The 114446-nt window shown below is 33.0% G+C and overlaps 17 protein-coding genes across 17 annotated transcripts; 8 read left to right on the top strand and 9 right to left on the bottom strand.

The window, feature by feature from the left end:
• Positions 1–1156: 1156 nt before the first annotated feature.
• TRIADDRAFT_28315 (uncharacterized protein) lies at positions 1157–2261 on the bottom strand (the record flags this gene model as incomplete). The annotated part of the gene is made up of 2 exons (XM_002114545.1): positions 1157–1575; positions 2048–2261. Coding segments are annotated over 2 exons (633 nt in total), but the record flags the coding sequence as incomplete, so codon positions are not given.
• A 6263-nt stretch (positions 2262–8524) lies between these two features.
• Positions 8525–9532, bottom strand: TRIADDRAFT_58559 (uncharacterized protein; the record flags this gene model as incomplete). Its single annotated transcript, XM_002114544.1, has 1 exon — positions 8525–9532. One exon carries the CDS (start codon positions 9530–9532, stop codon positions 8525–8527), a length of 1008 nt encoding a protein of 335 aa, XP_002114580.1.
• Positions 9533–14209: 4677 nt separating this feature from the next.
• On the bottom strand, positions 14210–14773 carry TRIADDRAFT_5735 (uncharacterized protein; the record flags this gene model as incomplete). Its single annotated transcript, XM_002114543.1, has 1 exon — positions 14210–14773. A coding segment is annotated over one exon (564 nt), but the record flags the coding sequence as incomplete, so codon positions are not given.
• Positions 14774–23848: 9075 nt separating this feature from the next.
• Positions 23849–24742, bottom strand: TRIADDRAFT_58557 (uncharacterized protein; the record flags this gene model as incomplete). Its single annotated transcript, XM_002114542.1, has 1 exon — positions 23849–24742. One exon carries the CDS (start codon positions 24740–24742, stop codon positions 23849–23851), a length of 894 nt encoding a protein of 297 aa, XP_002114578.1.
• Positions 24743–39088: 14346 nt separating this feature from the next.
• Positions 39089–41046, top strand: TRIADDRAFT_58556 (uncharacterized protein; the record flags this gene model as incomplete). Its single annotated transcript, XM_002114716.1, has 5 exons — positions 39089–39113; positions 39867–40093; positions 40251–40340; positions 40538–40754; positions 40940–41046. 5 exons carry the CDS (start codon positions 39089–39091, stop codon positions 41044–41046), a joined length of 666 nt encoding a protein of 221 aa, XP_002114752.1.
• A 265-nt stretch (positions 41047–41311) lies between these two features.
• TRIADDRAFT_58555 (uncharacterized protein) lies at positions 41312–44280 on the top strand (the record flags this gene model as incomplete). The annotated part of the gene is made up of 6 exons (XM_002114715.1): positions 41312–41394; positions 42341–42533; positions 42669–42770; positions 43089–43167; positions 43630–43677; positions 44081–44280. The coding sequence occupies 6 exons, from the start codon at positions 41312–41314 to the stop codon at positions 44278–44280; spliced, it is 705 nt and encodes a 234-aa protein (XP_002114751.1).
• A 2091-nt stretch (positions 44281–46371) lies between these two features.
• Positions 46372–48477, bottom strand: TRIADDRAFT_58554 (uncharacterized protein; the record flags this gene model as incomplete). The annotated part of the gene is made up of 4 exons (XM_002114541.1): positions 46372–46572; positions 47354–47494; positions 47849–48064; positions 48394–48477. The coding sequence occupies 4 exons, from the start codon at positions 48475–48477 to the stop codon at positions 46372–46374; spliced, it is 642 nt and encodes a 213-aa protein (XP_002114577.1).
• Positions 48478–50339: 1862 nt separating this feature from the next.
• On the top strand, positions 50340–52331 carry TRIADDRAFT_38009 (uncharacterized protein; the record flags this gene model as incomplete). The annotated part of the gene is made up of 4 exons (XM_002114714.1): positions 50340–50451; positions 51039–51262; positions 51867–52013; positions 52182–52331. The coding sequence occupies 4 exons, from the start codon at positions 50340–50342 to the stop codon at positions 52329–52331; spliced, it is 633 nt and encodes a 210-aa protein (XP_002114750.1).
• Positions 52332–53087: 756 nt separating this feature from the next.
• Positions 53088–59935, bottom strand: TRIADDRAFT_58552 (uncharacterized protein; the record flags this gene model as incomplete). Its single annotated transcript, XM_002114540.1, has 30 exons — positions 53088–53222; positions 53298–53434; positions 53516–53685; positions 53787–53812; positions 54062–54127; positions 54217–54323; positions 54534–54576; positions 54648–54770; positions 54861–55003; positions 55042–55127; positions 55209–55283; positions 55386–55498; positions 55603–55926; positions 56010–56115; positions 56209–56336; positions 56431–56456; positions 56540–56598; positions 56732–56818; positions 56908–56990; positions 57103–57147; positions 57269–57385; positions 57479–57547; positions 57672–57768; positions 57936–58047; positions 58152–58248; positions 58463–58562; positions 58686–58759; positions 58876–58914; positions 59423–59505; positions 59788–59935. 30 exons carry the CDS (start codon positions 59933–59935, stop codon positions 53088–53090), a joined length of 3018 nt encoding a protein of 1005 aa, XP_002114576.1.
• A 3261-nt stretch (positions 59936–63196) lies between these two features.
• TRIADDRAFT_58551 (uncharacterized protein) lies at positions 63197–68838 on the top strand (the record flags this gene model as incomplete). The annotated part of the gene is made up of 10 exons (XM_002114713.1): positions 63197–63490; positions 63837–63901; positions 64131–64227; positions 64457–64621; positions 65003–65070; positions 65206–65386; positions 65502–65591; positions 65677–66984; positions 68267–68602; positions 68797–68838. The coding sequence occupies 10 exons, from the start codon at positions 63197–63199 to the stop codon at positions 68836–68838; spliced, it is 2646 nt and encodes an 881-aa protein (XP_002114749.1).
• Positions 68839–69818: 980 nt separating this feature from the next.
• On the top strand, positions 69819–71192 carry TRIADDRAFT_58550 (uncharacterized protein; the record flags this gene model as incomplete). The annotated part of the gene is made up of 1 exon (XM_002114712.1): positions 69819–71192. One exon carries the CDS (start codon positions 69819–69821, stop codon positions 71190–71192), a length of 1374 nt encoding a protein of 457 aa, XP_002114748.1.
• A 924-nt stretch (positions 71193–72116) lies between these two features.
• Positions 72117–74038, bottom strand: TRIADDRAFT_58549 (uncharacterized protein; the record flags this gene model as incomplete). The annotated part of the gene is made up of 2 exons (XM_002114539.1): positions 72117–73457; positions 73724–74038. 2 exons carry the CDS (start codon positions 74036–74038, stop codon positions 72117–72119), a joined length of 1656 nt encoding a protein of 551 aa, XP_002114575.1.
• A 746-nt stretch (positions 74039–74784) lies between these two features.
• TRIADDRAFT_58548 (uncharacterized protein) lies at positions 74785–78754 on the bottom strand (the record flags this gene model as incomplete). The annotated part of the gene is made up of 13 exons (XM_002114538.1): positions 74785–74884; positions 74974–75064; positions 75171–75263; positions 75382–75487; positions 75803–76088; positions 76179–76221; positions 76333–76425; positions 76511–76670; positions 76816–77000; positions 77083–77340; positions 77428–77548; positions 77757–78087; positions 78630–78754. The coding sequence occupies 13 exons, from the start codon at positions 78752–78754 to the stop codon at positions 74785–74787; spliced, it is 1992 nt and encodes a 663-aa protein (XP_002114574.1).
• Positions 78755–80342: 1588 nt separating this feature from the next.
• Positions 80343–84754, top strand: TRIADDRAFT_28425 (uncharacterized protein; the record flags this gene model as incomplete). Its single annotated transcript, XM_002114711.1, has 9 exons — positions 80343–80493; positions 82559–82659; positions 83213–83327; positions 83444–83526; positions 83687–83782; positions 83860–83925; positions 84049–84163; positions 84253–84372; positions 84618–84754. The coding sequence occupies 9 exons, from the start codon at positions 80343–80345 to the stop codon at positions 84752–84754; spliced, it is 984 nt and encodes a 327-aa protein (XP_002114747.1).
• Positions 84755–86021: 1267 nt separating this feature from the next.
• On the bottom strand, positions 86022–87805 carry TRIADDRAFT_58546 (uncharacterized protein; the record flags this gene model as incomplete). The annotated part of the gene is made up of 8 exons (XM_002114537.1): positions 86022–86170; positions 86319–86400; positions 86514–86563; positions 86792–86828; positions 86930–87037; positions 87110–87159; positions 87336–87448; positions 87756–87805. The coding sequence occupies 8 exons, from the start codon at positions 87803–87805 to the stop codon at positions 86022–86024; spliced, it is 639 nt and encodes a 212-aa protein (XP_002114573.1).
• A 9826-nt stretch (positions 87806–97631) lies between these two features.
• On the top strand, positions 97632–105264 carry TRIADDRAFT_58545 (uncharacterized protein; the record flags this gene model as incomplete). The annotated part of the gene is made up of 21 exons (XM_002114710.1): positions 97632–97665; positions 98724–98857; positions 99270–99395; positions 99805–99849; positions 100002–100124; positions 100206–100262; positions 100410–100529; positions 100975–101086; positions 101173–101240; positions 101326–101364; positions 101448–101533; positions 101808–101931; positions 102042–102170; positions 102310–102380; positions 102476–102522; positions 102637–102841; positions 102947–103012; positions 103193–103266; positions 103520–103645; positions 103733–103823; positions 103920–105264. The coding sequence occupies 21 exons, from the start codon at positions 97632–97634 to the stop codon at positions 105262–105264; spliced, it is 3222 nt and encodes a 1073-aa protein (XP_002114746.1).
• Positions 105265–107400: 2136 nt separating this feature from the next.
• TRIADDRAFT_58544 (uncharacterized protein) lies at positions 107401–108471 on the top strand (the record flags this gene model as incomplete). The annotated part of the gene is made up of 1 exon (XM_002114709.1): positions 107401–108471. The coding sequence occupies one exon, from the start codon at positions 107401–107403 to the stop codon at positions 108469–108471; it is 1071 nt and encodes a 356-aa protein (XP_002114745.1).
• Between the last annotated feature and the right edge of the window lie 5975 nt (positions 108472–114446).

Below are 114446 nucleotides of genomic sequence, written 5' to 3'. Positions count from 1 at the left end.
TCTCTTTTTGATTAATAAGGTAATTTGTTTTGGATCTTTTTGCTTTTATCTACAACTGATCCTCATAAAAGACTAAAAATTCATAAAGTTGATGTGTAATGTACTAAAGTGATAGTTTTAACGAAAAATAAAAATGTTGTTACCGGAAAATGTATACAGATCTAGGATAATCTTAAAAGTAATTGATTGTGGCAATGGATCAATCTTTATTGAAGAAATAGAAATCCTAAGTTTTAGTAAGGCAAAAATGTTACACCATGGAGACAAGTCCGTAGCAATAAGTTTTCTACATGGTCCATTGGCGAAAGGCATTTAGTAACCATTAGAACTGGTTTTACAATAATTCATATTTTACGTAATTCTTGTTACTTGAATTTATTGTAGTGATTATTACACTGTACGTAAATAAATCGTACATTATACTTGGCCATTAATATACAGTACGACAAAAATATTGGCAAAACAAGGCACTTGCATGCTTTATGGAAGCATCAAAAAAGCGTCCGATTGCTGCTAATTTCGAGATTTTGACGGGATACCCGTCACTTTGCAGATTACTCGAAAATAGTCTAGTAAATGAATTATTACGTGCTAAAGTATTGTATTCTTTGTGGTTGTACAAATTAATATAACTAAACGGTTTACCTAAAGAAGAATTATATGACGGTAAAGTTGAACCACGAAAGGAATGAGCAGATCCAAGATCTGTACAACATTATCAAGATGGAACGAACTAGGGGTAGTCTGTTAAAGTCATAGGTTCAAACTCATAGTGAATTGATAGTATTTAGTGAACATTAATGTCAATAAAAAATGATGAAGCAATAACCGACTACAGATCAACTCTATCTAATATCTATCACTCTTTTTGTATAAATTAATTAAAAAAATTGACCATATTCGCATTCATATACCAAAACAAGAAGTTATCTTTACGTTTGACAGGCAGATATACAGGTAAGTTCATTGCTTAAAATGTGAATTGAAGTAAATTCTTTCCTACACTAGATTCTATCACCGATTTGCCTAAGATACCTAAGTTACTCTTCATAGACGTCTAGATAGGTTAGGCATGTGTGAAGTATAATATCATTTTACAATACGTATATATCATCTTTAATTTATAAGTTAGAAAGCAACGCCTAATGTTCTTTTTTTAAGCAACAGGCGTTGGAGGTTGAATGCCATCAGTAACGACTTGTACTACATAGCCATTACTTAATTTGGAATCTTCAATCTTCATTTTGTCTTCCAGTTTGCGTCCATAAAAATACCATCGCTGTTGATGCGGTTCTACGCCTATGATATCACACAGGTGACGTTTAGCTTGTAATATCGTTTGCGAGTTGTGGACTCTTAACTTTTCCTCTTTACTAGAGGATAATCTCAATTTAATTGAAAATTTAAATTTATCATCAATATCGTCGATATTTTGATCTTGCTTCTCCGGAATGAGATGATTGGAGTCTTCCTCGTCACTACCGTTATTGCTGATCAGGTTAGTTGGCTCGCTAAGACAGTACTCCGGTAAAACATAATGATTGCCCAATTCATCGTAAGCACTGGCTAAGGAGCCTAATAAATTTAAAGGATAAAATGTGAAATCCTGCAATCAGTATGATAGACGCGTACCAAGTGATCGAGGAGTATATCCCAGACTATAACGTATCATAAATATATCGTGACTTTATTATGTCGACTACTCTACAGCTACATAAGATTGAAAATAAATGGACGAATAACTACAATCGAGTAGGAAAAAGTTGAACAAAATAGCCACTGATTATATAGCAAAGCTGATCAATACAGTACCTTGGTTTACAATATTGCACACTACTACTAACGCAAAAAGGTGACAGAAAATATCGCATCTTTCTAATAAAGTCGCTACTCATTTTTCAATACGTCGACTGATACAGTATGGGAAAGTCAAAACAGTTATTTGGCATGAACTGGCAACAAATTCAATTCCATTTTCAGCTATGGTGCCATTCTAAAATAGTTTGCTTATGGAAGATCGATAGTATGAAGTAACGGATAGTCTTACCTGTAGGAAGGATAACATTGGCACTATCAATGATCGCCTGGGCTAATTGTAAATCGTCTGTTTGAGTAGCGGCTTGTAGCGCATTCCAAATCTCTCGGCGTCCTTCATATACCGGCGCTGTTTCCCAAAATTCTTGCCGTTTTTGCTTCAATTGTTTATCGGTCATTGGAGTTGGAGCTGTCCATTTCATTTTCATTGGTTGCAATGGGCGATTATGGCCGAAAGGAACTATTCAAGATCCAATAAATTAAAAAGATGCAATAACTAATAATTCATCAATGATAGTTTCATTCGATGATGAAATGAAAGCCGTTAATTATGATTACTTTTATCGGGGAACTATTTTACTTTTAGTAGTCCTTGCACCTTCTATTATTACAGTGGAAGTGAAAAAATTGCAGGATTGATTATATCTAATTATTACCCACCACAACGTTGCAAATATCAATAGTAACTAGTGTATTTTTTTTCTATTGAATAATTGATATTTAGTTAGTCAAGTTAATTCCAAGGCCAATATACTTAAGAAGACTGTACACATCTCTCATTTTTGACTGTAAATGATAGTCAAAGGCCTTCCATGTTGTCGAAAATACCGTCTATAGACGATCTTTTTAGGAAGAAATTGAATTACTGTACGCTACAGTAGTCCCGTATTCGTCGGGAATCTGCTGAAATGGAGCTTTTTTGGAAGTCACAATCATAAAAAAATGTTGACATCAAATCAATTTCTTTCTATTGGGTGTTTCCATACTACAGTCATTGAACTCCAGCGTTTTATTAATCATCCATTACTTGATTATGCGATATACTGTACTGTCAACGTGTGGATCCAAATTAGTTATCCTCCTTGAACAGAACGCTTATGATGACATCAACAAATAAAACAGATTTCAATTTGTTTACTACAGAATGTGCTATGCTATAGTACTATAGTATTGCAAGAGTTAGGATATTTCCATGGAGCAGAATAGAGAAATAGCCTTTATATCTTGGATTCTTCATCCTTTAACATACAGTCTATTCTGCATGAATAGAAAGGCAAATGCTTCTAATCATTCGACAGTGACTGGAAGTAAGAGTTACTATATTACAAGAGCGCCCTTGATAGGAGTGACTATAAAAGACGAAGCGGTATATCAATCAATCTATAAATACAGTAGATAAAATGGATTAGTTATTTCATAAATCTAGAACATGATGTTATTCTTTTATTGTACAGTAGGCTAGAAAGACATGGTTTAAATTGGTTCTACTCCTATAGAACGTATTTATCCCAAAAAGCAAAAGTTGTTTTTAGATTTACACTCCACTATTGTCATGGATATCCATCCTCAATTATTTAGAACCGGCACGCGTTGAAGGAAAATGGACTATTTCTATACCGTGATAATGTGGAAAGGAATCATTTCTTCATTTAAATCTTCAATAGTATTTACTGTCTCTAGGCTAAATGGTCTGGGAGTTACATCGTCAGTTATTTAGAACCGGCACGCGTTGAAGGAAAATGGACTATTTCTATACCGTGATAATGTGGAAAGGAATCATTTCTTCAATAGTATTTACTGTCTCTAGGCTAAATGGTCAAGGAGTTAGGGTATCATGATAAACCTATGATAATACTGTTGAAGACGGATAGAGATGGAGACTGTACATTGTTGAAAGCTTTCAATTTGTGGCAGTTTTCCTTTTATGACTCTGTAGTCAATCAGAAAAATATGCGTATGGACGCAATACCTTTCACCTTGTCTACTCTACCTTATGCTTTGGATTGTACTGTTGAACATGGATTTCTAACTAGTATTGATGATGACGATATTGTGCCATAAGTGTCTTTGTCATTTGTTGACCAAAAATGAATAAGAAGAAAAAGAAGAAGAAACATCCTGTATAATAAGACGGTCAGTAGCTACTCTACCTTTGACAATAATAATTAGCAAGGTATAAAAGTGCGATGTAATCGATTGATTGATTGATATAGCAGTCCATTAATCCTTCTTGAGCACATTGTTGCTACCGCAAGTTCAGAACGACTGCAACTATCGATTTATATCCAGTATACTACTACTGTGTAGGAGATTGTTCTTTTTATAAACGGCACTGGCGATATGGAAAGAGATCCCCTTTCTCGTATTATGTTAAGATTACTTCTTGTTGGGCATTTTGCCCAGTCGTTATCGAATGATTTGGACCGTCATGACCTATTTTGTAAGGAATTAAAGCACCCCAACTCGGCCCCCGTTCCCAATAACCCCCGATTACTTCCATACTCAGCATGAATAGCTTAAACGATGATTGATTATAAAATTATTGTGGGAATTTGTAGAGTCATTGTATGCATTAGCTTTTCATTGCAATACAAGATGGCGCATACAAAATCGACTTTAGTTACGTATTGCTTCTGGCAGGAATGTCAATTTGCTTAATCGGGAATGCTTCTTCTACGGTAGCGATGTTGATTTAGAGTCTGCTCTCGAAAAACGGTATCCCTATCGTGGCTGATCATGAATAGACTATGACAAGTATTTTATTATTATCGTCAGCCGATCTGTGGACGTATATCATCGTCATCCAGTAGATCGGAAAAGGATTTAGTGCAAGCCTGATCGATTGCCAACCAGCACGAATAGCAAATTTGGCCATCATGCTATGGTTGAGCCAAGACGATCGCAATGCATCTACCGACAGACTTGTAGAACTGTATCAAAGTCATCATCATCCTCCATGACTAGTACAACTGTTGTTTATTGACTTGTGGCCTCTCGATAGAAAGTATATCATCTCATCTTACCTGTATTGCGTTGAATATCATTCTCCATGCTCTCCGTTTCGCTGGCTCGGCCAGCACGTTGACTTAAACAGGCACCCATAATGACTGCAATTGTCGACGGGACTGTCCAATGTCTTGAAATCTTCAATCCACCTTCTTCTTTTGCCACAACAACAACACGATACTCAAGGGTCTCTTTTCTTCAATATACTCCCACTAGTATAACAGTCGTCCCCAACAGCAGATTCTTCTTGTCAAGTTGATACCAATGTAAGCTATCTAATGTCAGCAAGATTAATGAATCACCAACTTCGATAGATATTCAATTTCTCCAGCAGCCAGCCATCAAATCGCGATCAACAAGCACCAAGTCAAGTCTCCAAATGAAATGGGCACCGATTGCTGTCTGTCCTGTCCGTCGTCGTGTCTGTCCGGTCAACGTCCACAAGTTGGACTTGTTGTTCAGTCAGCCGCGTCTCCCATGTCACTCAGGCCATCTGCTTGATAGTCATCCTATTGGTACGCTGTCATACATGCGACATGGTATAGCAAGTGTGCTACGGTACGGTACAGGATGACGTCATCGTGGAGGAAAAGATTTCCTTGCCGTCTACACAACAGACTTGGATACACTTGCCACTTGTTGTCGACGTATACAGTGTACAGTATTGAACAGCTGGACGGTTTCGTCGATAGTACTATAACTGGACAGCAATGGCGGTCTTGTAAGATGTCCATTCTCAACTACTTCTTTGAGCTAGAATATAAAACAGAGAAGATTGCTTCCTTGTCAAGACTTTGATAGGCCATATCGATTATCAGTCGAAGATTAAAAGAAGGATAGAATAGATCGATAATATTCTACCCAATATACTCTTGCAAACGCCGTATACGATGCCTATTTTGCAGACAATTTTTCCTCCACTGAACTCTATTTATCCATTATTTATGATGCGCATTTTGCATTGGGAAATACTGCAAGTTATCATCACATCTAATTGCATTACAGGGTAGAGAAGTTTGCTTCCTTGTCAAGACTTTTATAGGACATACAGATTATCAGTCGAAGATTAAAAGGAGGATAGAATAGATCGATAGCATATAATATTCTACACTATACGATGCCTATTTTGCAGACAATTTTTCCTCCACTGTACTCTATTTATCCATTATTTATGATACGCGTTTTGCATTGGGAGATACTGCAAGTTATCATCTCATCTGCTTGCATTACAGGGTAGAGAAGTTTGCTTCCTTGTCAAGACTTTTATAGGACATACAAATTATTAGTTGAAGATTAAAACAAGGATAGATAGAATAGATCGATACCACATAATATTCTACACCATATACCCGTGCGCACACTGTATACGATTTTGCAGACTATTTTTCCTCCACTGTACTCTATTTATCCATTATTTATGATACGCGTTTTGCATTGGGAGATACTGCAAGTTATCATCACATCGGATTGCATTACAGCGTAGAGGGACCTTGAAAAGAAATACAAAAGACGTTTTCTTGCCATGGCTTAGAAGTGGGGGAAAAGAATAGGTGCGGTTAGGAGAGGGGGAATGTGGGTTAAGCAGCCTTCGAAACACAAATGGACTACTAGAAAAATAATCTAGATTTCCTTCTAGTAGCCCTTGTACAACTGCTACTGCGTAGTCAATGACTAGTCACCATAGGTAAGGAGAAATTATTTCGCGAAATGGTCACGATGGTTACAACATCTACTTGTAGGATAATTCTAAAATTGATATGACATTATAGTGCGACAAAATCCCACGCTTGAATACTTGGCGAATTTCACGCCATGTTGATTTCATTTTAAAGCGTTAGTAGGCAATTTACAATATCCAATCGAGTTCCAATATTGCTATATTGGCCAACATTCAAAATAAAACTACAACAGTCCATTTTCCAGCGGATACAGCTTGAAAATAATACTGTATATCCATCTTTACTTCCCATGATCATCGACTGAATGTGAACATACAGTCTTTCGCTACTTGAGCAAGATGACATATCGATTAATATAGAATATACAGGGGGATAGGTTATATATAATTAAACAGAACTAGCCAATAATGCAAATCGTATAACATATCATCGTTGCATTACTACCTTCAGCACCCACAGTAGTTGTACTAGTAATATGGACATATCGTGATCAATCTCTCAGACAGTGGTGAGCTAAAAGTAAAAAAATCAATAAACTTCAATGCGTACACTTGAGGCCGAGAAGCAACTTCCGGCAGCTTTGTTGGCAGTATGATATCGTAATGCCGTATACTTATATAATAATGATACATAATCCAAAGCTATTTTAAAATCATCTAAAATTACCTGCAATTATATTAATTGACTCGATATTCTGATTTACTCACCTACAACTTAAATCAGGGACTTTTCGATAAGATCATTTCTTGTTGAGAAGTCCGTACTTAACTCAATCGCTACATTCAGATCATATTTATGCCAGCAGCATTTCTTGTATCATAAATGACATCTGAATCAGCAGACGCAGGCATACTGTACAAATAAGTACGCATCATGGCTACGAGAGACCGTCATAAGAAATGGAGATATTAATTTAATTGACTGCAAGCATGGAGTACGGCGTAGAGGCCATAGACTACTAAAATGGATACTGTACATATCTCTCGTAATCCATGGTCACTGTCAGCGAAATAAGCAGCAGTCCACCTAGTAAACAACTGTCTACCGAGATGGTAATGGCAATTTTGCCATGGTGGACATCAGCAAAGTATGAATGAGTAAGTTCGAGTGAATGCCATCTCTCACGTTTATCCTGTCCATCTTTTAAGCTTTAACTACAACACTTTGCAATCACGATACCTTACTAATATATTTTACAGATAATGTTCTAGATTCGCCGTCTTGGTCATTAAACTATCTACTATCGCGTAAAAGGACACGACATTTTCAGACATCATAATGACTTTAAGCGATATTAGCAATAAGTTACGATTACGAGTGGGTAATCACAGGAAAACCGTGCACGGTAAATGTACAATATTGATATTTTAGATCACAAGCAGTACTTCAATATTCTAATTAGCTTCGGTTTGCAAGGTGCGAAATTTATTCCAATTTACCTATGATTAGTTTATGTTCCTAAAAACGTAAGTAGATCTGCTATACAGTCTAAGGCATACATTTAACGATACATACAACATATACATGAATATGCACAATGTAAGTATGAAGAAACAGCGAGAGTGAGATTAAAAAGTTACAGAGATTCAAAGAGTGTATTTAAGAAATCTATGACTATGTAAGCCGTTTAAAACTTACTATACATTGGAATTCCACACAAAATCTACATGACAGGGTCATTAATTCAAGTTCATAAATCCCATTTTATGCGGTATTCTATGATTATAGTAGAACCACTTTAGCCGCTAAAACTAGTTAACATTCCAATTAGATAAATTGCTAAACCAATAATATCCTCAATGGCATTATTGAGTTATGCATCGCTTTAAATCTTAAATTGTTAGTGATTTAAACTTCTAATACCATGAAATCTTTATTGTAATAAGAATTGCGCTGATAATTTAAATTAACTTGCAGCTTACTTGTGTATGCGTACTGTATAGTATTACTATACAGCTAATTCTTTATTCGTAAATAAACATTCATTAGTAGTTCTAAATGACATTAAACTCGACAAAAATTTACTATTTGGGCACTATCTTGATAGGTTTAACTCCAGCGGAGACCAATCTGAAGTTTGGGTTAACTAGGGAGTATAGCAGACTATTACATGCCTTACGCATTTTCGGATACATTATGTAATATATAAAAGGATTAACGGCACTATTAGCACAGACTAAAAAACCTGCTACCCATTGGACATCTAGCGAAACATTATATCTAGCTGGTAATAGTAAATAAACAATAATGGCATAAGGCACAAAGCTGATTATGAAAGCTAAGTATACGAAAAACATTCTCCAAGTGGTTTCAATTTCGCGGCGCAACGATTGAGCACGAAAGTGTCTAGAACTAGTGTGCGGTAATCTGAGTTGTCTTGCTATTCTGTGATTGTTACTAAATATTCGTAGCAGAATTGCAAGGTAACAAAAGGTTATAACAATAAAAGGCACCAAAACAAATACTATTGCGAGGTAAGTTAAATAACCCGGTATTTTATCAGGCACAGGCAAGCACAGAAAATCGTGTGGAATATAGATGTATCGACCAAAGCCAATTAGAGGTAATGTGCAATCCATTAGCGATAATATCCAAACGATATTAATAGCTGCGATGACATGCTTTTTACGTATGCGAATATGTTTACCATGAAATACAGTGATATAGCGAAAAACGGCAATAAATGTTAACGTTATCATAGTTACATCATAACAAATTATATTAATAAATCCACTGATTTCGCAGACAGTTTGATCAAATATCCAATGCTGATAATGGAGGGTGATAATAAGGAAAACATCTTTAGCACAACCAGTAATGACATCGATTATGGCTAAGTTTACTATAAATAAATTGCTTTTTGTCCGTAATTTACGATCTCGAGCTATTACAATCAAGATAATCAAATTGCATATAATACTCAGCAGAGTAATAATATAATATAATATTAATCGAACGGTAACTTGATCGGGTTTTAGCACAAACGTCGAGTTACTAAAGGCTAGTAAATCATGAGTTTCACTTTGATTCATGATTACTTTTTTTTATCAGACCGATCGAAATTAGTAAAGATATTACCTAAATTATAATAGTCAGTAGCCAAAATATTCTACATACGTGTACGTATAAGCTGCTGCATTGATGGCAATAACTTATAAATTAAGGAAGATAATCAATCCTCTGGAAATTTATAGTAGAGAAAGTATAATACTAGATACGTATAAAGTAAACTATAAAAGGTATCCTCGCAGAAGGATCATTAAACCTCAACTGAAAGGTCAAAGTGTGTTATTGGGGAATCATCTCATGTGTTTACTGTATATACCTTACGCTTCCTTTAGCAATATGAAATCTAAAAATCAAAAATCGATTGAAATATTTGGTATTAAACATTTAATGGTTGTTAGACCAATCTAACATTTGTAAGAATAAATTATTTATTACACAGGAACTGTATAATTTCTATTGTAAGATATGTAGTGAGTACTGAGGATAATATTGGAATCGATAATTTCAAATTCTTATCACAAAATATAATAAGATATAATAATTTATGAAGATATTCCTACTTAATCAATAGTCCTGTACAGATTATTGGTCTCATAGTTATTATTAGGATATTTTAATCAATCATACTATTTTATCAGCGCACTATTATAATGTTAATGGTAAAGCGAATATGAAATAATCAGTCTACATTTACAATGTATTAGCCATACTATGGATTCATCTAATTACACTTAGTATCAAACATACAAGATACTATTTTAATCTTTTAATTTGAGTTTTAGTCACCGCTTTCACTTATTTTGTAGATTCTTTGACGACAATTAATCATATTATTAAATTAATTAATTAAATGGACGTCTATCATCGGAAAGATGATCGTTAAAATAGATGAATAAATGAATACAATAACTTGCTAAAAATTTAACACCTGGTTTGTACAAATAACTCTTTCAAGTATCATAATACTAAATTTAAAATTAATATGTTTCGCAAATTTAATAGTCAGCTCAACATAAATCAAGTCTTTTTAGTCCATTTAAAATTTAAGCAATTATTCTGCAATCCCATAAACCATCAACATATTTTTAAGATTATTTTTATAAACAATAATACCGTATAAAAAACTTTGCAACCTAAAAAATTTGATATTTTACACCGAAGGTGAGATTTTGAAATGATTCGTATACTAATTAATCCAAAGTGCTAATGAATTTCAGCTCTTAGATCACAGACTTAAAGATTATTTCACTTCTTTCGGCAAATACGTAACGAAGAGATATTGTCAGTTTATATTAATATCAAAATTTTGATTAGATAATTATACATACTTCACACAGTACGTATCAACAATCATTGCACAATAGAGGAAAACAATATATTAAATTACCACATCTGCTACTTCAAAAATACGGTAGACTTCGATTATAGGAATTTACAAGTAAAAAGTATTTTTTTTAATTTAATACTTCCTTGTTAATTATTTCATATAAAATATATCATTGATCATTATACGACAGAGAAAAACAATTTTTCTAATTTTACCGCAACTTCTACTTTAAGAATACGGTAGACATCGATTATAGGAATTTAAAAAATAATACTTTAATTAAAATCTAATATTTTCTCGTTAAATGAGCATTCACATTAATATGGTAATAATTCGACCTAGAGATATCAACCGCCGAGAAAATAGCAACTCTACAAAACTCTACTGCCAGCTTCCTCAAATTTATAAACTGCCCGATATATCAGCATAACTGATATATACATTTTAAACCAGTCAAAGTCTGATGAACCGTACAAATTGAAGCTTCTAGACTATTGATCACACTCCTAATAACTACCTACCTATTACATATATATATGGCAGTTTATAAACTGCAATGGGTCTGACAGTTAAGTTAGCGGTAAAGTTAGCAGTTAGTTAATTTATGGACTGCCTCATCACTTGCAGTCGACATCTTTAATTGGACCTGGATGAAAGACGTTAGATACCAAAATTTTCGGATGATTTAGGAACATTAAAGCATAATTACTTATTTTGATTAGTCTTTGCGTAAAGTACAGTCGTGTAATGGTCATTGATGATTATGTAGTAAAGCAGATATGCATCCATTACGAGCAGACCGTATATGTGCTATGAAGTATTTGCATAACATGCTTGTTTAGAAGAGAGAGAACAAGATAGTAATAAAAAGTCTACACGAAGATATTAACCAAATGTATTTAGATAGTCAGCTATTTAAAGTGTATTTTACATTTTCTTTGCACTTTTAAACTATTCAATAAGAATATGCTATAGCGCCATTAATGAAGCCTTTCCTCCTTATTCTATATGGCGTTTTGTATTAAATTTAATGACATAAAAATTTCCAAATTGTTATAATTAATGATTTGATAGGAAGAACATCCAGTACGCCGCGTTCAAAGACGATGATAACGCAATTATAGCACCAGGTTAAATATTACTTGTAATTTTAGATTATTAATAATTCATAATAACTAAATAACGGAATTAATATTGCAGTAGGTACTGTCTGAATGGCATTAACAATATAGGCATACTGGCTTTGCCATTGTCTGTGATTGGAGCTTCTTTGGAAGATGGGTATTATCCTTGTATGTTCAATGGCAGTAGTTATCGCTTCAAGTCTGGTTTAGTTAGAGGACAAATTAGATTATAATATATCCCATATATTTTCGGATAAGTTGCTTAACATATGAAAGTATTGATGGCACCATTTATGTAGATTAAACAGCCCAATATGAAGTAAATATCGAAAGAAATGCCATATCAAGCTGATGATAGCGAAAGAGAAGCAATGCTACAAGATATGAAATAAATTACGATAGCCAAGTAAGTAATAGACATTTTTTCAAGTTGCTTCAATTTCACCCCATAAAGCCTGTTTATGAAAGTATCTATGATTGCTTTTCGCCATTTTAAATTTTTTCGTTCTGCAACTACAATTATGTATTCAAACCAAGACTGTAACATAATTAAATGTTATATCAATACGAAGTGTCATAACAACATGTATCTAGCAAAATTAGCCAGTGGAAGTTTAAAGTCAATTGGGGAGATATCTAAACGATAATGATGGCTCCAATAACATGTATTTTTTGTATGTGGATACATTTACCATGAAATATAATATTAAACTACAATAAGTGTTGACGCAATTACAGCCATGCAACAATAAAATACACAAATAAATCCACTAATTTCGTCTACAGTTTGATCGAATATCCAATACTGGTATTGGAAGGTGATAATAAAAAAGATCTTTAGCACAACCAGTAGTAACATCGATTATGGCTAGGTTTACCAAAAATAAATTGCTTTTTGTCTGTAATTGGTCTCGAACTATTACAATTAAGATGATTAAATTGCCCATAATACTCAGCAGGGTAATAATATAGTCCTATATAACCTAACTGTAACTAAATTAGACTTTTAGCAAGAATGTCGAGATACTAATGGCAACTAAACTATGAGCATCGTTTTAATTTATAACTATTTATGTATAAGAAAGATCAAAATTAGTAAAAATATTGTTCAAAATATAATAATCATTAGCCGCAAGGCTCTAACTACCTGTGTTAGTGAGTATACAGCCACATCAATGACACTAACTTATAAACTATTGAGGAAGATAGCCAAATCATTATAATTTTATGATAGAAAGTATGATAATAGGTAACGATAAAGCGATTAATAATTATATAGATGAATCATTGCATTCTCAGTTGATAAGCCAAATATATTATTTAAGCAATCAGTTGATGTATTTATACTCGTGTACCTTATACTGACTTATTATAGCAATATAAAAACAATGAAAGAAAATTTAAAATATAATGAAATAATCAGATCAAACATTTAATAGTTTGTTAAATCAATCTAACATCGTTTCGCTCACCCCTATAATGTACGAATTAACATGAGTTGTTATCCAAGTTTAAGCCTTCGATAAGGAAACAATATTTTAAGCAAGCTATTTCTTTATAAAATTATATTAACAGCTGTCGCGTTATTACTTATCGTTTAAATATTATAGATCACGTTTCCGATCTTAAATTTCTGATTAGTCCCAATACAATTATGTAAGCGTGAAATAACTATCGCATTCCAAAAATTAAAATGTTTTCCATGACATTAGTTTAAGTTTTGACATGAATCGTGATCTCTTGTTTCATATGTTGGCTTCATTAAAACGTTTTAGATAGACCATAATTTCAATTTAAGCTTGAAAGATGCGATTATGATAGCTATGTCCTTAGTAGCTTTATTCTAATAACAGAATAATTAACTACAGATTTGAATAAAGATGAATAAACTATGACCATGCTGACATAACTTTAGTACGGGTAGTTCTTATTGAAGTTACTTCGCTTTCCAATCGTCGATGACCACAGATCAGTTTTTTATAGCCTCTTCGTATTTTAGGATAAATCATATAGTAAATAAGTGGATTAATTGCACTATTCATATTAACTAGAAAGCCTATCCAAAAGATAGATTTTAATGAAATCAAAATTCCAGCTGGTACCAGAATAAGCATAATAATAGCCCATGGCAAAAGACATACAATAAATGCCATATAAACTACAAACATTCTCCTAGTAGCTCGAAGCTCACGCTGACGTAGTTGGCAGCGGAGACCTTGTCGTTGTCTACCGTTGTGATTAATATATCGCCTTAACGTACCATCATGTATAAAAATATTGATTAAAATAGCGATATAGCAATAAGTAATGATAGATAAAGGTATCAAAGTCACCGCAAGAAGTAGAAAGAGAGCATAGGATGGAGGTGTTGGATCGAATTCAGGCAAACATCCGAATTCGAGCAAACTGTATGCATATTTACTCCAGCCGATGATTGGGAGTAAAGCATCTAAAATTGCAAAGATCCAAATTAAGACTATAGCAATCCATACGTGTTTTTTTTTTAAATTAACGCGACGTCCATGGACAACTATCAAATAGCGAAAGATTGCAATGACCATAAGTGTTATTACGGTTACAGAGTGAAAGACACCAATAAAAAATCCAGAAATTTGGCATAAGGTATCGCTATATATCCATCGTCTCGGTTGCATACCAATCATTATGAAAACATCTTTAACAGCGCCTGTCATTATATCTGAGACGGCTAAATTTGCAAGAAATAAGTTGGATTTAGTCTGCAATGCTGGCGTTCTACAAATAATGATCAACACCGGGATATTACCAAGAACGGCAAAGAACGCAATGACACCATAGAATGCAACATGGAGATTAGCTTCTTGCTGTGATATTGTAGGTATTGAAAAATTGTTTCTAGGAATCAGTGTAGTCGTAATGATAGTGGGTAAATGATGCATTATTATCCTCACGACAGCTATAACGGGCAAATACTTTAATGAAGGTATTATGATTTGTAAGTTGATACGACCGAATGCTCACCGATTAATGCATGAAACAATGATTTACTTGTATATCGTCGGAATATCCTTCAACGGGTAAAAATGATAGAATTACTAAAATGTTCTATAGCGACCTTCAACGGTATTTCGAAAGATAAACTTTTTCTTTTATAATTGAGCTCCAAGAGAGTAGCATTAGTCATGCAATAAGAATTGTGAACAACATCCTGCCACAACTGAATAAATAATTTAATCATTTATTTGATTGGCTGCGGCTGTCATCGTACTCTACAAAAAGGACAGTAATATAGAAATCCTGCTGACGTACTATTTATTCAACGGTATAATAAATCATTTCATTCCAGTTAATTATTAAAGGATTTCGAAAGGTCAAATTTTAAATTATTATTGTTGTAAAACACATATTTAAGAAAGATTTACGCTAGCCAATGTTTTAACCAAAAATAACTCTAAAATGAAAGTAGTATCGAAAGACCGGTTGAGGAAACAATAAACAGTTCTGATTTGTTCAGCCAGGAGCATATTACTTACATAATTAGAATTGATCTAAGCTAACTGAAAAATTTTTAATTAGAAACATGGAAGAAATAAGTAATTAGTAATGATTAACGTTTACAGGAATCTTAATCTAGCGTTAAGTAATAATTCAAAAGTTTAAATTGTTCGATTTTTATAGCAATAGAGTAGAAATAACCGAAAATGGATAATCATGTTTCGGATGTGAAATATAGAAGCGAAATAAATCAATAAAAGGCATTTGACACGAGCAAGAAAATTGAAACGGAGTCTTCATCTGCAAGTTTATTCATTAATATTAAATTACGGGTATAGCCTCTTAATATTTATTTTATATCCCACAATCCCTATAGCATGGACGATATAAAGCAGCCAATTTTTTCTATTAGTCGATGACAAGTAATGTGTCAATTCACACGAACCATATTACAGCATAAAATGGCTTAAGACAACTCATACTTTGTTACGAAGAAATACTGCTGGATCCTTATCTTAAACTAATATAATCCTGAAATGTTAACCATAACACAGTATTAAATAGTGTGAGAACCGATTTGTTCCTAAAAATAAATGATTGCAATTAGCATAAACTATTCCTCAAGTTGATAAACTTGAATTGTATGGCGATATTGTGGCTGTTAAGATACATTAATCAATCGAAATGTATAACTTTGTGACAATTAGCATCCATAGCCTTACTTTCGTTTTGATTGAAATAAGGCTTGAACTATTTTGTGGGACTGAAACTGGCTTTAGTATAGGTCAAGCTAATCACCATTATTTACTCTTGGTATAAAAGCTAATAGTCTTCCAACATGCAGATTGTTCTCAAAAGCATCTAGATAACGTGCATTACATTAAAAGATTGATTATTACCGAAAATCTCCAGGCTACATCATTCTAGTTTAGCCATTAGCTTACAAATTAATTCTAAATCAGGATTTCTAGTTGAACTATTTCTATTTTTTCGTTAATACCGAGCTATGCTTTTTTTACTGGTATTTCTTAGGATAGTAAATCCCACTTTAAGTAGCATTTAAGAGATTTTCATTTTAAGTTCTGTAAAATAAATTTTACTCCAAGAATTTTTAAGATATTTTCCGTTCAATTTCAGATAGTTCTCATCATTATTCTTCTTAAATTAATAATTAAACGTAAATCTAACTGTTTCAGAGATGATTATCATTTGCATTATTTTGGAAATTCAATTGACTAGCAATAAGCACGGTCGATATGTAAGAGTTGCAATTGACAAATAAATGCCCATCATCCATTTGAATTATTTATAAAATCACTTGTCCTTAATAGGTTAAATTACAGATACATCGTACAGAAAGTATTGGTAATTTGAGGTACTAAGAACCTAAGCACTAAAAATTGAATAAATTGACTAAAATTTTTGTTTCCTTGAGCCACGATGCTATTAATTAAGAGGTTTCGACTAAAATTAAAATAGTTTTTCATGGCAATAGATAATCTACGAATGTATGAAGCAACATTACATAACGTCAATTTTATATGACAAGAAGCGTCTGAAATTAGGCGGATATGCTAATAATTCTTATTCGGCGAACCAAATTGTATAATTTTATATTACAGTTCGAGTTAAACTATCAATATCTTTCAGTTATTCGTACTTAAGTACTGGCACAATCTTCATCGATCGTTTGATACTTTTACGAATAAAAACACAAAGTCTAGACTGTGTCAAAAAAATAATTCATAAATTTTGTACTTAGAGCAAATTTGATTGCTTAAAATAAGTATTATTACGTTTTCGTAACAACATTATAGAAATTGAAACTTGAAGGTGAAAAATATCACCAATAATCAATCATTAAGCCAAACAGATATTGGCGTTCAAAGCTTATAAGAGGCTTGTCAGTCCGAAAAAATGGCATTATCAGTGTATTCTTGCTTACTAAGGCCAGCCTGGACGTCCTAGCACACCTCCCTATTCGGCCTAGCTACTTACATTGATCCAGAGTTACTATCAGTGTATTAGATATAAAATATGACGTAAATTAGTTCTTTGCGCAAAAAGCACATAAAATAGCTTTTCCTTCTCTTTGGCACTAAAGTGACTTTCTTCATCAATAATTGCTAGAATCTGTTAATAATTTATTTATCAATTAACAGTAACGACAAAAGAATCTGGTATACTAGATGGCAGATAGATAGGATTGAATTAAATTAATTATTAGTTCAGCAATGAATTAATTAGATGCAGTGTCACGGTTTCCGTATTAAATAATAATTCTTTGTCAACAATTTTGCGAATTATCGCATTTTTATATCTGGAAATTGGTTTAAAAAGCAAATCAACTTAGATACTCGATACTGCTTCAGTTAAAGCAATTAAACTATTGTAATTATTCCAGATAGATTCTTAATTGGCACAGTTGAGCTATTTTTAATATAACACTGTGTAAATGAGTAAAAATTAAGTAACCAAAATTTCAGTAAAGTAGAGGCTATGGTTGGAAAAAATGTTTACATTGGAGACTGTTAGTAACTGTTTTTCGCCAGGATAAAACCTGATACAGGCACAATTTTCGGTTATGCAGTATATAGGTTACGGCTGATGTCCGAAATTGGCCGATAAAGATATAATCGGCACCGCCTTATTTGAAACATGCAAATTGTGAAGTGACTCCCAGACTTACTATACGAGTAATCAATAACCTATCGTCATTGATTCAAATTAGGAACTTTACGTAAACTTAATTAATCATCTATAAGAATTAAATTTAAAATCAGTTACCTAACGTATTCTACGGTCGTATACTTTATGCAGTGAAGAGAGCAAATAGCCTCTTTGAAATTATTTTAAATTTTCAGTTTGCATCAGTGTCCCAAGTTTCAAGTCTCTTGAATGTCATCGCCTAATTATCGCCAACAAGAATTAAAAGCTACTTTTAATTTCAAGGAACCGTTTCGATTTTATACATTTTCTGAGATACTTTGCAAATCAAAACGATACACAATAGCCTTTTATCGTTCACAAAAGCTACTGTTTAGGAAAGAAATAACTACAAATTTGCCAACCCGCAACTACTTATTTCAATTCATTCCTGTAACGAATCTGACACAAAAAAACTACTTAAAATAGTATTAGCTTTAGATTTCTTACTGAAGATATCCGAATGTAGTGGTAATAGCTGAAGCATCTAGGATTTTCAAATCATTATCAATCTTTCAAAGCACAATTTAAATCAATTATACAATTTAACTATCGCTAACTAGCACAAACTAGCACTAACTACTACCATCAACAAATTATGGACGTAATTTTAGGTGAATAAGGAAAATTCTATTTTTAAGCTAACTTAGTTATTTGATTCTGAAAATAATCAATTGAAAGGATATCTCACAGACGTAAAATTTCATAATTCAGGGTTATATCTTGATATGAATAATTGATAACGATAATTAAATAGTATGATCTAATGTATTCTAATCTTCAGGTTCATCTCGCGTACTGTATGCGTACAGTTGTCATTTTTACCCTTCATTTCCATTATTGCGAGGCTTTCGCATTTAAAGAGTCATCTAATAATAGTTTTTAAATGATACATAGGTTATAATCTTCAATTGCATAATTTTCTATAGAACGGTTAATCGCATGGTGATTAAATTTTCCAGTTTTGAAAATTACTGCCTATTTTAGTATTTTCTACCGTATTTTATGATCGAAGTTGCAACCGAGAAAATATTTAAAAACTTCTAACTAAATTATAATATATCTACAGTAGTTATTAATTAAATAATAATGTGCTAGCATATTTGAAATACATCATAATACATAACGACAAGCGCTTAGAAGTAGAAAGAGCCATAAAATCTTTAATGTATCTATTTTACAATAGTAAGTTTATATTAGCTAATGATCTATAAGATTTACGATCTTTATTCGAATTTAACAACTCTGTAGGGGGCCGTAGCTAAATTTTTAAATGTAATCCAGACTTGATTTAAATTAAAAAAATTATATTAATTATACCCATACTTAAGTTGATGTAGGACCTGTAGTAATGAAAATAATGCAATACCTGAGGATAAAAGCTAGCTACGAATAATTCTGGATTTATTTATCGCTTCAAATATAGTTCTTTTGGCTTTAAGTGTGACTTAAACTTTTCATCATTTGTTTCATAAGTTGGACGTTCCAAGTAATTACCGGTTTAATGTAAAGGATCGGTAGTACTACTTCGGATGTAATACGATAACGGCAACAGCTGTATCTATTATTATGTTGTACATAAACAATTATTATCTTCTACTTCATATAATTATTAGTACTTTCTAGTAAAAATGATTTCCATCATTTTCTGGTATCATTAATGCTATAAAGTTCGGAATCTAATCCATCCTATAGTAAATTTCATGTTCCATGAACTATGCTAATTTCGGAAAACCAGTAATTACGTAGCAGATGATTAATTATTGATTGTTGTAACTAAATTTTAAGTTCAAATTAAGCATTAATTCATCCGTATCCATATGCTTTATATATAATCATAAAATATATACTGGTTTACCGTAAAAGTATCAGCCGTTTAGACTGTTAGTATAGAATTAGACTATGCGTAAGCACTGAAAACACGTACTCTAACTAGCATCACTATTTCCTGAACAGGACTAAAAGCGAATGAGCTGCATACTGCCCATACGTCGACAATGCTAAGATAGATTGTGATATTCCTCTTTTTACAAGTAGAGTTGATTCGAAGGTCTCATATCGATTTGCGGGATATTAAAGGTATATTAAGCAAAATTGTAGTACTTATATACTGATATAATTTAAACAGTCTATTAATATAATTTAATTAATGCAATTAGTCTAGAAATATTGGATTGAAGCACTGTTAATAAACGAAAAATCCGCATGGTAACTCTTCTCGACGATAATATCGAAGATATACGGCAGACAATATATGAAATTGCGGATAAAATTACATTTAATATGTTGTTAGCATCGCAGAAGCTTGTTATTTTTTATTTCGATGAATGCAGCACAGTAAGTTCTTAAGGCAATGACCAATCAGCTATAATATACGGTATTATCAATTCTGAAGATAAATGACATATATTCCTATTATTTAAAGAAGGAAAGTTGTCTCCTAGAAGGCTACATCTATCTTTACTATAAGGCAAGCCATATGAGAAATAATTTATTTTGCTTTCTCAAATTGCTCTAAAGTAGTTCTCCAAAGTTTGTTATTCATACTTGGAGATCAGAGTGCATTATTAAAATGATTTATAGAAACGTGATATTTATAAATAAATAAATAATGCAGATAGCGTCTACTTAATGGGTTTATGTCAGGCAATTGTATTTTAACTATTCATTTTTGAACGCTTATTCGTTAATTTCTATTTTTCATCACCGTAATAGATTTGAAAAATAATCAATTGTGGTGAAAAAGCATTATCGCTAAGCTCCATGACTTTAGAAAATTTCTTTAAGTAATTAATACCACTTATACGATACTATCATTACATGCGATATTTGAGGATATAAACATCATATTGCCTATTTATAATAAACTGATGCGGTATCAATTTAGATTAAAATACGATATAACCTTAAAACCTGCGAGGCACTGGATAGTTACTGGGATTTGCTTTGTGAACTTATAGATATCGATTTTTTATATAAAAGTCACTAAAATTGATCTATAGCACCTATTAATAGCAACACCTTGCTACAGAAATATGTGGATAATGCTGATATAGAGTCAAGGATTACTAATCCATGGTAGAGGCACAGGTTAGGTGCTAAAGGACCTAGCGGTTGGGATAGGATTTTCTCAGAAAGCTGTATATTTACCGACATTTCTATCATTCTTGTCCAAGCTACGAGTTATTCCAGGAGTATGTATGATGTGCTTAGATTTCTATCCTTCCTGACTGATCTTTATAACTACTTTTGCAACAATATAAGATTATCTTACACAGCTCTACATTACATTCCCATTCAGTAATTCTACTAGGTGCTCCTTAACTTGCTAATCTAAAGAGAGCTTAGAACCTTAGTCCCTAGCAGGCGCAGCTAAGAGACTTTAGACAAATTTTTTCAATTTAAAAGAGCAACATACATTGTTTATTAAAATTAAAATAGTAGCAAGGCCTAATGTATAACTAAAATTACAATAATTTTACTTAATAACTTGAACTTATTATAAAGCATGATTATATCACATTTTTCCAATGCCAAATAAGTAATAATGTCGTACAATTTACGTATGATAAATCTAACTGTAGTGTAGTCGATGACTGCAGAAGCCATACTGTAGTAACTTAGCAGTTGGGCAAAGGGAAGTGACAAGACGATGAGCTAGGTATCTCAAAAATTGAAACTAATCTCGTAAACTATAAATATGTTTGGATCCTGCCGCATCATAATACCGGCGAGCTAAAACTATTTGTTGGATTATAATTTGTGAGAGATATTTTTGCAATTAATAGTAACACATCCATGTAGATTGTAAATTAGGATCACTGATTATTGTGGGTATCTCAGATATATTACAGTATTGATTTTTATTTATATAGCCATTTTTACGTTATTACGTAAATAAGTGATTACTGAAAACCATTTATAGCGTGAATTATCGTAAAACGGTCTTTGGTGCCGACAGTTGCTTATTATAGCTAAAAGACTATATAGTACACAGTTTACCAGATCATAGATATGATTCGTGATTCAGACGGCCAAGAGCAATAATGCTTTCTCGTATTCTTATAGCTCGATTTTTTTTACAGCTTGTGATTATTTGGTGTATCAAAAGTTATATCCTAATATTTCGATCGTGTTTTAAAAGCTTAAAGTACCTGTACTTTGCAAGAGACTGTAATTAAGAACGTGAAACTTGAACAAGCTCAGCCTCAAATATAGTAGGAGCGATACTAATGTAGAAATTATAAGAATTGAGCGTACTTCCTTATAGATATTATGCTCTTATTTGACTTTACGGTAACTGTTCATTTGTTATTACTGAAGAAAATATTGATTTTTACTATGGATTACAGTGTCTCGCAAATTTGCAGTAGTCATATGCTTATAACCAATGAATAATGCTAGGATGATCAAGATCCGTTCAAGTTTTGCTATATCCTTTAAATGCATTTACGAAATAAACGAATTAAGCGACGACGACTAATCATTACCAGCAATTCCGAAAGGTATATTTTGATGTTTCTGTAGTAATCGCTGTCATTACATAATGCACATTGCACCACAAAACAATAATTAACTAAGATAATGAATTAACATTAATCTTTAATTATATAGTAAACTAAGTTGATTATAAAAAAATTGGATGTTTTGCTATGTAATATCATCAGTTGACTCCACTGCAAGCTAATTGTCAACACCTATAGTCAAATTAGACGATTTAATCTCGTCAAGATTGATACTATCACAAGCCTTGCCTTATGAGATCATAATTAATATCAATTTATCATTGAACAGCATTATGAATAAATTATAGCTTAATAAGGAAATTAATTTGTTTGGTATCACTTATTTGAACAGAGGAATAATCGACGCGATAACTCTAACAGTGAAAAAATAAAAACTCTAACAACTACATATCAGCACGTAATACAGTAATTTCTTTCTCAAAGAGTGAAAAACTTTGAAATAAACTATTAGCGTTATTATGATTAAGACGCTTTACTCACAAATGATATGAATTAGGGCTATTTTACGCTACTATCTGATCTTATTAGACTATAATCGCGTTTGGCATATACAGTAGGTAGATAGAATCACTGTCAATCTTTTTTTATTACGTGGAATTTATTACAAGACTTATATTAGGATTATTGAATATTGCAGTCTATAAATTCACAGGCAAGTTAATGTGTTGAACAAAACTTGGGGATTATTTGCTATAACAGACCGAAATTTATCATAACTATTCAGGAACAGGCTCATTGAAAGAATACATAACATACTTCAAGACATGAATTAATTGTAGATATTGATTGATAATATAATCAATTTAAAGAAAGAACATTTTTAATGGTGCAAAAAATTGACTAAAACTCACTCATACCATATAAATTAGCTTGAGTTAATTATTATATTATTAGAATGTTGCTGCTGCAAGTGTGACTGAGAAAGTTTATAAAATAAATTTGTGGTTTAGCCTGTTATGGTATTTCTTTCAAATAACATAAACTAGGGGATATTGGTTATAACAAAACAGAACATTTCATGTATATTAATCAATATACGGTTAGACTTTATAAATAATAGACATCCTAGCTTTTAGCTCATTATGTAGGATAGGAAGACAGAAAGAAAGTGTGTATATTTATTACAATTTGATTCAGGAATAAATTGGATATAGAAGCGATCTATAAGCAAACTTTAGTTGATTACTTTGCTACATTACGAAGTTCTAGAAAACCCTGATTACCTCCAGCCTTTGTTGGCTTAACTCGCGTAAAGTTATCTTTGCAACAAATGACTGATATATAGCCCTTCTTAAGCCTAGGATTGACAACAATATACGTAACAGGATTGAGAGCACTGTTTAAATTAAGTAAGTAACCAACAATAAAATACCAAACTGGCTCAATATCAACGCCATTCGCTGCCAACATCGTAACAATAATTGTATAAGGTAAAAAACAGACGACATGCTCAGCCAAGATAATAAACATACGCCGCGCGACAATCTCTTCCCTCCGCGATAACTTTTCCGCAACGTCAAGTTTCTGTCCATCACTTAGATCACGCTTAATGTGGTGATGATTTCTTTTCATCTTTGCAAAAATATTTCCGTAGCAAAACGACACCACGGATAATGGTAATAGAAAATCTGCTACTAGAATGTATATCGTATAGGAATAATATTTCTTATCTAAACTACGTACACAAGTACATTCCGTAGGTTCATAGATATAGCGGCTCCATCCAATAATAGGCATTAAACAGCATGCAGAGCTGTAGATCCAAACGCAAGCGATAGTCAAGATGGAATGCTTACGCTTAATTTTTCTGCCCAAATTGCAGACAATTGCAAGATAGCGAAATACAGCTATGACTGTTAACGTGTATACAGTCGCAACGTAACAAACACAATTAATAAAGCCCACAAATGAGCATAGAATTGCACTTTTCGGCCAATTATACGAAGTTAGACCATAAATAAATAATGTATCTTTAATTCCTCCAGTTAATAAATCAGTTATAGCTAGATTGATGATAAATAGATTGGAGGTTGTGCGTAATGATGCATGTTTATAGAAAGTTAAAAAGACTAGCATATTTCCCAAAATTGTGATTAACGATAGCACACTATAAAGGCCGATGCGAATATAGCGATCTCGAGCTGTTAAAGAGACATTTGCAATCCATACGTTTTGAAGAGGGTGATAATCTGCGATAAGATCCGTACTTAAATTTTGCCACTGTATAATAGAAGAAGAAGAATATAGTTGGTCAGACAATTAGAGACATGAAAGACAAATGGAATCAAAATTGAAATAGATATTATCGAGACATATTTATGTAGAGTATTGTAAATATAACATTTTATGATAACACCCTTATTCAAAGGGAATATTGCGTCATCATGGATCAAATTCTCCAAAGATTTTTTATCCATTTAGACACATGATATTGTTTTGAGCTGCAATATCGTTTGCAAACAACGAAATAAGAACATATATAGCTGCATTTTTTTCCATCCGATTTAAAATTTTATTTACTACCCAAAATATTCTTTGAGCTTGTCAAATACGGGTAATCATATAATGATCATAAAAGTCAACTACTTAAGTCACTTAGCGATAGTCTTGTAAATGATCCTTCTGTAAAATTTATAATGTTTCGCTTTCTATATTAACCTTTAGCTTATTGTCACAAAAAAGAGTATATGCTATCTATCGATTGGACATGCTTAAAGATTATTTTGGTTTGGAGATAAAATTTTAAATCAGAGAGAAAATGAACCGTTCTGTAGTTCTTATTTAGTTGTTTGTAAACGATATCATAACTCGTAATACTATCATATGTCTAAATGGATAAAAAGCCTTTCGTATGATGTATTACACAATAGTAATGTTTGCTAGAGTAAATTATAAGAAAGAAAAGGAATAAAATTGCTAAATGTCAGCATCAAGCTTATCTGTTGGCGTATTACAACACCCTAGATTATAATAAGCTTCATTTGCTACGGCTTAATAAAATTCATTTCATAAGCAAGTATAAATAAAAGGTCGTGAAGAGTTTTTTCTATATGCTAGTGAAATAATAAAGAATCTATTTGTCAAGAATATATCGGAAGTCAAGAATCAAGTCAGTCTGTGAAGAGATACCAAAACGTAATTGTTAGTACTTTTAGTTTTACTATCAGATAATAATTAGAGTTTAGCCTAGTTTAACTTGGATGAGACTAGAGATAGTAAAATGATGACTAAGTGATTTTTGCGCTACGTCATCAGCAATCAATTTTGGTTCAAATTGTGTTAAAAGGTAATTTGATATTCCACTTATTCCTTACAGCAGCAATGCCAATAGTTCATAATTTTAAAACACAAACCATCCATAAAAATGAAAAAAATAATACTTTTATCTAACTACAGTCTCAATATCACAAATGTAGGATATGAGTCCAAATGCAGTACACTGATCACAATTATACGATAAAACCAATTACTGAGGGAAAATTTAGTTATACCGCAGTATCGAAGTGAAATTATCATAAATAGTTCGTTTCTAAGGCAACATTTTTGTTTTGGAGTCACTACCTTATTATTAGATAGATTGAATATGTAATAACGTACACTCGATGGCTATCTCTTTCATTATATTTTCTGCTTTCGAGTGTCATTTATCGTTAAACCAAGTTGTTTATGCATCAATGAAATAAAGCTGCCAATTTTACTTATACAAAGATGCTTATCATAGTGACTGCGATGATTGCAGACAAGAAAAAACGACTTCAAAGACAGCGACTAATTACTCGTTTCGATATTGCGACATTATTTAACTGTCAGATGTTTGTGTCAACGATTTTTTTACTGTTGCTGTTTAGTTAAAATACCGTAAGTCAACAATTTTCATACGATTTAGATCGATCATTATTAGCCGATAAGATAATTGAACTTTGACTGACAGTTACTTCTTTATTATAAAAAATTTTTTAAATTTCATTGAATCCTAAGTAGGTTTTAAACTATGACTGATTGAATAAGTCTGCATTAATGAAATGTCTATTTGTTCTTTCTTAGACAAAATGTAGTACAATTCCATTTGTTGATTTGGACATCAGAGACTATTATTTACGATAGTAATCCATAATACCTCGAGTTTTTTGTACTTGACATGTCTTGGACTATAAAAGTTCTGTTTATTGACTTAGATATGGAAGACTATTATATAAGGTAGAGCTCTAAGGCAGATAAAGTTTTATTGATGTATCTTGGACTAAACATATTTCTGTCTGTTGATTTGAAAGAGAAAGAATGACAGTAAAATACAGGTCTAAAGTAGATAAAAGATGTTTGTAATGCATCATGAACTACAAAAGCTTTCTATTAACTGTCTTGATCTAAACGAGGAGACTATTTTAGAAGACAAAAGCTCATAATCGATAAAAAAAGCCTGCTAGATGTTTCTGAAACGAGAGATGCTTCTATTTATTGTAATGAGATTGAAGGCTACGAAGTAGAAAATGTATTGCGATAGTAATAAATATTTTGATTACCAACTGCAGTCTATTACTAAGGGGTGAATAATATAATAAATAAAATGCTATTATATCAATAGTTTGTAAAAAGTAAATATTTCTCGATACTTAAGTTGATTTAGTAATATCTTTAAATCATTCAAATTAAGCATTGATTATACTTATTTAAGTAAGTTAATAACTAATTTTTATATCCAGTATTGTGCATGTGCGATAGTGTTTTTGTAGATATATATCATTTGATAGACTGCAGTATGCTCAATATTGGCTTAAAGGATAAAACAACATTTTATGGATGCTTGTGGAAGCTGCGGTTAGATATCATGTCCTGTATATAGATCTTGCACGTATTAATAAGTTAAGCCATTCTATTAAAAATAATAAAAATGACATCTTCTCATAAATGGTCGCAAGTAATAACTATTTCTGTTCCTATAATGACTATTGAACTAACTATAAACGAATACAATTAAATGACTCAATAGTTTATATCCTAGTACAGAATATAAAATAGAAAATAGAAAAGATTTTTTGGCTCTTTACAATATATTGACTTATTGATATGTATAGAGAATATAATAATTTTCCTCATTTACAATCTATAAATAACTTCTCCATGAGATAGGTATTGCAATGAACTTAATCAATAAGACATTGATTATTTCTTTTCAAACTGATACCTTTTCCTCGTTCTTTTGTCTTAGACCAATCTCAGATATTTTGATCTATTTTATTTACTGCATGTCACAAAACAGCTTTGCAACAAGATAACGCAATATACGATCAATAAGTCAATTCCTTGAACCACGTATCAAGGAACGATATCTGCACTATCACAAACACTTTTGCTCTACTAGCAGACTACACAAAGACTTAAACGCCTCGTATTTTACGTTAAACACTAAGTTGGACAATTCTTCTTTATTTCACGATATACTGCATTTATATACTATTCCTCAATAGTTCATGAGTCATAGTTAATACAATTAACATTAGAATCATTTACTGAATTAGATATTAATTTTAGCTACTGCTCCCTTAATGCAGACAACAGTATTTACGAACATAGACATATAATGACTAATACAGAATAGTCAGATTACGATATGTCCTATCACGGAACATTTCCATGATAATTTACAGTCTACTATAAGTAAATTACAATCACAATGATTCGAACTGTAAGCAGATGATTTGCATTCCCTATTAGAACTATTAATTTCAGTATGTGTATAAGTGTCACTGTCATAAAAAGTCAGTGCTATATTAAAATACAGTATATCCAAATTAGAAGTTAACTAAATAAGGATAGTCTAACAGAATTATCCTAACATAGTTATTTCTACTGTAATACAGTATTTAACACTGTAACACTGCAATAATCATGTGCTCTAAGCTATCGACCCTCCCCTCCTGCCTCCTCGTGAAGCTTATTTCATAAAATGATTTGCTGTCTGACGAAGAAAAAGATGATTCCTTCAAATCATTCAGTACTATATAGTCAGAAGTCAATAGATAAATAGATTAAAATTTTTTTGATGTTTAAGTAGATGAGTATGATTATTATATTCAAATAGCTTCATGATGATAATATTCATAATGTGGCATATTAGACAAGGCTAATTTAAAATTACTTGAGGAAAATTTTAAATGTATTCCGAAATCAGTATAGAACTGATGAAAGTAAGCTTGATGATTGTATAGGCCAATAGAGTGTATGTTTATCGAAAGGTCAATTTCCAGTTTATCTATTAAAGTATTATAAAAGGCCGCAAACTGGCTGTTTATTCATCAAAAGTAGATAATGTAAGTGGATTAAAATTATCAGGTCAAATTTACAACATAGAAGTGATAATTTTTCTAGCCCTTTGATGAATTAATTTACATTACATCATGTCATCGTCAAAATAATTGCCTATTCGTCCTTTCTACAAGTTTTTAATTCATTTCTAAATTGAATAATTTTGACATATTTTGCGTTTAAGTAATTTGAATTGCTGTCAGAAAGATTTGAAAACTCTGCTTTGAGTTAAAAGAAGGAAAATAGAGTACATTTAATGAACATCGGTTCTCAATCACATGTTAACTTTGCCCTACAATTGCTAAAATGCTATCCTAACTGTTTAAATAATACCTTTGAATGCTTAAGATTAGATATTTTATAATATCATTAGAAGAGAATTGAACTAAGAAAGCTTCATCAAATAATTCCCTTCTTTAAGGTTCGGTAGGTAAATTAAAGCCACGATTCAAATTCATAACTAATGCATTTTGTGCTTTCTGGCTATTACCATTATTTCATGAAACATAAACATAGATTTAAGATGTAGTCCTAAGCATTAACATCGCATTATAGGTGCTATATAAAAGAAAGAATTAATTTTGAATTCACAGCTAATTCCTCTATTACGTGAAAGCTATTAAAATTATAGAAATAAAAGTAATTAACAAGATTTAATATCAATTCATTCTTGAGCAAGTATACTGCAGAGATTGCTGCTTATTCCCGAGAGTAACTAATTCCCGGAGTTCACCGTAACAGCCACATTATATGTAGGGTATAAATAAGGTAAAAAATTATAAGCTAAGAAACTCTAAATCAACGAAAAAGTCCTATATTATATGAAGATATCAGTGTTATCCAGTTAGCAGAATATTGCAATTACTAAACTTCATACATGCAAAATTTTTAACCATTTAAGTACCATAATCATGTTCTTTCACACAACATACCATGATATAGAGTATTCTGTTAGGGCTTAGACCAAATGATTGGTTGGAAGTGGATGGATTAAAATTCCTCTTTTCCTAAATATCACTACAATATTGAATTTATTGATATTTTCAGTATTTGCAGTCAAAATTTCAATGTTAAGGGAGAATTATGCAGTTTCTAATTGAATATTTATCTATAAAACGATTAATTTACCTTCTTATGTTCAACTCAATGCAACGATTAGTAATGATCATGATCAGTTGCTTGATTATTCTTGAAATATAACGTATTTTCTTTTACTCTTTCTTCTCTACTTCCACCAACAGCCTCAACTTTAAGTAATCTTTTCCCTAAATCTAAATGCTAACAATCAATTACTGTCAGCCAATGCTATACCATATTTGAACAACAAATTAGATCAATAGCTAATAATAACCCTTACTGGAGACTTTAAAAGTGTCGATTATTAATATTTAACGTTCAAATTAAAACCAATAGCAATAAAATACTTACTTTTTTCAGAAACTGATTTGAATAATCGTAACAAAGGTATTAAGATTACATAAATCAAGTGATGCTATAATTTTGTTGTGAAATTCGGTTACTGAATTGATTAAATAATGTAATCAGTCGCCAGTACGTAATAATTTGCATTTTTAATTGAAGGCATCACGAATGTTCAATAGCTCAAGATTTGTTATAAAATAGAATTGTCAACACTAACTGCGAATAAAACACCTGCTTCTATCCGTATAATAATAATTAGAATGATCGATAACAGTTTAATTAATAATATCAATCAATCGTAAAAGCTTTGATATATTGAAAATATTTGTGAACAATTTATCCTGGGATGATTATTTGATCAGTCTAAACAATTTCAATTAGACTATATGATATACTACAAGCACTTTTTCTCGTCTATTCAGATAAAAGATAATATTAATAATTGATATTATTTGCAAGAATAACAGGGTCAAAAGATTGAGATTCTGTGATATAATCCTTGATTATAAATATTTATTCGTCTAGAACAGAAAGCAATAGAATATACCTTGGTCCAAGTGAAACTACGTATTCGAAAGTTTCGTATATCTATCGTGATGTCGTTTATAATACTGACAGTAAATTAAAATAACTTAAATAATTATCTATCCAGAGAAAAGGCTCAAGATTTTTGCTAGAAATATATATACGAAGTAACTACAAAGTGACTAAAAGAAAATGAGTACCGACGAATAGAGTAAAGTGTCAATGGTCAATAAAATGAAATCTTATTTTGCAAACATCTTATATAACTGCAATGTAATTATATGAAAATACGCTTAATAAAAAGTAGTGACAAAATATATATTGTACTGGTATAGGAGTTTTTCCAGGATGTGTATACAGTACATAGAAGGAAATGAGATCTATGCTATAAATAAATAAGTTCAGCATAAATCACATGTCTTATCTATAGTTTAAGTAAGATTTTATATATTGCTCACCATGGCTTCTTCATCGGCATTATTAATGCATCTGTATTTAGTCTTAATGGTGTTGTTCTTATACTAGAAATATGTGCGGTTTATTCTTTTTATCAATTTTATTGCTTTAATCAAATTGATACGATTAAAGGAAGATGAAATGACAGACAGTGAAGTACATTATAACAAAGAGAAAAAATTTTGATTTAAAGTTAGTAAAATGCCGTACATATTGAATGAAGCAATCACGACAGAAGTGATTGACAAGGAGCTATCCGAAAAGAAGAATCGCTGTAAATTCCAGAAAATGGGATGTATACGTGTCTTCTTAGGGAATAAGCAAAATAACTGAACTTTAATGTCATGGAAGGGAAGCGTTGATCAACTAATGTTGATGATTGATTTATTGATCATTATAACAAATGTAAATATGATAAAAGGCCATGGATTCATATTGCCATCTCACCGTAGAGAAGTTAGCGATGTTTACTGGTATGGCTTTATTTAGATTACGAGATAGGCTATACCGTACATATCTTGTGCTCCGATATGTTCTTGTGACTAATTTACGTTAGATTGTATATTGTGTTTTGATACATATTTTAATCTAACTATCTTTTATTAGTCATCGGATATCCATGCCCTTGAATATCAACTTATTAATCTAGCATTCAAATATAAATTTACTATCTGCGTTATCGTTTGATACCAACTATAACTTCTAGTTACTGTAAAATAGCATAGTGTAAAACCCGAGATTTTGTATTAGTTCTTAAATGTAGTACTTAATGTAAAGTTAAAGGCGTACAAATCACGGAGAATCTGTACGACTAGGAATAACTATTCCGAAGCGTTTCTAGAGGTATTTTAGTGCTCTGATACTTCAGGAAGAAGATTTTGTAGATTTAGCTTTTTCGCTACCTTGCCTCAGAACTAGTTTGCAACATAAGTGTATTGCGCTAACTAATCCTGCCATAATTTAAATGAAAACAAGATCATAGCGGATATGTATCTTACTTAAAATAATATCATTTATACCGTATTGCTAATAAATAGGAAAAACAATTCTAGTACAGTGAACAAAAGTGAGATTGATGGAGAAAAACATTAGTATAAACGTCGATTGTGAAAACAAGATGAACATCAAAGATAAGTTCACGAAATAGTTGCAACATAATTATAAGAGAGCAAAAATGGACGAATGAAAGCTTTATTATTTGCTTACCATGAGCTGAGCTACCATAAATGCGAGAATTTGATCACCGTTGATAATCCCTGCAGTTAATGGAAATTGATACTATTACTTCGAAATTATTAACGAGAACTGTATGTGAAACAATGTTCAATGAATCATCCAATACTTTATCACATCTGCGAGTATTTGTTTCATCTTTTAATGTATACTATATTAGATTTCTAATACTTTATTTATCTTATTCAAACTAGTTGAGAAGATTATGAAAGCCGTACGATATAATTTTCACGTGTTTCCTATAGATATTTATATTGATTTTATTAATTCTATTAAAATCATCCTAAGAATTGATGAAATGATCTACCGATAATTTATAAGATATTAAACTTATATTCATTATTCCATTGACTATCCATTATTAATGGCATTTAAATATTTTCCCATTTCTATCAGTTCATTCTTTTTTTCCCTGGTGAAACATTTATTATTATGATGATTGTTTAGAATGAGGTTATCTATAACCTGCAAAGAAGCTCATAAGTTGACTTCTGGTTAGTTTGAAATGAGAATTTAATTTTATATCTGTCAGTAAATCAATCTGCCTTCCTATTCTTAGTAGATCTTCCAGTAAATTTTAAACGGAATTCAACTTGAAATAATCAAAAAACTCTTTTCACTCCTTTTATTCATCCCACTTATGAATAAAGAATGATCCATCTGCTAAGCTAAAAATATAAACGGTCGATATTATGTATGGAAAGTATAAAGCTGCATATATTACTTCAGCTTTTACCTCTATCGATAATATATTAATCAACCAAATCATAAACACGCACTATAACTCTTATATGATGTACGTAAACAAGTTTGTCTAGCATCTGTTTTAAGTTAGTAAATTTATATAAACTTTAAATCTCGAAATTGTAATAAACAACTGCCAATTCAATGACGTTTATTTTTATCGCATTAAAATTAATCAATCACAAAAGCTCAACAGTATCTATCCACCATGATGCAAACTTATGATGTCTTTCTAAAAACAACATTGACATAATTCTCCATCAAAGAATCCTTATTTTCAAATTCTAACTTCAAGTATAATACCTTAGTGCTGTAATTACAGAAACCGTTATAAGCCATTAATTCTACTCTACAGTTGTTATAGAATCGTATGTCAAAATGGGTCTGGTTAGAAAGATAATAAGATATGGTTTACTATTGATAACACAATATTTTGCTCGATATTATTAATATTAAAAAGAAGAACGCGATTAAGACAGCGTCGTCTTTAAAATCATCTAATTTTCTACTGGCTAACAGTCCGGAATAAATTTGTTGTAGCATTGAAAGGTAACGCGCTGACAAGAGATCCAAGATTTCTGTGATGCAAAGTTACTTTTCTACTTTACATTACCAGATTAACTTCACCGTTATAGATACTAGGTAACAAAATTTAGCCATGTCAATGTTTGCTAAAACGTGGTTGGCTGAAATATTAACATCGAAGTAGTCGTTTGGACTGCGATTTAACTATTGCAATCAATATCGCTTGTCAATAATGATAATATAATATTAATAGAATTAGAAGTGAACACCTTTTCATCTTATTTACCAATAATATTCAATGACCCTAAACTGCTTCCAAGAAAAACTTTCACTTAGAGGCAAAACAAAAGTTTTAGTCTATGGGTAATCAAGCTAGATTTGTAGAAGATATGCATTGCATGATCTACATGTATTGCATATCACTACTTTAAAGTTATAGCTTTAAAGTATTAATTAGTAATAATACTCAATCGCTATTTTTTAATTTATTCGACTTAAGAAAGACTGCTATATCGAAATTCTACCATTTATTTATCATGATTATAAATTAAATAAATTATATATGATATAAACTATATCAATACTAAAATTATATCTTATTCTCGTGACAATATAAATTAAATCCGCTAGTTTTTGAACAATTGCATATTCTAAGCACGTATCCAGGCTGTTTTCTCCTCCTGCTTTACTCATATCCGATCTATAACACCATTCCTCTTTTTAAATTTGCTCTGGTATAAATTGAAGCAATCAATCGAAAACAGGAGCATATCCTAATTGTTTAACGCTGTTCACTTCAATAATTTCTTTGACATCGATAATTAAAGATTACTCAAAGTACCACAGACATTTGATTTATTAATTTTTAAAATATTCAATCTTCACAATAATCAATGAACGAGGAAGGAAGCAATAGCATCACTGTTAATAAATAAAGAATGATCAATCAAGAATAAAGTCAATTCGTTAATAATATCATTGATCTTTAATATCGTCAGGGTTTGGGAAGTTATGATTGGGTTTGATTTTAGACAAAACAATCACTTAGGAATTGTAAATATTCCTATCTACAATTAGGATTTTTTAGATTAGTCCTTTTTAATGATTCTTTCCTAGAACATTCCACTAAGTGTATAGAGCGAATAAAATGGGCTGCAATTAGCTGGATGATAATCACAGGAGCTGTCAATTGTGATTTTTTCTTCACTTAATATTGCTTTATACCAATAACAATAAGTTGCGATTGATGCAAATAATAAATTATTCTTTTCCATTCAAGCATCAATGAAAAAGCTATCTGTATCTATTTCGAAGAATAAAATTGGAATATTTAGATTGAACGCTTTGTTATGCTAGTACGGTATTGTTTTCTGAAAGAATTTCCGATAAATTAAGGTAGATTTTATACATAATGAGTAGCTTTTATCGATGCTAATAGCTTCTACTGGAGGATTCATGCATCTAACTTAGAGCTACTAGTATGTATTTTAAAGAATCAAAAATTAGTATACTTAAATTTAACGCTTTATTACGGTAGCGCTGTATTCTTTCTTGATAGGATTTACAGAAACTAAAGTAGACATTGTACATAATAAGCAATTTTAATCGATGCTTACAGCTTCCAAAAGGGACTCATGCCTATAACTTTGCATTTATATCAGATTTATAGTATCCACCGTTTGTCCATTTAATTCTTTATACCTATTTGATCATGTAATTACTTGTAATTTAGAATGTAAAGTAGATTATATTTTGAATATCCTGGAAATGTAGCCTTCAATATTTGTTTATAATATCATCAAGGATGTTGGATGTGCTAGTTTTTCAACCATTTTTGAAGAAGAAAAATTAGCATCTCCTATGCTGGCAACTACTTGCTTGAACTATTACATGTATGCAAGTAATCACTATATATCACTATACGTATAAATTACTATTTATGGTTACATTGAACATAAAATTGCTTACCATTTCAAGATGAGATTTCACAAATTTAGAAAAGTCATAAAATGCACATTTTAACTCGAAACAATACTCTAGTCATCTTTATTATACACGAATAACTTTTACATTTTGCTTGATTAGAAGAAAATATTATATAAAATTTTAAATAATAGTTCGACTGTAGTCCAATTTGCTCCTAATTCTTTGTAACATTTGAGCTTGCTAGCTGTGCCAATATATTTTCAAGAATTTTTCGGAACCATTATTAGAATACATATAGATTTAAAGTGAATTCATTGTCAGAATGAGTTTAGCTAACCTTTAACAATATTATTGATCATGCATGAATAAGAAATAACTTGTCCTTAAATTCTAACAGCCATCTCTTCTCAAACAGGCTGAGCAAAACAAAAGACAGGGATAATTGACTAGTTATGGTTTGTTGCCGTTAGCGTGTCTATTTCGCTAATAATTTCTTAGTAGAGAATCAAACTGAACGCTCAATTAGCTAAAATAATGCTAGTGGAGCAAATTATTTTTTAATGAAATTTACATTTACTACACATAATATCACACCCTCTCTTACTATAAATAAATCAGCACATTTATTTGCCAGTTATTATTATAAATATAGGATAAAAAAGTTATCATTTCTCCTGTAGTAAATATGCATTATGCATCACGATTTCTTAACAATGTTAGATCTATCTAATGCTAAAAGCAAATTAGATTAATTCTGTAAATCGTAGGTAATAGTGATTAAAGTAATTATCCCTGTAGTAGATTACATTGATGATCATGCAGCTTGTGATAAAGATCATACGTATTGGTCTTAGTTGTGTTGTATGTAAGTAAACTAGAATTTACTACACTTAGAAAATTATTTTGGAATATAAACTATAATTTTCAAGGATATTCAGACACTACTTAAAGTCAGAGCATCGTACAATTATATGGAAATTAAGCATAGCTTAGTGAATTATGATACTGTACAGTATATGCTACTCCATTTCATTTTATCATGACTGGGTAGATAAAAGCAATGCAAGCAGTTTGTGAAACATTTTACGATATTTGGATATCTTCTAATGGAATAAAGATTTCAGATACTCAGTTAGTAAACAATTTTTATCATAAGTAGTGATTGATTATAATATCTCCTAGCAACAGCCAAGATTATAATATCTGTATACTCGGCGGACTATAATCAAAATAGGCATTATCTACACTTGCTGACCTTATTATTGCGTGATATATGGAGACGGAGATTATCGAATTAGAAAATCGTTCAATTGATAATTTATTTTGATAATTTATTTTCCCTAGTTAATTCAAAAATTTTTATTGAGTAATACACGCTTTCAAGATATCAATAGCAGCCATAGGATTGAAGGATATGAATATAGAAACAAATTTTCTAGCGAACGCTTTTAACAGTACTATGCAACAGATGAAATTTCACCACCTCCATAAGCTTGGTCTCTACTGATATTCATATCAATTAGACTATGCTTTAGTCCTAAGTACTGCATGGAGTTCATTTCTTGAGAACTATATCTATTGATTAGCCCATAAATTCATTTATTTGGTTTTAATTCCTACGAAATAACTAAATAGAGTGGAATTTGTATTACTGTTGCTGAACACATGCTACTAAACACAGTGCTATCAGCACTACTATTGTTAAAAGTCATTTATGCTGTAGGGATACTATTATGAAATGGAAACATTTCAAATAATTATAACATAAACTCTACTATACAATATAGTGGGTATGCACGCACTGTGATTTTACTTGGATATGCTGTATTATGATTAATTCAATCAATTATAAATACAATTTATCCAATCATTTAAGTTATCTGGGTAGATATTCGTAATTTTTTATAAATTGTAAGAGTCACTTTATAAAATTACCGATACTACTGTATATGTTGAGATATTGTTTTATGTATACTGTTTAATTGATTTTATTAGCATATTCGCTCTTTACTTAGGTAAACAAGCATCAGCCGATTTACTCATATCCGTAGATGTAATGGGTTGCTAAAAGTCGTTCATAACAGGATAATCCTGTTGACATGCTTATGCTATATTCGATGTATACCGGTAAATTCAGGAACATTAGCTGCATAGTACCGCGGCATCATGACGTAATCGGTAATTAAAGGTTTAAATCATCATGACTATGCATATCTTATGCTTGGTTTCAATTTCATGTTAGGTAGACAAAATAAAATTGGAATATCGTCAATTTTCTGAATTAGCACCAACTAGTAAATATTTCTAAGCTTTTGCTATAATGTCTGTTGACTAGATTTACTACAACATGGTTTATCTTGATGATCAGCAAGCTTAACGATACATAAATGATTAACGCGTCATAGCCATATCTCTAGCCTAAATAATCTAAAGCTTACGCTCATGCACGTAATTGCAAAAATGGTATCAATTTGGCTCGATATATTTCTTTCTTTACCTATACCTCATGAACTCCTTAGCAATTGCTCCTTGATATAGTTTGACACTTGTAAGTGGCAACCCCCCCCCCATGCTACTGTACCAGTATTTACAACGCACAAAGTCTAAAAAATAAAATTGTTTATGTAGATATATTCCGGGTCTGAACTTTGAACCCTAGTAAGTCAAAAAACATGCTGGTATCGTCATCATCGATTAGCAATACATTAAATTTATTAGCTGCAAGTAGTAAATAGGGGTCAGTATCTTTATTAAACCAAAATGGAGGATAAAACTGAAAAAATTGAGTCGTAGCGCGCTCCAATCTGATCTTTAGAACTATAGAGACGGTCAAGCTATGTACGATACATATTATATATTAATTAATTATAGACTGCTATAAAATTCTGAATTTGTTGCTGAAATCTAAAATACGAGGTAGAACATTATGCAGATTGATAAATACCATTAAAATTATTAAAAAGCATTGATGTATCAGTTGTTACTTTATTACCCACCTATAACAGACATTCCGCTATTCTTGGTTAGGTTAAAATCTGATCGAAGATCATTTGATCAATTATACGGTCCATAGGTCAATTTTCATCTTCTATAGTATTACTATCCCATACCTCCTGTTTACAAACTCTATAACTGTAATTTGACCACAAGGTTTAGCTCAATGTTCATACCACCTGTTCAGGTATAAATTCTGCAGTATTGCCATCATATCACTGCATTTTCATCGATTTTTAGCCAAGGTGTTTAACATTGCCAAAGAGGTAATTAGAAGAATCGTCCTGTAAATCAATGGCTCTTCCTACTAAGAGATTAGGTATGAAACTAGCGTTTAAATCTTAGTAAGGTTGATGTAATCTTTATAAGAGTAATATACTTAACTTATAGCAGTAAAATTACGAACACTGTCACTAGAAATAATTTCATTAATTATGTCTCAAACTAATTTACTTGGGCTTTTAGCAAGGGAAAAAATAATCGTGTAGGTTAATTGAAATAACAGATTAATACTTTGGTATCAGCCTAGCCAGAATTGATAGAAAATCGATCACTACCTTCTCTACTCATATGCGCGTAATTCTGAATTTGTTATAAATTCAGTACTACATTTTGCAAAGCTTGATAAAATTACGTACAAACAGAGGTTTTATTAATTTGCGTCAATGCCGTATTATTTATTTAAACAGTTTAGAAGATCTTTTCAGATTAAACGACTTAGAAATATACAAGTTAGTAAATATCCACAAAAAGTATCTACTCCTGCTATTATCTAGTACCCTTTATTATGTAATTGGTATTTATATTTACTATACAGATTTAAATCGCTCTGCCATCCAAAACATGACTTTCCTAGAGTAGTATCACAGCTTCAAAAAATCCTTTTTACAATACTAATTTTTATTATTTGATATAATAGATTAATCTATAACTATTGCTACAAAATATATTATAACTTCCTTGTTAACTGACTATTATTAACACTCATTTCTTATGACGCTTCGTCAGTGAATTTTACATTATAAGTAGTAAATTATCTCATACCATATTAAGGTTTTAATTAAATTTACAGCATTTCAGCTTCCTAATCATATAAGACATGCGACAGCGGCAGCTGCTGAATGGTCCAAGCCGCTAAGAAAACTTGATGAAGAATGTGCGAAAGGTCTTCAAGAATATAAAGATATGGGCTGGTGGCATACCACTGTTCAAGTGAAGGATATGAAGGGAGCAGACTTGATACCAACAAAAGGAAAAAATATGATAAACATGTTGAGCAACTCTTACCTCATGTTGAATGTTAGTTGTTCATGAGCGAATTAGCAATATCGTAGAATGCTCTTTCTTCGATCCTGAAAATAGATTTCAAATAATATTTACTTGGCTGCTGTAATATCTAATATCAGGCAATTCTTGTAATAATAACGATTAAATTTAATTCATATGAAAATTTTAGGGACATCCAAGGATTTTTAGTGCAATCAGAAAGGCATTAGATACTCATAGTACTATCTCTACTGGTGGTTCTGGAAAATTGATTGGATTGGTATAATATAAAGTAACAGTATCTTCACTTTAATCATAATATGAGAATGAAATGATTTCAGCTGACTGCGGTGTTTATGTGTTTCTGATAAATATTAAATTCATGTTGAAAAATAATCATAGCAAATATAATCTGTGTAAATCTTAATAGATATAAGCTAAAGTTGACTTTTACCTTCTTTAAAATTGCTCACTTAGGATATACACCGCGAAACTGAAGCTGAAATTGCCAGATATCATGGTACTGAAGATGCTGTACTATATAATAGCTTATATCTTGGTAATACGTTTATAGTTGCGGTTGCAACAAAGGATGATCTAATCATTAGTGATGCCAATAACCATGCAAGTATTATTATGGGAGTAAGATTATCTCCGGCTAAAAAATTGGTCTATAAGACACTTGATATGAAAGGTATAATAATCAATGACTAGCTAATTGTTAAAGCTAGGAATAATTCAGGAACTGAAAGTTAAAAATATGAGTTTGTCACTTTAATATTGTAGCATAGCAAAAGTTGTTGTTCATATTAAGGTTTACTAACAATCGCTATTATGCAAGTTTATAAAGCTATTAATAGCAATATTTTGATATCTCAGATTTAGAAGCCAAGCTTATAGAAGGCCAAAAATTCAATCCTCGAAGAACGTTCATCTTTACAGATGGCATATTTTCCATGGAGGGCACCATAGTCGATATAATGTAAACTCAAGATGTTTAAATAACTATAAATTTATAGACTCTTTGATATAAATACTACAACGAGCTCAATTGATAGATTAGTATGTCACAATATGAACTTAAGTAATTTCCATACGTAATCTATCTCCAAGTATTATTAAATTTTAGTCCTTGCCTCAATTATTTGCTACAAAATAACGAAAAATTAATGCTAGATATATTTATAAGAATGCATAAAATATTAATACCGTTATCTTCTATTTTTCTTACAACAAACTTACTTTAGCAAAATGAGAGAATTAGCTGATAAATATAATGCTGTCATTGTTAATGATGACTGCCATGGTGCTGGCGTTATAGGGGCGACCGGCAGGTAAATGAATCATTTATCAGATTAAATATGAAGTATGACCTATATTAAATATTCCAAGCACAGTATTATTATTATTTGATTGTATTCTTTTACCTATTTATTATTAAAAACTACATAACTGTATATGATTCAGACTATGTTTGTATAGCCTGAATTATAGCCTACTGTAAGTACAAACAGTAAATCCAAAGTATATCATATCAGTAATACTGGAAGTTTAAGAAGATGTCAAAAGTTACAGCTTTTCCATTTATGACATGGTAGCGTTTATTAAGTCCTTTCAAACGACGATCATTTTTTACTAAAGTCAGTGTCAAAAAGATTACAACTAAATTTACTTTACTTCATACTACTGATAACGGTCGCTATTACTAATTGATTTAATCGCTTAATATTTTCGAGCTTGTAAATTGATCTTATGATTGCATTATGACTAAAATATTGAACTTTTACACCAGTTTCAAAGCCTGCAATACTTAGCAGTTGCTGCCACTACTGTTACTATTTTCACGTATGTAGACATAGTAGTTAATTTAGTTTTTTACGGTGCACCTATTACCTTAAAACTGGAAAATTTACATAACGTCTCTGTAAATAGTAGTACAATGATAATGCACATTTATGCACTGGTACCACAATCATTATAATATGAATAAATTTGTTTCTTTGTAGTAAATATACTTGAAACATATAGCTTTGCTTAATCATAATGCAGTATTTGTCCCGGGTCAATGCATTGGCCATAATTTTATATCTATGTGAGCATAAACGGACGCATGTAATGATCATAAATAAATAGTATATATGTGTATTTCTATCAAATACTTTCTAGCAACAGTTTTAAAGCTGTATGCCGAAACATAATCAGAGCTTATGATGTGACCTAGAAAAAAATACACCTAATGATATGTTAATTGTTAATGATATCTTTACTTCTTCATTCCAGAGGCACGGACGAATACTATGGCGTTAAAAATTACTCTGATATTATAACTGGCTCATGCGGAAAAGCAGGCTCTGGATGTAATGGTGGCTATGTATGCGGACCGGCAAATTTCACTACTTATCTTCGTCATACAAGCCGTCAGTGGTTTATGAGTACATTCAATAGTGTAGCCGATTGCGCAGCTATTAAAGAAGTTAGTTAAAATTTCATCTGCTATAAAGTTATGCTAATGTTAGTAGGATTCTGATGCCATTATTTTCAAAATGATGTTGGATAACTTTATTACTATTCAAGTTTAATTCTTGATCTCCTCATTCACTATAATTAGTCGTTCAAAATCATGAGTGATGAGCCAGAACATGTTAAAACGCTTCAGGAAAATATCATCTATTTCAAGAAAAATCTTTTATCTCAAGGATTCGATCTTCCTGTTAGTAATGTTTAATTACGCATGTATATGCTATATTTCTACATATAGTAAGTTATGATTTAGTAGAAAATTTAAAAATAATTATTATACCACATCCGTAAGTAGTACTATTTAGTCTCAACCATTAGTATAGTACTTGATTCTAAGTAGCTGGATTATATTGAACCTTTATGGGGTAATATCGTAAAAGGATATAAAGTTTATTAGTTTATTATCAATTTATCATTAATACTTTGGACGAGATTACATAAAAATGGTTGTAATATTCCGGTACCAATAGTTTTGTGAGGATTCTTTTGAAATTGCATAAATTGATAGGGTATTATGGAGGCAGGCGTTGTCCCAATTATTATTGGATCAGAAAGAACTGTTTACGAGGTTTACGATAGACTATTAGGTGAGATTTTGATACTTATGGCCTCGTTACAGTGTGTTATATCTCAATATATATAGGATAGGAAAAGCAATTTTGATTTTCACTCAAAAAATTATTGCTATTGTGGTAACCTAGAGATTTTACTTTTTAATATTAAAATAATGTAAATTTTGGAGCCAGTTTGTATTATTATAGCTTAGACACTAACAGAACTTGATGATTCGTGAATTTAGAAATTTGATGTATTGATTTCATTACATATACCATAAAAATATTTTCTACAAATCGGACGTAAATGTCTACAAAGTAATAACGTCACCGAACGGCATATGTGATAAGACTTTAATAATCATATGTGCCGTTACTTCACCGTATATTTATGATCCCGCTCTCCTGAGATGATACTATTCTAAGAAGTTAATGAGATATGAATACTCCTAGAGCTAACTGATTCATTCCATGTTTATCTTTATATTAAATTAGAACGTGGAATCATAGGTGTTGGTGTTCGCTTTCCAGCCGTACCAAAAGGTTCGTCTTGACTAATATTAATATTATATTAAAAAACTGAGATCATCCTACTCAGCTCTCATGATATAATTATCAGTAATGGAAGATAATCGCAATCAAAAATTTTATGAATTATTACTAGATAACATTAAGCCACACTTATTATTAATGGCCCTCATATCACAAGAAAATGTTACATTAATTTCGATTTATCGATGCAAATTTAAAGTATTCGTATTTAGAATATATTTTATTTATCATAAACATCTATTTAACTCAAGTAAAATACCCTGGTGATTGATAATTTACTTTAGAGACTTATTCGAGAAGAACAGACCAAATATTTATTTACTCGATAACGATTCTGTAACGAATTGAATATGAGAGATCGTAAGTCATTTTATCTTACACTTTCATATTTTAGGTCATGGCCGAATGCGCTTTACTGTAAATCGTGCCATAAGTAAATCGCAAATGGATTACGTAGTCAATGCAATGGTAGAAATAAGGAAAGAATTAGGCGGTCTGCCTGAAATTACTGGAGATGCTATAGAACTCACGCGAGGAGATCAATCTAAAAAGCTTGTTAGCAAAGTTATAACTTTAAGTAAATCAGATTATTGAATTGCCTAGCGATTGCTGTCGCTGTATACCGTAACATTTGTGTTGGAATCTTCTTACCAATATTACGAAATTTAAATTCTGATACTCATATCTAGTGGACAAACATGTATTGTTGATCTACTTAATAGCATAATCGAGAAATAATTTAAACCCTTATTATATCTCTGCTGACGGTTAGGTAATATTGCCAGCATCAATACAATAAAATAAAATTTCCGTAGATTTCGGTTGTTTTCCTGATTACTGTTGCCACCTTATCTGTTTTCTGTTCGTTGCATATTGCTTAATTATGGACTAATCTTTGTTATATTCACAAATATAATAATATACATGTAAGAGGAAATCTCCTGAAAGTGCAAGTAACGGCTAAATTTACCGTATAAGGTTTCAATAAGTATACTGCCTTGGAAGTGATTTACGTAGTACCGTAGTATGGAATTGATAACTTGGCATACTTTGTGAGCAAAAATAACTGAAGTATCTTTAAATATGCTACATATTACAGATCAAAATTTGTAATAATAAAATTAAAAATACTACAGAAAACTAAACACTACGAGCATACTATCAGATTTGGCCTCCCAATACAATAGGACATGAATACCGACGAACTCTTATCGTGTTTGATTGCTTGTATCAGTAGCTAATCTACTCTATTCTGAAATGCCTTTAGTTTTCGAAAAGGAAATATCTACTGGATAATGTAGGCACTACGACTGAGATTACATAGAAGACGGAGCTGTAGAATATAACAGGTTCCGGCAGAATAGCTAAAAAAGTTATTGTAAAATGCTGCGCCGTGATTAACTTCCTGAAATAACTATAAAGTCTTACATACTACAGCAACAGCGCACCTGGTCTTACTCTAAAATATCATTCTCATCGTTCATTTGTTCAAGAACGAAAACTGTACTTATTATTTATTACAAGAAAAAAGAATTCTAGTATTGTATTTGTTGAATCTGTATCATAGTGATTTCAGTATCTTTGAGATGTCAGATAGTCAACAATTTAGTACGTTAGTAAATAGAGATAAATCAAGAAAGCGACGGATAATACTGTGCATATACTGTACTGTACTTTATAAACTAGTTTTGCATAAAATTCCGTTAATACTGCCGACTATTTTTTAGACAGTTATCTAGGGCATCGATTTCCATTTTACAATACATCGGATTATTCTTGGGTGAGAATTAAATTAATGCGTAATTGTCGTGTAGCACAATTAGTAAGTAGACTGGAAAGAATTTTTCTGAACATACTTCATCTGCCCTAAAAATACTAAATTCCAATGGTGTAGACAATATATAAACTTCAAATATTAAATTATAAGCGTGATGTAATTAATTAGCTATCGAAAATGAAAAGCAAGGTTTACAAGATTTATATTGTAAGTATGTAGTTTATACTGTGTATAAGTATCATTTTTTTACAACTTATCTGATGAAGTAATTCTATCATAGATTGATTTCTACCACTTGCAGTATTATCGCAATATACGTGTAACAAAGCCGTGAGAAAGAATTATTTTCTTGATTTAATTACCATTATCAGTGGAGGATTCTTAAATCGACGATTAACATATCAATTGGGATGTGAACTACTGCCTATAGTCGCATCGATTTAAAGTGTCACTGAACATGATATTATATTGATGTTCAACATTGCCGAAAAAAATTTTACTCAATTTATAACGGAAATAGAAACTCACTCTAATTGTGTCACAACAAAATTATTCATGAAGGAACTTTATAATGCTCTAACTTAAAAAATTTAAAAGCATCAACTTTAAAAATGCTTACCGACAAGAAACTGATGTACTGTATGTATAGTTCAACTCACTTTTAAATTAAATAACATCTACAATCCAGAAAAGCGTATCATATTATCCATATATGTAAAATTACAGTTGACCTGGATCCAAAAGATCAAGTCCGCGTGAACGACATAAAAAAGTTTGTACTCGAGACAGTTAGCAAGGATATCTAATGATTTGAGCATTGCACATGCGATATTTTTAAATCCATAAAGGTTAGAAAGGAAATAATAATCCATATATCTCAGAACCAAGACTTGATAGTACTCCAATGACTAGAAATCAACCATTTTATCCAACTGAGACGCTAGCCTTTTCCTCATTTTGGCTAAAAGTTTAATTCGGGTATCGACGCATTCACTAAAACATTGTTCCATCTGTTTAGTTAATTTAGACATTTCTACGTCATTCATGTTGCTACTCATTTTGTCTTTAATTTTATCTTGGCAATCTAGCGCACATCTATTAAGTCGTTCCTGTTGCAAGCGATTAAATCAATAGTGTTATTATCCCATTATATCAAACCATTGAGAACAAATGACAAAGTTGTAATACTGTATGCAATAACACCGGTTGCTCAGCAAGATCCACCGAATATACGGTCCATAATTTAGTACTGTATGACTAAGGAGATTATTCAGAGCAATGATATTGATATCGACCGCGATTTACGATAGCTATTTATTGCAGGCGCAACATGCAGACTGGCTTGCACATCATCGTCACGTTCGATAACTTTCTCAAGATAGCTCACACTGCTGTATGATTATCCATTAAGTTGTACGAATGTTGATCGTAAGCTAATTCTACCTAGGTTAGTATACGTACTGTACACTAGCAATGCACTATGAAAAGGATCTGTCACTTGCTCTACCATTTGTTTTTCCTAGTCATCTGTATGCTAAAAGGTTGATCGCCGGCCGATTGAATCCATACTGTAAAATAGGATTGAAAGATTATCGTACGGTAATCCTCCACTTCTAAGATCGAGACATGCACCATCGTCGTTCGTGTATGTTTACACTATTTTTAATGGCAATTCTAAAGCCAAGACTATAACCCTAACAATTTGCCTAGCATTGTACGTGGCAAATGCGTTGAGCCATTCTGCTTGCGCTAAATGATTACTATCGACATGATGGAAAAGGACTGTTACTAGAGCAAAGTAAGATCTGATGATAAGAGTCATTTCAATACCAGTACTAGTGAAATAGTAGTGGTAACTCTATTGCGATCTAATGATGTAGGCATATTTACCTGAAAGTTACCAAATTCTTGATTGCAAATTTCTTGAGCCCTATTGACATCACTAACGCAATTGGTTACGCAGTCTTGTACAAGATGGCCAGTTAGAGATTTGTTTTCACAACAAGCTGCACAACATCTGTAAGCTTTGCCCTACAAAAGTAAGTCCCATTAACCTTAAGCACACACATCTCCAATATATGCTAAGTTCAATTGGGCTACGATCACATCAATGAAAATTGAGTGGCTATAGATTATCGCCAAGACTATCTCAATCAATCAATCAATCGGCTATCGCATGATCAAAGTTTTGACTATCCAGACCGATCGAAGGGAAAATAACCTCGACCACACAGGACACCATTCTACAATCTGCCTATGGAGAAAAGAGACATTCTTGGCCATCCAGTTAGTCTCGATCGTGCTTGATGATTGATCATGATGAATTGTCGTCATTCATCAGATGATGATCGCATCGTCTATCTCCACTGCTATGGCTAAACTGACCTGTAATTTTCGAATATAGCGATCTTCCACTTCTTTAACAACTTCTTCCAAAGCAGCGGATGCACGAGATGCAACACTCTCCATCATTAACCAACGATCAAAGATGGACACCAGGCCAATGGCTAAGATGATGCAATGTGCACTTACCGGTCTGTCTACCAGACTACGCTGACTCAGTAAGGCCACTTTGGCTGCAATCCAAGTCGATAATGTATACTGTACACTATAGTGGAAAGTGTACACAAGTGTAGAAGAGACACTCGACTCGGACGGTCGGACAGTTCGACTAGCGCCTTGTCACGACCAAACTAGCCTATTGGACACTTGACTCAAGACTACTCTGATTCAGTTCCATCATCACTTTTCGCCACTTGATCGTCTGCCATCATATTGCACAACGTTGCATCCCATTTTTTCGGATCGGATGGAATCACATGCAGTATACTCAGTAGTCCTACACCCCGTCACGTTGCAGATATATTGTGAGCTCAACAATATATACTGTACAGTATGGTGGATAGTGTACAGTATTGTCGATTGGATACTTGACTCAAGACTACTCCTGATTCAGTTCCATCACTTTCGCCACTTGATCGTCTGCCATCATATTGCACAACGTTGCATCCCATTTTTTCGGATCGGATGGAATCACATGCAGTATACTCAGTAGTCCTACACCCCCGTCACGTTGCTGATATATTGTGAGCTCAACAATATATACTGTACAGTATTGTCGATTGGATACTTGACTCTAGACTACTCCTGATTCAGTTCCATCACTTTCGCCACTTGATCGTCTGCCTTCATATTGCACAGCGTTGCACCCTATTTTTTCGGATCGGATGGAATCACATGCAGTATACTCAGTAGTCCTACACCCCGTCACGTTGCTGATATATTGTGAGCTCAACACTTTCTAATAAACTAATTGAAATTGATCAGCTTCACAAACAGTAAGTTACTCTTACTAACTTGATGAAGCCAGGGTAAACCCGGACGGATAGTGTGACCATGACATCATTTGCACACAGTGGAAGTGATTCAAGATGGCTGTTGATGTGGGAAATAGGGAAGGATGTAACACTAGAATGGATAAGAGCGCGCTGTACAGTACATTAGGAATCCATGATAGCTGCTTGGACCAGTACCAACAGTTGTACCACCGTGAGATCGTATCAAACAGTTTGAATCCTTTCGCTATCATGGATAGTACTTGTAGCAGTGCGTATCGTCTCGACAGTCTGCTGATCGTATCTTGATAGAATTAGTAATGTATCGTCTCGCTAGTCTCCTGATCGTATCTTGAATTCTTGATAGAATCAGTAATGCCAAGAGACACCTGCAAAGAGGGTGGCACGGTCCGACTCAAAGTGTACACTGTACAAGTGCAACATCGTACACCAATTCTAACGACGGATTGGTGTTATTGGATTCTTGCTGTATGGCTTGGCATGCAATTGATTCAAGTTCTGTCCATTTTGGGGGATTTTGCTTTGGTTGAAATCATTCACCATTTCTCGATCACTTTGTACTGTACCGTACGGTAAAATCACTCAAGTCACAGACTGATGTGCAGTGTACAGTGTACTGTACTGTACATACAGTACTGTACACTGTAGTAGCACGGTACTCAATACAGTATTGTTGATGATTTTTCAATTATAACTGTATAACATTACTCAGTATAGTAGCACGGTAATCAATACAGTATTGTTAATGATTTTTCAATTATAACGATGGATTGGGTTATTGAATTTTTACTGTATGGCTTGGCATGCAATTGGTTCAAGTTCTGTCCATTTTGGGGGATTTTGCTTTGGTTGAAATCAGTCACCATTTCTCGATCACTTTGTACTGTACCGTACGGTAAAATCACTCAAGTCACAGACTGGTGTACAGTACAGTGTACTGTACAACATTACTCAGTACTGTACAGTATAGCAGCACAGTACTCAATACAGTATTGTTAATGATTTTTCAATTATAACGATGGATTGGCGTTATTGGATTTCTGCTGTATGGCTTGGCATGCAATTGGTTCAAGTTCTGAACATTTGGGGGGATTTTGCTTTGGTTGAAATCAGTCACCATTTCTCGGCCACTTTGTACACGTCAACATTTCTATAGTACAGTACAGTACTGTACAGTATAGTAGCCGGTACTCAATACAGTATTATTGGCGATTTTTCACCTGCCAATGTCATAGTACAGTATAGTAACGTAGGCTGTAAATCATACAGCGGAGTACAGTACAGTACAGTACTGTACAGTACTGTACAGTACGTCTTGCACAATTTACCGTACTCTGTACTGTACTCCATGCGACATACTGTACACTGTACTGGTTGCTCGCACACTCACTCTCAAAGCGTTTGTTGCCGTACGCCATTTGTAGACAATCGTTTTCCTTTTGGAATACTTTCTTCAACGACGTAGAACTGCATTCCACTTGGACCAAAAGATGGCAATGAGAAGACTTGTTCAATTATTAATGATAACATGGCTTAGCTTAGTATGCTCTGTAGATTGCTTATATTTTCATATGAAGGAAAGCTCCAAGAAATGTTTTATTGAGGAAATACCGGAGGAAACGATGGTCATGGGTAAGTTTTGTCCTCCCAGTCGATTAGGCAAATAATAAACCAACTTCATTAGCGTACTGTTTATGACGTGGCATCAACTGGCCATCACCAATTCAAAAAATTCCCAATCAAAAATTGTAACTACAAGTAGTAATCGGTAGTTAAAGCTACTCTTTCTGTATTACTTTGCTATCGTACCAGAAAGTGACGGATTGCTATATTAAATGTACGCCTACAGTACGGTACAGTATATATCTAGAATTGTTTTTTCATACCCTAGTTCAAATGTCACTTTGTACATGCAAAGCCAACGTCATAACAAGGATCCAAATCTACCTGTTACGCAGATGATCGCATGTTTACTTTACTCTCAATTCTTAACGATACCTTGATCTTTATCTGTCTTAATCTTAATTTTACAGTAACTCATTACAATTGAATGAATAGCCAACAGTCAGTTGTAGAGTGGTCGATAATGCATAATGAGTTCAAAAAATTGAACACAATCTTATTCATACATATCATGTACCGTAACTTTATCAACCAATGTAAAAACTAGTCTACATTCTCATGGTTATGTTATGCTTGATACCAATACTGCAATATAGTCAACTACCGTGTTCAGAAATTCGATGAACAACAACAAAAATATCTAGAAGATAGTCCTGGCATTGGAATCCATGTTGATGTTAAAGACCCTAGCAAAAAGATGCTTCTCAATAAATTTTATGAAGCTAAAGGCAGGATAACTTTCACTTCACATACTTCTGGAGAGCATGTAATCTGCTTATATTCTAACAGTAGTCGCGGTTGGTTCAACAGCGGGAAATTGGTAAGTTATACGTATAACTAAAATGATTGGTAGAGAGCCTGCAAGCAGGCCACTACTAATTTTACTTCATCAAGGTCTGCTTAAGCCAGCTATGCCTTGTATTGATTCATCGTAATACATCTACGCAAATATACTGTATTAACCTACTAAACGATATCCAACTTCCATCTCTTGTTCTATTCGGTTCATACTACTTCAGAGATATCATATGCTACTAGAACTACGGTAGCTTATATTTGTGCCATACTTACGAGAAGGGTTTATCAAAACTCGAATCAAGTTGAAACAAAACCCTATACTTCTACAAATTGTATTTGCAAAGTGATGTTAAACAGTATGAATGATAAATCTTTTATTTCAACATAGCTGTGTTACCTTAGCTGAATTAATTTTTCCGCTGCTAATTAATCCATAAATAATAGAACAATTCTATACGCTCTCGAATTTAAAACTAGTTTCTATATTGTCCACCTTCCATAACCATATGCAATAGAGGAGTAACTTCATGAATTGTGTTGTAATCTGTAATTTCTACCTGAACTTAAGAATTTTTGATCTTAATATTTAATACTTGGTAAGCTAATGACTCCTTTCTCTTCTGTAGCGTGTCCATTTAGCAATGTCCATTGGCGAGCATGCCAACGATTATGGTAATATGGCCGAGAAACAAAAGCTATCAGATTTGCAGATACGCTTAAGGCAGTTAATAGATCAAACCGATCAAATTGCTAAAGAACAGGGATACCAAAGGGTGAGTCAATTGCTAGTGTCTATTTGCTGTAGGATTAATGAAGCATCTAGTAGTTGATTTTATACTCGTATTATGTGCTACAGTATTAATTATCAACCAGTAGTTCAGGATATTTTTTACAAAGTTGTCATATGTCAAATGAGTCACTTTTCCTTCCTTCACCAACAGTCTAGAGAAGAAAGATTTCGAACAACTAGTGATAGTACCAATACCCGTGTATTGTGGTGGTCAGTTGCACAAACGTTGGTTCTTATCGCCACTGGGATATGGCAGATGACAAATTTGAAAAGATTTTTTGAAGCTAAAAAACTCGTGTAAATGGAATACTGGACATTCGATTACGCCTATCACATAGTATGATCTATTCAACAATGTATTTCTTTATGGAACGCTCATTGAGTGATGATGATATTCTTATTTAATAATAAAGGCGTGACATTATGATTTATGCAGTTCGAGAGAGCTAGGCAGTTGCACGAAGTTATTATCTCTTACAATTGAGTTTATTTTACAACTACAAAATGCTACTTAAAAATAAAAAAATTGTAAGCTGGTACAAGTATCAGTTTCTACTGTAGATCATCAGACTCCATAACTGTCTTAAGAGGGTTGAGAAGAAGCCTAGATTACCATGTATTTGTATCGACCACATTTAGACATCATGAGTTTAACAATACAGCCGCAGTACGATTATGGCGTGTCAATTATAAATTCGTCATATTGTGTATCTGCCTAACGCAACGTAAACAAGCTGACAGTGCACGTACTTATGTAGAATATCTTGAATTGGTCTAATCTTGAGAACAGACAGATTCATTAATAACACGGCATACAATATTATATAGTATACTATACTGTACAGTAGATCATTAATTAATAGAGGGAATTAAAAAAAATGTAATATTTCAAAACTGTACAAGCTTTTTAACAATATTGTCAGCATTAGGTGCAAATGAGAAGGGATCATGGTAAAAGGTTATATAATCAACCTACTTGAACTAAATACGAGGTGAACGTATTATCAGCAGTATATTACAGTCGTTAGCAACATTTTTGGTATCATTAATAACTTAGTCACTTTGATATCATTTGAGGATATGCTAAATATTTCGCGCAATCCCTCCGATGCTCTTCCAAGTTTAAGTCATGAAGCCGTAATAATAAATCTACGCTAACTTGTCCAGGAATTAAAGGGATAAGATCGATCGCCTACAATAACGAAAAGGCACTTTAATACGCCTTTAACATTGCCTTATTGCATTAACAATTCAATCCGTTACATACCAGCTTGCGTAAACCAGGCTTTAAGAACAGATCCATGTTAGTTAAGCAATACCGCTGCAGAAAGTACATAGCAAATGTTACTGACGGTCCAATGTGGTTTTTTTCGAATATTTCTCGAAACTTTAGCAGTAACGTTTCTAATGATACCACAAAAGGAAAAAATAAACATTATAAATACAAATTGAATATATAAACAAGTGCCTTAATCAGAGATTTACCTAGTATTGCAATAAATACTTTCCCAAAGCAGGATTCTGCTCTATTGTCGTCGTAACCATTTTCGACTAACACAGATTCGGTATCCATCGCAGTTTCCATACAGTATATAGCTAAGCTTGCTTCACTACTTGAATCAAACGGTTCATCAACCCGTTGAATTTTCGGTGGCCTAATTTAAAATATATCATACACGACATATTTTAATATTTTTAATAGTACCACTACAGCCAAATTCAAGATAATTCCTAAAATTTTTATATCCTACTTTACCTCTCGCCGTTGGTGGCAGATGAATTCTTTATGATAAGAAATACAGGTAATAACAAGATAATCATAGTGTTATAATTAATCATCCCTCATTGATAAAATAAGACGATAGCTCACTCACAGTTTCCGACAAAGATTCACTTCTTCCTCTTTTATTTATATTGCCAAGCTTGAACATACTGTTAGGGTTGTAATCTAAAAAATAGTAAAATTGCTTGTAACAGCTTCAATGGTAAAATACAACAGTTGCAAAGATAGATGTTAAAAATAGAGTCTACCGTACCCCCGCTATAAGTGAGGCCAAATTGCATACATCTCACCAACACATGAGCCAAAGCTCGCGCCTAGATTGGATGGAAGCATACAATAAAAAGTAAACATTATCGGTAGATCAGAACTTTCTTTTCAGATAAAGAACTGAAACTGAAAGTACCTTCCATTGGTGAATTGTAGGCTTTAAATGATGTTGTATTACTTGTACAAAAACCGTTGGTATTAATTCAGTTGGATGAATCAGAGTTAAACAAGCTATTGCATCAGCTGACAAAAGTCATATAGATAACGTTCAATTAATACTTTTTACGATTATCGATTTAAAAACTTACGAAAATATATCTAAATAGATATTAGTACTAATCTTTTACATTTAAATAAATTGAAACAAATAGTAAGCATATAAGCTATCCAGAGATCTGACATTACCCAAAAACCTCAAATCGGTCACAATGACACTTAGAATTTACAACTCACCTATCATAATACAGTTATCCTTTCCGCGATCTTCATTCAGCATCTACAGTGTGTTAATTTATATAAGTCACGTAATACGATAATAAATGCTCTACAACGTAAAAATAGCCATACCTGAAGTAATGCCTCACAGAACCAATCAGAAGATGTGGCAGACCATAGCTTAAAAATATTACTTATTTGTGCACAGCCTAGCCAACGTTTCGTCATAAACTCCGAAAAAATGTCGGATACAATCTACGGCACATGGTAGAGCAAAGTATCTCAGTCAATTTACCGCAATGTAATTCACATTTTTACACAATTAAAAAAGAGATAATTTCTAACTTCATAAGGGGAATTTTTCGATTGCATAAATACATCAGACCCGCAGCTGTTAACTAACACAATTAAAAATAGAGGAGAGGAGCTAATTATATTAACACCCATAAATAGCAATTTTAAAATGTAAGCGTCGTAAACATAATAAGCTAAAAGTACATAATGTTAAAAGAATATTAAAATTTACCAAGAGTTGAATTGTTTCGCGTTTTCTCTTCAATGAGAGAATTCTCTGGACAAATTCTGGACAAGATTTCTCGTTGAAGTTGCAATCTTTGGCAAAAAAGCATATCTGGTCATTTTTTATGGCAACGATGATTTAAAATTTTACGAGGAATAACAATGATAATTTACTTATTCAATCTGCTTTTATCATTTGCATTTTCCGCTTCCTCCTTTTTCAAATTCTCCATAATATGATTAAGGCAACTATCAAGACAATTTGGAACTTATAAGATGAATTATCTGTAGGGCACTATAACCCATTCGAATGCAATTAATAATACCAATTTATCGGATAAAACGTTTTACCTAAAGCACTTTTTGCGCTCCGATGAAGAACTTCTCAGTGCAATTTTATACCACGCGGCATAAATTGCAATCGATAGACAAGAAGCTTTTCCCTTTAGACGGTCTAAATATTGCTAAATCATATCATGACCAAGTTAATATCAATGGAAACGTATCCATTCCAGCATGACAAGGTAAAAATTAGCAATTAATAGCAAGATTATATAATTTTCGATACCTTGACAGTTGATTCACTAATAAAATTTAAATGCCAAGGTTTAATAATTTCCTTAACAAAACCACTCGCCATCATGCACATTTGGTATAAATTTGAATAGTCAAACTCAGTATCGTATGACTTAGTGAAAACACTTAACATCGAATCTACTGTGTCGGTAGCCATAGTTAAAATTGATTGTGTTGGAGTACAGGGTACTGAAATGCTCGCACTTTTAGGAACTTGTTGAGCTTGAGACTCAAAAGGGTATTCTTCATGTAAGTATTGGTTAGCCCATTGATAAAAGAATGAATTCACCGTCGATTGATTATCATCCGTCAAAATCTAAAAGAAAAATGGACTATGAATTTATGATTTACTTTGTTACAAGAATTCAATATACATATTCTACGGGCTACTAGCCAAACCTGTTTTCCATATCGTTGTATAACAGAACAAAGCAAAATGAAGGTAACATCAAACAATTGCAAATGATCTCCTCTTGATGTTTGCCTTTTAATGGAGTCATTTAACCTGTTAAAAATGGATTAAATCATAATTTTTCAAACGTGACTTTGATGTTAAAATTTACAATTATACATAAATTGGATGGATTAAAATAATTACCTTATTAATGCCAAGGCTAAATTTTTCATACAGCCACTACAAGCGGCAGTAGCAAGCACAACGTCCATATGATCAATAAAGTAGTTTATTTGTGAACGAACTTCGACGATGTCTCCAGCGTTAATTAACTGAATTAAATAATAATATGTATAATCATTATTTACGAAACTTGTGTATGAATACATAAGTAGTGCCTATCTATAAATTACAATGCATATTCACCTGTAGTAACCGATCCAAATAGCTTTCTAATATCCGGTAGAAAGATATTGCAATATTTAATCGTATTAATTAAATGTAAAGCTATTATGAACAAATTATGGGCTCTTACTTGCATCGTCCATTTGTTTATAAAGGTTACATTCATTCATATCGTCACTTTTCTCAGGTCTAATTAAGATTTATTATTAATACAATACAATCATTAATCGGACAACAGAAGGAAGCTTCTAAGAATAGCACGAACAGTAATCTTGAGCATGAAATCAGTACACAAGAGAGGTTAAAATGATACTTTTCCAACCTAGATTTTATAAGCTCCTCAAAACCTTTTGCTGTGATAATATTTTCCAATCGAAGGGAGGTTGCAATAGCACTTACAGTATCGCATCTACAAAATCATAAAAGAATTTTTGGTGGCTAAAGTCAAATTTGGAATAGTTTTAGATCGCCAACTCGATGTCCGATTACGAATTGTACCTTAGTTTTTTATCGATGACGTCAAGAAGATTGGCGAGGCGGGTTAATTTCATAAAGGACAACCCGTGTTGTGATATCAGTTGCTAAAATGTGATTTGGGTAAAGAAAATTTTGTTTACATATCGAGTGAAAAAGATTTCCGTATATATGGATGGACACCGTATTAGCAATTATTCAGAATCGCATCAATAGTACCTGCATAAAGCTACGCCTAAGCAAGGCCTTGATAATCTTAGGAAGCTTCATTACATTGAACATTGGTTAGAAAATGAAATTTGTGAATAAACAACCGTAGTATATAAAAAATTACTATGTAACACAAATATATTTTACACTTCGCTAAGTCCCAACAATTTCTTACCTTAAAATGGGTAAAGCAGACTATTTTAACCTCATCCCATGAGCCACTTGCAGACTCGGATATGGCAGTGAGACAGGCTCGATATAATTCCACAAAGAAATCACATGGGTTAATTCTCTAAAATTTGAACACCAATGTGTTGTGAGGAATATGTCTATTATGTCACTCATCATTTCGGCTTAACAAGACATGATAATTTAGAGGAAGAACCTTAAACGAATCAACCGATTCCAACAAGCACGCAATGGTTTCCTCGGAATTTAATGGTCGTATCAAAGACTGAAGGAGATAAAACGTTTTACATTAACAGGTAGGTATAAACGACCGACCATGTCATCATACAGGAAAGCTGTAAGGGTAATCTGGCATATTTCTTAACAGAAACACATAAACCTTACACTACCTGAATGTAAATGATAAGTTGAATTGACGTCGATGGTCCACCATCCTTACTATTCTGTTGCATTGATGGATTCCCGTCGAATTGATGATTAGTTAGCCTACAGAATCAGATACAAATTTTAGTCAGATATTTATTCGTGCATGAAAACTATGTGAAAAGTAATCAATCAATGTTCCGAAATGCTTGTAATAAATGGAAGAGAGAATTTACTATTTGAAAATTCATATCATAAAATATCGAAAACTGTACAATAGTCCGGCTCACCGCGCAATTTTGCTTGCTATCCTTAATAATTTATTACGAGGTTTTTCCGCAAGCATCGACATATCTACTTCGCATAACTGTTCTCCAAGTTGATTCACGACGTTCCATAATTCTTGGGTCGATAGAAAGTATTGAATAACACCAAGACTTAATAAGTTATACAGCAGCAAAAAAATATTAATCTTGTATACCAAAATGGACCTGAAAATAATTTACCAGTGCTATTAAAGCTGCCAATACGAATAAGTCCGCAGAGATTCTGATTGTCCAAAATCAAGGTAAGTGCAGCATTACATAACTCTGTAACACCAGCCTAAGAAAGCGGCATAAATTGTATATGTAGATAATATTTTTATGATTTATTGTTGTGGGGTCACTTTCATAAGATTGATAATTCCACTACTACAGGATATGTACGTATTTCTATACATTCGATTCTGTTCCTCTTTTTACATTGTGAGTCAATTGCATATACCATACAAACAAAATTAAAAGATATTCATGTACCAGCGCCCAATGCCTCCTACCTGCGAAAATCTTATAGACATTATGCACACGGTTTGAAGCCATGATAACAAACTTAGAAGAGCTTTAGCCAAGTCTAAGCTATCTTCTCTAGTTTTACAACTGCAATAGATTATTGAAGTTCAATGTTAGTGTTTTTACAATCATAAAGGAGGTAGTTTTTATTGGAACAACATGCACAATTCTCAAGAAAGATACGTATGATGAAGGCATCTAGCAAGGTACCTAGTTGATGGCAAGATAAGAATGACCAACTCTAAGATTCGATTCATGCATCTTGGCTTGCTAAAGTCCACAAGCTGCAAGTTTAATATAGCAGACACATATTAGATTTGATTTGCTTGTATCACAACTCCGCGCTTCCAATGCGTATTGTAGACTTTACTGTTAGCATACAATTTCATGTAATACTTACCTGTGCAATTGTAGAGTAAAAGGTGGTGTGGGAGATTAACTAGTAGAAAAAACAAAAGCAATCAGTTTGTCATTTTTCGTCATCAATAAAGTGCTCTAGCCACTACAGCATTATTCAATCCCTGCATTGGGTGTATAAGTTACATTTCAATATACACGACAACTGCCAACATACAGTAGTACTGCATACATGTCACAAAACTCCGCATCAGTAAAGGTTGTCAAGAAGAGTACAGTTCTGAGCGGCAACGTCACGATAAAAGGGGCTTTCATTAAAAAAAGGGTTCAATATTGCTGGATAAATTGATGTATAGGCCTGTAAGTCATTGCCGTCATAAAATATGCGTTCACTGATGCATGAAAACCTTTAGCATAGCCATTCAATATAAAAGTAGGACTTTAAGAATGCAGTATTATTCTTACGTATACTCGCAACTGCCTCAACTAGCTGTTGTAGGCAGATTTTCATTTGGTACGGAACGCTCTACGATAAGCCTGCCTTGGGCATATTACTACATTCATTGATGGCAAAAGGATCACAAGATTACCTGCGTTGTTGTGGCATAATTCATATAGGATAGTAGCAACTCGTTGGGAATAGTCCCAATGAAAATCTGCTTCAGTAGCAATTCTAATAGTTTATCCAGGAAGAAAAAAATAGAAAATTAGAGCATCAATAGCAATGATAGTGATAAATTTCATTCCAATTTTCTTAGCCTTGCTCAATTCAATGGCATGCAAGCAATGATAACCGACTGATCAAGACTACAACATGATCGTATTGAATACTACTTGAACAGTAATTGAGTATATTGAATACGAGGTAAAAGTATTGCAGTGAAAAAGATAGAATACAGGTGACTTGAATGCATAGAAACGTTAATCATTCAAGCTATCCAGTGTGTTGTTATACCAGCAAGCATTTTGGAACTATTTTCTTTTGCAAGTAAGAATTTTCGCACTTTCATTGCCCACCGACTGGGCTTCCATCTTTCTTTCCAACAGCGTATTAAAAATGCTTGAAGTTCTTGCGTTTGCTCATCATTGCCCACCACTGGCATGGCGATTGGCGACACGAAATGAGTTGTAAGCAATGAATAGACGACTCGCTACAGCTGGCAGACAACACGTTTTCCAGCGTGATTGACTCTTGCAGTGACTTAACTCGGTTGACGCTAGAACCGACAACCGCATTCACTTCCAACTGGATTGAACAACAACAACGACAATGCGCTGGCTGATCTGCACTTGTGTTTCCCGTAAGTCGCAAGTCCACGTACAGGCTACAGGGTCCAGTACAGTTCACATCAGTGCCTACAGGTACAGTACCTTAAATTCCGAGTCTCCACGAGAATGAAACAACCACAAACAGTACAGTCCACAGTCTACAGTACGTACAGTCGTACTGTACTGTACTGCACTGTACCAGTAGTCAGAATGGCAGTCAGTCAGGTTGACGCTGAAACCGACAACCGCATTTCAACTGGATTGAACAGCAACAACAACAAAGCGCTGGCTGATCTGCACTTGTGTTTCCCATAACGCGCAAGTCCACGTACAGGCTGTAGGCTCCAGTACTGTTCACATCAGTGCCTACAGGTACAGTATAGTACCTAAAATGCCGAGCCTCCATGAAACTGAAACAACCACAAACAGTACTGTACTGTTCACTGTACAGTCTACAGTCTACAGTACGTACAGTCGTACTGTACTGTACTGCACTGTACCAGTAGTCAGAATGGTAGTCAGTCAGGTTGACGCTGAAACCGACAACCGCCGCCGCATTCAACTGGATTGACCAACAACAACGACAATGCGATGGCCAATCTGGACTTGTATTTCCCACAACGCGCAAGTCCACGTACAGGCTACAGGGTCCAGTACTGTTCATATCAGTGCCTACAGCTACAGTAGCCAAAATTCCGAGTCTCCATGAAAATGAAACAAACCACAGACAGTACAGTATTGTACGTACTGTACATTGTACAGTCTACCGTACGTACAGTCGTACGGTCCGTAACCAGTCATCAGAATGGTAGTCAGTCAGTATCACACTTTACTGTACTGTACCTTTACCGGACCTGTCAGAGGTTCGGTCCGGTTCTGAACCTTCCACTTTTTACTGCGAACCGAAACGGAACCGATTATGTCGACGTCAACCGCGCTTCGTCGGTTCCCTACCATGACTTTACGGTATCGTACCGGACTCGAAAGCGATACCGTCGGCCACGGCAACGCGGCAAGGCGATGGCCGCAGTTGCCAAAATTCAATAATTATATCACCTGCCCCCCCCCCCAAAAAAATACACAGCCTATTTCGTAGAAATTGATCAGTGATAGGATCCATGGGCGTCTTTTCGAAATTTTCTCTAGCCTTTTTTGCATGTACAAGTGCAAGTGCTTGAAAATTGAACTTTTTTTCTATAGTCTATGAATTCTTATGACAAGGAGTTGTATGAAATTTTGTCTTCATCCAATCTGAAATGATGCGTCCAAGTTTACCGTGAACGAGATCCATGATATTCTATGCGTATTGCACCCTAGGCAGTGATAGACTACTCCATTTCGATCATAGTCCATGGTAAAATAGAATGAATTTTAGGATAAGGGATTGTATGAAACTTTGCTTTAAATCTTAAAATGATGCACCACATCCAAGTTTATCGCTAACAGCATCCATTATATTATACTGGATGTGTATTGCATCCTAGGTAGTATTGACTAGTCAATTTCGATCTATCTACTCCGTTTTCATAACAGATAAATTTAACAGAACATCAACATGTCGAAGTTATTACAGCAGTGATTTCGCTCAATTTTCGATTGCTTATGAAATGAATACCACTTTGGCTCTCTCGATGTACTAGAAATGCGCAAGATTTCTTCAAGCAGATAGAAAATCAGAATGCAATAACGTCCAGTACCGTCCCATATAGTTGATCAGTTCTCCCGTATGTTCCTAGGTAACTATTACAATCATATTGATCGCAAAGTGTTTCGAAAACACCAATCTGATAGGAAAGTGAAGTAATTTAGATATTAGAATGAACTACATAAATATAAGAGCAATCTTGATGCTGGAGTTGTGGCAGAATTAAGAAACTTTACTGAATCAAAAATCATTTCGTTGATTTGGATCATTCCCAAAACGTCCACACCTACAGTATAAAGCGCTTGACTTCAATACCATCGGAGAAGTAATTTAAAACGCTAACACTGATAAATAAGTTACGCCATTTCAAATTTGATCGCTTCTCATTTGTCATTACTCATTCAAGGACTCGTATTGAAATAGTGCAGTGTCAACTCGCTCTTGATCCGCAGTACTGAAACAGAATATTCATCAGCATGGATAAAGAAATACTCACTACAATTGATAGAGCCGAAAATTCCATTATAACTATGACTGCATTAGAATATCTACAAAATTAAAAAATGAAATACTCGTGTACCTTTCCTATGAGGGATTGGAGAATTCATGAATTAATGGATCCATTTCCCCAAAAATAAATTTTCAGCCAAAGATATCTGGTAGCGTTAGATATTAGTATTGGATAAAAACAACTTGGCAAACTATCCTTTCTACATTCCATCTAATTCGTACAGCAACTGATTGGTGCACTGCCTTTAATCTAATTTAATTTATTCTTGGGATACCCACTGATCTGCCAAAGTTTATACGACGTAGTAGGTAAACATTGAGGCAAATAACCTTTATCAATTTCACTAATAGCTATTTCTATCAATGCTAAGTTCATACTTTCTATTACTAAGTCCGATGCAACATCGAATACCAGTATACCCTGCGAAAAAATAAATTGAATCAAGATACTAGATAAGTCTATCGCACGGGCATACAAAATAAAACTAATTCTTTCTTTATAAGATGATAATGAATGATCTTGAATTGAATGTGTACAGATTATTAGCACATAGGAAACGAAGGAAATGTCGTCTGTTCATTAAGCATACTCAAACATGGATGGTGCAGTCTCTCTCAACGTATTTTAATTGGCTTCTTTTTGTGGCTCCCATTGAAATATCTAACTAGTGCATAGTAGTTAGCGTTGCTACTGGTATTTTAACTTGATTGCCCTGCTAGTGGATAACTAGTATAGGGTACTGTGTGTAACTTACTTCATATCGTTATTAGCGTAAGCTGAAAACAGAGACGGCGATTAAAACACTATGTATACAATATAAATGAGCTTCCAGTGCGCAAAAAGTTCTTATAAAACTGCGAACAAGCAGCTCTAAGACGTATTCTTCCAACCTTTCGGCAAAGTAGATCTGGTCTTCAAGGCGTATTGTGAATCAGAAAAATGAATAAGCGATTTAATATCGCGGTGGTTATTCTAGCCCTATCTTCCTGCGTGGATATGGAGGTAAATACTGGACAAGAACTGGAAACAACTGAAATTCAATTAAATAGAAGTAAATGGCTTCAGAAGAGCTCCAACTCTATCAAACGACGAACTCGATCGGTCGAAAAAAGTAAACTGGACAATTTGACTAAAATCATTGAAAGTTTTGATATCGATCAATTAGTGACAATCACCAAACTGAATCAATCTGGGCCTTCGATTTCCATCTACTACACGGGAGAAAGGCATAATGTAAGAGAAATTGACAATAATCGACAACTTAAATAACTCATCTCTCCAACTGTAAGCATTATATTTAGCTAGCTGCTGAAAGAAAACGACATATAGTACTGTTATGGTAATAAATTACTAGCATATCGAATTAATTTGCCGTAACAGCCTTATTGCATACTGTTCGATGGATTAAAATTAGAGTTATGATTAGAAGTAATCGTCGATTAAAACGATTGGAAATAAGTCATAAATTATGCATTATCTGTCAAAAATAACCATTATAGCCATTCAAGTTTTCTGTAATAAATGTGTTGATTAAAAATGATATCCTTTGCTTTAATCGTATTTTTGATCACATCTTCAGATTATAGTGATTTTATCCAAGAAATACAACAGCAGATTGAGCCCATTCCGAAACAGAATATTCAGGTTAAGAAAATGTTATTAGCTTGATTAGTTTTAAATCGTATATATTTGCTGAAATGTTGATTCACTGTTTAGCGAATTACTTCAGTATCGATAGAAGAACAACTAATAAAGTAAAGTTTAAAGTTTCCTTCTTGACTACATCTATGATATAAGCTAGATATTTCAATATAATAAATTACCTAGAAATTGAATAAAGAAATGAGTTGCCAATATTTCTTTAAAAAATCAGATCTGAAGATCGGGGCCTCAGCTATGATGTCATAAAGCCACCGGAAAGATGTCGAAAATTACGAAAGTTATATCGAAACCCCCATAACGGTAGTAAGGTAACAATCCAATTTGAATTATATACTGTACGTATTGAGCTGTACTTATATATCAATCTCTATAATGGCAATGTGGTAAGAAACTTGCACTCATCCATTCTAAAGCGTATCTATATCCTAACTTACAATCCACCTACGAAATGATAAAATAAAATGAAATCTTAGTTACGTTCATGATAGATTAAACTTTAAGCAAACTGAATCATATTCATTCTTTTTTCAATCTTAGATTATCATTACTTGTAGCCATTGCAGAATCATTCTTCTTTCGCATAACTCAGCGAAAACGTTTACCGCAGTGATAAAAGTACCATTTAATCCTGTAAAACTCATCTTCCACCCTAGTCCTCAGTATTCAACGTGGCTGCTAGGCTGCGACAGTAGAAGAAAAAAGGTATCGTACATCTTTGAAGATTTTATTATAACATATCTTACTACTAATTAGACGCAATACTCAAACTATGTAATCATCCCAAGATCGAAATGTTCAATCTAAACATCATTTATTATCTTTAGTATGCTAAGCTACTCATTTTTATAGCAATGCAGTTTGGCACCTACGTACTTTAAAATATTGTAGAAGTAATAATTTGCTAAGAAACTACCACTAGTGACAAATTACTACCGAGTGTTTATTATACATATGCAGATGCACTTAATATAGTAAAGTAAATTTCAATATTTAAGTGCAGTATAATAATGTAAAAGTTTTGCAAAAACTCGATATCCTGCAATCATTTTCATTTATTATTGTAATCATAATTATACTGCATAGCTTTACATATCTAAGAACTTTGGTTTTTCATGGAATTTGATCGATACAGGCGTCAATCGATACTTTTGGTGAGAGTTTGTAACATAAATTATTTTTAGTTACCGGTTTGCAGTTTCTGTCGATCAAAGAGTAAAAAAGAAATAATTCAGTTTATAGCATATTTATATTACATTTGATTCTTCTCTTTATGTCCAAAATTTTAGGGGTGTACCCAAAGTAGATATTGACCCGGCAATTATTTATTACGAAAAAGCCAGTTCAAAATTGACATCTAATATCTACAAGTATATTATCCGTACATCGACAAGTATCCTATGGCAGACCAGTTTAACATCTATTTTAGCTGACAGCCTAATAGTAAAAGAGAAATACGTGATCGCCTTAGTAAGTTGAAATATTTAAATTTTTTTCGCAGCAAACGTAAGAATAAGTTAAATGAATGCTTTCAACCACTTGTTTGACAAATAAAACGGACTTTTGCATTTCGATACACTTATAGAAGAAACATGGAAACAATGTTAGACTATATGTTTCTTACGATCGTAAATTATTCAATTTAGCCACATTGCCTAGTGAAATGTTATTACAGGTAATACAGGTCGTCTTACAATTTGGAATTTATTTAGCGATTGCAATAAATTTATTAACTTGCTATTCTTTGGATCAAAATCTAGGGTATCACGGTTTTAGATACAAGTGAAGATGTAATTACATTAGCTGGCCATCATAGTCTATATAAGAGTACCCATCTGTATATATCTAATCGAGAAGGGACGCATTTTCACTTATCGTTATCCAATTTAAATGTTAAAATTAGATCTGTTAATAACCATCGTATCGCCTTCTACAAAGTTCATAGCCAGGGCGGAACCTACTTTGCTAACCAAAATGGAGAGAATGGTATTGTAACCAAAATTACTTTCAATAAAGGAGTAACTTGGCAATTGATTAATCCGCCACAAAATTCTTTTAATGGTCATTGCCAAGATTGCCAATTACCAAACTGTTCCTTACATATCCAACTAAAACGAACATCAAAGCTGTTGATCATTCGAGATATTATTACTAGTGCTACAGTACCAGGTTTAATCTTAGCAGCCGGAAACTGCGGGAAATCACTAAATTCACTCGAGCAAGTTCTAGTCATCTCCCAAGATGGTGGTCATACATGGAAGATTTCATCTGATTATCATTATTCCTACGCACTATTAGATTATGGCTCAGTCATTGCAACAAGCAAGTCATCGTTAGCTTACAATCGAAATGGAATTAGTATCCTCTACAGTTGTAATAATGGAAACCAATGGCATCGTCTAAACATTAAGAATGTTACTAGTGTAGCAACATTTGTAGTAGATAATCCAGACTATCAATCGCTTGTTTTGAACATGTTAAGTTGCAATTTTAGTCAACATTCTATCTGGTCCGCTATAACGTTGGATTTTTCTAAAATTATGCGACGATATTGTAATACCAACGATTATTATACCTGGAAATCGGGAAGTTATACGCGAAGTAATCAGCATCATTGCATCCTTGGTCAAGTAAAAAGCTATCGATTGCGTAAAAATACTTCTTGCTGTATCCATCGTGCAGGATATCAAGGATTATTATCGACAACAGCATGTTCTTGTACACAAGATGATTTCACGTGCAATTTTGGTTTTCGAAGAATAAATAGCAATAACAGTCAAAATAACTATACTTGTAGCGTATATCCGACATCATTCAATAACAATATTAAGTGTAACCAAACTTTGCCATCAATCCAGCTCTATCGAAAATTACCTGCTGATCAATGCAAGAAAGGTATCGAGAAGAAATTACTACAAGTTAAGTACTATCGATGTGAGCAACCTAACGATCAGATTAATATAAGCCATTTAAAAATAGCCACATCATCCGAATCAAGTACATCGACATCAATTAATATTAGCAGTACCTATAGAATAATATCGAATAAAAATCTAGCTTTAATATTGGTAACTATCCTGTTAATCACGTTCGCTATTGCTGTCTTTGTCTTATCTATTTTTTTTTGTAATGTGTCAACTAGACTGTATAATTTAAGATATCATTATTCAAATGGAGATTCTAACGATAATCAAAGATTAGTCAATTGGTAATGGCAGGAGAGCTACTACATCACATAGGCATGCTACGGTATCGTCAGCATCAACTATGACCATAACTCCTATCATATAGCAATTCTATCCTATCAATCTAATATTGTGTTTGCTTTCTATCGCTATTTATAACATCGTTTTGGATATAATCACAACTATATATAGAGAGAATTGGACAATGATAGCATGATATATCATTGTAGTCTACAAAGATTGCTATACGCAAATTACTGAACAGTTAACATTCAACTCTACTGTTTATCTCCAAATTATATTTTAAAAAGTGAAGATTGAACTGCTTTTATATAATATAATACAGTAGTTAAAATTAGTTCTGATATCAGAATGAAATGAATAAGAATAGTTAACTGAATTTAGATTATAAAGCACTATAACCTACTGATAATGTGGATATGGTTAACAAGCAAAGTATAAACGTATCTCCAAGAAATGATTACATAAGATTGAATAATACAGTGGAGATTGGGATATGAATTGAAGCACACTTTCCATCTAACCTAATAAAAATAATTGAACAAATCGTTGTCAGTGTTATACATGGTATTTGTTATTGAGAGATCCTCAACAATCTATTTCTACTTTTAACAGCGCTATACACTAGCTATATTAAGTTTAGATTTCTTGATAATTTATTTCGTTTTTAATGCACAACCAAATTTTTATATCACTACATCAAACCCTAAAAAAGATTGTTTTAATTATCTCGATACTGTAGTCGTTGATTTCGTAGGAAAAGCTCTCGATTCCGTTATTAGTAAGAAGAGCACAGTCTTCCATTATGTAGTATTAAGAATTTCAGTAATTTTCTACTCAATGAATGTTCTTGTACTACAATATCAAGAAAATTTATGCAAGGACTTCATACTTTCTATATTAAATTGAAACCTTTCATTATTTGGCCTGATAAAGACCAACGTACTCGAACTATGCCGATCCGATTTAAGCAATATTTTGGCTCCGATATCGTCGTTATTATCGATTGCTTTGAAATATTTATAGAATGCCCTTCCAATCTATTAGCTAGAGCTAAAAACGTGGCCGCCTTATAAAATGCATAATACTATTAAATATCTAATTGGTGTTACTCCTCAAGGAAATATTTCTTTTATTTCTCAAGGTTGAGGTGGTCGTGTCTGATAAATATATTACTGAAAATTGCGGTATATTAGATCGACTATCGCCTGGCGATATTATCTTAGCTGATAGAGGATTTAATATAGCAGAAAGCATAAGCTCAAAAGGAGCAGTACTAATAACTTCAAACTCAGCGAAAGGTAATAATCAATTACCCGCATTCGATATTGAACGAGCAAGGAAGATAGCCCATATTACAATTCAAGTCGAAAGAATCATTGGTCTCATCCGTAATAAATATAAGATACTGCAAGATGTTTTGCCATTAACTTATTTTCGAGTTCATAATGATATAGCAAGCATCGACAAAATAGTTACAGTATGTTGCGCTCTAGTTAACTTTTGTCCATCGATCATTCCTAGCAGTAGAGTTTAAATTGATTTCTTAACTAACCTATGCGTTGTAACGAGCGGAAATTAGAAAAATTAGAAGATTATTATGATTGATCTTTGTCTATTACCGTCCATTAATCATGGCTTTGTTACCTTACTTACGTATATACTTGTTACTAGTTTATGAAGGAATATGATGACTCTGTTAATTTACCTAGTTAAGATGGGGACATTAGTAAGGTTAGAAGTATTTCTCTAGTTCGTAATCTAGCATCATCAAATGCTAAAGCAACAATTCAATCATGTGTAATCCATCCTTTTTAGGAGTATTTAAAGGATTTATAAATAAATGTGCAATATAAATCTATTAATCTTCCTAAGTAAGATAATAGCAAGTAAAAATTACACAACAGTGTGTAAGCTATTACTCCAATTAGTCTTTTACTATTGCCTATTAAAATGAAAAATTTATTGCTTTATAACTCTGCTATGAATTCTGGTGCTTTCTAAGAATTTATTAAACGCCTACGATGACCCCATAGTAATTATTGATTGCATTTATAAAATAATATTCTACTTTAATCAATAAAAAATATGAAATTAGATGCTAACACTATAAGACAAACACTGTACTTAATAAATTGATATTAAATGACAGATCCATATCCTCGTGCATTTGTACGCAAAATGCTATGACTTGTATCTACTTCAATTATTCCGATCAGTATTTAAATCAAGCATTCTGGAGATAATATTAAACGACATCTCGATATCTTTATGCATTTATACGCATAATACTACGATCTGTATCTACCGAAATTCTTCTGAATTAATCTTAAAATCAAGCATTTTAGGGAGTAAACGAAAAACTAGAATTGAACTGAAGGCAATTTTACCTCTTGAAAAGAGCGAATAGTGAAAATCCTTCAAATGGTCTTTGAACGCATATTTCAAATCAGTTAAAGATTAAAAGTGCTCTTGCTATTCCACCTACCTATCGAAGTGATTGGTTAAAGATGATAGCATCGACGAAGGAGTAATTCCTCAAAATCATTTCAATTTCAGCCATTAGTATTGAATTGTTGTCTTTAAACGCGAGACAGATCAATTGCAACATAAAATAAGTTCTCAATCAGGTTGCTAACCACTACGTCCTAGCATTGATTACTTCAATTGCATACTACTCGCAATTCACAATTATCATGGACGATTGCAATAAGCAAGAGGTAGCAACGGAAAAAGAAGAATCGCAATGGGTATCTACAGAACTCGAGATGTTAACTAAATTTAAAGAAGAGACGCTACAACTCAGAGAAATGTTACAAGAAAAATCATATAACAATTTTCAATTTGATATTGATCCAGAAGCTGATTTAACAACCTTACCATTAAAGTTAGACTGTGAAGTCTATAACGAAGCAACAAAAGCCACGCAACTAATAATTGAAGAAAATCTAAAACTGAAAGAAACAGTACTTGCAGCTTACCTTAAAATAAAACCTATAATGTATCATGATAGTCAAGAAGAAGATGATGAAAATTATGAATCCCAATCAAGTGTTATCAAGGTCAATAAGCAAATTGAAGCCATTACTAATGCTTGCTATCAGTTATTTTATGAGATAGAACGATTACAAAAAGAAAATACAATGGCGAGCAACCAATTAAAGCGGCTACAAATTACACCAGAGACTTTTCAGGAAGAGAAAAAAGTTGAATATTATACCGGACTGCCAGGCTATAACATGATGATGATAATATATCGCTATACAATAGCTAATGTGACCTATCATGGCAACAATTCTTTAACTTCTTTTCAAAAGTTTATTCTAGTGCTTATGAAATTGCGCTTAAACTTAAGTGGAGAAGATTTAGCTTACCGATTTGGCGTTAAAGCGGCGACTTCAGCGAGAATAGTATCGGAAATGCTCAATACTTTCTATATTAAATTGAAACCTCTTATTATTTGGCCTAATAAAGACCAACGTACCCGAACTATGCCGATCCGATTTAAGCAATATTTTGGCTCCGATATCGTCGTTATTATCGATTGCTTTGAAATATTTATAGAACGCCCTTCCAATCTATTAGCTAGAGCTAAAACGTGGTCGCCTTATAAAATGCATAATACTATTAAATATCTAATTGGTGTTACTCCTCAAGGAACTATTTCTTTTATTTCTCAAGGTTGGGGTGGTCGTGTCTCTGATAAACATATTACTGAAAATTGCGGTATATTAGATCAACTATCGCCTGGCGATATTATCTTAGCTGATAGAAGATTTAATATAGCAGAAAGCGTAAGCTCAAAAGGAGCATTACTAATCACTCCAAACTCAGCGAAAGGTAATAATCAATTACCGGCTTTCGATATTGAACGAGCAAGGAAGATAGCCCATATTACAATTCAAGTCGAAAGAATCATTGACTTCATCCGGCTTAAATATAAAATATTACAAAGTACTTTAAAATTATCCACCTTTCAAGATCATAAAGAAATGCTTTCCATCGACAAAATAGTTACTGTATGTTGTGCCTTATTTAATTTATGCCCATGCATCGTGCCAATCAATTAATGAACCAACGCATTTTACAAGCCCATTGAAGGAATGAATTCGGTTCAAACTAGCCATAGCAAAAGTAATGAATAAATAAAAATTGGTGGCTGAAATCTTATACTTAATAAACTAGCAGCCGTGATTTTAACCGATTTTGAGATCAAGCATTGAATTATTTGCATAACTTTGATTTACTTACGAGTATACGTATAACAGAATTTTGGATACATGTCATAAATTGTATTAGCCTGTTCAGCTCTTTCTATTTAATCATAATAAAAGGTTGACGATCAACGGAATAATTTCGTAATGGTTTTGGGCAATAAATGATTAAGCTTTCCCATAAGTAACTTACCACCTGTTACTAACGTTTAAAAAGGTTTAGATCTAGTAATAGTGGAAGATATTTATGGTACTTTTAGATTTAGATATGAAGTGGAATAACAAATGATAAATAGTCATATTTGTAGATCACAGCGAAGAAAAACAGGAAAGCCGATTGCAGACTTTTATTGAATTGAATTAAAGTTATGTCTCATACAGGATCATAATTCATACCTTGAAAAATATTTGATAGAGGATCTGAAATGGCCTCTATACGTGCAGCTAGAATAGTTGGAGCATATACTGTACAGTGGTTGCTATTAAATTTACAGTACATCACACGAAAAGAAATAAACATTGAGCCTATCTCCTTAAGTAACATATTTTATTTCATTCGTCAGCAAAGCGGCGGGAGTTTGCACTAGTATTAATAAATTGCACCAAATTCGATCCTGAGTTACAGTTAATATTACATTCTATTTTTCTATAATCTAGATATTAATGTCAATACTACGATCTAGTTAATCATGTAATGAATATAAAAGTGAATGCTTATAGTATAATTGGATTGTACAGGATTATAACCAGAGATAGCAAAACCAAATCATTAGATTCGAGTTAACTAAGTAGCGCTTCTTCGCCTGTAAAGTCTTTGTTTTGATCATCTGTAATGGCTAACTTAGAATTTGATCTTGTATAGAATTTACTGGTTAATTCAGGTAATATAATATAGCGAAAGTAGTCGATCACCTTTTTAATAATGATTTCCCAAAACCTGGTATTGGATTGATTTCGTTCTACATGAGTAAATTGACTGGTTATAACAACAATATCTGCATAGGCCTTTCTGGAAATATTGACTTGTGCTTGGATCTGATAGTAAATAGGATGATCTTGACGCAGCAATATTTGTCCATTCTCTGTTTTAATAAAGCAATTGTCAACAGCAGATGGATCGATCAACTCATCAGGCTTGTTACAGCATAAACATTTTAATTGAAGTGTTCCTTCGCCACAACATCGACAACTAGTTAGGTAATCTGGAAGTGCAGTAAGAAATGGCCAAGATGGATTGATAATTAATCCACATTTATAGATGACGAAATCTTGATGTTGCGATTTCATAGTCTCTGTATAAAGTGCATGCGCTAATTTAAGATGGTTGCAATAGCAATTTGTTTGTTTAGGCTTTACTTTTTTCGGATAGCAAATGCTTTTGAGTAGGTAGATCGATGGTTGTCCAATATCGTCACTATAAACTGCTCTCAATTTCGAATCCGTAATTAATCCAGTCCTAAATATTAACCATTGCTTACTTGAGTCATGATCACGGGTTTCCTTTTCAATAGCGTCTGCTTGTTCTGCTGTAACCGCAAAGGATAGCATAATTTTTTTACAGTAATCAAATAATTCATATTTGGACATTTTAGTCCAATTTTCATCATAAAGATCACAAAGTAACTTAGGAAGAGGGCCATTCAAGTAGCAAGGGCCATAAAAATGACAATATTCAGGTATTAATGATAGAATAGCTGATTTTGCGTTACTTTCGTGCAGTTCTCTAAAAAATTTTGCCATCTCTTGCTCAGTAGGGGGTGCAACTTCTAGTACTTTAACTTTATTGGACGATTTTACAGTTGGAAAAGGTGAAATAGTTACATTTTGATTTTTTTTTCTTTTCAATGTTTCCGTTGATTCGAAATTAATATCTTGCACTTTGCTAAATTCAATCTTTTGAACATTATGTGACATTAACCAGTAAGCAGATTCATCAACAACTGAAGCCATTTGGCGTACTTTTACAACTGCTTCAACTGTGAATAGTATTGCACCTACATGACTGCAAGTTTCTCCTAAACCTGTAATGCAGTTGCAGTGTGCTGCTCGAATGACTCCATTCGATTCAGTTATTATCCACGGTAAAAATGGGGCAGCTTTAACATTTAGTGAGCGCTGGACCTATCGTTATATAATTATAATGCTAATTATTTGTCATATACACGAATGCTTAAATTGATGGTACTACTGTATAATAGTAAAAGTGATTTGAGCCAGAAATTTTGTTGATACGAAATTGTATCACAAAAGAGTTCTGCAAGGAGACTTGCAAAAGCAAAGCAATTAAATTATCCGCTGATGACTTGTTATAATCTTCGAGCATCTAAAATATTATTGATAGCATCGAATAATCTTACGCAAGTGTGAAATATTGAGTGTATCCTTACCTTGGCTATAATTATCGATCGGTCATTTATTGTACAATGCATTACATCGGATACCCATCCAGATACAAAGTAATTGTAGGATTGCAAAGATCTATAATCTTTTAAGTCTTCTAATGTATAAGAGCTTTCAGTTGTGACTAGATAATTTACAATATCCGGGTAAGTAATATCGGGAAGATCTTTATCATCTGTCGACCACTGGTCTTTCATAATACGATACGGATCCGCTCCATCAATTAATTTGGTTTTCTCAATGTATCTAGCAAGGCTTGATGGATTAAGGCTATCAACGTAATTCTCTAACATATTCCACATGATTCTCTGAACTTCGATTTAATGGCGCAGTTGATCAATTATAAAACAGAATATCACTAATTCTTGCAGATTAATTTTATTTTCTCGATTATGAAAGGTGCTAATGCCGTTTTACTACTGCCGCTTATTAATTATTATCACCAGGGCGAATATTAAAAAAATAGTCTATTGTTCTCGGGCTGGGCACGTCGATCATATATTAGACGCACACTTAATAATGCGTATAGCAAGTCTAAATTGAAATCAGTTATAATTATATGCCGCAGGCATGTGTGCAGTAGACATAATAAGCACTAGAGTCAATAAAATCTTACTTTTTTAATCCATTTTATTTACATACAAGAAGCAAAATGAATATTACATGGTCGTTAATGTGATATACATGCAAAATTTCCATTTGTAAATTATATATATCTATAATGGAAAGTTCATCAATAAAAGATCTGCACAAATGCACATCATGCAAATCAGAATTGTCAATTATTTAGTAATTAGTAGTTAATCAGCAGTTCAAATTAGAATTTGCAGATAGTAATCTAATCCCTATAATACTGTATATCGGCGTGGTTACATTAGCAACAGGCCAATAGCTGTAAGTTACCGGTAACCAGTAGAGATTGCACATACGAAATTTATAATTTATTACGCATGATAAATTAATGTTACACGGCCTGCAGTCTAATTTACAGTCATAATGATATACTTGGATATCTTTGTGATTGGTCATAGAAATCAATTAAACCGAATCATTTCCGAAGAGAATAATTCCAATTATGCATAAATTTATCATGAGCTTTCCTTTGCATTTCGTCTATTTGCGCTTTCTTCATTTTCTTTACGACTGAACTGTGGGTGGTATGAGTATCAGACAATATTATTCGTTAGAGCACAGAATTTGACGCAGTTGGTGAAATCAGCACGAACGAGCTACTTACGGCTTAAATATTTTATCCTCTAGACGATAGCGAGAAGTATTTTTTGCTTCCTTAAGATTAGTTAAATTAGATTTACTTTTCCTTTTGGTTCCTAATTTCGGAAATGACAGTGCTAATGAGTCACTCTTATTCAGAGTTACTACTAATGTACCATGATATCCATGCAATAAATGATATCTCAGCAATTTGATGACAACCTTTTCGCTTTTTCCCAGGTTTTGTAAAAGTTATTCCAGTGCCAGCTTCAATTTCTTCCTGAATATCTTTCCAAGAAGGTCCTGCTTGACTTTCTGCAAATGCGAATACATTGGATAAATTCATTCTATTAACAGTAGTTGCTATTTATCATATTTGCTACAGGCTATACTAAGAAATTAATTTAACATCTTCAACAGTGTAAAGCAGTACCTCGAGTTGCTGATGCTTCTGTTAAGGAGTCCTTTTTGACACTTCCATCAGGATTGACAGGTTGTCCTTTCGCATTGCGGGGAATTATAATGCCGTGAAAAGGACACTATATATATATATACAATTACATTTTTTACAAATCATCTATTAAGTTAAGTTAAAGAAGAGACTCATTTAGTTAGTACAAACTACAAATAAGGAAAAAATGATATCTTGCCTTAAATCTATCGCGCCTCTGGCATAATTTTCCATTCGGGAGTAAGGCTCGACACATCCATTTTATAGGTTCGTATTTGATAGGAAATGTGAACATGCGAGCTCGCACTGCAGCTGCTAATTCGTCCTAAAAACGACAGTTTATGATACGAATACAATTTTTAAAAATTAGTAATAAAAACATCTTCTCCATAAAAGAGATTACCTCTGGAATATCAACGTCATCCTCGTTGCTGTTAAACCAAAATTGGTGTTGAGAAGTATTTTTACTGCGATCATAAATGAGAGTATTAGTACTAATTAACTGAAATGTAATGCAGCTTGTATGCAACGCATCAGCTAAATCATATTTATACTTTTCTATTCGAGGAATTTCACTATCTTTGTCCTCCCAATGATAAAGATCTATACCAAATGGAATAACGGGAGCCACAGCAAGAAGTTCTCGCCGCTTTCGTAACTTTTGCTGCTCAAAAGTGTTTTCATTCTCGCTACAGTAATAAGTTAATGATATAAGCCTTAATGCATGACATAGTATTCTTATAGTCTAACTCAAGCGCAAGAGATCATTTTAACTTTACTTGGACGCCCTCATTTTGAAATTTTCCAAGTCAGCATTATCATCTAAGTATTTTTAAAAAGGAAGTCAGCTGTTCAATTGAAGATGCGTCTAATCGTGCGTCAATGTTATTAGACTAGTGTAACAGGCAGTATTTTCGTCACAAAAATTCTCACTATCTAAATCCAAAGATTCTCCAAAAATGTCCTCGTCATTGTCGCTATTTGCTTGCTCTTCCACTTCAATAAATTCATCTGATGAATCTTCGTCTATTTATTTGTTAGATTAAGAATCAGTTTGGTTTTTACTCTAAGGGTTAAGAAGTCTTTGCTTGTACTCTAAGGCAAATCTTACCTTCCTCAACTGCAACATTATTTTTTAGTAACTTTTTACTAATAGGAGACATAGGAATTATCGTTAATTTGCTAAACTTGTCCAGAGTTTGAGTGATTTCATCCCTGATATCGATAATTTTGTACAGTGAATCTTGATCTCCTTGAGCTTTGGTCATCATCTAATACCAAAGATGGATAGTATATACGAGTATTATTCCAAATGACCTTTAGCCTAGCTAACTAGCTACTCCATATTGCATGAATAAACTAATCAAAGTAAAGAACTTTACGTAGCATCATGACTTTTAATTTAAATGGACTTACATCTAACCATTTGTTAACCATAAGTAAGTATTTGTGTTTAAGCAACTTCTGTGAATCGTTTAATAAATCCAAAATATCACAGTTATCGGCATTTTCACGAATCTGCATTATATTATCTTGATCAATTACGACAACAACGTTATGACTATGGGACAGCATTCCGTGTTCTCTAAGGTTTTCATCAGCTATAAAAGGATACCATTACGTCAGAATGGAAGATATCGATTATCAAAATCAAGAGAACTGTTTGACATTAGCCACGTTTACCTTTGCTCAACGTTTGATTTGAAGTATGGTGAAGTGCGGAGTCCAATAACGGTTTTTCTTCTCCCTTTGCATCAGAAATTTCTTCATTATTTTGATTATTATTGGTAAGATGGTCATTCTTATTAGCAATGCTTGCCTGATCAGTTTTTTCAGTTACTTTGGACAAATCATCGTCAGTATGGTGACGGTAAGAAGGTATCAGTAACTCGAAACATGTCATCATTTCTGTTAATATCCTTTGAATATCAGGTACAAATTCTAGGTATTGTTGGATTGGAAAAGTTTAAAATCAATTACATCACATTTAGTGTAGGGAATTTCTAATTTACATCAATCTACTTTTACCTTCCATGCTCTTGCATACACATTCTCGCTTTCTTGTAGCTAATTCTTCTGCCTTTTTCTTTTTCCTTTCCTCTTCTTGGCGCTCAATTAAAGATCTAGCATAGATATCTTCGAAATCAATCTGCGATAGAAGGCGAGAAGTATTAATAGGCTTGCAAAACTGCAAGAGTGTGTGATTGTATTGTATTTCTGCATCTACTACAGTAGTTGAGTTAAAATAATGCAGTATACGCGTAAGATATTGTTGTTAAACCATCTTGGTTACGAAGCAATTGATTGATTCTGCTAGTGTAACGTATCATCGTAATACTTATTTTAAATCTACTAACATGTTTCTTCTCTTTTAAGAATACATATCCGAGTTGCAACTTTCGGTAACCTTTACCAAATTGTTGATGCCATCGTCGCATGGCTTCTAACGTTAGTCTTTTCAAATTTCTAGCTACTGTTTGTGGAGGTGGAAGGGGCATTTTAAGATTGGTTTCCACAGTAAGATCAAGAAACTGATTGAAATCGTTCAAAAGTGCTTCTCGAAATGTATGTGAGCGCATGAATAGTTCATCTATAACTTGCACGGCAGATAAGCGGATCTCAGCATGATCTTTAGCTAGTTGAGTCATCAGTCGATGATAGGCTTGCTTGATGTAGCCATCGGATATACTGCAATATTTTGAAAAATACATCATGTTTAATAAATAGTACGGCGAGAAATGGCCCTATTGACACATGACGTCGATAGATGGCCAGGTTCATGTCGTTGCTGACTTAAAAAGCAATATTTTATTGTATGTTGATTACAAATACAAACTGCAGAACAATATCCTATACTAATATACAGTTTATTCGCTGACTAGGCGAATCATGATCGTTGACCAAGCTCGTCTAGACTAGTGTCATTGCTATATAAGCGATGTTCATCTTTTATTGGCGCATCTTTCACGATCGGCAAGGACGCAAAGTATAAGATGAAGACATGTCCATTGTACCATGGACAGTATGATGCATCCTACAACTGGTCCAATTTTGATTAGAGGAGGAGACACCATAGATCATGACTATACTAGTAAAGTGAATTGGTTGTTGTCATGGATAGCGAGTGAGCAAAATGGATTTGCAATCATGGAATGATTGTCCTACGATAGACGGAATGGTTGATTGTACTGTAGCAAGACTGTATCAATGACAGGCATGTATGGACTAACCGACATAATTTCTTAATCTCTTTGCTTGCTTTCTCGTCTAGTTTAGCCTGGCCCGACTCTGTTACTTGAGTAATTAACTGGCTAAGTTGTTGACATAAAGTGATATCGACGAGTTGATCATCCATGCTTAACGCTACGCGTTGAACAAAATACGCTTCCAGTAGATACGAGTTGTAAGCTCATTCCTTCCTCAATGAGCCATCCTTGATCAGTAGTTGTGAAACTGATGGTACCCACTGAGCAAGGAAATCAACTGTGCAAGTCGTTTTATTGGGGCAAATTGTATTTTCGAGGAGTGAGCGGATTCAGAATTGGAACTGCCTCTTTGCTGAATTCCAATCGAGGCAAAACAGATTCGTTTAATCCGACTAAATCCGAAAATTCCAAATTAAGATAAAGTACTACAGTACAGCACATTACTGTAAACTATTTAACTTTGTACTGTAAACTAATATAACTTTGTACTGTAAACTATAATACTTTGTACTGTAAAATCGGATTTCGGATCGGATTCGGATTTTATGTAGCGCTTTCAATCGGATTAAATGTTTAGTCGTAGTGGGGTTACAATACACTAGTCGTGTGTCAAAGCTTTCCTTACAGTACAGTACAGTACAGTACAGTATGGAAAAGCTTTGAATACAAATTACAGGTTCTGTACTGTAATACTGTACACTGTACACTGTACAGCATAGTACAGTACTGTACGAATGGTATTCATTAGTAAATGGTCTTAATTAGTAGTAAATGGTAGTAAATGGTATTCATTCCTTAATTATTCTGAATAATTGGAGTACTGTATAATTTTCCATATAGTGTAATGGACTGTATAATACGAATGGCACGGTCGTGCGTAAAATGCTTTCAATTCTGTACAGTACAAATTACAGGTTGTCCACAGTACAGCATAGTACTGTACACTGTACTGTACAGTGTAGTACATACAGTACTGTACAGTACAGTACAGTACAGTACAGTACAGTACAGTACGTACTGTACAGTACTGGACTGTAAAGTGCAAATGGCACGGTCGTGTGTAAAAGCTTTCAATTCTCTACAGTACAGTACAGTACAAATGACAGGTTGTCTACAGTACAGCATAGTACTGTACACTAGTGTACAGTACAGTACAGTACAGTACAGTAAACTGTCTGTACTGAAGTCTGCAACTACTGTATCCTGCCAAACAGTTCTACAGTACGCTATTTTACATGGTACTGTACTGGTCAGTAGCGTACTCTACTCTACAGTACTGTACTGGACTGTAAAGTACTGTACAAATGGCACGGCCGTGTGTAAAAGCTTTCAATTCTCTACAGTACAGTACAGTATAAATGACAGGTTGTCTACAGTACAGCATAGTACTGTACACTGTACAATGTACATTACGTACTGTACAGTACTGTACAGTACAGTAAACTGTCTGTACTGAAGTCTACAGTACAACTATCCTGTCAGACAGTTGTACAGTACAGTACAGTACTGTACACTATTTTACGTGGTACTGGTCTATAGCGTACTCTACTGGACATCATCCATTCGCCTGAGACGGCAACACCTTGACTCTTTTGGTGGTCGTTTGTTCAAGTTGACGCTGACGAGTCACACGCTGCATTCATTGTCGTGTTCAGTTGAACATCAGACGCATTGACTTTTCATCTTGATCGGTTCTGACGACATCTTGACAGCTACCGCTCGCTGTACAAATCCAAGATGGAAATCTTACTCTATCTTACCTTTGCTTTATTCTGCTGGCCTATCGTCACATGCAACGATGAACAATCTTTGGAACCAGGAGCTGAAGGCTTCCTCAAAAGAGAGCACACCTTGGTTCGCCCTTTTCAAGGTACAGTACTAGTATACGGTCGACCACCTCTCATTGATTGATTGATCAAATTGAAAATGGAGCCTACATAGCCTTCATCACTCTTGCAGTAAGCCCTTTAAACTGAACCATTTCCATAGCATAGGGGCTTTTTCTATATTGATAGTATTGCTTAAGTAGGTCATAGGATAAAATCCAATATGGATAGTGGATGAAATTTCAGTCCAGCCTGTTTATTAATCGCCATAGTAGGTCTGTCGTAACATCATCGACTTCGACAACGAATCCAAATAAACCAACCCCAAAATAATTCAGTAGTGTACTGTAGAATACTTTGCGTGCACGTATTATACGAGTATAGACGTTCAATGGACAGTCAATTTCCACTACCTTTCTGAAAGCAATTGCCCACTGTACTCATTTGGCTGGATAGCCTACTCGTATTCTAGTTTCCAATGAAATAGGGCTAAGCCTGATTGGAAATACAGTATCAACTAGACGCTCTCTGGACAGGGTATTGCTCAATCGTTTCAAAATCCTTTCAGAAATATCGGCGTTTTCACTGGCCTAACATACTGAAAGCGCAATCCATCCAATTCAATTCATTCCAAACTCTTGCTCTACATACTAATGTATGCAGTACAGTAGACGGACTTGGACAGAAAATGACTACCAGACAAAAATCTCAACTGTTGGTAGACTTGACTGGAACACTGCAATAATTGTACAATGTACTACAGTATGCCGGTCGACGCCATGCTGTACTCGTGCCTATGCACGCACGAAAATACAGTCTTCAAAGAATGGCCATCCTGTGCCAATGGTGGCCAACAATGCAAAGTACAATGTCGAGTTGGCCGTCTTTCCTAAAGAATCTCCTCTTTATGTTATAACGTGGCTAATCTTTACTTTATGAACTGCGAAATATTGCAATTAAAAGTTGATCCAATATTGTAAACGTGAATAATTCACTGTTATGCAGGTACACAACAGTGTACCTGATAATTAATATCAACTCCATGACTGTCTGGAATGGCTGAATTAGATACCTTTCATTCATTCTGACGATGCATTTCCTTATTGATCCATTGATGTTGATTTAGGCAAATAAACGCAGTATTTGGATAACCTTACTGACTATGAAATTGGGATTAATTCATCCAAATAACACTCTGACAAATATAGCATAGGACGACTTGTATGTAAACCATGCTCAATACTGCTGATCGTACAAAACAAGGGATCTTCAAATCTCCGTAGTCCTGTATTTACTTCCACGTACGGCCACGGTACGAGTAGATGCGTACATCATTTCCTAGGCCTACTATGCATTAGCCCCTGAAATGACCCAATAGTGGATTCTATCGTCTACTTTATCCGTACTATTTCCTGCCAATACAGTACCTATGCCAGTACTGTACGTTAAAATTACTCCATACAATGCTAATCCTTTAACATTGTCAGTCAATGCGCCCATATTAAATCTTAATCTTTAAAAAAAAGGCTTTCTTTAAGGATTAAAATGGTTTGTAAGTTTGAAAACATTCAATTTCATTGTTGTGGTAGACTGGCTATCAACTAATTAATGAAGTAATACCAAGTAATGATTAATAAACTTCGATCAACTGTTGTGCGGGTAGCTTTGTTCACTTCATTGTGGACTTGAATTAATTAACAACGCACTCTGTATCTGCGCGGACTGGCCTAATATGGAAGACTAGGAATTGGTAACGGCTAGTAGAATGCTATGCCGAAACAGTAGTCGTTATCTTATTTGCTCATTGCAAAAAAAAGGGAAAATTGCTACAGTGTTTCCATTTTCATCAATAATTGGAGCGTAATACCTTCAGATATGATGATATAGCATCTTTTTTACCAAGCATAACGTGTCAATATGTTCAGTTGATCAATAACAAAGTAACAAAGCTATTAACGTTAACTTTTTATCTTCATACACAAGATATTGACAAACTACGTCATGTTGTATCCATTCGACATGAAACCGATCGAACGACTAAAATAATAAACTGTTAACTTTACCTTTATTCAACTTAGCGTATCTACTTTCTTTATAATACCCTGCTTCATTAATTAGGTGTTGGAGCTGAACTTTGGGACTTTACTGGAAGTACTATTGTTACTGGCACCCATATCCGATTAACACCTGATCATCAAAGTAAAGCTGGCGCAATTTGGAATAGAATAGTAAGTTTTCATTTACCTTTTGATCGTGACGTTTTATTATGGAAGCCTAATTTTAAATTTTGGTGACGACTCCATTTCTACGCGTATTATAACAAATTTATTATAACTGCTACTGCTTAAAAACTGATATCACTCTGATAATAGCACAGTAATCAATTACATTGTTATTCACTGCCCTATGCCAGTTTTGGAAAATTTTCCTTTTGCCAGATGGTAAATTTATCGTGCATGACTTTAGATGTTTATCAGTATACTAAATAAATCGTACGATGATCGACCATAAACTTTTTTACTCATATTAAAGCATACATAAGAATAAGTACGAGTTCGGGTATATACTAATTTAATCTATTGATAAAAAAATTCAAGTATTTCAATAATTAACTGAAATTCAGCAACTCATAATGCTAGATATTTCACATCCGGAGTGCAAGTATTACACTGTCTTGTCAAACTGTCCTCCTGACAAGAATATCGCAGTTATAAGGCAATTTTTGATAGCAGTAAGCAAAATATAGATAGAAGGCTGATCTCGTTTATTTATCGTTATTAGCCATGCATGCTCCGCAATTGGGAAGTTTTAATTCACTTTAAAGTTCATGGTAATGGTGTTGATTTGTATGGCGATGGATTTGCGTTTTGGCTCACAAAGGGTAGAAACGAAATGGGTATATATATATATATATATACTAATGACTGTTACTATGACGATTTCATATCATTGCTATTTGTGATATATTGATGATGATATACTTCATTGACGTTTGTCTTTTATCGCATGTAGGCAAAGTTTTCGGTAGTAAAGATCCCTTTAGTGGCCTAGCCATTTTCTTCGATACTTACAGCAACCAAAATGGTGAACATGCCGTAAGTACAAATATGATTAGTAAGAAACTTCCAGAAATTGATTCATTCTTAAAATGACATGATATTTAATGTGTTTAATACCCATATGACTTTGTAATGATGACATGATAATAGCCCAGTCCTAGCTACCATACAATAATTGTTATTCATTGCATTTTAGCACGTTCACCCCTATGTTTCGGCAGTTGTCAATAACGGCTCCATGAGCTACGATCACGACTATGATGGAACGCACATTCAGATCGCTGGATGTTCGGTAATACTTGGATATATACAATAATTTGATTTATCGTTTGACATGTACAACAAAATAATTGCACAAATATATCGTAGGCTCCATTCCGCGGTAGAGAACATGATACTTTTGCATCTATCCGCTTTGTTAACAATCGATTAACGGTAAGTTTTGGATGTTAACTATTTTAATTAAAATTAATGCAGCATTTTAATATTACATCAATGGCTTTAAGATCAATTTTTTATTCTAAGCGCACGTTAAAGTGATATTCAACTCTGTTATAGGCAAAACTTGATATCGATGGTAACGGAGAATGGCGTCAGTGTTTCGATGCTGATGAGGTTTTTTTGCCACTGGGTTACTTTTTTGGGATTTCCGCAGCTACCGGGGACTTAGCTGGTAAGATAAGTTGCTTGTTTTAGTGATGCAGTATTCATGCTCCTGTTCTGCTACCTTTAGGCTGATGATTATTTTCCTCTTTGGCTTAGACAACCATGATATTCTGACATTTAAAGTGTTTGAATTACCCGCTGATGAGACTTCCGATATTAGCGACACTGCTCTATTAAATTTAGTACCGCACGCCAAGACTGCAGAAGCTCCTCGAGGTGAGTAGTAGAGCAGTGATGCCTAACGATAATATACAGTACACTTTATGTAACAGATAACATCTAAGCTAAAGTGTGACTTAGGCCGCTGTAGCTAACCATTTTAGGATTGACTATCTTTGAAATCAATTGATTGTTATTGGTCTAAACAGTCTTTTTAATCTGAACAATTCTGATATGATGTCTCTGCTAGAACTAATTTACCGTTACTTTATCACTTGTAACAAATGCAGAGAGGACGCAAGATAAACCTGTTGGTGTATTTCAACGTAAATCAATGTCGACTATATTCATGTTCCTGATATTGCTTATCGTCTGTGGTGGTATCGTATTTTTCTTGGTTAAGAGGCAACAAACCAATGCGAAAAAGAGATTTTATTAGTCTCGCTAGCCTAATCAAATATAAAAGTCTTGAAATTTGATAGGAACATTTCCTATAATTTAACTAATTGATTGTAAGTTATATATTCAGGTTCGGTATTTCTTCAGCCCAAACTATACTTTGTGATGCAATACTAATCTATGTTGTAATAGCTACTATCACAGTTCTGTTTTACTATTTGGATTATGCCATTGCCAAAGCAGTAAATTCGGTAAATTTTGATTAATTCTATAACATGATAAGTTACGCGGTTCTGACGACAGTGATAGTATAGTTTTTATCAAGGATTATATTATTTGCCTACATCTTTTCGATATCAGGTCGCATTGTATGCGTATCTGTATCAAATTTTGTTCAGCAATCAAATCATAGATCGTATTGCCCAACAGAATTGTACGAATTTCAAAGCAAGATGTAGCGTTATCAGTTTATTATACATACATATAGATAATCCTTTGATGAAAATAAGTACATATCTTTTTACCAGTCATAGCCGAGTATTGACAGTAAATTGCATTTTTTATCTTCATAATTAATAATTATAATCTGCGTGTTATCGAAAACTTGTACAGTTGTCTAGAATACACTTCATAGTTATCTACATCTTTGCATCTATATGAGGATTTAGAGACACGAAGATGTATTCTATCAATAGCGAAATTTTAGCATGCAATATAGAATTCAACAATATTTGATTTAAATTTCTTTAATAAAATGAATTATAACAATCGCATGATTTATAGTTAATTTTCTATATTCTTTCCAAGATAATCGATATAGTGAGTAGTAAAATTCTATGTTGTCTCTTCCCTTTAGCGTTGTGTATACTAATCATATCTACGCCATTAGCGATTTGTCATTTACAGCAATGAGTGACTACGTCATCCAACTGTTCGTAATGTTGTAAAAGCTCTTTAGAGAGTTATATCACAATACAATAATATGTGTAAGGCTAAATAATAGAATCCGAATCTAAACTTGCCTAATCTTTTAAATTATATGAAAAAAATATAGCCATAACACAATATAATACAGTAGAATTTAGGTAATAATTCTGTAGATATGTACTGTACATTCACGTAATATCGCAAACTAGATAATAATAAAGCTATTGCTGAGCTGTCGCGCGAAAATGAAAGTGCCTTCATACCAAAAGTTTAAATTTAAAGTTCTTGTCTATATTAGGGCTCTGCTTACTGTATAAAAAATTCGCTTTTCATTGGCTTGTTTTAAATTCACGAGATAAGAACAGTCTTCCACTAGAATACTAAGTATTGACATTGCTGCTATGGCTGAATGCAGACGCATCGGTAATATTCTGACGGTTAGCAGCAGCTTGAACTTGTAAAAGTGTATCTTTTAGATCAGCATAGCATGAATTGCATACCAAAACGGTTTCAACGTATGCAGCAGGAGCTATTATAAATTACGGAAAGGAAAGAGAATTTTGTCAATTTTGAGTGATTTGCAATACGCGTAAAATATCTCGAGTGTCTCGCAGAAAAATCGCGACTTCGCGGTCAACTTTACAAAGTATCGCCAGTAAATACCCATTGCCTCTTACCTGTCGCTCCAAAAACCGCGCGTGGAACTTTCATTGAGCAACATCGAGAACAAAAACTGTCACCACATGCTCTACAGTATTGCTGAAGAAATAAGCGTAACGGTTTTCTTATGATAGCTACTTTTGTGTACTTTAATATTGCACTCCAATGGTATTTTCTTAATGCTAGTGTACTGCAGACAAATTTTTACTTACCCGGCGAATCAGCATCTTCGAGAAAGATGAATCACACGATGCACAGTGACCTGTAAACAGAGTAAATTAAATATTATGCCCTAGTTAAACGTAGATAACAAATTCAATATTATTGTCACTATACCACTCTTTATATGTCGTCGACGCCGTTTTAATTCATTAAATCTTGTCATCACTGATTTCCGATGAGCTTAAATTAATTCAAATTAATTCATTAATGCGTATTCGATAACATAAAATAAAACGGTTAACCAATAGAATGCCTGGCAATAGCTTACTTATAGATCTTAAATCGTTCTTAGACATAGGGATGGCCTATTTTAATATTAAGACAAATAAAAAAATTAGAGAAATTAATAAAAATTTTAATGAAGATTACAGGATCAACAATACTTCTTTAAAGCCTGAAATTTTACCTCTTCGTCGTCATCAGATTCAAAATCTACTTCATCGTCACTGTCGACTTGATTTTCAGAATTGATCGCTGCTGTATCACCGGCAGCTGCAAGGTTATCATCATTCTGCTTCGTAAAATGAAAGTTACTTACTGATTACGCGCCGTGCATGGGTCACTAGTACTACCATCATGAACTTACCTCCTCGTTACTTGCTTGCTGAGTTTCAGAATTTTCAGGAGACTTTGATGCTTTATTTTAAATTTTAAATTTATAACAAACTTAAAGGAAGGTATACAGCGCTACTCTAACTGAATACCGTAAAGCTTGTAGTTTAACCATAAGTTTTTAGAGCATGTTGTCATATAGCAATATTGCATTGCGAAATGGAGCATGATGATAGATTAGTAACTTAAAATGAACATACCATTGCTTATATAAGGTTGGAAAAGGAATGCTGTAGTTACAAAGCCAATCCAATAACCTCTAATAGGCATTACAGGATAAGCCAGAGTTGCTAAGAGGACAATTATTGTAATTCTGTGTGAAGAAGTATCAGATTTATTAGTGCAACATCATATGTCAATTATAGATAAGTATAATTGGCTGGTAGTAAGTACAAAGCGCCTGGAATCTCGAATGTTGGAGACTTACGTCATTGTAGCTTTTGGTCGATTCCATTTCACAATACTAATCAATTACAAAAGATAAACCGATCACATTAGTTTATTTTCACGACAAAACATGAAATATCGCGCTTCAAGTTGATTGAAAGAGATATGCATCCATATAGAATTCGTATTTTTTCTACAATTTATTGCCTGCTAAAACGAAAAATCATTAATACCTGATAAAATGATCTCGCGCAATACGAATTTTATTTAGTAAATCGTCCATTTCTGCAAGCCTGTACAAAAGACTCACAGTTAGTTTGCATATAATCAATACATTTAAAGAAATTTTTGTAGAATTCTTAAACCAACATTGTCGGGATAAGATTTAACGATAAAAAAATTACATAAAATGACATTCACTATTTCGAAGATCAGTAGTATGTTAATGTCCCTACATTTGCTTATATTCTTTTATAGCAGTTTTTGATAGCTTTTCGTTAGCGGCTTGCTCACTCTAGTTGTGAAAGATATTTATAAGACAATTAGAGTTGTCCTAATCGTGGTATCAACAAGTTGGACAACATTACATCAGATGAAATTTATCGTTGTCAATGAGAGCTTTCTAGTACAGTAGAAATGACAAAATTTTGAGATAAATTTATAGCGTAGCAATATTTGATTTTGTAAAATACCCATGGATAGATACTACTTTCGGTGTCACTATCTATTGTTAATATGGCAATATGAAAACCAGAAGTAAAGGAACATACATTTTTCGTAAAGTGGAAACTACAGTACTTCAGTAAACTTACAACTATTACAAAATCATGATCTTGCATTTCCGGTTCAGGAAGATTGCTTTTCAAGTCTTCAACTATAACATCTTTAGGCAAGTATATCCAACGAGAAACGACCAATAGGCATAGCAGCGACAGTAGCAACGTTAGTATAAATGCATCTAATATTTAGAATGATAATTCATAGGTTTCCATGAGCTTCAAATTTAAGATTTATATCCTTAAATGTAATTATATCGTATATACACACTATTATCGAGAGTGTAGTCCATCTTTGATAATTAATCATTGCACATAAAAGCAGCATACTCATATGTATGCGTAACATATACAATAAATATCAGTCATAGTTGAACTGAAATTTCATCTGCAAATATTGTAGTTAGCATGTAGTAACACATTGTACAACATCACCTCACAACTCAGCCATTTCACATTATTTGTCCTTACCTAATGTGATAGTCGTTAACAATAATAAAGCAATCAAAGAACGAAGCCCTGACTTCCAACTGTAACGAGAAGATAAATCATTCTTAACATATTATTCATATAGAGCAATAGTCTACAAGTTGAACATGCAAGTAAAGAGAAAATGTTAGCTACAGCCATATCTGCCGATAAGGTCTGTCGATTAGAAAGATAAATCCAGGCATCCATTGATACGTTGATTAATATAACTAGTATATAAAGAGATGATGACATTTTTAACCTATCCCATTCAATTTGTATTTCTACTACTACACCAGGGAACATACTAGACAATGTTACCAAATGTGGTAGATGATGAGTAATGGTACAAGAACTAAAGGTGGACGTCATCACGATTCGTAAGATGAAATGGAAAAGAAATGTGTTGGCTGATGTCATTGCCTAATGGCTTGGTTGCGGATGCATTGTGGAGCGGCCAGATGTACACCTATTCCTCTATTAAGATATCTTCAAGAAAAACTGACCTTCGTCATATTGTATACAAATTATTTGGTTTCCTGGGCTTAACAAGAACAAACCATGAAAAAAGTACAGTATTAGTCCTGTTTGACTAAGTTGATCGCAATCGATTACTGTCCATGGACTCCATCGTATACAAGCATGATCGAGTGTTGTTAACGTAGTGTCAATCTATTGTATTGCATATCTTGGTCTACTAAGACTGCATCCGCCATTGCATGATGATCGAGACAGACTCAACTCGATGTATGATGACTTGATAGTGAAAATTGTAGCAAATAGGGCAAGGTTGATGGAGTAATGAGGCGTTCATCGAATGGTAATTGAATAATGAATCAATTAACCTTCCATGCAATTGGGTTGTTCATTTGCAATGGAAAGGCAAGCGTGGAACATACGTTGTAAAATGATCGTCTCGATATTCATTTCAACTTACTTTAAAAGATCATCTAACCATTGATAGAAATAGCGTAGAGGTCGAAGAAATCGTTTGACTTTCTTATAATTGTCTACTAACACAGCTAATTCTATCTTTCGCTCAATTTGTTCTACTGGAGCCATTCAGACAGAATGCTGCAGCCAACTTTCTTGCATGATTGCTTGGGGTAACCAGCTTGACTTTCACTTGACTCTTGACTCCCTTCACTTACCGCTTGCTGTGTGGCTCAGTACAGTCCGTACAGTACAACGTCCAGACAATGACATCATGCCTTGCCTTTAGGCTACTGCGCCGATTCACAGTTGAAGCAGCTTGAAGTCAAGCTACCAGTGCGGTTGTTGTCTGACGGTCTGTCCGAAGCGCCGCTAAAAAGGGAGATACCAGGTCGAGGCGATGTTTCATTAATTCATATTATCAAGGTAGGAGCCGGAGGGATTAGCTGCCAAGATGCTCCGTAACCATCTCCAAACTGGTCGAATTTTTCAATTTGGCCTAAATCCACTGTAATTTCATGATGATTACTCAATTCTGCAACAGCAGTGTCGTGTAAATGTCCACTATCGTGATGTACTGTCTATTGAATATGAAAGTACAGTTACCAGATCTCCAGTATACTGTAATATTCTGTACAGAGTATATTCGTACAACACGGCCAGAGGTCTAGAGCTATTTCTTTGACCTCGATGGATTCAACAGTGCCTTGAAGAATTGATTTATTTAATTCTTATATCGATCTTCATCTCAAGCTTGGTGTTGGCTACGCACAATAGTATGCTTAATATTTCTACAGTGATGTGTTTTAGTTCGCGATTTTGATGACTAGTATTTCTGCTGGAATTCGTATACTGTACAATGCTATACTGTAGGTCATCTAGGAGCTCGTATTTGCAAGATAAACAATTCATCGATTGATTTGCCTCATATTCTTTCACATTGTGAAATAGATCCTTTTTCCTTGCATTGATAAACTATAATTGTGTAATGAATAGGAAAATCCATATACCTAAATATTTCAATTTCGAAGGACTGTTTATTACTAATAAGAAGAATCAATATTCAGCACATGCACAATACCAACAGTATATCAAAATAGAAATACTAGAAAATCTCGTCACTCGCTGACAGCAATCATGTACGTACAGTACAATGCAATTATATATATAATAGGAGGTATATCAGCTAGTATCCAGTTCCAGTGCGATAGTTTATTTTAGCTTCCAGTCAAAAGAAACAAAATCCTTTTGCTGTTGAATGGATTAAGTACAGCAGCAAAGGATTTCAATTTCACTAAATACTACGTCATCGCTTGCATTTATGCCAACATGTAGTATTAAACTGTCAATTGAAACATAGCGATACTATCGTTGGCTCTCAATACTGATGAGAAAATACTTCAAAAAACTGCCATTCACGCATTAGAAATTCCGTGGTATACAAACCAATCAACCTAGCCACTCTAGTAGGCCGTCATTGTATAGCTCATACTGATTACCGGTAGTACGAACTGCTTTAAAGTATATGGAATCCATACTGATGGGCAGTGGAGTAGAAATTGCCAGCAAAATAGTCTCTCAATATCAAGATAAAGACTCGGTTAAAAGTCCATCATAATTGATTTAATTTAGTCCATTGTCTTTGAGACATTTTAGTTCATAAATATCGGCGCTATAAAGGGTAGTATCGGTGTTCTCCCTAATTCTCCCACATTGGACCCATTGTTGATATTACCCGAATACTTTCGATACTGTTTCATTCTCCGAAATTAGCCAGATCAGAGATGTCCTTATTAACCTCTCATGGAGATTCTCCATGAGCTCCATTGGTGGCGCTGTCCTTTCGGTCTTCATTGGATGTCATACATTTTCAATCCTTTTCACGCATGCGGCCGATGACTGGCCAAGTGCATTGTAAAGTATGTCCACGTGATCACCCTCGAAACAATAGCTGCAAACTAAAAGAGATCGTTAATCAACTTTCAGAAATGATCAATTTTCCACAAACATCGTTAGGATAATTTAGTAAAGCCTGACAAAGAACTGACATCCATCCTATCCATAGGCATTGATGCATGTATAAAAATTGAGTTCCTTCTATCTTATTTTCATCCATTGAGAGAAGAAATAGCACCACATTGGCTGTGTAAACGAACGCAAGTAGATAAAGGAATGATCGGATAATGTCAAGACAAGATTGTCTATTGACGTTATCTCTCTTCCAAGTACTTATCTAGTAGATATCGAGCGGTGATCGATTAAAATGGATGTTTTTCGATCTATTTGTAATTATGTCCTACGTTGGGGCCATCATACACTATGGGTTAATCGTCTTGATGGTAAATTTACACTCAAAGAAGGTAAGATCAAGTCTATCATCGAGATCAAGTGAGTCAGCATCGTCTTAGCTGACCATGTTGATCATCATGATTGGAATGGTTAGAATAACAACTTGCATTTCTTAATTGCTCTTAATTTGATTTAACGAAATGAACTACGTCAGTCTGTAAGTGAACATTAAAAACGATGATGGATCACCATATTACAAGGGTTAGTGTTGTCAACTTTCTTCTAGTGGACTATAATGACAGCAAAATTGATCTACAAGTCGTAATTCAAGAACGCATTGCAAGAATCCTCGATATCATTCCAATCAATTCGACCATAGTGGGAATTATACAGTAGGATATAACCAATAGAAAATGCGTCCACTTTCGTTTCCTCACTATCGTACCCTCTCATCATTCATCTTACTGTCTAAACTAATCTTTCAACCTAACCGAATTCATGCTTCACCTTAATTAATAATAACTTGGAAAGTTTGACTTTATTATTCAATATGATCATCATGATATTGTTGATGATTACAGTACAGTATATTTGTTTCAAAAGTCTTATACATTTTACTTCTCTCTCTATTTTCCCCTATCCAATGAAACAAAATGTTAGACAAGTCTGCTTATACGTAAACTAACGTTCTTGCCATCTTAGAGTTTTATCGTTGATATACCATTTTTCTCTTTCAACAGATATTGATGTTCATGATGTCAGTGATTTAGAACATGTTGGCTCAATTGATGCTTATATCGGTCGTATTCGTTTTTTTCATGGTAAGTAAATTAGACTAATTTTTACTATTACGTTCTTGTTGAATAAACTTGATCCAATCGAAGTCGATCAGATTGATCAAGCATTGGCTCTATACCATTACAAAACTACGTTCATTTTACTGTCAGTACACGGAATAGTTGTCATAATTTTTTTTTTACTTTCATACAACATTCATCAGTTTCAGAGTTTTATTGCTGCGTGACATAATATCTTTATTTTAAACAATCAACTGGTAAACGATATTAAGTATCCGGCTAGAAAAATGATCGTCGATAAGATGGAAGGTTTCCATTTTTAGACTGCAACCACTACAATAAATCGATAATAGTAGCAATCAATTCTTTCCACCCCATCATCAATATAGAATTATTTATAGGTAAAATTTGAATGGCCGATAAGTTCGCTTTCATCATCGTATATATCATTCTTCGAGTCGATCACCATGTTGTCAAGTTTTAATCCCATCCAAACTGATTGTAGTGAAACATTGTAAGAGACGGATGAAAATACTTATGTAGGGTTTAACCTCAAGTTAATATCAGTCCTTACTGAATTTCAATACTGCCAATTACATTAATTAATTTGCCTAACGTAATATGATTATTTTTCAAAGAGAGAAAAAAATGGGATCGACATTTTGATTATTTCATTCATTTATGGAGAAGTGAATAAACAACACAATACATCGGCTGTTACCCTATCCTAATTATTCTAATAATTCAATGTCCTTGTCTAGCAAGCTATTGCTGCCTTATATTATGATGCCGTAATAATAAGATTCAATTTATAACTACATCATCTTTCATATTCATATCCAGTTAGAATACTATCAATAGGATAAAAGATCATTGATAGTTCAAAACTTTAAATCAACTTAGTCTAATCAATAGTCGTTGAATCTTGACGCAATGCAGCGCAAAGAATGGTTGAGTAGTACCAATCGCTACTCTGCCATCAAAGCGTAATAGGGTGGCAATAGCAAGAAGCAAAACATGGCTTCAAAGCTTGATCACCGTACTTGAATCAGGACTTAAACACTTTGATGGAAAAACGCTACCAATGCTATCATTAAATACTCTTCCTTCTTGAGAGCTTCTTTTATGAAATTAAAGTAGACTACTTACTGTGACGTTTTCGACCGCTTTCCTAAATACACCAAAGGTAGATCTGTACAGTACTTGAATCAAGACTCAAATACTTCGATGAGAAAAATTCCACCAGTATTCCATTTAAACATCTACATCTTCCCTTTTTAAGTGCTTCTTTACGAAATTCAAGTGGCGTACGGTGCCGTTTTCGATCACTTTCCTTCCTCTTTATGAACAATATGTTTCGACATTTTTTGGTAGAATAGTTGTTAAGTCAATATCTTCTCTCCCTCCCTATTGGTCACTTCGGCTTGATTTTTATGGAAATGGACTTTCGTTATTTCAGCAATATCAACTCTATGCATCATTATTTCTCCATCAACATTGCTATTTCTAACCTCTTGCTTTCGTCATATATTCATCGTTGCAAATGATACAATATATAGCCTATTTTAGAACATTTCAATGTCTGATGATTAGTTCGTCCTTTGATAACGTCAAAACAGAATCCTTGTTTTGATTTGATAGAATCCCTTTACTATTCGTACTTCCATTCATCATCTTATTCAATCCGTTTCTGGTACATTTTCTTCAACTCTAACAAAGTATTGACTAACTTCTCTAATCATTCCCTGAAACTTTTCCTATCAATTACCCCTGTTAAAACTATGATCATTCGCTTTCCTGCAACATTTCTAATGTATAGTAATATTTTTAATGCATGGATAATGAATGGTAGATTTTTCATCCTTGACCCTGCTTGTTAATGGTTATTAATTGTTTAATTATTAAAGGTAACATAGTTTTTCTTCTCCTTAGCTAATAAGCTTATGACCACTCATTCTATCTAATTATCTTCATCAATACAGTAATTTGCATCATTTCCTAGTTGAAAGGACGAACAATATGATTAGGGGATTCATGTCATGCCTGGCTCTCCGCCATGTTTTCACATCACGTACTGGCGTATGCATCTACACTACTTGCTCAGACCCGAGGGATACCCATCCATTTTAATCCTGAGCGATACCCATCAACTTTAATCAATCCCTAACCTACAATCATTTGCACTACCGGCTCAGACTTGACGGATACCTATCAACTTTAATCGATTCCTCATCTACACTCTTGATCTCAAATGATAGGCTACAATGATCGATTACTTTTCTAACACCCTTAATCTTTTCTATTTTTATTTTTACCATACGCCTATTCTTATAAATAGAATCATTCTCGTCAAATTTTGATTAGTATTACGTACTTGTAATGCAATGGAATAATAATTTAAAGAAAATCATTCCCTTGAAAATGGAAGTAAGGGATAGATTATGTTCTGTAGTTTACCCATTAATCAACTTGTATCAATCTTTCCCAACAAAATATTTGCTAATGGAATATGACGATCCAAACCCCCTTTTGATTTTATGAACAATTTAAATGAAAGTAAATGAGACTACCTATAGTAAGTTAATCGATTGAATCACGTAGTTTTCCAATTAATAAAGTTATATCAATCTTTGCCGTTCTGACTGACTGTAAACAACTTGCCAATTGAATATCCCTTGGAGTTATTTATTTACAATAAGAAGTAAATGAAATTAAGTTGTATGATGCTCTCGCTTCTCTTTCGTAGACTATTACCTAATTCGATATCGTATCCACTTTGACTCCACTCCAATTGAAAGCAATAAACATTAATAGATAATTGTATTAAAAGCAACGACAACTCTCCAATACTAGATCTAGTAATAAAGCTGGACTTTGCCGATGGATAGTTAGCCTTTGCATGCCTATATATCATACCGATGCTAATAGTAAAATAATCCATATCAAGTTAAAGTTCCCATTTAAAATTTCTTCCCCAAACAATCATTTTCTCCTGTTCGAATGTTATTGTTAACTTAAAAATAACGCAACAGAGTATGTTTCTATCTTAAGATAAATTGCGAAAGTCTTACGTAACATTTTCTATTGGATATTGCTTGACTACAGAAAGAATTTCTAGCCAGATGGTACAATGAATTGAAAACCAATGTGTAGAGATTCACATCACTACTATTATAGCGAAAGCGAAGAATAACAAATATCTGAGAGAAATTTATTTCCCCTCCCCCCAAAATAGAATAGATTCTGTTCTCATTATATGCTATCATAAACATCGACTTAACGCAATAAAAGTACCGCTACCGTAAAAATAAACGACAAGAGGCCGTGGTAAAATTTCCATTTGCAATTCTGTTCACCAAAAAGTTAAGTCTTTGAAGGGATACTGTCGATATTGTCTTAATGCAAATTGACTACGGCATAGAGTAATCGATTTTATTCATCACATAAAGGATGATTCTTGTTCTGACTAGTTGCTGGGATGAATTTAAAATCCTTGAAATCAGCTTTATCGACATTCTGTAAATAACAAAATTCGGATGTACATTGTACTACAGTAGTAGCAATATCAATTAGCAATTTACCCGTTAAGATCATTTTCTCAAAACTTGTAACTACTATTCGCCTGAGGCCAATACAATCGATTTTATCTCTGTTACTAGTAAAAGTAGGAAAAATACTCAATGCTTTCCGCCTAAAAAATTTATTCATTCTGGAAGTAGTTCTTCTCAGACTGGATGCTCCATAGAAAATTGAAACTAAGTGCAAGAATATATTCATCCTAGATACGGAAATAGGTAAGGTTTAATACCATTCCATCTGTACAACCTAAAAAAGATCTCTTCTGACAAGATACCGCTATTAATTTGAAGCCCATAACCCGTCCCTATCCCCCTTCCTAAAATAAGGAAAGATCTAAGCTAATCATTATAACAGACTGACCATTTTATAGAACAACCGGATGATTATTTTATTTTTCGACAATTACATATAAGGGTAATATTTATTCTGCTCAATACGTATAGATCCAACTTGCCACTGTAAGTAATAATTATACAAAGTTGACGAATCAACAAATTTCCTTTAATATCCATCACGATAGACTAGGATAGTGATACAACAACGAATACTGAGGACTTATTGTAAACTATCAGTGACTAAATTTGCTGATTACAGCTAAAGTAATACAATTAAGTGCCCTCTAATTATAGCAGTGAACTGAATGATCAGTTCATCAATTATCTAAATGGACATGGTAGTAAAAATATTTTAATTACTCTACGTCCAATTTTAAATGATTCTCGTCCAATGAATGAGAAACATTGTAATCTCTTCGTCTTGTAGAAATATTCAAATGATTGGAAATTAGTGACTGATCAATTCGATACTAGAAAGCTTGGAAGTAATCCTAGTTTTGCTGTGATATAAATCCAACCAGATAAACACGATAATATTCGTATCCTAGTTAGAGCTGAGTTTCTCGAAGAAACCATAAATCAATATCTTAATTTCTAGCTAAATGATTGGCAATTAGTCTCCGATTATTTCGACAATGGAAAGCCTAGAAGTAATCCTAGTTTTACTGTGATACAAGACCAATCAGTAAAATATGAATATCTTCCTACCCATGGAATAGTTGATTTTTCTTCTAGAAAAATTATTAATAAATGTCTTTTATTTCCTGTCGAATTAACTACTGAAAATTAATCGCTGACTGTTTCGATAATGAAAATTCTTGAAGTAATTCTAGTTTTGCTGTGATACCAATTCGATCCAATAAAAATAAGTATCTTCTCAACCTACATCTTAGTTGATTTTTCTAGAAGAAACGACTGATTTGTGCAACCAGATGTTAATTCTGTGGGAATTTAGACCTGAGGAAGGTTCGGCTCGGTTCAATACCTTTATGATCTGTATAGTGAGATCATTTTAATAGCTGTTCATTTTTCCCGAGAGCATCCTATGAAGTAGTATGCCTCCTGTTGAAGCTTACAACCAACAAAGTTGTTGCCATGTTGATAATCTCTAGTAGTGGATTAATAAAACCAGATAAATAACATTACAATACTTCAATAGATGTTCAAAGTCGTTCATTTCTCTACAGAAAATGAAGAAATAGTTCCTTTTACTTAAGTTTTGTAACCAGTGTTGCGCTGTCCGTAATAATATACTCTTATTTACAATGCCAAAGTATAGCTATATGTAGACGATTATTGCGTTTGTTGGCTCCCCTAATTTTCTTTTATTTTCTTCGTCTATAATAATTCCCAACTCGCAATTATTTTTGTTTGTAAAATGATCCATTCTGGAATTCAGTTCTTGTATGGAAGGGTTATGAAAAGAGATTATGCAATCCTTTCACCGGTTTTGAAGCTCAAACAAATAATATTTGGATCAAAATATTTAATCAATCCATTCCCTTTCCAATCATGACAAATAAGTCACGATATCCTGCTTTCCATGTATAGCTATGCAATTGCTGCTATACCATCATTAAGAATTTTTTCATTGATATATTAGTTATATATAATAGCATAAATATGCTGAAATTAATGATAAACTATAATTAAGAGCTCTGTAACCAATTTCCTTCTCAATTTAATACCAGCAGATTCAATTAAAACAAATTATCAAAATTTTAAAGTAATTACTGTATTGATAGCTCGTAAGAATTGTGAGCTACATAAAATATAGTGCAAACATACTTAAACCGATAATAACCTTTACAATTAAATGTTGTGACAGATTGATTCTAAAATATTTACTAATAGATTCAGCTAAATGCTGTATTTAGATCCATACTTTACCAGCTTTTTCATGATGTTTACTAGTTACATCTTAAAATGCTAATATAGTTTAATAGGTAATAATCTGAAGTCAAAGTTAAAATTACTTGCCAACGCATTCAATTAAATTGTTATATTTTTCACCCGTTTGTTAGATTGCTCGTGGTATCTACTGGTCATTTGTGGCAAGACGGTAGTTGGAAAGCTACCAGGAGGCCATTTAATTTATCGTATTGACAGAGTAGCAGCATTGCCGCTATCAAGAAATAATCCAGCCCAAGACTTACAAGTAAGACGACTGCTATAACTTCATTTTCAGCTGATATTCGTATCGTCAAGAGCTCATCTCGTGCTTCCAATAGGTCTAATTGGTATTAACAAGAGTAGTAGTTGAATTGATATAATTAGGTTGCTATATGCTCTATAATTAACAGTTTTCAAATACGTGCAAATGCTATAGCTAGCAATATCTTAGATAGTAAAACATAATGTTTACAAAACGTTAGATAGTCGAAATAATAAAATGTTTTTAACCTAAGGAATTAGACTAGATTTGGTACAAATAAATTTTATATCGTTAAGTATTGATAATAATCGCCAGGAATTCGGTAAATCTATCACGTCATGCGAAACATTTATAATAATAGCAATAGTCTTTTGCCCAATATCGGAAAAGAACTTATAATTTCTTCTATTATTAGGTTAAATACCGTCCATCAAATAATCGTACCAATCGACCATCTGATCCACATAAGAAGCAAATAGCTTTCAGTCAAGCTTGGAATTCATTGAAATATGGTTCGGCTTTGCCGGATAAAACGCAAAGAGTAAGCCAATATTATGGCAATTCTTGTATTAAAGCAAAGTGAAGTATATATGCAATATCCAGATTAATAGCATCATTTCATTCTACCTTGCCTTTCTATAGTTTTCATTTTGTCAACGTTACATTTAAAATATAAAAGCTAATTCTTTCTTTATTGGCTACTAGCTTTTATCTTGTGGCTATAAACAATTTTCAATATATTAACAGAATAATTCAATCTTAATATAACTATACGTGTAAACGCCTTCTACAAATAACATCTAAATTATTTTGCATGCTTATGGCATATCTCAGTAATGATTTCAAGAAAATTTCATACATTTCGATATATCTATCACATTGCATTATCGTCTATTCACCTCATAAAAAAAATGACTTTAACATATATCAATCTCTTCCTGTTATAACAGAAAAGCTTAAAAATCAAAGAAAAATTAGAGAGGCGATTATTGGAGGTAAGTATACAGACATATCGTTTACCAACATTACTTCACCAACGGTCAAATTTATCAATGCCTAGAAATTTACCAATCTCCTATACTTTATCTCCCTACCTTTTTGAGTAGCAAATTACTTCATCTAATAATCCGTTACTTTATAACTTTAGGAATTATGTAAAATGTTTAACGATTCCGGTGCATTTTATTATTCAACCACTGGCGATATTACAAACTCTATGCAAAATTTACATAGTCCAGATTACGATGCAACATTACCGTTATGGAAAAGGGTAAAACTGTTAATGTTATGTCGTGTATATGCATTAAAATCGCTATTACTCCACTGATATTCGATTTTAATATCTATTTAGGTAAATAGGCGATTTTTCTGGAATAAATTCATGTTAAAAGATCTAATTGACTCGAAAGTAAGACTCGACAGAAATTGATGAATAGATAAATGATCATACTTGATTTTTCGCCTTGTATTATTATAGAAATAGAACTACCTATCGAAAGCATATTTGTTTCCTACTTAGTATACAAGACTAAAAGTTATAACATCTTTTGCGTAGGATCCTGAAGCTGATATATGGATTACACCGATTATGCAAGGATTTATCCAAATAGAAAGATTTAACTTATCCCCGGATCATGATCACTCGACGACAACAACAGCAGCAATGCACGAGAAGGTATCTATTGATCAACGCAATACGGATGAATTTGGTCTATTATTAATCGCTAGAAGAAGTCGCTTTAGAGCAGGTAAAAATAATCCAAGATTGAACGTAACTTCCTAATTCCTATAGTCATGACTAAACTTGTCAATTTACGTATAACAGACTGAAAGATTAATTAAAATTGGATAGTAAAATTTTAGAATGCTAGATGAGAAATTTTATTATCAGTTATAGCATTAAGATTTTATTTTGTCCTCTTTGTAGGAACTAGATATAAACGTAGAGGGATAGATAAAAGCGGCTCATGTGCTAATTTCGTGGAAACTGAACAGGCAATGATCCATATAACATAAAAATCACTTTCTTCAAATTGCGTTTACTGTAATAAATAGCCATACCTATTAATATCAAATAGCCTTAATTAACCCTAAATATTTCTAAATTTTTTAATTTTCAGATAACAACGTACAACCAGAATGTTTTATCTTTTGTTATTACACGTGGATCGGTGCCATTATTTTGGAGCCAACCTGGCATACAATATCGCCCGCCGCCTGTGATTGATAAAGGTTAAGGAATATGGCAAACTACTATACTCTTATAACAGCTGTTATTTCCAAATTTCATGCCTGACATTATCTTTATCTGTTTGTAGGTCAAGAAGATACTCAAGCTGCATTAACAAAACATTTTTCTGAGCTTGTCTCAATATATGGCGATCTAGTTAGTGATCATAATGATTATTTAGATTTCTTTCTAAGTAATTGTTATCTGATAGCTATTCAATATTAATTACTCCTCTATATAGATAATCATCAGTCTAATTGATCATATTGGAAGAGAGAAGGTAATAAAGTACTACACTTAATTGAAAGATTGATAATTATAGATGAATGCAATTAATTAAAAGTGCTACAAACTTTTTAATAGATTATCCATGATGCCTTTATGAAAAATATAATCTCCTACGACAGTTCTAATTTAACTTTTGTATCCTTCGACTTTCATGAACACTGGTATAAGTTATTATTTATAAGATCTGAAATGTTATATATTCGTTTAATTATATAACTTAACAATAAAACTAATCACCATTTCTCCTTATTTACAACTGCAGTAAAGGATTGCAATTTCAAAATATTTCGATATTATTGCAGAGAATGAAGAATTTAATTCACGAAATGAAATTTTGCTGGTTTGTAGCTTTTTTAAAGCTATCAGAACATGAAAAATTGTTAACATTCACTAAATAAAACTATTAAATCGCATAAATTATATAATTTTTTATAGGATTACATCAGATCGGTCACCAATCTGTCAACAAACTTGTGTCATGCGGGTTAATTGCATGGATTGCTTGGATAGAACTAATGTTGTACAGGCTGCCATTTCTCGTGTTATCTTGGAAGCTCAAGTAAATCCTATTAAACTACATAATTTCTATTGCAGACAACGTAGACACAATACTGATACGAAGTGATAGCTGGTAATTTCGGTCCTTGTATTCTTGATTACAATTCATAGCTGAGAAAGTTAGGCTGTTTACTACCTGAACAATCCTTACCTGGAGGCTGTCGTTTGCAATGGCAAGGCATGTGGGCAAATTGTGGCGACGCTATTAGTCGGCAATATGCTGGTACTGATGCATTAAAGGTGAAAATTTATAAATAAAATTGCGATTTCATTGATGTAAAAGGATTACTGTTCAATATCGATATTAATACTTTAAGATATTCTAACTTGATAATACAATGAATGATATCAGGAGCTGACGTATAACATATTTATTTAGGGAGATTATACAAGAACAGGCGAAAGAAACGTCAAAGGTGTCATGAAAGATGGATACAACTCAGCAAATCGGTATACTTTAAAGATAAATGTTATACTTACTTTACTACTATTAATGAAGTAGTTACCGATTGAATTTATTCATTAATAACAAAATTTTTTGTTAGGTACTATTTGAACCGATTCAGAGATACGTATAGGCAGACTGTCATTGGTATTTAATGATATTAGGATAACTACAATGTTAAAATCTTACTACTCTTAATGCACAATGACAAAGATAAATAGCCGATATACTCATATTCCCTTCATCTTCAAAACTATTCAGATATCATGTTAGGTAATCCTGTTACAGAAGAGTTGCAGTTACTGAACTTAAAGCGAAAGATTAGGCAACAGTTGAAAAATGAAGATGAATGGTCGGCTCAACGGGAAGAATCAGAGGCGAATGTAATATCTCATTGCCAACGTTTAATTGTTCCTGAAGACGAGGAACATGTTGCTGGTTGGATGTTAGTTAACCCGCATTTTTGGTTAGTCAATGGTGTTCCTTTATTATTACATAATTTTTTATGAAGTAGGTGTTATTACTATGGAATAATAACGTGTCATATGAATTTATGGGTAATAAAATTTAGCTCAAACACCGGCCATGACGAAGATGTAGCGCTGTTATTAACAACCAAAGCAATATATCTTGCCAGGTATCATTTGCTCCATAGAAAATTCTGTGCCAGCTGAGTAATTAATGCTTAGTAAAGTATACTGTACTTTTATATTTATATTTATCCCATAAACATATAATACATTTCTTGAAAGAAGTTATTTCCATATATTTTGGTAAACCAAATTTAATACCACTACCGTATCTTATTATTTCAAAGTTATGATGATGAAAATGAGCGTATAACAACGTTTAGAAGCACTTTATTGGATGATGTTGAAAGAATAGAAATTGGTAAGTTGATTCTATTTCACTTTAAAATTTATAATTGATATACGTATAGTAGTACCGTATATCTTAATTTATCATAAAGTTACATCAGCGGTTTTCATATTTCTACAGCAGTCGAATAATTAATTGCTGTCCAGCAACGTTGTGTCATAATTTGATCAAATATGTACTGTGCAACTCCAGCTATTAAAAGAAGATCATAGCGATCACTATAATTGATGACAATTATAACTAATATAATATTTCTAAACTATAGGCATGATTGCATCGTTGTTTAAATCGAAATTTATATTCTTACGCCTTCATTATATCCATGCTAATTGTACTGGATATTTTTATACCTTGAGAAATCTTCACTCAAAGACCATTGAAGATTCTACAGGTTATCTTACGTGATTATACCAACTTAAGGTTAATATATTTAGTTTCATTACTGATAAATGTCTATATGGGGCTGAATCATTTACAGATCGTATGATAGCTATTGCTGATGCTATTGTGTGCACTTGTGGTCTAGTCAAGAAAAACCCAGTGGCAGTCATTAAAAAACGCTTAGAAAGGTGATATTCCCTAATAGAAGTATATTGTAATATAATACATTCAATATTACACTATTTTGATAATTGCGGTATTTTTAATCTTTTTTGATGATTCAGAATTAAAAGCAAAGATCCTAACGATGCAGTTGATTTATCATTCATGTCTCGTGCAAATGCTTGGTTTTCGAAAGTCATCAAACCCATCAAACCCAACGCTACAGTTAGCAATACTACAACTACGACAGCGACAACTAATTCAAGCAATAGCGGACCTTTATCAGGTCGATTTATCAGTCAATGGCGAAAAAGATTTCAGCTAAAAAAAGTATCAAACCCTAACCATATTGCAACAGTAGAAACAACAGCAGCAAATAGCATTCCAGATATTAAATTATCCGTTAGCTCACCTACTGTAATCGCCACAGAGCCTAATTCAACGTTGGACGCCTACGAATTTACTAATAACAACAGTAGCGATAACGAATGTAGCGAAGGTAGCACTGGCTCTGATAGGGATACATTAAAATCTCGTAATCAAATATGGCAATCTCATAGTAAATTAAGGCGACTTACCTCATCAACCCGATCTCTATCCATTGATTCCAAAAATGAGGTATACTTCCTTTGCGATTCATCTAGTCGCATGGATAGCCTACGTGATAAATACATCGATTTAAGAAAAATACCATCATGCCCAGATCTTACGATGCCTATTGATTCCGATGATAGCGAAGATGAAGATAGTGAAGGATCGGCCAATCATGATAGAAAATCGCATAAAATTATTAACAAAAATCGTTACTCATGGACTGCAAGTATCAACCAAGACTACAGTTGTGTACGCTTGAGTAAAATTCGACCTGGCAGTAATCAATTAGTAGCTAATTATCATCAACCAGCAATTAAGATTAACGATAGTGATAACAATTTGAGCGATTTTGAAGTTATTGATAACAATGCAATGGAACCAGAAAGCTTATCCGATCTCAATGATGAGCTCGATGTTAATAGTACATGTACAATCTGCGGTAAATACAAAAAATTAACGGATATTATTCGTGATGATTTTATTGCGGTTGGGTTTAAGTGCGCTAGCTGTTCAGAATCATCTCGAAATACATCGGATAATGATGATATTAGTCACGAAAAGGATCAAGATAATAATGGAAAGAAGAAAAATGTACCAGCTGATAATGAGAATCAAAAAGTGTCTTCCAATAGTGACGACGATAGCAACAATAATACTTACAGTGGCGGAGTTATTACTGCTAAGAATCAAGGTATCATGACATCGTTTTCATCGGAATCATTAAGCCAATTTCGAGATTCGTTCCGCAACCGCTTCTCCAATGCTTTTGTATCGAAAAAAGTCCGTCGTAAGCGATTGCAAGAAATTGAGTTATCACAAATGCAAGAGAAATTAAAAGAAATTAATTGTAAAACTAAGTTTATTTTAATTTAATTACCTATAAGATAAAAATGCAAAAACACTAACTAATTTGTTGAACAGCATTAATTTATTTTGACATGGATTATTATTATTATTTACTTAATTTAATTTACGATAAAATTTCTTTATACTAATGATTTTAAATTATTGAATTTGGTAGTTATCAAAACGACAAGAAAGGATATAACATTAATAAGCTTGCAATAACTTAGTATAGAATGGAAGTATGTTTAGAGTAGGCAAATTACATATCAATTCTATTTAAATGGTATAAAACGCTACTTTCTTGCAGTTCTCTCGATTGCTGACTTAAATTAACTTTTAACTCAATCATGAAACCAGTGATAATTAATTATTGTAGAATCTAATTCGATGCTATTGCAAGATTGGCGCATTTCCTGATTGGATCCGATATTTATTTTTTGTATACGTTAATATTTATATGCAGATAGTTTGATCAGTATGCTGCTATGCTATACATACAGTATATACTATTCTAGTAGTCAATTAAAGAATTTATTTATACTTCTCATCATTCAGATCATGCTAATTCAAAATTTGATTTTAATTGCTTTAAATGGGTACTCTCGTGTATGAACAATAATATGCTTAGTCGTTAATGCATTAATGTCTTCATTTTTCAATGCCTAAATAAGTCTTAACAACTTCAATCGCTTTATTACGGCCTTTTAGTTGAGATTTCTATTCTGATCTTCCTGCTCATAATACTGTTTGAATTAATCACTAATTATTTAATTTAATCACTATGATGTATTGGAGACTTATAAGAAAACGCCTTAGTATCTTTAACTAAATGAAATTGCAATAATTCCGATGTTTTATCTGAAATGAAGAATCTTAAAATATATTGCCCTAAAAAAATTATTTGACGACCTAAATGAGCATACCAAAGCTAATCCAGCAAGTATTATAAAATCTTCAATAGCAAGATTGCATAGTATACTGTATAATCGTAAGCATCAATATCAGTGCTTATAAAGCTTACCTACAGTGGATTAACTAAATAGGTGATCCAAAGATGAATGTTACTTTTATATCTAATAACTTTATAAATTATACTTAAATAGCCATCATCCATCCATATTTATCACTTATATCTTGAACAGCCTCAATGTAATAAACTTAATCGCACAACGAAATTTGGAAATTAAAAATATTTATGAAATAGTATTTCATGAAATTGATCAGCAAAGATCTGATAGTGATTCGTAATGATCCAAAAGTGTTTTAGCTACGAGCTGAGTACAAATTTTCCTATTGCTATTAGCCAACTATATTATAATAGAAACTTAACCTTGTAGCCAAGATTGACGATGATCCAAAGTGCTTTCTTTCCAACTATAAGTTTTATACAAATTGGCTATTATTTTTGGCTTAAGAATGGGAATTTTATTTGGGAGTTACAGCAATTCCCTATATGATCAAAAGTGCTTTAGTCATCAATTTATATAAATATCCCACGAATCTAAGCTAACAATAAGAACCTTATCTCACAGCTTATTATGATTGATGATGATCAGACGTGATTTAGTCGTAATTGTAAGTTGTGCGTTCAATCGGACATTTTAATAAAATAGCTTCTAGAATAAAGTTTTGATCCTTAACGTGAGTAATCTATCGTCTAAGACTCGAATCTAAGTTTGGTTGATTAAAGAGTGCTTAGAGTTAGTTGCTTAGATAGTTAAGTCTACTTTAGAGGAAAGAATCCCGTTTAATTCTTGTGTTACAATCTCGGTTGTGACAGAGCATTATGATGTAACTTGACTCTATATTTCCATTATAAATATTATCTGATCGAGAAATAGCATTATATAGCACTTACACAAACCAGATGGTCAAAAATAAATAGCCTTTCCTTGATTTTGTTATACTGGAATAAACAGCTTGCACCGTATGTTTTATCGCTGCTAGTATGCGCGATAGCCTTAGTAAAGTAATATCAAAACCTAACTGTTTGCTAAAGGCTTAAAATCTGTATGAATTATTTGCTTTACGAGTATTTTTATGGATAGTATTCTATTCAGGTACTGATTGGATATTCCAACGATATTATTGTTACCGATCTGCACTTTTATCCATCTTCTCTCTAAGACAAGAATTGATTATTACGACAGCGCTAGCTATAACATGGATCAGGTAGAAATAGATATCGAAGACGAAGAAGACTACTTTCAAGAGGATGATGTCTTAATTCATCATCCATCATCTAACCAAAATAGCCAAAGTAGAATGAGAATCAAGAGAAACAGCCCATCGGAAAGATTAAATCATCAACAGTACGATAGTTATGGTACCAATAGTTTATCCTCTCAGTCTTTGTATGCCAATTTCTTACCAACGATAAAACAACATGAAAGTGATGGAATTACATACTGTCGAATGTGCCTAGAAGGAAATCTTGAATTGGAATATCAACAAGAAAAGGATTTTAGTCACTGCTTATATCATGCTCAATGTGGCGATAGGGCATCACAACTTCAAGTAGCTCGTTATTTTTTAGATGGCCAACTAGTTGAACAAAATTTAAAATTAGCCATTACATGGCTAATGCAAGCATCCAAAGCTCAATATGATCCGGCCACTCAGTTACTAAAGCAATGTTATGAAAATCAAATTGGCATCGATGATAGTAATGTAAAAGAGGTCTTATGGTGTATTAACACTAGCAATCGCTTAAAAGATCTTGCTAAAAGGGAAGAAGTATTCCTAAAACGGATAACAGGTAGCAGTGATAATCAATCAAAATCTGCAGTGACTGAAAATAAAATTCAAGACGGAAGCGATCAATCTAATGGCAAAGAAAGACGTAGTGGATTATCTCTATTGCAAATTGCTCAACAATTTCGTAGTGAGCAACCCGTAAAGCATGATCAAATTCAGAATCACTTAACTAAACAACAGGAAAAATATCAATTAGATAATAAAACTATTATTGACAAATTGACGAAGGAAAATCATCACAAGCAACAACAGAAAGAATCGAATCACCGCCTAATTGATACAACTGAAATAATGAATACAGAAGAAGATATACTAGTAGAAACAATATCTCAACAGAATCACTCCAACAATAACCGTGCAGGTTTACGATTAAGATCGAAAGAAATTAATTTACTGGATCAATATGATCAAGATAATAATGGTCATCAAAGACAGGGAGATTTAATCAAGCAAAAATCTACCATTAAAAGTGAATAATTATTTATATTTTAATGCTAGAATTAATCGTGATTTGTACAGGCTGCCAATTGTTCGATTATATGCTGAAATAGATCGTTTTGTTTCACTATTTTTACCTTACGATGTAATGAAATAAGAAACAACACTTTAGAGGTAGCGAATAACGTTTAGAACACTTATTGCATTTTTTACTACCAATTCAAATCTTAAAATCTCTCTTCAAAATTGTGGCAAAGAAGGATAATTCTGCACTTTAAGCTTACTAAACTGTTCATTAACCAAGGATGGATTGTTGAGGTCAAGGATGGATCATTTCTTCGCTATTTATGGTTTACGGTACAACTGAATAAGAAATGCCATTTCCAGAATAACCAAATCACATGTAAAGTGTCTATTGCATCTATCTTAGAAATTTAAACTTAAAAGCTCTGTTCAAATCAAAGTAAAGGAGGATAAACCCACCCATTTAGGAACTGAATGGTCTGCTGATTTACTAAGGATGAATATATACCATCATGCTGATTCTTCCTTACCTACAGGTTAGCTGTTTGCAGATAGGGTGTAAATCTGCATGACCTCACAATATGCTCTGCTGTCTTCATGTTTGACGAAAACACGAAATTTCTTAGAAAGCAATTTGTGAAAATGTAACACTAAGAGTTTGCGAACATCAGCTGAGCTTTTTGTTCAGTACACTACACCATCAACGTTGCTGAATATCGAGAACTAGATACAAGTATACATTTTGATCAATGCAGATGATAAGCTGCTTCATATTGCTGCAAATGGTACATCGAAAGCAATTAATCTTTCATTCGAATTTCAGTTCGTAAAGTAGAATAAGTATTCTTCTCACACGAAATGTATTATTACTAGAAAAGATTCAAAGTATTTCTCATAAGTGATAAGCAGTAATAAAGCCGATGTATAGCAACATCTTTAATGTTTTTATAAGATCAAAACTGTAAAATAAAGAAAATTTGCTTACATATCTTATCTCTCAGTTAAGTATTCTTCTACAATGGCTGCATAAGAAGAATTGTTATCCCATGTTTTTACAACTCCAAGGATACATCTGTTGATAATAAAAGGGCAGCTAACCTCACTACTAAAAATCTGATGATGAGATTTCCATGATAAAATTACTTCACTGATTTATTTCTTATTGTATTCGCAATCTTTTACTCTTCTTACACGTAATATGAGAAAATACGTTACGATGTAAAATATCAGCTTTGGAGTCAACATTACATATCGATATCTAGAATGCTTCGAATATACGATGTTCATCAAGAATTTTATTGCCAATATCATCATCTAGTGTGTATGACTTTGGAGAATTTTAGAATAAATATTGCTTACCGATATCCACAAATGCAATGAATACGAGTATATGAAATCCATCATGATATCAATCAACGATCTTAATGATCAATATCTTTACCTGGTGAGCATGATTTTGAATAATTTCGGGATATTATATACCGATACCCAGAATGCAATGATTACCGTATATGATATCCATCAGTATCTTCATCAAGTGTGCAGGAACTTGGATATTATCTAGAATGCAGCGAATATTTGATATCCATCAAGGATCTTAATAGTTAATATCTTCATCTAATGAGCATGGCTTCGGATAATTTCCTTTTATTCATTATTTCAATTAATGCTTAATGTTAATAATGATAGAGACTAAAACTTTATAGCAGGATAACTCCAATAAAATGAGCAGAGTACCTATTTACAGTGCTACCAAACTTGGATATAAAATACCTGTAAAATTACAGAGAGATGGTATATCACAATGAGCATTATGCAAATACCATATAGCAAGCCACTATAATCACAGCTCTGGCTAGATTTTATCCATATTTAACGAATTCCAAGATAATTATCGTTGTTAAAATCACTCATCGCTAAATAGACTTTAGGAGTCTAGTTTTTGTGCCGTAAGATACTTAAGAAACTCGCATACTATCTTACTAGCAAATCGACAACAGCAAAGATTGCGACTGAATGCCGTTGTAAAAATCAAGATGAAAACATTTCAAAAATCCAAAATAGACGTACGGGTAAAATGCGAAATGATATCAATGATAACTTAGTACAATATATTAATCATGATATTTAAAAGGCTATAATGTTTTGCGTTGTAGATAGTTAAGTATAGGATAGTGTTTTACTAGATTTACTAATAATAATAACTGTTATTTCTTATTCTCATTACACGCGAAGACAACGGAACTGTAAATCTATAATTGTATAATATCAAATTTAATTTTAAGTAAAATGATAAGTATCATATATTATGCTATCTAGTGCTATTTATTCTTGATTTTTGAATGCATTATAGCGCATAATACAACAATAAATAAAATTGCATAATCCAATCGATGAATGTAAGATGTAGTCTTTCTGGCCGCAACGGCGTCCTGCTAACCTCTATTGAAGCCATTTTCTTACTTAAAATGCCAAGCTGCAGAGCTGTCTTATCTAATATGGAAAAAATGAATAAAATTGTACAATTGAATCGATTTTTATAAGATGTAGTCTTTCTGGCCACAACGGCTACTTCTAATCTCAATTGAAACTACTTTCCTACATAGAGTACTGAGCTTTAGAGCTTTTCATACTAATACAGACGTATTGCTATAGTTCTAGTTTAAGTCAGATAAGACTACCTAAGGTACTAATTGCAAATAGCGCCTAGTATCAATATCCCTATATAACCGGAAGAGTGGAATAAAGTTTATCGAATAGAGTGAGTGAACTTTGCTTCCTAAATTCCGTCCAATTTAAATATCTTTATACAGTTTACATCAAACCGTTTAGACTCCTGAGTTGAAAGTAAGAAGATCAATCAGGAAAACGGTGTAAGTTGCGCTGATTTAAGATTTCTTCTGGAAATTAATAACGCTAATGCTATATCATCATGGCTAGCATCATAGAATATATTCAAGCTCCCAAAGTTGAAATGAGAACATCCATCGAGAAAGCAAGGCAACCTGCTTTAGTGGATGATCTTTCTGAAACTTACAATTCGGATGACAACAATCGATCCCTAAACTCTCCGCTATTTATAGATCTAGCTGATTAAAATCAATTTAACATTTACTACATATCCAAATTATAAACTTCTTCGCTAGATTATGGTAAAATTAAAATGTAAATAATGATAGTCTTGCTTGTACTTGATTGGTTAATTGATCGCAACTTATTTTTATATCTTCTATTTATATTGATTGGTCCTATAGAAGCATTAACCTTTTATTGAAAAGTGTCCTATATTATCCTCCTACCTTGATTGGTTCAATAGCAATTCGACTTATGATTAACTACTTTAATATGCGCCATATTTCAGCCACTTCATTCAAATAGCTTGGGATATAGTCAGCATTGACAATAAAATTATGAAATCAAATAGATCGACCATATGGTCAGGTGCGTCGGGTAATTGATTGTCTATGACATTCTAAATCTATAATAAATATGACTCACAAACGCCCTATATCCAAATGTATATCATAGTAATATAATCATTTTGCCATAAATCGGTAAAAGTAGCGCTGCCCATGTTGTTTACTGGGCTAAATTGCCACATCATCGAATGGTAAAATTTTCAACTTTACGTTTCATCAAGTCGTCTCTATTACCCGATAAAGTAAGATCGGATGGTTACTCTTTTATATATTTACTAGTAAGGCCAGTCTAGCTTGAAATTCGTCCATCAGGTAATACAATGTTAAGGTCTTGTTATAATAACGGATAGATAAAAGGTATCGCTCTGTTTTGATCGTGATTCTAGTCTTAGCCGATTTAGTACTGTCAATATAGGTGTTAACCGATCATCTGTCAGATAGGATTTCGATGTATTTCTATGCAGAATTAATTATCTAGAAATTTGAATTTTTAGCTATTAGCATTGTTTAAGATTAAACTACTACAGTAATTTGAAGCTATTTTCTTTCCAAATTGAACACTCAATAACGTTCTCTACTGGCGAATTTTTCTCCATATTATTAAATGTAATACGCTATTCAATGATTGCTTTATTTGCTATCATTATAATTGATGACACTTTGACATTTTCTGATGATTCTTGCACCGTGCATCTGTGTAGCAAAATCTTATATTCGATAGAGTAGGCGATAGAAAAAAATGTATTAGGCTTTCTAATTATGCCACGTCAATGCGATAAACTATCTATAATCATATACTCACAACATGTTTAGTAAGAATTCTTGCCCGTACAATAATTAATGATCGCGCACAGTCGTAGGTAAAGCACACCGTTATTTATTTATATTAATTCATGTGTTCTGTAGACATCACCAAACCATTTGAATAGCAATAGTCTTAGGGGATGTAAACTCTCCATCACAATCTCATTTAGTAAGAACTAAGAAAGACAAATCAGTAAAAATAGAATCGACAACGATTCTTAGGAGCAAATGCTAAGAAAATTACGCTTTTATTACTACTGCAATTGTTTAGCACATTCTAGAACATGTTTGTGATAAAAATAGATATTAAATGAACAGATTACTATGAAGAAAATGTTGTAATATGTGTTTGTAGGTAAATTTCTTTAGTCAAACACATTAAAATCAATAAGCCACCGCCTTCAGCATCATGTTCGTTTTTAGATGGTCTTTTTATTACGTGAAATTGACACGATGATTGTGTGAAAATAATCTTAAAATGAATAGCAACAAGTTAAGATATCGCTGCTTGCAATAATGGATTTTCTAATAATACACTGACAGCCATGTCAGTTTTAACTGGATGTATAGAAGAGTCGATAGTATACTCATGAAATTGCTAAAGATGTACCCCAGAAACAAGTATAGCATGGAGAGCAATAGTTTAGCTGTGATTTATCACGATTACAAGTTTAAATCTATGCTGATGTCTACTTAAAGTTTCAGTTAGCATTAAAAAGTAGCTGCCCAATTCCCTATTAGCGATATCAGTAGGTTTAGATGATGTTTTTACCACGTATCGATAGCAGTGTAAGCTGAGAGTCCTAACTAATGACCTTTATTAGAGAGGCACTATTGCCATTGCCTAGATATTGGATTGTAATAATGTGTCTATCGAAACGCAACGACTTCCACAACTTGAAGGAAAATCACTTTATTACAATAATTACGTCTTCTACCAAGGACTAGATTATCTATGGCTACTCTGTCTTCGGAGATAAAATCTCCTGCTTATATACAATTGTGTACAGAGTATCTTCGTGACACATAAATCATTATCTACCTTAATAAGGCTAACATCACACCTCTAGCGTACCTGGAGGTGCCAAACAGTATGACTAATAACTTTTACAATCCGTATTGCAATTACTGATACAAATCCTCACATATTTAATCTCACTCTACGATCTAGCACCTATACAAGCGTATCTATCTTAATTAGCCTAGTAATTACGTCATGCACGATATTCACACATACTGTATATAATCTTAAGCTATATTTGGGCTGCACTACATGGATAAAATCAAAAATACTTGCTGACTTTTAGAAAGATATTCTGCTCTAATCAGAAGATAAGCCATGTTTGATGAATGCTACGTTGTAATACACAAATACAGCGACTATAGTTAATTCGATATATTTCGACGGACCACTTACAATTTAATTAATAGAGTAATATATCTTTAATCGTTGAGGTTTAGCAGTCTATAAGAATACTTAGCTATGCTACATCTTGATAAGCTATAGGTATTAGTATAATTATAAAACTAGTTGATCATCGTTGGTGATAATTGTGTCCAGAGTATACAAAATAGAATTGATTTCAAATAATAAATAAACTATCTACTCCTTCGGGTACAACCTAGTTGATTTAAAATAACATTAGTACTATATTAAATATGGTTAGTCATCCACAATCTGATACTCAGCTACGCTTTATATTGATAAGCTAATCTTAAATAAGATGCTGATCATATCTAATTGTTTGCAATCTAATACTCAGCTAT

This window comes from Trichoplax adhaerens, genomic scaffold, assembly GCF_000150275.1.
Source record: "Trichoplax adhaerens TRIADscaffold_8 genomic scaffold, whole genome shotgun sequence".
NCBI lineage: Eukaryota > Metazoa > Placozoa > Uniplacotomia > Trichoplacea > Trichoplacidae > Trichoplax > Trichoplax adhaerens.
The sequence above is the reverse complement of the archived record's forward strand: the minus strand, read 5'-3'. Positions and strand labels throughout refer to the sequence as shown.